At 43.5% G+C, this 133,430-nt stretch overlaps 1 protein-coding gene and 1 long non-coding RNA gene across 4 annotated transcripts; one reads left to right on the top strand and one right to left on the bottom strand.

Moving 5' to 3' along the window:
* Positions 1–43,323: 43,323 nt before the first annotated feature.
* On the bottom strand, positions 43,324–80,784 carry fam83b (family with sequence similarity 83 member B). Of its 3 annotated transcripts, XM_069885966.1 has the most exons (6): positions 80,670–80,784; positions 66,126–66,490; positions 63,158–63,649; positions 56,669–56,833; positions 47,949–48,073; positions 43,324–46,835 (listed from the first exon to the last, which is right to left on the bottom strand). In XM_069885966.1, exons 3-6 carry the CDS (start codon positions 63,617–63,619, stop codon positions 44,690–44,692), a joined length of 2,898 nt encoding a protein of 965 aa, XP_069742067.1. In that variant the 5' UTR covers positions 63,620–63,649; positions 66,126–66,490; positions 80,670–80,784; the 3' UTR covers positions 43,324–44,689. The 3 variants fall into 3 exon arrangements, with proteins under 3 accessions (XP_069742067.1, XP_069742066.1, XP_069742068.1); XM_069885965.1 differs by lacking the exon at positions 66,126–66,490; XM_069885967.1 differs by lacking the exons at positions 63,158–63,649; positions 66,126–66,490; positions 80,670–80,784 and adding an exon at positions 57,474–59,219.
* On the top strand, positions 80,629–126,077 carry LOC138736439 (uncharacterized). The gene is made up of 3 exons (XR_011340280.1): positions 80,629–81,050; positions 82,900–82,969; positions 125,883–126,077. It is a non-coding gene; the product is annotated as an uncharacterized lncRNA (long non-coding RNA).
* Positions 126,078–133,430: the final 7,353 nt, after the last annotated feature.

Below are 133,430 nucleotides of genomic sequence, written 5' to 3'. Positions count from 1 at the left end.
CATCCCAGTCACTTGGGTTTATCCATGCCCTAAGTTTGACTGGCTTAACTAACAAGCCTCCAGCATTAAAATAGATCCAATTTAGTTAAATTTGTTGAGAAGAGTATTGTTTGAGGATCTTGCTACTTTTTCTGGTTGAATAACAGACTATATTTTGGGGAATCACGTTTCATTTTACTGTGTGATCGTGTGTATTTATTCTGTTATCTCCACGTTAACTGCTCTGATTTTTCTTGCTGATTTTTTTTTATCTCCATGATCTTTGAATTGCACAAATTGGGGTTAAGAAAGTTCACAGATTTTCAGGGTTTTTTTAACCATAATCAAATTCTCCTTTGACATGAAATCTCAGAGGGCAGGAGGATTGCAATGTTACCCCTGCATATAAATACTGAAGGCACAAGTGTGTCAAGTAAAGGTCTTATAAACTTGTTCTGTGATTGGGAATTTGATGGTAAGAAATTTCTGTGAGCAAGAATGAGACAGCCAGATGATATGATGCCCCCCAGATGCCAGGGTCAGGAATGTCCTAGATAGATTCATCAATATTCTCAAGTGGGAGGGTGAGCTCCTCAATGTTGTGGTCCATCTTGGTACTAATGACAATAGATAGGAGTAAGGATGAGGTCCTGAAGGTGGTAATGAGGATAGGAATAGAAAGTTGTGGCAGATGAATGTGTGGCTGAAGAATTGGTGGCAGAGGTTCACATTTGTGGATCATTGGGATCTCTTCTGGAGAAGGCTGCACCTGAACTGGAGAGAGACTAATATCCTGGGGGCCAGGTTTGCCAGATCTGTTGGAAGAGTTTAAACTAGTTTGACAGGGTATGGGTGGTAAGAATGGTGCATTGAGTTGTGGGTTCGGGAGGAAGGACAGGCAGGGGAGACCGCATAAATGCAGGCAGTTGTAGAGATTGAAATGTGTTTATTTCAATGCAAGGAATATTAAAAATAAGATAAATGAACTTAGAACAAGGATCTCAACATGGAATTACAGTGCCGTGGCGATTACAGAGACATACTGATACAAGGACAGGATTGGCTGATGCTGGTACCATGTTTTAAAAGGGACTGGATTTGGGGTAAAAGTGGGGTTGGGGTGTAGCATTACTGGTCAGGGATAGTATCACAGCTGCAGAAAGGGAGGATGCTGTGAAGGCCAACCACAGGCTCTGTGCCAGAACAAGTCCTAGTGGGGCCCTTTAGGCTAACCGCAGTGGGCGCCATCTGATGTTCAAAAATTTGCTCATCAAGGGGGAGGGATGCTGTCTACCTGCCTACCCTGAACCACCTCTGTGTGCTGCTGCCATCCCCTCCCTCTCCCTCCAATATAACAGACAAACGCCCTGCTTATATTGCGGACAGAGGATTTGTAACTGTCAAACGTGCTACCCTTGTTTAAAAAGGAAATAGGATCCTGGGATTATAGGCCAATGGTAGACAAACTATTGGAGAGGATTCTTAGGGACAGGCCTTAAGATAATTTAGAGAAATGCAGTCTTCTCAGAGATAGTCAGAATGGTTTTGTGAGGAGAAGGCCATGCCTCATGAGCCTAATTGAGTTGTTTGAAGAGGTAATAAAAGAAATTGATGAAAGTAGGGTGGTAGATGTGTTTATGGGTTTTAGTGACAAGGTCCCACATGGGAGACACCTACAGAAAGTCATGAAGCATGGGATCCATGGAAAGTTGGCTGTGTGGATACAGAATTGGGTTGCCTGTGGAAAGCAGAGAGTAGTAGTGGCAGGAGGTATTGTGCCTGGAGATCAATGACTAGTGGAGTTCCATAAGGATCTCTTCTGGAACTTTTACTCTTTGTTATTTTTATTAATGGCCTGGACGAAGAAGTTGAGGGATGGGTCAGAAAGTGTGCGGATGATACAAAGGTTGACGGTGTTGTGGATGGTGTTGAACTTTGCCATAGATTACAACAGGATATAGGCAGAATGCAGAGTTGGGCAGAAAAGTAGTAGATGATGGTCAATTTGGATAAGTGTGAGGTTGATGCATTTTGGAAGGTCAAACAAAGACTGGGTAATTGGGATAATACTGGGTTGATGGAGTAGAAGAACAAAGGGACCTTGTGGTCTAAATCCATAGATCTCCCAAGGCTGCTGCACAGATTGATAGGATCATTAAGAAGTCCTGTGGTATGCTGGGCTTCATTAGTTGGGGGATTAAGTTCTGAGAGATCCAAGTTTCAGCTCTAGTGAGAAAACACTCAAAATATTTTGTTCATTTCTTGTGACCTCATTACAGGAAGGACATGGAAGCTTTAGAAATTGTGCAGAGGAGATTTATAATGATGCTGCCTGGATTTGAAAATATGCTTTATGAGGCAAGGTTAATAGAGCTGGGACTTTTCTGTTTGGAGTGAAGAAGGATAAATAGAGATTTAAATAGATTACGAGAGGCATAGGTTTTGGAGACAGCCAACACCTTTATCCCAGGGTGGGAGATGCAAACCTAGGGTACATCTGTACAAAGCAAAGGGAAAAAAGTTTAGGGGAGTTATCAGGGATGTCTGAGAGAGTGGTAGAGGCTGGAACAATAGAGGTTTTTAAGAGACTCTGAAACAGGAACATGGATGAAAGAAAAAAATAGAGGATTATAAGGTAGGGAACATATATTTAGGTCAGCACAATATCATGGCTGAAGGACATGTTCAAACACGTCCCTGATATGGGCTTCTGTTTGCCAGGAAAATGAATGAACATCAACTTTCCCATTCAGTCATGTGAAATGCCCATGATAATTGTATTAAACATTCTGTGCTAAGGCGCTCATGAAAGTAGGCTGCAGGGGAAAATTGGTTGGTTGGGGTTGGGTGTTGGGTTTTTCCTCCTTTGTCTTTTGTCAGTGAGGTGGGCTCTGTGGTCTTCTTCAAAGGAGGTTGCTGCCCGCTGAACTGTGAGGCGTCAAGATGCACGGTTGGAGGCGATATCAGCCCACTGGCGGTGATCAATGTGGCAAGCACCAAGAGATTTCTTAAGGCAGTCCTTGTACCTCTTCTTTGGTGCACCTCTGTCGCGGTGGCCAGTGGAGAGCTCGCCATATAACACGATCTTGGGAAGGCGATGGTCCTCCATTCTGGAGACGTGACCTACCCAGCGCAGTTGGATCTTCAGCAGCGTGGATTCGAAGCTGTCGGCCTCTGCCATCTCGAGTACTTCGATGTTGGTGATGAAGTGGCTCCAATGAATGTTGAGGATGGAGCGGAGACAACGCTGGTGGAAGCGTTCCATCCGAGCAACATTTTCACGTCCGTCACTTTGACTCCTTATTACTTCTAGAGGTTCAAGAGCCTTTGGTACCTTTAATCCAATTAACATCCTGATCTTAGCATCAATTTTGGGTAAATAATTATCTTTTATATGTTCCCACTGTTTGATATCATCCTGATAAGGGATATTCTCTTTATTCACAGCTATAGTCTTCTGATTGTATACACTTGGAAGATCGTAAAATTCATTGCTATTTAATCCACCAATCTGTAAACCTAAAACTATATTAGTTTCAATGTTCCTTTCATCATTCATTTTCTTCAACAAGATCTGTGATCTTTTACCATGATGATTAAGTTTATTCATCAATTCAACAGTACAAAACGATGCAGTACTTCCTGGTTCAAGGAATGCATGTCTTCAGTATGAAGCTTCCTTTTTTAACCTTAACAGGAACTATTGAGAGGGCTTTGTCACCGGCTCCAGTAAGAATGTTTGTCTGAACCAAAGCTGATGCATTTTCTTTGACTGTGTCTTTAGTCTTGGATTCAGATTGTTTGACTTTCTTCTCAACTTTACATCGTTGAGTGAGCAGTAACTTGGGATGTTTTAGACTGCATTTATCACAACTGAGTCACTTATTACAAGTTTTGCTGATGTGTCTGTCCTTTGCACAAACAACCAAACAATATTCCATTCTTCTTTAAAAAGTTTAATTTCTCATCATATGAATTTTTACTCCAATTGTGAACATTTTTCTCAAGCATGTTTATCTTTGCAATACAAACAGCTTTTCAGAACAGTCTGATCTTCTTTTTCCTTTGTTTCCTTGTTCTCTCTTGTGCTTGCATCTGATACAGCAGTAACAAAGGTACTTCCCTTTGGTTTCTGTTGAGATGATGATTTAGACTTCTTTATGACTTTGGGAACTATTGAAGTATCCTTAATATTTCCAAATACTGATACAGTGTTATCAAACACATGCCATTCCAAAAATTGTACAATATCCACAAAAGTGACATCCCTTTCAGGAAGAATCTTAAGATGAACAACTTTGGTTCTCCATAAATCCCTCAGCTTATAAAGTGATTTATTGACAATAACTGACAAATTAGCAAGCAAATTCAGCTCTTGAAAATACACTCTACTTCCCATTGCATTCATCCAGCCTCTCAGAAAGAGTGCATTTGCTGGTAAAACCTTTGCATCCTCTAATTTTATTGCTGACCAAGAAAGAATCTTGTTTATGTGGCCCTTGTGATTTTACATTCATTGCCATAATGATGATGCAATAATTATTTTTCCCTTTTAAAACATTTTTCTGGATTCATATGTTGGTAACTATTGACTAACTCCTTCACCTGTCCTCCACTTTACTGTTCCAGGTAATACAGACGATCTTTGGCATTTTTGGTACTTCTTTCAATGTGACATTCAAAGGATTTCATGAATGTCAGATATTGTAATGGATCTCCATTAAAAATTGGAATTTCCTTCTTGGGTAAACCAGATGAACCTTGTTGCTGCGCTAACATACCAGAAATTTCATTTTGTTTGGCTATGAGTGACATTATATTGTCTTGTCCACCATGGCTTGTGTCTGGTTGTTTTGTGGTGAATGGAGCAGACGGATCTTGAATTGGTGCCATAGGTGTAGGACCTTGGTGTGTAAATGATGGCATCGATGGGGATCCTTGTCTTGTTGTTGGTTCTTCAGCAACATGAAGAGACATCAATGGTTGAGTATGGTCAACTCACATGGTTGAATGTTTTCGAAATACTCTCGGGAGGATTCACTTATTGTGCGCTCGGAAGAGATTGAATGTCACTGGCCCTTTCCACAGGGTTGGTCATTGACATTTGAGCACTAGCAGGGCCACCGGTGGCTCCTTGCTCGAGTCCACTCGCTTCTTGTGGCTGCGGTTCCCATTGATCCGCTGGAAGGTTAGGTGCCAGCACCTTGGGTATTTCACTTTGAATGATAAATCTTGCAGAAGCCTGAGCTAATCTTCCTCTCTCCTCCCCTTTCCACCTTCTGCAGAGACTGCTCCCTCTTTGACTCCCTTGTTCATTAATTTCTTCCTACAAATCACCCCTTGCTACCTACCCCCATTAACATATAAAGTGTTGCACTTTGCGCACGCACCTCCTCCCTCACCATCTATCCCCCCAAGCAGTCTTTCCAAGTGAAGCAACACTTCACTTTTGAATCATCAGGGGTCATCTACTGTGTCTGGTGTTCTCACTGTGGTCTCCTCTACATCGGAGAGAGTGGGCACAGATTGGGAGATCACTTTGTTGAGCACTTTTGCTCTGTCTTCTGTTAGAGTGTGGAACTCCCAATGGCAACTCATTTCAATTCCCCATGCCATTCCCTGGACGACATGTCTGTCCACGGTCAAATGCACAGCCCAACTGAGATGACCTGCAAATTGGAGGAACAACACCTCATTTTCCATCTGGGCACCCTCCATATTGAAGGCATTAACATTGATTTCCCCATTTTCTGTTGGACCCCTCTGGTATCTCCCTCGCTTCCTATTCCTGCACCTCCTTTCATCCAGCACCCTATCCCCGTCTCCCTCTCTCTTTCCCCTACCCTTCATCTTCTTTCTTCCAGCTCTGCATTCAGACCTCCCCCTCCCCGATCATTTCCCAGTTTTTCTCTGCTGCCCTCCTACCACTCTCACCTCTGGTCTTGGCTGTGCACCTCCCATTGTTTCCTCCTCCCCCATCTTTTTATTTAGACATCTGCCTGATTTTGGATACACCTGAAGGGCCAAAATACTGGCTATATATCTTTGCTTCTAATGGACATTGCATGATCTGCTGAGTTTCTCCAGCATTGTTGTCTATTTCAGATTTCATTTTTATTGACAGAGTTTGTACATCACATACATCCCTTAGATTATTTTTCCTGTAGACAAGGCAGAATTAGCACTTATTGGTATTGCAAAAAAAACTAACTCAACATACATATGTAAACAAATAAAGAAATGTAAATAAACTGTTTGAGAGAAAAAAAATCAATAAAGTACAAAATTAAAAGTCCTTCAATAAGTCCCTAATGAGTTTGTTGTTGAGGAGTCTGATGGTGAAGGGGTACCAGCTGTTCCTGAACCTGGTGGTGCGAGTCTTGTGGCACCTGTACCTCTTTCCTGATGGCAGCAGTGAGAACAGAGTGCGTGCTGGGTGGTGTGGATCCTTGATGATTGCTGCTGCTCTCTGACGGCAGCGTTCCCTGTAATGTTCTCAATAGTGGGGAGAGTTTTACCTGTGATGTCCTAGGCTGTGTCCACTTCCTTTTGTAAGGCTTTCCGCTCAGGGTATTGGTGACCCCAAACCAGACTGTGATGCTGCTGGTCACCACACCTCTGTAGACAATTTCCAGGGTTTATGGTGTCATGCCAAACCTCTGCAGACTCCTGAGGAAGGCGAGTGCTGGTGTCCTTACTTCATGATGCCATTTCTGTGTTGGGTCCAGGAAAGATTCTCTGAAATAGAGCCTCACAAAACTTAAATTTGCTCACCCTCTCCCCCAATGATCATACACCTCTGGTTTTGCTAAAGTCAATCAGCTCCTCAGTTTTGGAGGCATTTAGTGTGAGATTGTTGCACCATTCATCCAAGTTTCCAGTTTCCCTCTTGTATTCATCCCCTTTCTTTATACAACCCACTACCATGATATCATCAGTGAAACCCACAAATCTGGAATGTTTTGCTCATCTGGAATATCATTTTGCTATCGTCCCTTTGATGTCTTGGTTTTGAGCTTTACTGGAAATTATGTGATGGGAAGATTACTGGCGTCAGTTCTAAAGCTGCCTATATCGAGTTCGAACTTGTCACCTATGTACTTGCCTTTCTAACTCTGCCTTCTTTCATTCAATGTCCATTATTATGGTAATACACCTGCTCGCTGCTACAACTATTTTCCTTCAGCACAGATCTTAACTAAAACTGTTGCTCATGTTGGACAGATTGGTGGACATTTGAACCACTTTTTGTCTTCCCAGCAAAGCCAAGTCTTTTTATATACTGCTGCATAAAAGCAAAATTAAATTTAAAAATTACAATTAAACAAGTTGCTGGAGTTGAGTGCAACAAACAAAAGTGCTGGAGAAACTCAGCAGGTCATGCAGCATTCACAGGAAATAAAGGGTAACCAATGTTTCGGGCCTGGACCCCTTCGTCAGAAAAGTATTAGGTGGTGCAGCTGGTAGAGCCACTGCTTCACAGTCCCAGGGACCCAGGTTTGACCTTGACGTCTGGTGCTGTTAGAGGGCAGTTCACACGTTTTCCTTCCCTCATCCCAGAGACATGCGGCACTGGTTTAATTGGCCTGTGGTTAATTAGCCCCATTCCATTAGTGAGTCAGAGAATCTGGGACTGCAGGGAGAATAAAAAAGGGATTAATGCTGTTTAATGGTTGATGTGGACTCTGGATGACAGGGGCTGTTTTCACATTGTATCTTTCCTTGGCTCACCTTGGAAGCTAAACCCAAACCAAGATTAGAGCAGGCTATTGAGAAATAAAATTAGAAAGTGCATTTTCCACACGAAGGGTAATGCCAACCTGCCTTCTCTTTGCCGTTCTCCTTCTCTCTCTTTCCCTATCCCTCTTTATCCATCTCCCCACCCCTTCCCTTCCTTCCCCTATCAGAGAGTGATCCTCATCCTGTCACTTCACAGCTTTTTCTTTTACCATCCCACCTGTATCCACCTTCTTCCTCTGATCTGTTAGCCTGTGTTCCTCCCCTTCCCCTTCCTCCCTCCCTACAAAATTTTATTCAGACATTTGCCTATTTTTTTCTTATACCTGACCTGACGAAGGGCCCAGGCCTGAAACTTTGGTTACCCCTTACGGACTGCTGAGTTTCTCCAAAACAGTTGTGTATTGCATTCAATCCCAGCACCTAAGAACCATACAACATTATAGCACAGAAATAGGCCCTTTGGCCCTTCTAGTCTGTGCCAAAACATTTTTTTGCATAGTCCCACTGACCTGCATCCAGTTCATAGACCTCCTTACCTCTCCCATCCATGTAACTGTCCAAATTCTTCTTAAATGTTAAAATTGAGCCCGCATTCACCACTTCAGCTGGCAGCTCATTCCACACTCCCATCACTTTCTGTGTGAAGAAGTTCCCCCTAAACTTTTCCCCTTTCACACTTAACCCATGTCCTCTGGGTTGTATCTCACCGACCCTCAGTGGAAAAACCCTACCTGCATTTACTCAGTCTATTCCCCTCATAATTTTAAATACCTCAATCAAATCTCACCTCATTCTTCTACACTCCTGGAAATAAAGTTCTAACCTGTTTAACCTTTCCCTGTAACTCTATAAGATTGGTTAAACATGACCTACTATGCCCAAAGCCATGTTGACTATCCAAATAATTGTATATCCGATATCTTAGAACACCTTCCAGCAATTTACCTACTATTGACATCAGGCTCACTGGCCTATAATTTATATAGTTACTTTTGGAACAAGATGAGCTACCCTACAGTCCTCTGGCACCACACCCAAGGATATGGACATTTTCAATATTTCTGCCAGAGCCCCAGCAATTTCTACACTAGCCTCCCTCAAGGTCCGAGGGAATATCTTGTCAAGCCCTGGAGATTTATCCACCCTTATTTACTTTAAGACAGCAAGCACCTCTTCCTCTTTAATTGTATAGGTTTCATGGCCTCACTACTAGTTTTCCTTACTTCCCATGACTCTGTTTCCTCAGTGAATACTGTTGGAAAAAGATCTCCCCCCTCATAGATGACCACTCTGATCTTTAAGGGGACAAATTTTTGTCCCTTACTATTCTTTTGCTCTTAATAAACTTGGAGAAACCCTTAGGATTTTCCTCCGCTTATTTGCCAAAGTAACCTGGTGTTTCTTTTGCCTTTCTGATTTCTTTCTTAAGGTTTTCCAAGCATTTTTTAATACTCCTCAAGTACCTCATTTGCTCCAGGTTGCCTATACCTGCTATACACCTCTCTCCTTCCAAACGAGATCCACAATATCTCTTAAAAACTAAGACTGCTATGCCTGCTGACCTTGCCTTTAATCCTGACAGGAGCATATAACCCTGTACTCTCAAAATTTAACCTTTGAAAGTCCTCCACTTACCTCACACATCCTTGCCTGAAAATGACTTAACCCAATCCCCACATTCTAGACCCTTTCTCATTCCCTCAAAATTGGCCTTTCTCCAATTTAGAATCTCAACCCGAGGCCTACACCTATCCTTCTCCATAATTAACTTGAAACTAATGGTATTATGATCACTGGAGCCAAAATGTTCCCCTACACATCTGTATTCTGCATCCTCTCCAGTTGGTACCTCTATATATTGATTTAGAAAACTTTTCTGAACATATTTGACAAGCCAGCCAGCCCTTTTACAGTATGGGAGTCCCAGACAATATATGGAAAATTAAAATCCTGCACCTGTCGGCTATTTGTCTGGGCCAATTCTCATTGACTGTTGGGCAGTCTATAATATCTTTCCTGTTCCTCAGCTCCATCCATATAGCCTCATTAGATGAGCCCTCTGGTCTGTCATGCTTGAGCACAGCTGTGGTATTTTCCCTGACAACCAACACCGCCCCCAACCGCCCCCCCCACCCCGTTCTATTGCATCTAAAGCAATGGAAGCCCAGAACACTGAGTTGCCAGTCCTGCTCCTCCTGCAACCAAGTTTCACTAATGTCCACAATGTCATAAATCCACATGCCAATCCATGCTTTAACCTTATTTAAATTCCAGACTTTCTTTTTTAAACTTCTTTCTCCAGAAGATTTGAGCTATTGGTACAATATAATCTTCGCAAGTGCAATCATAGTTTTTCAATAAGTAACTGTCAATTCGCTGAGATGGATAAATGCAATTCTGTGCAAGCTGGCAATGTTCCAAGTGAATAACAGGCCTTGACTATAGTGACAGGTTGTCCTTTCTTGATCCTCAGAGTCCAGAGGGATTAATTAGTTGGTGTTTTGAGAAGCCTGCCAAGGAGATGATTGACAGGTGTCTGGTGATTTCAACACAATAGGGCATCAAAATACAGTATGTGTTGAAAGAGATATTTTTGAAAAATAATTGCAACATCATGTTTGGAGACTTCTGAGGACATCCAAGAGGGACTATTGTGCTCAGGTTATATGGGAGCAACCTTGTGAGATCCCAGATGAATGCTGGCCAGTGAAGTAAGAGAATTTACGGCAAGGGCAGCAAGGTTGGTGTAGTGGTTAGCGCAATGCATTAACAGCGCTAGTAATCAGGACCGGGGTTTGAATCCCGCACTATCTGTCAGGAGTTGGTACATTCTCCCTGTGTTTGCATGGGCTTTTCCCGGGGACTCTGGTCTCCTCTCACCATTCAAATTGCACTGGGGGGTTGTAGGTTAATTGGGTGTAAATGGGTGGCATGACCTTGTGGGCCAAAATGGCTGTTACTGTGCTGTATGTGTATGTATAAGTCTAACTTCCTGGCTCAACACCGCATGGTTTGAGGTCCTACTGTTCCTCTAGGTTCCTTACATACTCATAGCTGGGGAAATCGGTCTTATCTTCATCTGGACTCAGCAGAGGTTTGTTGCACCACACTTCCCATATTGCTTGCATAAGCACAGCCCACACTTTTCTATTGAATTGAACAGCATCAACCATTGTGCCTGGGCTATTGTGATACAGTAGTCGGTGCAACCACATCCAAGGAAGCTGGGAGGTTGCTGAAGATGACTGGTGTCCTATCGTCTGGATTTGAACCTCTCTTCCTGGGATGAGTAGCCTTAATGAGACTTTGGCAAAGGAGACTCCCATTGCATTTTGTGGTGGTCACTAACAGGTTGCTGAGTCAACAATTCCCTTCTCCCAAAAGGACAACCAAATGCAGAATGCTCACCACTCAAGTCTGGGTCATGTTACATGCTCTGCTGTGTGACTTCCCCAGTCTTTGGAAGCAGACTCAAAGAGAGATATTGTCAGGATCGCACATGTTGGGTCATCTAGCATTAATACATCAGCTGGTTGGCCATCTCTTGGATAATGCTTAGCAGTCTGACTCTAGAATCTTCACTGCATGTTTATCCTTGGTTATCAAAATCTGTAATCATAATTTAAATAACAAATGGGTGGCACGGTTGGCAAAGCGTTTAGCGCAATGCCTTTCCAGCACCAGCGAACAGGACTGGGGTTCGAATCCCGCACTGTCTGTAAGAAGTTTGTATGTTCTCCCCACGTCTGCATGGGCTTTCCCCAGGGCCTCTGGTTTCCTTCCACCATTCAAAACTTATTGTGGATGTAGGTTAATGGGGTGTATGTTAATGGAGTATAGATTAATGGGGTGTAGGTTAATGGGGTGTATGCTAACGGAGTGTAGGTTAATGGTGTGTAGGTTAACGAAGTGTAGGTTAATTGGGTGTAGGTTAATGGAGTGTAGGTTAATGGGGTGTAGGTTAATGGAGTGTAGGTTAATGGAGTGTAGGTTAATGAGATGTATGTTAATGGAGTAAAGGTTAATGGGGTGTATGTTAATGGGGTGTATGTTAATGGAGTGTAGGTTAATGGGGTGTATGTTAATGGGGTGTAGGTTAATGGGGTGTATGTTAATGGGGTGTAGGTTAATGGGGTGTATGTTAATTGGGTGTAGGTTAATGGAGTGTAGGTTAATGGGGTGTATGTTAATGGGGTGTATGTTAATAGGGTGTAGGTTAAAGGGGTGTATGTTAATGGGGTGTAGGTTAATGGAGTGTAGGTTAACGGAGTGTAGGTTAATGGGGTGTATGTTAACGGAGTGTAGGTTAATGGTGTGTAGGTTAATGAAGTGTAGGTTAATGGAGTGTAGGTTAATGAGGTGTATTTTAATGGAGTGTAGGTTAATGGGGTGTATGTTAATGGAGTGTAGGTTAATGGGGTGTATGTTAATGGGGTGTAGGTTAATGGGGTGTATGTTAATTGGGTGTATGTTAATAGAGTGTAGGTTAATGGGGTGTATGTTAATGTCAACATGATTATCCAACTGCACGAAAACCAACAAGGTCGGGTCAGATACAGCAATGAGCTCTCTGAACCCTTCTCCATTAACAATGGCGTGAAGCAAGGCTGTGTTCTCGCACCAACCCTCTTTTCAATCTTCTTCAGCATGATGCTGAACCAAGCCATGAAAGACCCCAACAATGAAGACGCTGTTTACATCCGGTACCGCACGGATGGCAGTCTCTTCAATCTGAGGCGCCTGCAAGCTCACACCAAGACACAAGAGAAACTTGTCCGTGAACTACTCTTTGCAGATGATGCCGCTTTAGTTGCCCATTCAGAGCCAGCTCTTCAGCGCTTGACGTCCTGCTTTGCGGAAACTGCCAAAATGTTTGGCCTGGAAGTCAGCCTGAAGAAAACTGAGGTCCTCCATCAGCCAGCACCCCACCATGACTACCAGCCCCCCCACATCTCCATCGGGCACACAAAACTCAAAACGGTCAACCAGTTTACCTATCTCGGCTGCACCATTTCATCAGATGCAAGGATCGACAATGAGATAGACAACAGACTCGCCAAGGCAAATAGCGCCTTTGGAAGACTACACAAAAGAGTCTGGAAAAACAACCAACTGAAAAACCTCACAAAGATAAGCGTATACAGAGCCGTTGTCATACCCACACTCCTGTTCGGCTCCGAATCATGGGTCCTCTACCGGCACCACCTACGGCTCCTAGAACGCTTCCACCAGCGTTGTCTCCGCTCCATCCTCAACATCCATTGGAGCGCTCACACCCCTAACGTCGAGGTACTCGAGATGGCAGAGGTCGACAGCATCGAGTCCACGCTGCTGAAGATCCAGCTGCGCTGGATGGGTCACGTCTCCAGAATGGAGGACCATCGCCTTCCCAAGATCGTATTATATGGCGAGCTCTCCACTGGCCACCGTGACAGAGGTGCACCAAAGAAAAGGTACAAGGACTGCCTAAAGAAATCTCTTGGTGCCTGCCACATTGACCACCGCCAGTGGGCTGATAACGCCTCAAACCGTGCATCTTGGCGCCTCACAGTTTGGCGGGCAGCAGCCTCCTTTGAAGAAGACCGCAGAGCCCACCTCACTGACAAAAGGCAAAGGAGGAAAAACCCAACACCCAACCCCAACCAACCAATTTTCCCTTGCAACCGCTGTAATCGTGTCTGCCTGTCCCGCATCGGACTGGTCAGCCACAAACGAGCCTGCAGCTGACGTGGACTTTTTTACCCCCTCCATAAATCTTCGTCCGCGAAGCCAAGCCAAAGAAAGAATGGAGTGTAGGTTAATGGGGTGTATGTTAATGTGGTGTATGTTAATAGGGTGTAGGTTAAAGGGGTGTATGTTAATGGGGTGTAGGTTAATGGAGTGTAGGTTAACGGAGTGTAGGTTAATGGGGTGTATGTTAACGGAGTGTAGGTTAATGGTGTGTAGGTTAATGAAGTGTAGGTTAATGGATTGTAGGTTAATGAGGTGTATTTTAATGGAGTGTAGGTTAATGGGGTGTATGTTAATGGAGTGTAGGTTAATGGAGTGTAGGTTAATGGGGTGTATGTTAATGGGGTGTATGTTAATGGAGTGTATGTTAATGGGGTGTATGTTAATGGAGTGTAGGTTAATGGGGTGTATGTTAATGGAGTGTAGGTTAATGGGGTGTATGTTAATGGAGTGTAGGTTAATGGGGTGTATGTTAATGGGGTGTAGGTTAATGGGGTGTAGGTTAATGGAGTGTAGGTTAATGGAGTGTAGGTTAATGAGATGTATGTTAATGGAGTAAAGGTTAATGGGGTGTATGTTAATGGGGTGTATGTTAATGGAGTGTAGGTTAATGGGGTGTATGTTAATGGGGTGTAGGTTAATGGGGTGTATGTTAATGGGGTGTAGGTTAATGGGGTGTATGTTAATTGGGTGTAGGTTAATGGAGTGTAGGTTAATGGGGTGTATGTTAATGGGGTGTATGTTAATAGGGTGTAGGTTAAAGGGGTGTATGTTAATGGGGTGTAGGTTAATGGAGTGTAGGTTAACGGAGTGTAGGTTAATGGGGTGTATGTTAACGGAGTGTAGGTTAATGGTGTGTAGGTTAATGAAGTGTAGGTTAATGGAGTGTAGGTTAATGAGGTGTATTTTAATGGAGTGTAGGTTAATGGGGTGTATGTTAATGGAGTGTAGGTTAATGGGGTGTATGTTAATGGGGTGTAGGTTAATGGGGTGTATGTTAATTGGGTGTATGTTAATAGAGTGTAGGTTAATGGGGTGTATGTTAATGTCAACATGATTATCCAACTGCACGAAAACCAACAAGGTCGGGTCAGATACAGCAATGAGCTCTCTGAACCCTTCTCCATTAACAATGGCGTGAAGCAAGGCTGTGTTCTCGCACCAACCCTCTTTTCAATCTTCTTCAGCATGATGCTGAACCAAGCCATGAAAGACCCCAACAATGAAGACGCTGTTTACATCCGGTACCGCACGGATGGCAGTCTCTTCAATCTGAGGCGCCTGCAAGCTCACACCAAGACACAAGAGAAACTTGTCCGTGAACTACTCTTTGCAGATGATGCCGCTTTAGTTGCCCATTCAGAGCCAGCTCTTCAGCGCTTGACGTCCTGCTTTGCGGAAACTGCCAAAATGTTTGGCCTGGAAGTCAGCCTGAAGAAAACTGAGGTCCTCCATCAGCCAGCACCCCACCATGACTACCAGCCCCCCCACATCTCCATCGGGCACACAAAACTCAAAACGGTCAACCAGTTTACCTATCTCGGCTGCACCATTTCATCAGATGCAAGGATCGACAATGAGATAGACAACAGACTCGCCAAGGCAAATAGCGCCTTTGGAAGACTACACAAAAGAGTCTGGAAAAACAACCAACTGAAAAACCTCACAAAGATAAGCGTATACAGAGCCGTTGTCATACCCACACTCCTGTTCGGCTCCGAATCATGGGTCCTCTACCGGCACCACCTACGGCTCCTAGAACGCTTCCACCAGCGTTGTCTCCGCTCCATCCTCAACATCCATTGGAGCGCTCACACCCCTAACGTCGAGGTACTCGAGATGGCAGAGGTCGACAGCATCGAGTCCACGCTGCTGAAGATCCAGCTGCGCTGGATGGGTCACGTCTCCAGAATGGAGGACCATCGCCTTCCCAAGATCGTATTATATGGCGAGCTCTCCACTGGCCACCGTGACAGAGGTGCACCAAAGAAAAGGTACAAGGACTGCCTAAAGAAATCTCTTGGTGCCTGCCACATTGACCACCGCCAGTGGGCTGATAACGCCTCAAACCGTGCATCTTGGCGCCTCACAGTTTGGCGGGCAGCAGCCTCCTTTGAAGAAGACCGCAGAGCCCACCTCACTGACAAAAGGCAAAGGAGGAAAAACCCAACACCCAACCCCAACCAACCAATTTTCCCTTGCAACCGCTGCAATCGTGTCTGCCTGTCCCGCATCGGACTGGTCAGCCACAAACGAGCCTGCAGCTGACGTGGACTTTTTTACCCCCTCCATAAATCTTCGTCCGCGAAGCCAAGCCAAAGAAAGAATGGAGTGTAGGTTAATGGGGTGTATGTTAATGTGGTGTATGTTAATAGGGTGTAGGTTAAAGGGGTGTATGTTAATGGGGTGTAGGTTAATGGAGTGTAGGTTAACGGAGTGTAGGTTAATGGGGTGTATGTTAACGGAGTGTAGGTTAATGGTGTGTAGGTTAATGAAGTGTAGGTTAATGGATTGTAGGTTAATGAGGTGTATTTTAATGGAGTGTAGGTTAATGGGGTGTATGTTAATGGAGTGTAGGTTAATGGAGTGTAGGTTAATGGGGTGTATGTTAATGGGGTGTATGTTAATGGAGTGTATGTTAATGGGGTGTATGTTAATGGAGTGTAGGTTAATGGGGTGTATGTTAATGGAGTGTAGGTTAATGGGGTGTATGTTAATGGAGTGTAGGTTAATGGGGTGTATGTTAATGGGGTGTAGGTTAATGGTGTGTAGGTTAATGGAGTGTAGGTTAATGGGGTGTATGTTAATGGGATGTATGTTAATGGCGTGTAGATTAATGGAGTGTAGGTTAATGGGGTGTAGGTTAATGGGGTGTATGTTAATGGGGTGTAGGTTAATGAGGTGTATGTTAATAAAGTGTATGTTAATGGGGTGTAGGTTAATGGGGTTTATGTTAATGGAGTGTAGGTTAATGGGGTGTATGTTAATGGGGTGTAGGTTAATGGGGTGTATGTTAATGGGGTGTAGGTTAATGGGGTGTAGGTTAATGGGGTGTAGGTTAATGGGGTGTATGTTAATGGGGTGTAGGTTAATGGGGTGTATGTTAATGGAGTGTATATTGGGCAGCACGAACTCATGGGCCAAAATGGCCTGTTACCGTACCGAGTGTCTAAAACCACAAAAAAAAGTACCTGCCTTGCATCAGATAATATGATGATTTGTTGATGCCAGTTTTGGGGGAGATTGGCAAATTCAGATGAGCCCATGTTGCCCAAATACAGCAATTCACCTACAATCCCCATACTTTTCAAACGGTGGGAGGAAACCCACACAGACACAGGGGGGATATACAAACCCCTTACAGACAGCGCTGCGTTTGAACCTGGGTCAATGGATCAATGATATTGTAATAACCATTGTTTCAGGCCTGAGCCCTTCATCAAGGTACCGTATGAGCGAAAAACAAACAGGTGCCAAAATAAAATAGGCTGGAGTATGAAGGAAGGAAGGGCAGGAGAGGAGCAGAGGCCACCAAAGGGCCATAGGTGGATAGGAGAGAAAAGCTGAGAATTGGCTGGGGGAGGGGTGATAGCTCTGTGAATACAGAGCTGGAGGAAAGGAGACAGAGGATGGGGAAAGAGAAAGTGACAGGACTAGAGGAAAGAAGACATACGGAGAGAGGAAGGAAGGGATGGGGGTGAGAAGCATCCTGACAGAACCCAGAGAAGTCAATGTGTTGCTCCTCCACTTCGAAGAAAGTCTCAATTTGGCAGCGCATAAGATCATGGACAGACATGTCAGCATGGAAATGGGGAAGGGAATTGAAATGGGTTGCCATAGGCAGATCCCCGCTATTGCAGCAGACAGAGCCAAGATGCCCAATGAAATAATCTCCCAGTCTGCGTCCAGTCTCCCTTATGTAGAGGAAGCCACAACAGGAGCACTAGATGCAGTAGGTGACCCCTGCAGATTCACATGGGAAGTGTTGCTTCACTTGGAAGGACTCTTAGGAGCCCCGTATAGTCATAAGGAAGAAGGGTGGGGACAAGTGCATAATTTGTTGCAATCACAGGGTTAGGTACCAAGGAGGCAATTGGTGGGAAGGTTTCAAGGAGGCGATTGGTGAAAAGGGATAAGTGGATGAGGGAGTCGAGGAGGGTGCGGTTCAGGTGGAAGGTGGAGAGAGGAAGATGTTTCTCATGATAGGATCACATAGCAGGTGGTGGAAATAACAGAGGATTATTATTACAATGCAGGGGGTGGTGGGGTGGTAGGTGAGGACCAGGAGAATCCTGTCCTTGTTGCATGTGGGAATGGAGAGGCCAGGGCAGATGAGCGAGTAATAGAGGATATGCGGGGAAGGCAGAGATGATGGCAGTAGTGGGGATGCCATGATTTTTGAAGGAGGAGATCACGGATGATCTCTCATTAGAAGTCCCTGCCCTGGGAACAGACATGATGGAGAAATTGCGTGAAAGTAATAGAATCCTTACAGGGGGCAGGGTGTGAAGAGGTGTGGTAAAGGTAGCTTTGGGAATTTGTGGGCTTATAGAAGTTCCCTGTCGAGAGTTTTTGTCTCCTAAGATGGAGACAGAGAGATCAAGGGGAGAGCTTTGCCAAAGGTGGACAAAGTGAGTTTGAGGTTGGGATGGAAGTTGGCAGCAATGTCGATAAAGTTGACAATTCCATCAAAGTAATCATCAATAAAGCAGAGGAACAGTTGAGGGACTTTGCCTGTGAGGGCTTATAGCATGGATTGCGCCACATAACCAACAGAAAGGCAGACATCGCTGGGACCCATAACTATCTCTTTAACTATTCCGTCAGGGCACACTTCCATTGGATGGTGTTAACATCAACTTCTCTAGTTTCCATTTCCCCCACTCCATCTCTACCTTTCCCAAGCTCTGCATTGAGAGCCACAGTGCCCTCCTGATCAATTCTCACCTTTTCTCTCCTTCCTTCCTATCCAGGTTCACCTGTGGCCTCTTGGCTGTTGGCTTGTGTTCCTCCCCTGCACTCCCTTCACTCCTCACACCACCTTTTTGTTCAGGTGCCTGCCTGCTTTCTGCTCACATCTTGACAAGGGGCTCAGGCCTGAAACATTGGTGATATATTTTTGCTTCCTATAGACTTTGCATGACCTCCTGAGTTTCTCCAACACTTTAGCCCTTTAGCACCCTGTCCCAGGAATTAACTGGGAATTTACTGGGTCAGGGTCCAGTGGTAAAGGAACACTGTCCGAACACCAGCGTCAAGTGACATCCTTTCACACTGGGGATTAACCACCTCTACCCCTACTCATATCCCTGATGTTTGCTGACATGCTGATAAAACCAGTGGAAAATGGGCAGCAGAAAGTCACTCTTTTCCAGTTGATGGTAGAACACTCCGATCCCCAGAGATGAGTGTGCTCAGTGGAAAAGCAATTAGTGTCCCAGTTAACAGTGGGCTCAGTGGGAACAGCACAAAGGGGTTCCTATCCCAGGGCACTGCATGGCCAACTAACTGGGATGCCAATGGAAAAGGGGCTTCTGTGTATTGTCTACAATCACAGAGTCTGCAGGCTTGATTGTTTCACTTCTCCCTGCTGGTAACTGAAATCATTGAGAGTACTTGCACGTTCTTACTTTCATCTGGGTGGTAAAATCACAACCAGATCAATGTAAAACCAGGAAATACGTCTTCACACAAATCGAAACCTGCCTCTCCAAATAGTCTTTGAGGCTTAGCACAAACCAATTGAAAGCTAGGAAACTGGAATTGATTTTTTTTTTGTTAATAGGGCTAGAAAGAGTTAAGATAAAAATCAGCTGTGGTGCATTTGAGTCAGAGAAACAACATAGGCACAGATTCTTCAGCCAACAGAATCCCCATCCACCCCTTTGTGCTCACGTGGCATTTATCCCAGTTTTTTAAATGTTCTCCCCATCCCCCCCCCCCCCCAGATTTTACCCCTCTCCTGCATACCAGGGTCAATTTATAGCAGCCAATTAATCTGGCCGCTCATACTTGGCAGGAAACCGGAGGGAGACCCCCATCGACTCAGGGAGAACATGCAGACTCCACACAGGCAGCATTGGAGCTTAGGATCGAACTCAGGTCTCTGGTGTTGTGAGGCAGCAGATCCCCCATCTGCAACACTGTGCTGCTCAGTGAGTGAATGGCAAAACAAGCTCAAGCAGAAGAATTGTTCCGTTGTTCCCAATTTCCAAGGTGGTGTTCCTAATCAAGCTTCAGATGCAAGTTAACAGCACGGCTGAGTTCGGCCTTTCGCTGCCAGCTTCGGGAACCTAATCAATGCAAACAAACTATCACAGCTTAATGCTCTGGGAAGCAAGAAACAAGTTCCTTCACCTCGATCACGAGGAATTATCACCAGGTCCAATCTGCTTAGCGATACTATGGAGAGAACTTTAAGGAGCTAATAATTAGATTGAAGAATGAGCAGAATTGTTGCAGAAGTAATCATTACACAGTAATCATTTTTCAAACACTTTCAAACACTCACAAACTCTGTGCTGATTAAACTCCCTTTGTGATGGTAAACCTTCAGTTTCACTTCACCATTTCATTATGACCGATAGATGGAACAACTATGTCTGAAGCTGTGCTGGGCGCTTAGTGTAGTTACAAATAACTTCAAACAATTGACATGCTGAAACTCCATTCCATTGGGTGACATCATCGTGGCTGCACCAGTAATTTCAGATGCAATAAATGGTGTTTAGATGCTCGCAGGCAAGTAAAACCTGGACTTAGGTCCTGCAGTAAGCCTGGCATATGCTGAATGACAGGTGCATCTATCCCTTGGTTCCGTTGCTGCAGCAGGGTGAAGGTCACCATTGACATGAATAGCAATCAGCACAAAATGAAGGATGGAAAATGAATGCCAACTCCAACTCGCTGAACTTGTTCTCACATTGAGCAATGTCTCCTATAATTCCACTCAAGGCCCAGATCAGAAGTGCAGCTCTGTATGACCACATGGGTCCGAGTCATGTCTACCTCATTGTTGTAATGTCCATGTCTCAGTCCGACCCATTCCCTCAGCTTTTTCTTGAGGATATTGATGACTGCACTGGCACTGCCTCCTGCACTCACACGGAAGGTGGACACTTCATTCCCTTTGCTACCAAGTTCCACTCTTACTTTCCCATGGCCCTTCTCCTATACTTCCCTTCCACCTTGGGAGATAAGTAAGCAAAGAACGTCCATTACAAGGCACAAATTCCACCCGATAATACGATTGCACAAACAGCGATCTCAATTTTCAACTGAGAGATGACGACAGCAATGTACAACTTTAATCATGAAATTTACTCTTGGTCATGGATTATCAATAAAAATAATGCTGGCTCTCACTTCCAAGATTGCTGAAGGTTATATTTAGATCCCTGTGGCAGTTCAACACTCTGGTCTGTCAAGCTGAAGGTTTTCAGTTTCACAGCCTGCGCTATGCAGCCAGATGTATAACCAGGTCTTACACTTTGCATACATTTTGGGCATGACAGAACTTTACAGGAGGAAGTCAAGCTGCTGCAGTGAGTTTTATTCCTGTGAAATGACCTACTCATCATATTGTTTGAATGGTGTACTGAAGTGTGGCAAACCATGCATGTTGTAATTGTTGCATCTAATGCAATATTCAATGCAGAGGTGGATTTTGAGAGTGAGGATGGTATCTGTATTTATTTAGCATCGATTTAACGGCCTTCAGTCGTTCCAAAGCATTCACGTACAACATCTTCACTGTTCAATGGGTTTTCACTGAATATAATTACATAAGTTGTACTGAGACAAACCCATCTTATTAAGGATCAGCGCAAGCAAGAATAGAAATATGAGAAGTTCTCCTAAAGTAAGTACCTTTGCCAAAAATTCAGGGAATGGATGTCAGTTGCACAGAAATGACGTGCTTCAATTTTGGTTAAACACAATCTAGCAGCCAACAGGCTTCACTGAAATAGGATTCTCCACTCATGTCTGATCTCACTCTGGAATGAGCAGATAAGATCAAGTTCTAATCATTTAAAATTGGAGTCCATAGGAATTTCAGCCCATAGATGGTGGTGAATTTCTAGAATCCTCAACCCCAGATGGTCATGGAAGAATTGGGGGCACTGGGAAGCCAGCACAGAGGAAATCAGACATGATCATACTAAAGGGTAGGGTAGCTTGAGGACAATGTGGGCCATTCCTGTTGCAATTTTCTTGAATAATATTGTTACTGTGTGGACTTTTTTGTTTAAATTATTTAAAATAAAACCATTTAGCAAACATATTATATTTCAAACTTTAAGGGACACAGAGATTAAAGACTTAGATGCTTTTTTTTAACTGTTATAGAGGTGAAGGAAGCATTGCGGTCAACACCTGGTGGGAAATCTCCAGGACAGGAGAGATTTACTTCTGAATTTTATAAAGAATTTCAGGATTTATTAATTCCTATATTGATGAACGTTTTGGAGCAGGTGACGGAAACTGGTTCTTTTCCAGATTCTTTTTCTCGAGAGCTTATTACGGTTATTCCTAAGAAGGATAGGGACCCATTAAAAGTGGGATCTTATAGACCCATTTCTTTATTAAATGTGGATTATAAAATTGTTGCTAATAGACTAGCTAAATATTTACCAGATTTGATTCATGTAGATCAAGCTGGTTTTATTAAAAATCGGCATTCAGCAGGTAATATTGTGAAGTTGATTTCTTTAATTAATATTTCTCAGGGGCAATCCAGCCAACCTTTGGTAGTTGCTTTAGATGCTGAAAAGGCCTTTGATAGAGTGAAGTGGAGCTTTTTGTTTAAAGTGTTGGAAAAGTTTAAGTTTGGGCCTCTTATTGGCTGGGTTAAGGCTCTATATCAAAACCCATCGGCTGGAGTTGTGATAAATGGACAGGTATCTTTTTCATTTGTATTATCTAGATCGACTAGACAGGGCTGTCCTTTGTCACCAGCTCTATTTACATTGGTTATTGAACCATTGGCTCAGTTGATTAGACAAAATTGTAATGTTAAGGGTATTAAGGTGAAAGCAGATGAGTATAAAATAAATTTGTTTGCAGGCAATGTTTTGATATATTTAATGCAACATAAGCAATCTTTGGGGAGTTTGCGTGCAAGACTGGAGCAATATGGTGAATTATCAGGTTATAAGATTAATTGGGATAAGAGTGAAATAATGCCTTTGGTGGAAGTGGACTATTCATTTTGTAAACATATTGCAAAATTTAAGTGGTCTGATCAAATTAAGTATTTAGGAATTATAATAGATGATAATTATATTCATTTATATGAATTGAATTATTTAACTTTATTGCCTAAGATTAAATATGATTTAAATTGGTGGAAAGATTTACCAATAATGTTGATAGGATGAGAAAATTGCATGAAAATGAACATCTTTCCCCATATACCTTTTTCAGTCTGGTCCATGTAGAATTCTCCAAAAATTCTTTAAAGATTTGAATGCTTTGGTGAGGACTTTTCTAAGTGGAATACATCTCTGAACTTCTGCAGGCTATCTGTCCATTCCCAAATCAATATCCGAATTTCAAGTTATAGCAAATCACTTTCTAGCTATTGTCAAGGCAATTTGAACAAATTTTACTTGATACATATTCATTTTTAATTTATGTTTAATCCCTCTAACATCTCCCAGTAAAACCTGTGGGAATCTTACTCCAATTATACGTTCTAATAAATGACCCAAATCATGCCAAAAAGGTTTAATTGTGGAACACTGCCAAATTGAATGCAAAAAAGTACCAAGTTCTTGTCCACATCTAAAACATAAGTCTGAATAAATTTTTTATTCATATTATGTAACTTTTGTGGTGTTAAATATAACAGATGAACAAAATTATATTGAACTAACCATTATCTCACATTTATTGTACTTTTCATACTTTCTATACATATCTGAATCCATCTACATTCTTCTATTTAATTATTAAAATCTACCTCCCATTTATGTCTTGATTTATGAACTCCCTCTTTTCAAGTCTTCTTTTGTAAAAATTTACACATTTCTGAAATAAATTTCATTACATCCCTAGAACATAATAATAATTCTACTTCTCTCTCCACTGGTAATATTAAATCTTGACCAAAAATTTCACAAAAAAATCTCTTAATTTGATAATAAAAAAATTATATTTTCCAATATCTTAAACTTATCCTTCATTCTACTAAAAGTTATAAATATCCCAGCTTCAAAACAATGTTTAATTTTCTTAATACCACAATTTTGCCAAATTTAAAAAAAAATATTTTCTATAGCGAATGGAATGTCTATTTTGGAATAAAGGTGTTCTTCCAGACATTAAGCCTATTCCTCCAAACTCTTTATCAATTTTATGGTTCAGCATTTATTTTATTTGCTATTAATAATCTTGTATTCAATTTATAAGTAAAATGTGCTTCTCCTATTTTATCAAGTTCTATATATACCCATGGAGGAACATTATTTAACCCATATATTACATTAATAAATCTCAACTGTGCCACTTTATAATAATTCATAAAATTGGGGAGCTGTAAACCTTCTAAATAATATTTCCATATTAATTTCTCCAAAGAAACCCAAGCTATTTTCCCTTTCTATAAAAATCTTTCTAACACAATATTGAATTCCTTAAAAAATGTTGAGGAATTGAAATCGATTGGAATATTGTATTCGAGGAAAAACATTGATCTTAATACAATTTATTCTACCCATCAAAGTAATAGGTAACATACTCCATTTTTACAAATCCTCTTTAATAAAGATAAATAATTTAATTTAAATAATTTTCCCAAATCTAATTGAACAAGAATACCTAAATATTTTATTCCAAGATCTGGGCATCTAGATGAGTATTTTAAATGGAGCAAATATAAACTTGATTTCGGAGAGAAACCAATTTTGCATTGAAATCTTCTGCAAATTACTGATGTCCATCTTTGCAAAGGTACCCCTGAATGCAGGAGAACATTGTCACTGGAAGTGCACTTGCCTGGCCAACTGGACACATCTGTCTGGAAAGAGGCAAGAGTAGCAAGGCCTTGTATTTATAACTCATTTACAAACTCTCAAGGTCAGGTGCAAGTTGACCAGCGCAAGTGGAGCAGCCCTTAAAGAGTTGCTGTTTCCCACTAATATGAGTTTCTGGCTTCCCAGTCTCCCGCTGAAGTTGAAGTAAGTGGAGCTATTAGAAGGAAAAATCTTCCACTCCTATTTGGCTCACTTTCCTTTGGGAATAACACATTGAGGAAGTGTTTAAATGTTTTTATGATTGTAATGTAAAACATGCTACAGCCAATGTGTGCATAATCAGCAATTAATTTGGTTTGGATTGGGAATTCCTTTCAGCATCTTAACCAAGGTGATGGGAATTGTGCTAGAAGTCCCTTGTTCGGCTCTGAGGTTTTAAATAGTTCCAGTCGTAAAATATCCATCTTCACCTTGAAGTTACAAATTAATTTTTTAAATCTCAAATTTTATTTGTCAAGAATCGATATAATTACCTTGGCTCTCAAAGGCTGCCGTCTTTAATCTTCTTTTTGAAGAGTACAACTGGAGACAGATCCTTGACTTTGTAATAGCAAGTCGGTTCTCGGATTTAAAACTTATTTCCTTTGCACAAAGTCCTATGTGCTACTTATTCCAGAATGAAACTGCTTTATTTTTCGCAGATTTTCATTCCACCCAAGTGCTTAAATATATGCATGGTCTGGAGAATTTGGTCAGGACTCGATGTGCCTGATATTGACCCTTGGAATCATCATCTGGTGGGCTCTGAAGTGAGGGAGTAAGATTGGTGAGGTGGTGAGTGACTAGTCATCCCAGAGACAATGTTCTGTTTGCAAGGAGAAGATGAAGGTGGCACGGTTGGTGAAGCATTTAGTGCAACACCCTTATAGCAGCAGCAATCAGGACAAGGGTTCGAATCCCACGCTGTCTGTAAGGACTTTGTATGTATGTTCTCCCTCAGTCTGCGTGGGATTTCCTTGGGTGTTCCAGTTTCCTCCCACCATTTGAAATGTTCCGGGGGTATAGGTTAATTGGGTGTAAATTGGGCGGCACGGACTTGAGGGCCAAGTTGGCCTGTTACTGTGTTGTATATCTAAATTCAAAAAATGAGTTAGTCAGTGGGGCATTAAAGAGGCACAGAATCACAGTGCACAGAAACAGGCCGTTTAACCCATTATGGTCAATGCAGGCTCAATTTCAACATTAAAGAAAAGTTTGGATAGGTATATTCATGGGAGAGGTATGGAGGGCTATGGCCTGGGTGCAGGTCAATGCACTGGGATGTGTTGCATCGCCTGTGGTTGCAAGGGAGAGTGCTGTCGGTTATGGAGTGGTTGGTGGTGATGGAAAAGTGCATCAAGGGTCTGATCTCAAAGTGCTGGAAGGGTAGGTGAGCATGTGCTACACCACAAAAAATGACTGTTGAATGCGAAAAAAAAAAACTTGAGGAGGGGAGTGAGTGCCATGGCAACTCGGTTCTTGCTCCAACAAGGAGGAGAGCAGCTGAAAGAACATAAAATGTTGCAGCACAGTTCAGGCTCTTTGGCCCACAATGTCATGTTGACCTATAAATCCAATTCAACAAACACAAACTAGATGGGCCGATGGGCCAGTTTCTGTGCTGTAGTGTTTGACAGTTCTAATTCCGCATCAAGCAGCCATTTATATTGATCTCATTTCATTCTCCCCATGCTCTCATTCAGCTCCCCACAAATTCTGTCACTATGTTCCATGCAGCTATCACCCAAGGTCAAGATTGAACCTGCCATGGACCTATCCTACGCTGGAGCTGTGAATGAATGGATCATCCAATGGTGTCACTGTGCCACCTTCAATGTTCAAGAACCCAAGAAAGTTGAAGCAGTGGGTTCAGTCTGGAGACAGGAAGTTCATTCAGCGACCTCTACTCCACTGTATTTCACAACAGTCTCTCCTTTAAGTTTTCCTGGCTGTGGCCCAGGAAATCAAGTCTCAACAGGAAAAAGATGAGAATGATTGAGCGGCCTATTGCCTGGAGCTGGATATGTTGCAAGCAGAAGTTGCTGACTGAGCTCAGGGGCTCTGCAAAGGGATCATTGGTTCTGCATTTGGTTTCACCAATGCAGAGGGAAGTTTGGATAGGTATATTCATGGGAGAGGTATGGAGGGCTATGGCCTGGGTACAGGTCAATGCACTGGGATTGACTAGTGAGGACTAAATGCTGGACACTTGATTGGAAGAAATACAAGTGAAACGCTGCTTCACCCAGGAAGAGAGTGTGGGTCTCTGGATGGTGATATGGGGAGAGATGAGTGGCATCGCCTGTGGTTGCAAGGGAGAGTGCTGTCGGTTATGGAGTGGTTGGTGGTGATGGAAAAGCGCATCAAGGGTCTGATCTCAAAGTGCTGGAAGGGTAGGTGAACATGTACTACACCACAAAAAAAGACTGTTGAATGCGAAAAAAAAAACTTGAGGAGGGGAGTGAGTGCCATGGCAACTCGGTTCTTGCTCCACAAGGAGGAGAGCAGCTAAAAGAACATAAAATGTTGCAGCACAGTTCAGGCTCTTTGGCCCACAATGTCATGTTGACCTATAAATCCAATTCAACAACTTTCCCTACCTAATACCCATAACCCTCTATTTTTCTTGAATCCATATGCCTGTCCAAGAGACTGTTAAATGTCCCTATTGTACCAGCCTCCACCACCACCCCTGGTAAGGTATTCCAGGCACCCACCATTCTCTGTGTAAAAAAAAAACCTTATCCTTGATGTCTCCCTTAAACTTTCCTCCCCTCACCCTATACAGATGTCCTGACTGTCCACTCTGTCTATGCCTCTCATAATCTATTAATTCACTTCTCATCCTTCATCGTGTCAAAGAGAAAAAAAAACTAGTTAAATTTGCCTCATAAGACACATTCTCCAATCTAGGGAACATCCTGGTAAATCTCCTCTGCACCCTCTCCGAAGCATTGACATCTTTCATGGCTCCTGAACTCAATCCCTTGACTAATGAAGCCCAGCATCCCATAGGCCTTTTTAACTACCCTATCAACCTGGGCAACAACCTTGAGTGGTCTATGCATTTCATCCGCAACGTCCTTCTGCTCTTCCACACTGTTAAGTATCCTACCATTAACCATGTACTCTACCTTCAAGTTTGGCCTTTCAAAATGCATCGCCTCTCACACAGCCAAATTGAACTCCATCTGCCACTTCTCCGCTCAACTCTATATCCTGTCTATATCCTGTTGTAACCTACGGCAAGCTTCAACACTATCCACAGCACCTCCAACCTTCGAGCGTCTGCAAACTTACTGTCCCATCCTTCTAATTCTTCATCCAAGTCCCAGATCAGATCCTATGGAACTCCACTTCTCACTGACCTCCAGGCAGAATATGTTCCATCCGCTATTACCCTCTGCTTTCCACAGGCAAGCCAATGAGGCTCCATGCCTCATGATTTTCTGAGTGAGTCTTTTGTGGGGGACTTTTCAAATGCCATATAGAACACATTCACCACTCTAACTTCATCAATTTCACTTGTTACTTCTCAAAAAACTCAATTAGGCTCGAGAGCCATGGCCTTCCCTTCACAAACTCATTCTGACTATCCCTGACCAGTCTCTGCTTCTCTAAATGCTTATAGATCCTATCCCAACATTTTGCACACCACTGATGTAAGACACACTGGTCTATAATTTCCCAGTATTCTCCCTATTACCTTTTTGAAACAGGGAATTTCATTTGCCATTATTCAGTCCTCTGGTACATCCCCTGTGGCCAGGGATAAGTCAAAGATCATTGCCAATGCCCCAGCCATCTCTTCTCTCGCTTCCTGTTGTAACCTGTGGTATATCTCATTGGACTTGGGGACTTAATAATCCTAACAATTTTAAAAAAGATTCTACATGTTCACTTTTTTAACCTCAACTTGCTCTAGCACAAAAGCTTGTTCTATACTGACCTCACATTGTTCAACGTTCCTCTCTCTGATGAACCCAGAAGCAAAGTATTCATTTATGATCTCCCCTACCCCCTCTGCCTCCATTCCCACATGTTGCCTCCTTTATCCTTCAGCAACCCTTGTCATCCTTCTTTATGTATACATAGAACCCTTTTGGGTTTTCCTTAATCCTACTTGCCAAGGCCTTCTCATGTCTCCTTCTAGCTCTCTTAAGTGTTTTATTCAGTTCCTTCCTGTCTACTATATAATTCTTATGGGCCCTTCCTGCCTATTGCTTCCTAAACCTCTGCTTCTTTCACCCTCTTTATTAGTTGTGTCACCTCTTTCGTCAACCATACTTCCCTTACCCTACCGTCTATTCCTTGTCTCATTGGGACAAACCTAAATGGTCCCTAAACATCCTTCACATTAGTTCTGTGCTGAGAACATCTATTCCCACTTTGCTCTCTCCAGTTCCTCTCTAATCCCATCATAATTCACCGATTAAACACTTTACAATTTTGTCTAATTCTATCCTTGTCCATAACTATGCTAAAGGTCAGGGATTTGTAGACACTTTCACCAAATTGTTCCCCCACCAAGAGGGCTGTCACCTGACCAGGTTCATTACCCAGTACAAGATACCGTACAGCCTCTCCACCTGTCAGCTTATCCATACACTGTGTTAGGAATCCTTCTTAGGCACACCTGACTAATTCTGCCCCATCTATCCCTCTTGCAGTAAGGAGGTGCCATCAATATTAGGGAAGTTGAAGTCTCCCATAGCAACAAGCCTGTTATTTTTACACAATTCTACAATCTTACTACTTATCTATACTTCAATGTCCTGAGGGCAATTTGGGAGATCTACGAACTACTCCCAATAGAGTGATCGTTCCCTTCCAGCTTCTGACTTCCACTACACTGACTCAATAGACTCTCCCTCCACAGTGTCCTCCCTTTCTGCCACAGTGATACTATTCCTGATTAGTAATGTTCCCCCCCCCCCCATCTTCTACCTTCCTTACTATCCCTTTTGAAACATCTAAACCCTGGTACCTGCATCAGCCAATACTGTCAGCTATATCTCTGCCATGGCCACATCGTAATTCCACATACTCATCCATGCTCTAAATTCATCTCCTTTATTCCTCATATTTTGAGCATTGAAATAAACACATTTCAAACCCTCCACTGCCTGACCTTCCTCACCATCTCCCCACACATTGCATCAACCTTTCCACCTTCCACCTCCTGTTCTATTCTTTGTCCTCACATTCACATTGTTTCTGCCAAACTAGTCTAAACCCTCCCCAACAGTTCTAACAAACCTACCCACCAGGATATTGGTCTGTCTCCATTTCAGGTGCAGCCTATCCTTTTTGTACAGGTCATACCTTCCCCAGAAGTAATTCCAATGATTCAGAAATCTGACCCCAGCCCCCTGCGTCAATTCATCTGCCATATCATCCTATTCTTAGCCTCACTGGTGCATGGTAAGGGCAGCAGTCCTGAGATTACTACCTTGAGGTCCTATCTTTCACTTTCTACCTCGCTCCCTGTATCTCTCTTCAGGACCTCATCCCTTTTTTTTCTACCTATGTCATTAAACCAATATGTACCACAACTTATGCCTGCTCACTCTCCCTTTGCAGATGCCATGACCACAATTAGAGCATCCCTGACCCTGGAACCTGGGAGGCAACAAACCATCCAGGTGTCTCTTTCATGTCCATAGAATCTCCTGCCTGTCCCTCTATTGAATCCCCTATCACTACTGTTCTCCTTTTCTCTCTCCTTCTCTTCTGAGCTGTAGCACCAGAGACCTGGTCACTGCTGCTTGACCCTAGATCATCATCCCCTCAATAGATTCCAAAGTGGTATAGTTATTATTGAGGGGCACGGACACAGGGGTATCCTGCACTACTTGCCTGATTGCCTTTCCTCTCCTGACAGTCACTCAGATTCCTGCCTCCTGCATCTTCGGTGTGACTACTTCCCTGTAACTCTTGTATATAAAGTTATCGTTCTCCCATATGAGCTGAAGGCCATCGGGCTGCAGCTCCACTTCCCTAACACGGTCTATAAAGAGCTGCATCTTGAGGCAACTTGTGCAGATATAGTTATCAGGGAGATGGCAAGGCTCCCAGGATTCCCACAACTCACACGACAAACACTCCAATAACCCCTTTGCCATTCTAAATCCTCTACCTTGGCACGAATACAAGGTCAAAGAATAATTAATAATACACTTTCACCAGTCTTATTCTCTGTCTCTTCTTGCCGAAGCCTCTTTAGCAAAACCCTCGATGCCCCTCTCTAACTCTGACTCATTCCTATAATGGCTACCCCATGTGTACCACTCACCTTTTTAAAGCAACCTGCTCTCGCACTCTCTCGCTCCAAATTATGTTCGCTGGAAAAAGTAGCTTCAGAAATAGATGTGATGAAGAGCTCCAATCGCTAATGCAGAAGGGAAGGTTGAGAAAATTCAAACGTTCTAGAGGCACCCATGCAGAAAGTCTCATCGTCAATGGAGGATCGAAGATCCGTGTCAGGACTGGGAGATAGGGGGGCGGTGCAGATTTGGTATAAGTATTCTGTGATATCTACTCTCCAAATGACCCGTGTGTGTGTGTGGCGCACTCATCCTCCTTCTTTTGCATGCCGTCCATTGAATGAAGATTACTAATCTCCAGCATAAACTGCAGCAACTTCACCTGCAAAGAAACTGTTAAGAGCAAAGATAAGCATGCTGCCGAGGCAGTAGGCAAAGGCATTGCTGCATCACATGCTGGTGCCAACCTGCTCCTTCATTAACAGCCCTGAGAGCATACACTGACTCCGTTTCTGAGATCCTCTCGAGTGATTTGGGTCATGGAACTGTTTCTCTGCAGCTCCAATAACAGCATCTTCAATGCTTAAACCAGAAGGCTATTTTTGGGAATAGTGTGCACATCGCACCTTCATTAAACTGTAGTATTCCACCAACATAGAAGAGCAGAGAAAACTTAGAAATCTTCAGCCCAGTACAGGCTTTTGGGCCCACAGTGTTGTGCTAACCTAATAACCTCCTCTAACATCTGCCTAGTATTTCCCTACTGCATCACCCTGCTACTGGGCTGTATGTCTAAATTTAAAGGACCAGATACTCCTTTCCCAGACCTTCTTGGCTGCGATACAAAGATAATGATTGTGCAGCTTTATTGACCATTTATGTTCAGGTTATTGAACAACTAGAACATCCTATAATTTTATAAATTTAGACATACAGCTCGGTTACAGAGCATTTTGGCTGACGAGTCCGAGCTGTCCAATTTACACCCAATTAACCTACACGTAAGTTTTGAACAGTGGGAGGAAACCAGAGTCCTCAGGTAAACCCCACGCAGACATGGGAGAACATACCAATTCCAAGTTATAGACAGCATGGGATTCGATCCCTGGTCCTGATCGCTGGCGCTGCAACAGCATTGCGCTAACTGTTATGCCTACCGTGCTGCTGTCTAACTGGCCCATCCCTTAACCGCTACACCAACCGTGCTACCCCTGTGCATATGAGTCCCTTAAGGATCTTGGTGCTGGACACCTTCATTTCCACATATGTTGTGACACGGATGCAAATTTCATCCATACATCATAACATGCCTGATTGCTATCGATGGTTTTTGTTGGTTATTCTCATACATTGTGCACAATTCATTCGTCTATCCTTCCCCACCCTTATCAATGTGACGAGATTGCTTTGACACTCAAAAGTCATTGTTGTGTCATGTTCCTGGTTTGTCAGACTGGAATTTCTACTATTAGAATAAAGCTTTGCAGTTTATTTGAGATTAGATTGGAGGTTGGTATTTTACACAATGTGTCTTTTTCACTAAAACATTTCCATACTCTGGCCATAACTATTAAACTCCTTGCAAAAAGTTGCAAACTCATTCAAAAACTCAAACCTTAGTCCTATCTCTAATCTGAAAAGTGCTCTAGAAGTTTATGCCTAGAGTTATCAAATACAATACCACCTGCACAGTTCCACGCGGGTTCAAAAAAAATACTGGATCTCTGCTGTGCTGATGCCTGGGAAGAGCGTCAGACTTCAGTGGAAGCTTGCCAAAGAAAGGTGTTTTAAGAAGGGTCACAATGAAGGAATTCCAGAGATCGGGACTTTCCTGAGAGGCAGGAAATGAGAGCAAGAAGAAAGCAACTATTTTGCAGATGAAATCTCAAGAGAGATCACACCAGAAAAGGCAGAGAAAATTCAAATTAATTAGGACCTCCAGTAAGTTGGTGAGGGCAATGTAGGTTCATGCACTCAGTGCTTGATTTCATCTGACGTTAATTGGTTCTTTCATCCCTGTTGTGGACTTATACCAAATTACTTCTATTGCATTCTGATACACAGTATCCTATCAACACATCAAAGCACATCTAAATTGAAATGTAAACTTAATATGTGAACTGAAAGGTAATCTGATGGCTCCCAAAAATTCTTAAGCCACAAATTCATTTTTATTTTACTGGACTCAAGTTGTAATGGCAATTTCTAGTTTTCATTAAATTAGCATCAGAATCGGAATTTATTGTCATGAACATGACAAAATTAGTCGTTTTATGGCAAACATTTCTATAAACCACCTTACAAAATAAATAAAAATAGTGCAAGAAAAATAAAAAGACATAGTAAGGTGGAATCTATGGTTCGTCGATCATTCAGGAATCTGATGGCAATGGTGAAGAAGCTGTCCTTGTGCTGCTGAGTGCTCGCCTTCAGGCTCCTGTACCTTTTTCCCCGATGGTAGCAGAGTGAAGAGGGCCTGAAGAGGTGGGGGACCTTGAGGATAGGAGCTGCTTTCTTAAAACACCACTTCATGAAGATGTCTTGATGAAGACTGGTGCCCGAGTTAACAACCCTCTGGAGATTTTTCTTGTTCTGAGCACAGGCACCTCCATACCAGGCAGTAATGTTACCAGCCAGAATTCTCTCCACGTTACACCTGTAGAGGTTTTCGAGAGTCTTCAGTGACATACAAAATCTCCTCACAAACTATAGGTGCTGCCGAGCCTTCTTTGTGATTGCATCAATATGGAGGCTCCAGGACAGATCCTCGGTGAATGTGAAGTTTTTTACCCTCTCCACTGCTGACCCCTTGATGAGGACTGGTTCACGATCTCCAGATTTCCTCCTGAAGTTCACAATCATCTCATTGATTGTTCTAACGTTGAGTGCAAAGTTGTGTGGTGACACCACACAACTAGCAGATTTATCTCTCTCCTTTAAAATTGAAATTTCGAAGAGATTTGGAACAGAAAGATCTATACTCATACCATTTATGGAGAGCCAACTGTAATATAATGATAGACGTAATCCAAGACAAACAGAATATGTTTGAACAATAATTTAAAGGAAAGGATCATTCTCATATTTTCAGAAGAGGTCTATACAGTACAAGAACAGATTAGTTCTTTGCCTTTGCTGTCAGTTTCACTTTCCCCTTCTTCTCTGTTTCTTCTTCTCTGCTGTTAGAAGACCATTGAATATGCCTTGGAGTAGTGAAACAATGCTGCCATTGCACTGTTTTAATGGAACCTTTTCTTCGTGACACTATATTCTACACTTGTTTTATTTTTTCACTGCCTAGTGTATTTGGGCATGGATTGACTTGCCTGGAGAGCACACAAAACAAAGGTTATCACTGCATCTTGATACATGTGACAATTCAGTTCTTAACTAATCCAGCTCCATTGCAGAGATGGACTTGCTGCCTGTAACATGAGGGTCACCTAACTGATCAGACAGGAAAAGAGATCAAGCATCCCTTACCCCCTCACAGGGGTGCAGTGTTAATTGTTTAGGTGCCAGAGCTCACCAAAAACAGCGACAAGGAGGAGTCGCGAGACCTGGGCTTGGTGGCCGCCATGTTCTATTTGACATTGTATAATTTAATATTGCACAGTTGTACTCACTAATTATCGTAAAATATGATTATCAACAAGAAAAAGACAGCAATTGTGTATTTTACCAATTTAAAACTAATATCTACTTACCAAATGCCACCAACAAGAAGCTTCGCAACTATTTCCAAAGGGTCAGGCATAATATATTTTAAGGGGTCTGAAGCAACTCTTGTCCTGGTGTCATCTGCTGATCTGTGGTACCACAGCCACGTTGTAGCATATGGCTCAGGATCCCACTGAACTAGAGGAGGTCTGTGGAGTTTATCAAACAGAAGTGCTGATACATGATTTATGCCAATTCTTGAGCACGTTGTTGGTATTATCAAGTTTATGTGACTGAATCTCCCCTCACTAATAGCAGCACTAATAGGAATAACTTGTGAACAGCTCAGTAATGGGTGAAAATCTTGGGGAATGCAGCGTCCACGATGCTCCACAAACTCTGAAGGCATTTATTCCATGGAAAGAAGAAAGCTTAAACCTCTTACAAAGAGATGGTATTGCAGCTACTCCATAATGAGGTGGTATTTCAGCAGGTCAGGAGCCTTTATCAAGGACACACATTTCATTTAGCAGAGATTTTTACATATTATGAGGTTCAGAAGTTTGAGAACCTCTCAAGGATGTTGTCGTGAACATACGGTGCTGCAAATTGTTTATCCGACTAGTAAGAAACTGTAGATAATCAATGGAGACAATTTTGTTGTTGCTTTTTATGGTAATTTCTCCAAACTTGCCCTTTTCAACTGCCTTTTGAGGTTCTAGAGTTTTTGTATCAGGTTGATCTCGCTCTAGACAGCTTAATTTGTCCATCCAATCCCCAACAGTGCCTTCCTTTGCAGCTATAATAGTCATCTCGACCTTCCCAATGTATTCAGAATGGTTTCTGTATCTTCCATTGACAGGTCCACCTTGCTGATTCCCACTTCACAGATGGATTTCCACACATCACGAGATGAAGCAAAGGAACCAGACGACCTGGTTTACTCTTCCATGCCACCTCAGCCTTATTTTGTAAGAACCTGAAGCACTGTTGGTTCAATACTCCTTATTGCCCCAGGGTTCCCCCTACTGTCTCGGCCCCGGGGGTCCCCCTACTGTCCCAGCTCCGGGGTTCCCCTGACTCTGGCTCCTGAGTTTGACCTCTCACTTTACTCTTTCTTGTACTCACTTTTTTGTTGTTTTACCCTCGAGTTTCTTCCTTTCCTTTTCCAGCGCCAAGTTCGTGCTTTCAACAACCCCGACCGTGTGCTCCAGCCACTTTCTTTCTCCTCTATTTTCTTGCTGCGGTAACTACCCCAGCTGATCCAGACTGGTGATGGTGAACAGTGCTGGAGAACTAACTCATTGTGATGTGTGTAGATGGGTAGGGGTCTCTTTTTGCATGCACCTCGAAGGGAACCAGCGTCGGTCGTCCAGTCCAATTTGAGTGCCGTACCTGCACGTCAGGGGAGAGGCGGCAGGTATTGTTTGTTTTAACCCTTGGAAGTTGTGGTCATTTGTCGTTATTGTCTGAGAGTGAAATCGGTTTGCCTGCAGGTGTGAGTGTCTCCTGTTGTATAATAGCTCCCTCCTTTAAATGAAGTTCAAGGTTTAATACTACCACGTATCCAGGGCTCTCACTCTTTGAACCCTTCGAACTTGTACCCCACCACACTGCCAAGGACTTCCACAAAGCAAACTTCCTCACTCTTCTTATAAGGGCTTGGATCACCCATGCATCTTCAGATTTGCATAATTTATTTAAACAACTTTGGTGAAGGTACCGAGAGAGTGGTTGCTAAGTTAGCCGACGGCATGAAGAGAGAGAAAGGAAAGTAAATGGTAAAGAGGACACAAGAAGGCTACAAGGGGATAAAATGAGTGGCAAAGGTGGAGAACTGAATTATTTCTTGTCGTGTGCATCAAGACACAGTGAAAACCTGCTTTATACCCAGTCAAGTCAACCCAAATTTCAGTATAGCAGGTAGTGCCATCATGCAAATATAAGTTCATGGTGTAGAGTTCCAGTAATTCAAAAAGGGCAGGAGAATGAGAAAAGTGTAGTTTATCAGCGAGATGTACATCCATCTCCAGCTCCTGGCAAGCCAAATTAAGGAATTGGAGCTGGAGTTGGATAAACTCTGAATCATTTGGGAGGCAAAGGAGTTATCACACCAAGGAGGCAGGAGGAGGGAAGCTGAGTGACAGTTAAGAGTGGAAGGGGAACAAGCAGGCAGTGCAAGGAACCCCTGTGGCCTTTCCCTTCAATAACAAGTGTACCATTTTGGATACTGTGAGTGGGGGAGTGGGGGGGAGTGATGACCTACCAGGGACAAGCCACGGAATCTGGTCCCATGGCAAAGAAGGGAAGGGAGGAGAAGAGGCGGGCTGTAGTGATGGGGGATTCCATAGTTAAGGGGACAGATAAGAGGTTCTGTGGAAGAGATCGAGTATCCGGATGGTATGTTGTCTCCCTTGTGCCAAGGTACACGATATTTCAGATTGAGTTCACAGCATTCTCAGGAGGGAGGGTGAGCAGCCAGATGTCATTGTCCATATTGGGACCAATGATGTGGGTAGGAAGGGTGATGATGTCCTGCAAGGAAAGTTCAGGTTGAAGGACAGGATCTCCAGGGTAGTGATCTAGGATGCTACCCTTACCACATGCTAATGAGGTTAGAAATAAGATGATAATTCACCTTAACACGTGGCTGAAGACATGTGTAGGCGGGAGGGCTTAAGATTTCTGGATCAGTTGGCATCTGAACTGGTGTAGGACTAATACTCTTGTGAGAAGGTTTGCTGGTGCTGCCCCAGTGGGTTTAAATTAGATTTCCAGGTTTATGGGAACCAGAGTACCAAAGCATATAGAGGAGCGAAGGAGGGAAAAGACTATGTGAAATTTGTATGCATGGTTAGAAGTCAATGGGTAGTACATGGTGGAAATCTTCTCTGGTTCATCTCTTTCAATGCAAGATGTATTGTATGAAATGCAGATGAGCTTAGAGCATGGATTCTGACATTGTGGCCATTAGTGAAACTTGGTTGAAAGAGGGGCAGGACTGGCAGCTCAAGGCTTCCATTGCTTTAGATGCGATAGAATGGGGTGGCGGGGGGGAGGGGTGGGTGGCTGATGAAAAAGGGAGGAGTGGCATTGCTTGTCAAGGAAAATATCACACCAGTGCTCAGGCAGGACAGACCAGAGGGCTCATTTATTAAGGCTATATGGGTGGATCTGAGGAACAGGAAAGGTATGACCACATTCATGGGGTTGTATTATAGACCGCCCAATAGTCAGCAAGAATTGGAGGAGCAAATGCGAGGAGAGATGGCAGACAGCTGCAGGAAACATAAAGTTGTGGCAGTAGGAGATTTCATTTTTCCAAATATTGACTGGGACTCCCATACTGTGAAAGGGCTGGATGGCTTGGAGTTTGTCAAATGTGTTCAGGAAAGTTTTCTAAATCAATATATAGAGGTACTAACTATCTTTCCTATTAAGGGATGAGACAGGACAGGTGACAGAAGTATGTTTAGGGGAATATTTTGGCTCCAGTTATCATAATGCCATTAATTTCAAGTTAATTATGGAGAAGGATAGGTCTGGGCCTTGGGTTGAGATTCTAATTTGAAGACAGGCCAATTGTGAGGAAATGAGAAAGGATCTAGAATACATGGATTAGAATGTTGTTTTTGGGCAAGGATGTGCGAGGTAAATGGGAGACCTTCAAAGGTGAAATTTTGAGAGTACAGTGTCTGTATGTTTCTGTCGGGATTAAAGACAAGGTTAGCAAGGAGCAGCGATAGGAAACCTTGGTTTTCAAGGGATATTGGGGATCTGGTTTGGAAGAAGAGAGAGGTGTATCGCAGGTAAAACCAATATGGAGCAAACGAGGTACTCGAGAAGTATAAAAAATGCAAGCAAAACCTCAAGAAAGAAATCAGGAAAGATTAAAAAAAAGACGTGGTTGCTTTGGCAAACAATGTGAAGGAAAATACTAAAGGTTTCTACAGATATATTGAGAGCAAAAGGATAGTCAGGGATAAAATTGGTCTCCTTGAAGATCAGAGTGGTCGGCTTTGTATAGAGCCAAAAAAGATGGGGAAGATCTTAATTTTTTTTAAAATCAGTATTCACTCAGGAAACAGATACAGAGTCATGGAAGTAAGGAAATCAAGTAGTGATCTCATGGATCCTACATAGATTAAAGAGGAGTAAATACTTGCTGTCTTAAAGCAAATAAGGGTGGATAAATCTCCAGGTCCTGACATGATATTCCCTCAGACCTTGAGGGAAGCCAGTGTGGAAATTGCAGGGGCTCTGTCAGAAATATTTAAAATTGCCTTAGCCACGGGTGTGATGCTGGAGGATTGGAGGGTAGCTCACATTGTTCTGTTGTTTAAAAAAGGCTCCAAAAGTAACCCTGGAAATTATAGGCTGGTGAACCTGATGTCAGTAGTAGGTAAATTATTGTAAGATGTTTTAGGAGATTGGATATACAATTATTTGGATAGCCAAAAACTGATTAAAGAAGGTCAACATGGCTTTGTATGTGGTAGGTCATGTTTAATCAAATTTATAGAGTTTTTCAAGGTTACCAGGACAGTTGATGAAGGAAAGGCTTTGGATATTGTCTACGTTGACTTTAGTAAGACCTTTGACAAGGGACACATGGGAGGTGAATCAGGAATGTTCAAATGCTCAATATTCATGGTGAAGTAGTAAACTGGATTCAATAATGGCTGTATGGAACAAGCCAGAAAGTAGTGGTGGATGATTGCTTCTCAGACTGGAGGCCTGTGACTAGTGGTGTACCATAGGCCATTGTTGTTTGTCATCTATATCAATGATCTGGATGATAAAGTGGTAAATTGGATCAACAAGTTAGCAGATGACACATCATCCTAGAGGGATATATGAATTTGGACTCCAAAGACCCTCTGTTCATCCACACTTTTAACCCTGTACTCAGCCTTCTGGTTGGTCCTTCCAAAATAGATTACTTCACACATATTTGAATCAAACTCCATCTGCCACTTCTCCACCCAACTCTGCACCCTGTCTGTATCTTCCTATAACCTTCGACAACCTTCAGTTCCATCCACAACTCCTCCAACCTTCATATCATCTGCAAACTTACTGACCCATCCTTCCGTCTCTTCATCCAGGCATTTATAAAAATCACAAGGAGCAGGGGTCCCAGAACAGATTCTTGAGGTACTCCACAATCAAATGCATTCACTGATCAGTATTGACTGAGCTTAATTGCATCAGTCCTGATGCAGGATCTCATCAGGAAACAACAGCTGTCTCTTTCCCCCACTGATGCTGCTCGGCTCACTGAATTCCCCCAGCAGATTGATTTTTTTTAACCAGATTCCAGTATCTGCGGTTTCTTGCATCTCCAGCAGATCTATGAATCTTCTCAATTATTGTGCGATATTAAGGCTTTGGATTTAGATGTCCTGAAATGGCTGTCAGTTTCTGGGTGTAGTTCATTTGCTGTCGAATAATGCTTCCTAATGCTAGGGGACAATTGCAATGTTCTGGTTATGAAGATGGATTGCATATGCTGAGACTGTTTCCTTGGAGCAGAGGAGGGCAAGGGCAAGGAGGACTCTGATGGAGGCGTACAAATTATGAGAGACAGACAGATGGCAAATGGAAACATTTTTCCACAGCTGAGTTGTATTCAAGACCAGAAATTTAGAGGGGAGCTGAGGAAGAATTTTTATCTCCCAGAGGAGGATGCAATCGGAAATACACTACTCGAGAAGTTTATAAAGGCAGCTACTCTTCACATTTAAGAAGTATTTAGATGAACCCTTGTATCAGATGGTTAAGGGGATCGTTTAATATTTGTGAGAGTCTAGGAAAAGATGGCACAACTTCAGGATTTAATGCCTCCACTTAGGACAGAGATGTGGAGACATATCTTTAGCAGAGGGGTGGTGAATCTGTGGAATTTGGGGTGTATTTCAGGCAGAGATTGATAAGTTCTTGATTAGCCAAGGTTATGGGCAGAAGGCTGGGCAGTGGGCTGAGTGGGAAAATGATTGAATAGTGGGAGAGACTCAATGAGAGGAATGGCCTATTTCTGCTCCAGTGTCTTATGGTTAGATGGTACAAATCAGCATTTGATGGTCAGCATGGGCACAGTGGATCAGTGGCCCTGTTTATGTACAGAAAACTGACCAATTCTCATTCTATTGGAAACCTGCAAATGTCTGTCCCTTACTGATCTACATTTTTATCACTCACTGGGGTACTGATCGAATGTTATAACCTCAAGCACTTTGCTGAAGAATCCATTCTGAAGCTTAGCAGGGGTGTAAAGGTCCCTCACAGGTCAGATAGTTAGAAGGCCTATGGAATGTTGGGTTTCATTAATAAGGGGAATGAGCTCAAGAGTTGAGAGGTCACATTGTAACTCTACAAACCTCTGGTGAGACCATACTTGAAGTATTGTGTTCAGTCTGGTCACCTCATTATAGGATGGATGTGGAAGCTGTGGAAAGGGTTCAGAGGAGATTTATCAGGATGTTGTCTGATGAGGCAAGTCTTATGAGGCAAGGTTAGCAGAGCTGGGACCTTTCCCTTTGGAGTGCAGAAGGATGAGAGGAGACTTTAATAGAGATCTACAAGGTTATGAGAGGCAACCAGTGCGTTTCCCAAGAGCAGGAATAGCAAACACCAGAGTACAAAGTGAAGGGAGGGAAGTTGAGGGGAGAAATCAAGGGCGTTTTTTTTTGTAGAGAGTTGTGGGTGCCTGGAACATTATGGGCATTTAAGACAGGCACATGGATGGAAGAAAAAAATATAGGGTTACAGGGGAGGGAGGTTTAGTACTTTTTTAAAGGAATATATGGGTCAGTACAATATTGAGGGCCGAAGAGCCTGTACTGTGCTGTAGTGTACTATGTTCTACCATCAGCTTTCTGAAATCATGTTACTTCCTCTTTGGTGGAATTGGACTATACAACAACAGAGACTAAACTAACTGACCCATAATTCCCTTTTTGAACAAAGGAGTCACGTTAAAATCTTTAATACGCTCCTAGAATTCAGCGTTTGGAAATATTCAACCTTTGTGTCCACCATTTCATGGCCACTTTCTTTAAAACCCCTGGGGATTTGTTTTCCTGAGTTTCTTTCACAATAAACCTAAGGCTTTTCTGTTTGGAGCAAAGAATGATGAGAGGTGGCTTAGTAGAAGTCTGCAAGATTATGAGAGGCATAGACCGAGTGGGCAGCCAGTGCCTTTTTCCCGGGGCGAGAGTAACAAACAGCAGAGGACATCTATACAAGATGAGGGGAAGAAAGTTTAGGGGAGACACCAGGGTAAGGTGTTTTTTTAAACAGAGTTGTAGATGCCTGGAATGCATTGCCTGGGTCGGTGGTGAAGGGTGGTACAATAGAAACTCAGTCAGACAGGGAAGGTTTAGTTTCTGTCGGTTAGCATAATATCATGGGCTGGAGGGCCTGTACAGTGCTGTAATGTTCTATATTCTTTATCCCTGTGATTGTACTAGATGACAGATAGGAACAGTGGTGCTGGTTGCAGAGGTGGCTACATCAGAGGTAGAATGATCCTCGATCACCCAGTCTTGGAAGGGACTGTCTCTTTTCCTTTTTACAAGAAGTGTGATACTCCTTGCCAGCCTTTGAATGACATGCAAAAGAGAGATTTTGACTGCAGCTAGTTACACCTGGCAAAATCGAGAATCTAATGCTTACAAGATTCTTCCTATTATTGGAAATAGCCCACCTGTTACTTTTGAAAACTTAATGCCCTTCATAGTGAAGACGAGTCAAAATAGGCACAAGAGACTTTGCTACCATTTGCATTGAACAACACCAGGACTTGCAGATTTCATAAAAAACTCGTGTTTAATAAGTCAATTTACTTTTTCACAAATCCCCCTGTACAAAATTTGTAACAGATAGCAGCTGTAATTCTAAAATGTTTCCATCGTCTCCGCATCCTGGAAACACTGCAGAAAACGAGGCATTTCTACCACACATCGAAAAGGTTGTAACCAGTGAGAATTCCAGGCTAGTCCTTCCCCAGAAATTGCCATGCACCATTTCTCAAGAATACTGGAAGTTGTTCAGACTGGAGATTCCCTGACTCTGCAACTTCCATTACTGCAGAGATGGGGTAACAAGGAAAGAAGTCTATCAAGGGAAAGGTAGGGGATCTGAATGTGGAGAAGAAACACAGCCATGTGTAATGATAACAGGGCTGTCAATGGATGACATTCGGATATATATTGTTTTGCAGCTGATCTCTGACTATATCTTAAACTTGTTCAGAAGCACTAAAATAGATTATGGAGCGTTACTGCACTATAAACAATACTTCACTTTCTAAACTCAGCTTGCCTGTGCTACAGGCAGAGTTTGCAGAGACCAAATTTCATTGAAATGAACACTGAGAGCAAACAGCCCAGGAAGTAATGTCTACCCAGATCAGTGCTAGGACTGGAGGGGTAATTAAGTGCCATTCCTGTGAAGTAGCTTTGCAGTCATTTCACTGACGGTGTGGAGTTCATTGGCTTTCGCACAGTGGCACTCTCCATGATGGCCCACAATCCCAGGAAGAGCTGTGGTCAGCAGTAGGGGAGGCAGAGGTGAAGGTTCTGTGCCTGCAGGAGATCCTGTCCTCTCCTGTCTGTCTGATCCTGCTGGAATGGTTGCTGCTTCCTTGGCGACAACATGTTGATTTTAATTCCCCATAAGATTAAAAGGGACCTCTGGAAGATGCCACCTCTCATAATATGTCACCCTGGAGTGGCCCAGCTCTTTCTTTCTTTAGATGGAAGTCCTCAAAGGTTTGCTTCAATGAATGTTCCTCGATAGTTGTTGAATTCTACAACCATGTGGTCTGTGTCTGTGCTGGGCAGCAAGCTACAAGGAGTTGCAGACCCGGGAGCAGCAGCAGACCAGAAATGGGGTAACACCACCACCTCCCCCCCCCCCCACCCCTCGTTAAGAAGAAGTCTGGGAGACAAGGAAGGTGACCATGGCAGCGGAGCAGTGAGGGACTCAGTGGCGGAAGATCCCACACAGGCTCCAGGCAACTGGAGACTTGCAGTCGAAGGACCCACACAGGCTGCTGGAAACTGGCTCATGGGAACCATGTTTCGAGAGGGTGCTGAGGGCAAGAGGGGCCCATTGGCTGCTGTAAGCTTCCTGATCATATCTGGAGCTCGTGTTGCCGATGGATTGAACAGGAGCCTGAGGCTGCAGAGGCTGTGGGAGCACTCATTTGCTTCTCTTTCTCATCATTGGGGGCACCAGGAAATGCTAATGGTGACTCTTGGCCTTTTATGGCAGACAAAATTCAAGTATATCTGTATATTACATTTTTTGTATTATTACATGACAATAAAAGAAACTTTGAATTTTTGGGAAAGTGAGCCAATGTCCTGAGATGCTTCAGGACCCAGCTGTAGCCAGTTGCACCAAACGTGAAGTGGTGAATGTCCCTGTTTGAAAGTAACATCAGTACTGACTGCCAACATTTCTAACAAGGACACATAAATTAAAGCACAACCCAATAATACAAGTGGCACAATGCAACGCTGTTGCAGCGCCAGCAATCAGGACGGGGGTTCGAATCCCGCACTGTCTGTAAGGAGTTGGCACATTCTCCCCGTTTCTGCATGGGGTTCCCTCAGGGACAGCGGTTTCCTCCCACCGTTTGAAACGTACCAAGGGCTGTATGTTAATTGAAGTTTAATTGGGTGTAAATTGGGCGGAAGGGCTCATGCGCTGAAATGTCCTGTTACTGGGCTGCATGTCAAAAACATTTTTTTAATTAAAAAACTTAAAAGTTAAAAAAAATGTAAAAAGGCATTCAACCTCTTCCACAAGTGCCAGTGGAACTCAGTTGTCCTCTGTGATGGCTTCAGTCTCATTCGCCCAGGTGATGCTCTGACCTAAATGCCAGCTCACCTGGTGTTTTGATTAAAAACCGCATCATAGCCATCTCTTTAATCCTTTGAAACCTAAGAGGTTCGCTAAAAGGCTTACACTTCACAAGTAACTGAAGGGGTTCATGCCTCCAGTGCAATAAACAGCATCAAAATCCCAATTAATCCAAACCTTCTCAATTAAACATAATCTTCTCAATGAGTAAAATAATATTTTACAATGAGTTTTAAAAAAATAGGGCCGACAAACCAAAAAAAAAGCCTTTTGTGATATTTATCACAAAACTATTGTTGCATTTTAAACCTGAGGCTTTCAAAACAGAAACATCCTGCAATCTGAGGACTATCTGAGGGTTGCTGTAAAACTTATTAACATCAGCCTGAGCAAGTCTGAAGAATCTCACAGGAAGGTTTAAATTTCTTATTTTTTGGGTCTGAATGACCCGACAACTTTCTGCATAAACTTTTCAAACTTGTTCTCATTACGCGGAACTGCACGAGGGGCATGGTTTCCTTGAGGCATCAATAATTTTGAACTGGAGCGCAAGCTGTTATGCACTGAGGCATTGTTGCGGTCAGGTGCTGGATGCATTGGCAATGGATTTAAAGCCACTTCCTCCGGCGTGGATTTATTTTTCTGTGTCGTGCACAGCCTCTCAAAGCGGCTGTAAACTCGATGATCATTAGGATTGAACTGTGTTTTTGTAGTAGTGATCTTGACTTGTGACTGCTCCGGACTGCTTTTTATATGCGAAGAGTATGACACCACGGGATCAGGCCTTATAGGTGACTCTTCTGTGGAAAATCTTGGTGCAGACTCATTTCCCGTGGACTTAAAATTGATCTCACGCAAGCAGGCATTGGAACTTGGCTGCACGTGCTTATCACTTCGCGTAACTTGCGGAGTGTTTGTGGAAGTTGAAGGAGATCCACTTGCTTTTGTCTCCTTTTGCTTGTTCCCTGAAAACATTGTTATTTTGTTCCTGTTGCTATGATCATCCTCTGAGGTCAAAGTATCAGTACTGCTGCTATTCATTTTAGAAGATCCAGCTGATCCTCTGCTTCTCAATCCATGGTCTCTTCTGTCGTGTGTGATGTTGAGCAAAGATTTGATTTTATCTGAACTTCTCCTGATAAAAGTTGAATGTTGTTCAAGTTTTTTGCCATTTCTGTCCAAAGGCCAGTCTCCTGGGGTTTCATTTCCCTTCGTATGGCTCAGAGATGGAATTGATAATGTCCTGCTGACAGTGGAATTAAAGTTTGGTTTAGTCATTGATCTTTGGTCATTCAAATGTGTTTGGAATCTCTGATTAAAGCTATGTTGACGTTGGAACATAGAAATTTGGTTCAATTCAGCATCACTTTGATAAGAACTTAAAACTGTGGTTTGCTTCTCCAAAACTGGAACTTTCAGGTATTCTGATGAGTTACTTTTATCTGCGTTAAACAATGAATGTACACTTTTGTTTGTCGCAAGGCCCTGCGAATGTATTGACCCTGAGTCTGTACCTCTGGTTGAAGTTGATGATTCAGAGTTATGGCTGTCAGTGTCCTCCATTCCTGATAAGGGGCTCTTGTACACGAGTGAAGTATGTAACCTGGAATGCCAGTGGTTGGGATTGGTCTTCATTTCTGTTCTGCCCATTAATTCCAAATGTCCTTGCATCCTGTGATTAATGGAGGTCTCTACCCTGTCCACCCTGCTTGCGGAAGTTAGCTCGAATGGGTCCGTGACAGAGTTGGTTGAAGGAGCAGCGGGATCATTCAAATAGCTTTCAATCCTCCTGTTCCGCAGCCCTGCCCTTTTCATACTTTCTAGGGTTGGTAGTTTGTGGGTGGGCGGCAGGTGCAATGTCTTTGGACCATGGTAAGTGGTACGAATATTTGAGCTTCTTTCGAAGGTTGGCATAATTCTGCCTTGAATCCTCTGACCAAAGTTTTTCCTGTGGGACTGGGGCATAAGCTCACCTCGGAATGAAGAGCCAATACTTTCATTTTCCTCCATTAAGTTATGACTGCTTCGTTGGAATAAGGGTCTGTGATTTGTTGATCGGTTCAGCAAGAGGTACGGCAAAGTTTCCTGTTGCTCACCAGCATAACTGTGTCTCTTCCAATAATCACTCCCCTCATAATTCTGTAAGTGACCAATTCTATTCGTTGCATCCATATCCGTTGTAATATAAGGCTTAAGATGCAAATTTCGAATGTTTGATTGCTTGTTAATACCTTCTCTCTCATTTTGTTGTCCATGATATCTTCCATAAAACTTTTGATACCAAGTGTCAAGGGTATGCCTGGCAGGATTCATTCTGTTGAAAGGCTTTTGCTGACTAGAAGATGAAGCAATCGATGTCACTGAGCGCTGGTAAATGTCACGATTAATACCATTTTGCAAGATGAGCAGTGGCCTTTTTCCTGTTAGTAATCCAGAGCTCTCTGTTATAAACATAGTGGGAATATCTGAACGGGCATATAGGGTCCGAAACTCTTCATCGTATGATTCCACTAGATGTCCAGAGATTACTTGTACCATGCTGAGATTTATCTTTTCAAAGGACCACATGAAACTGTAAAAGAATAAATCATCCATTTAAGTTGCATTTTGAACCAGCTCACTGAGCATCCAGAATGATTCAAGACTAACCCAGAGTAGGGTTGCCTTATTACAGTAACATTCTATTCATCTGCCATATACCAGTCTTTGCTGATATCAGCCCATGAGCAAACATTCTACATTATTGGACCATCCAACTTTAATTCACTATCTTTTTGAGAATAAAAGATGTTACACAATGAAATTTCAGTGAATTTTGAAGGGTGGGGGGTTCAACAAAGCAGGTGAGTTCAAAGGGAAGTGTGGGAGTTCAGGTAGCACAGTGTGTGGACAGGGAGTGTGAAACCGGGGTCTTGGCCACTGAATGGGGAATAACTGGGGAGCCAGATGCCCAATAATTGCCTAATCAGACATCAGATAGTGGATATTGGAGTTTTACTTCACATCCTGCATTAGTCAATGCAGGATTTTTTAAGATAAATCTCTTCCTGAGGGTAAGTTGTGCAGGATGGCTATAAGCCACATGAAGAGCATGTCATTTAAGGACACCAACCATTAATCTAAACTAATAGTCTGTGTTTGTTTGAAGTAAGAGTGGAAAACTTTGGACCACATCATTGGTTACTATCATGGGTAATATGCAGCTGTCAACAATAGCCATCAATACCAATGCAGACAATTCCACACAATGTCCAGGGCAGTGGAGTAGCTATAGTGCCAGAGACCCAGATTGTGTCCTGAGCTTGGAGACTGACTGTGTGGAGTTTGCACATTCTCTGGCTGAGTGGATGCTGCAATTCACTCAATACCCCAAGGAAGCTCGGGTCAGGTGTTGGCCGCTGAAATGTGTCGGATTGTGGTAGAGCTTGGGGAGCGATTGATGGTCAGTGGGCAGTGTGAATCCATAGCTCTGCAACTCACTCAAACAGCACTTACGGTGAGGATCAAATGCAGATTGCTGGAGCTGTGTGGTAATGACTTTACCAGTTGGGCCACTGAACCCCCCCCCCCTCCCCACCGCCCCATCAGTCTAGCCAACATTCTACATTTATTGTTTTCCTTCATCTTGCTCTACCCTAGTTTTTTGTCTCCCTTCCTCTATTATCCAATGAGACTGAAAACCTACCTGTATGTTCCATATACCACCGTCTTGCAGTCAACCAGAAGAAATTTCTCCATCATCTTTCCATGGAACTTGCTTCCCGATCTACAGAGATAATCCAATCCCTTGACCGTTCGAATCCTAATGTTCTGTTGAAAGAAGGTTATGTTAAAATTAGAAACTGCTTCAATCGGGACACAAGATTAAGAGCAAACAATGAGAAGCTATGGGGACTCAACAGGACAGGCAGCATCTCTGGAGAGAAACGGGTATCGAAAGGATACTTCACATTTAGTTTGCTAATAAATATCAATGAAGATGAGCTGTTTTAAGAGCTTAGATGTCTGTGAGTATGCAGATTATGTTCAACATATGTCAGATTTCAGACGTTGTCAGAGTACATACATGACATCACATACAACCCCGAGATTCCTTTCTCCTGCAGACATGGCAGAATTACCACTAATTGATAGTGCAAAAAATAAAATGTACACAGAGTAAAACATGTCAACAAATATAGAATGGTAAACAGATAATGAATGTAAACAAACTATCTGCAATACAGAGAGAACAAAAAGAAAATCAATGAAGTGCACAAGGAAGAGTCCTTAAATGGGTCCCTGATTGAGTTTGTTGTTGAGGAGTCTGATGGTGGAGGGGTAGCAGCTGCATCTGAACCTGGTGATGCGAGTCTTGTGGCACCGGTACCTCTTTCCTGATGGCAGCAGTGAGAAAGAACGTGCCAGGTGGTGTGCGTCTTTGATGATGGCTGCTGCTCTCTGACAACAGCATTCCCTGTAGATGTACTCAATATTGGGGAGGGTTTTGCCTGTGATGTCCTGGGCTGTGTCCACTACCTTTTGGAGGGCTTTACACTCGGGGATATTGGTGTTTCCATAACAGTCTGTGAAGCAGCCGGTCAGCACACTTTCCACCGTATGCCTGTAGAAATTTGCCAGGGTTTCAACCTTTGCAAACTCCTAAGGAAGTGGAGGTGCTGACATGCTTTCTTCACGATGCCATTGGTGTGTTGAGTTATTAGAGTGTAACCAATATTCTTTGAACATTTTTAACATTAGCATAATTTAACCTTGCAGGCAACTGCTTACATGCAAAAGGAATTTGCCAATTCTTATGCTTTCTCGTCAAAATTTTCACCTTCCACACATGTGAACTCATATCGTACTTTTGCATATTATCGCTGAGATAAACAAGAAGTCGGCAGATGCTGGAAAACAAGAGCAACACACAAAATGTGGGAGGAACTCAACAGGTCAGGTGTTGATAGTCAGGTCCAAAAGTAGTAGATGCCCCAAATCCACTTGACCCCACTCCTCAATTCCTTATAAGTATTGTATCAGTTCCAGATCTGGTATCATCAGTATATTTGCTCATTTCACATTGAATTTATGTGTTTAGTTCATTCAAGTAAATTGGAAATAGTAGCAATCTCAATCAAAGCTCTATTCTGGAATTCTCATCTCGGAGTTGAAAAACATTAACATGTACCCCTCAACCAGTTTGTAAACCATTCCCAGAATCTGACTTTTGGAACCACCGTGAGAAATGTTGTCAAATTGTCCAGGTGTAATTGGTGTGCTATTTCTCTGCGGGAAGAACAGCAAGATGCCCAAAAGGTCACAAGGATGTGCAAGTAGGAGAAGGTCACCTGCCCCTCAAGCCTGACTAGCTCTTCAATATGTCCATCTACCCCGAGCCTCAACTCCTGCTCTGTGCCAGCATTCCATCGCCTTCAATTCCCTGATCTTCTCAACGTTTATCTCCCTCCACTTTTCTACAGCCACCTTCTTTGTTGTCCTGGAGGGGAGAATCAGATGAGTAAAGGGGGACCAGCTCAGGGAGGCAACTTGGTTGGCATGGACAAGTTGGGCTGGTTGAATGGCCTGTTTCCATGTGGTACAACTCAAGAAACCCAATTGTAAAGCTGGCCTCGTATTATATGATAATGTAGAATGATCCCAAAGTCAAATTGTGAAAGGTTTAAAGTTGTGGTCCGTTTCCTTGAAAAGACCAAACATTCTCATTGATTGGTTTGAATCCAAGGTGGAGCTGAACACTTGGTGATTGTGATTTTTGCAGCACCTGTTACAATCTCAAACTTGCTGTGAAACAAGAAAAATAGATAATAGGAGAAGAAGGCCATTCGGCCCTTTGACCCTTTGCCAACATTCAAAACAATCATTGATGTACCCTACCCTATTCCTGCTTTCCCTTCAGACTGCTTGATTCCTTTACCCAACTCCTTTATGAATATTTGGTTAGTGTAGGGGTGACACCATCCGTGTTGTGGTTGGAATAACACTATTACAGTACCAGTGACTTGGGTTTGAATCCGGTGCTGGCTTAAAGGCATTTGTAACTTATCCCTGTGACAGCAAGAGTGTCCTCCATATGTTCCAGTTTCCTTTCATGTTCCAGAAATATATGGGGGCTGTAGGTCAATTAGGTGGCACAGGCTCGTGGGCCAAAATGGCCTGTTACCGTGCTGTATGTCTAATTTTTTTTTAAATTAAATATTCTGTGGTAGGCAGTTCCACAAGTTGAAAATTATCTGGGAGAAGAAATTTCTCTACATCTCAGCCCTAAATGGTTAATCCCTTATTCTTAAACTATGACCCCATGTTCTGGACTTCCCAACATGAGGAACATTCTTCCTACATGTCACCTGTCCAATCTTGTCAGAATTTTATACTTCTCAATAAGATCTCCTCTCAATTATCTAATTTCCAAAGAGTATCATCCTGGTCTGGTCTATCCAGTCATTTTTTTTATACGTCAGTCATATAATCTCAGGATCTCTACTTAAAGCATGTGAATAAAAGGGGTCACCTTATAAAAAATCATAATATGGATGGTCCTCCAGGAATCCCATCCCTCTGTAACGCGGGCATACACTTGACTCAAATTCTTGGGCAGTACTGAAGGGTTGTGGGGAATGAGCAGAAATGAAGAACAGAGGCCAAAATGACATGAACCATCATCGAATTGAACAGTGGGGCAGGATTATATTGAGATCCATCTCAATATAACCTGGCTCAGATTTTCAGCTCTGGGTCCTTTATTCTGAACTATTCCGCCAGTTTAAAGCAAAAGATGTCAATAAACCTTACTGACTCTTTTAAGCACTTTAAAGACTTCAGTTGTTAATAGGCAAGGAGAAATTTGGTTAGATATATGAGATTAGACCCACTTTATCATATTGAAGGTAAACAAAGTGCAGTCACTATGTTTGAACTTGTAAACTTTTTACAGGTCTGCACTCAACATCACAGTTCAGCATGGAGGTGAAGAATTACTATATATTGGCTGCCAAGGTATATAAAACAACTTTCACTTTATAATGTAAGTCAACAATTAGTCTGTAACTAACCCACAGCATTAGCATTGCATCATTTGCCTGAGCTGCTGAACAATAGCAGATAATTTCAGGGCAGTGTTTAAATACAGCTGGTGTTAAAAATATAAGCAGGGTGGTAATTGGAGCTGTATAGGGCTAGAATAACCTGATTCAGAATGGTTAAAATCAGAGAAAGGATTCATGCAAGGTGCATTAGAATGCATGGATGGTTTCTATCAATAGGCTCACTTATTCCAGCAAAGTCAACACTTCATAGTATCACTTTTTAAGTTATATATCTGTGTTTTCATGAAGCTAAATCTATATATTTATAAATTTATCAGTCATAAGCTGTGTTAGATGTTGCTGATAAAAGAAAATCAAGGACAATCAACCCCAATATTTAGTGCCCTCCATAATGTTTGGGACAAAGATATTTTTTTTTCCTTTATTTGCTCCACTGTTTAAAATTTGTAATCAACTTGTGATTAAAGTGCCCCTTCCAGATTTTATTCAAGCGTATCTGTTTACATTTTGGTTTGACCACATAGAAATTACAGCACTTTTTATACAAAGTCCCCTCATGTCAGCGCACCTTAATATTTGTGACATAGCAATGGAATGCATATTAAAATAGTCACGGGTGGCACAGTTGGCATAGCGGTTAGCGCAACTCTGTTACATCACCAGTGACCGGGGCCGCGGTTTGTGTGTTCTCCCCATGTCTCCATGGGTTTTCCCTGGGTGCTCCGCTTTCCTCTAACTGTACAACAAAAATGTAGGTCAATTGGGTGTAACTGGGGTGGCATGGACTCTTGGGGTGAAAGGGCCTGTTACCGTGCTTGACGTCTGACTTTTAAATTTTGTAATTTGCTGCATAACCCTCAAAGTCTCTGATTCACAGGCATCACCCGGTGCTGAGTATCTTCTCTGTCAGGCCTCTACTGCACCCATCTTCAGCTCATGCTTGTTTCTGAAGCTTGTCGCCAAGTTTTCTCTTTCACATATGGAAGCATGTTCCATTCGATTTAGATCGTGTAACTGACTTGGCCATTTAAGAATTTTCTAGATTTTAGCTTTGAAAATCTCCTTTGTTGCTTTAGTACTATTGTGACAGAATATGTTGTGTTTTATATTGTATATAGATATGTTTTTGGGAGATAAATTGGGGCAGGGTTTTTAGTATAGGTCACATACAAACACTTCAAAACAGATCTCTTTTAAAATACTGGAGCTCTGATCAAGCCAGACAGGCAGGCTCCAAATGCTTTGCAAAAGCTTTGGAGAGTGCCAAAAGAAACTTCACTAATGGATTGTTGTTTTTGGAAAGCAACAAATGAAAGAAATCGGAGGATTAGGTCCAGAGCCACAGTTTGTCTGAGTGCTGCTTGCTGTTCTAAGAGGGTCATGTGGTTTTTGCAAGCAGAGAGAGAAAAAAACAGGCTTTTATTCTGAGAGAGAGAAAGTAGGGAATTCATTTTAGCAGCAGGGACTGGAACAGGACAAGCTGGAAAGCTTGTGGAAAACCCCCATTTTGAAGATGAGTTGTGAGTGCTTAGTTCAGCCTGGTCAAAGCCCTTGTGGTTCATACAAGAGGAGAGGACTGGCTGCCTAATGTTTCACTTGAAATAAGAGAAACAAAAAGGAACTCTGTGATGACCTGAAAGAAAGAGGTTATCATCTGGAAAACCCTGATGGGGAAATTTCTTCAGCAACACACTGAAGTGGCTGATTAGAAGGAATCAGTTTGTGTCCAGTGAACAGCAAATCTCTCTCTGAAAACTGACAAAAACCTTCCTGAGTGGTAACCATTTACCTTTCAAGCACCAAAACCTGGTGAACTTCATATATGTTAAATTCGGTGTACAGTATAAGAATTGCCTGCAACCAGTGAACTTGGAGGAATGAAAAGTGATATTGGACTGTGAATCAAAAAACTTTTCTGAACTTACATACACATTACATACACATGTGCTTAGAATTAGAAGGGGGTTAAGTTAGGTAGTTCAGTTACTAGATAAGTTAAAATTTGATCCTGTTTTCATGTTTAAAGATAATTAAAAGCAACTTTTGTTTAAGTAACCATAAGCTGCTGGGTTTTGGGGTCCTCTAGGTTTGTAACAGTATGTTTAGGATCATTGCCTTGCTGCAGAATGAAGTGCCATCCAATGAATTTTGATGTATTTGCAGATAAAATGTTTCTATACACCTCAAAATTCATTTTACCTCTGCCATCAGCAGTTACATCATCAATGAAGATAAGTGCGCCAGTACCTGTGGCATCAATATGTGCCCAGGCCAAAACACCCCCAGCACCATGTTTCAGAGATGAGGTGGCATGCTTTGGATCTTGGGCAGTTCCTTTTCGCACTTTGCTCTTGCCATCATGCTGATACAGGTTAATCTTTGTCTCTACTGTTCACAAGACCTTTCCAGAATTCTGCAGCCTCTTTTAAATATTTTGTGACAAACTATAATCTGGCCATCTTGTTTCTATGGCTAACTAGTGGTTTGCATCTTGCAATGTAGCCTCTGTATTTCTGTTCATGAAGACTTCTGCGGTCAGTAGACACATCCACGCCTGCCTCCTGATCTGTCGGACATGCATTTGGGGGTTTTCCTTCATTATGATGAGAATTCTTCTGTCATCAGTGGAGGTCTTTCTTGGCCAACCAGTCCCTTTATGATTACTGAGCTCACCAGTACAGGCATTTAACTTAATGATGTTCCAAACAGTTGATTTTGATAATCCTAAGGTTTTAGCAACATCTCCTACTGTTTTACTCTTGACTTTCAGCCTCATAATAGCTCTTGGACTTTTATTGGCACAACTCGTGTTGAAAAATGGCAACTACAAACTCCAAAGGTGATGAAAAGCTTAGAAGCAAGCCTTGCTCTCTTATACCTGCATCAACGAAGCAATTAAACCTACCTGATTAATCACAAATACCTGTGAAGCCAAAAATCCCAAATATTATGGTGCCCTGAAATGGGGGATTGATGTATAAAAAGTGCTGTAATTTCTACATGGTCAAACTGAGCATAAACGGTGTTCAGCTCATTGGATAGTGCAAAATCATAGCCATTTATGATGTTCAGCCTCGCCTTGTGGTATGTGATGGCCTGCAATACCTGCCATAGCTGGCGATCATCTGTCTCTGTCACTAGCTTCCTTCAGAATTGCCTTTTTGAAGCAGAGATAGCTTTCTGTAGGACGTATCTAGCCTTCCTACAGAGGTCTGGATCACCAGTCTTAAATGCCATCAACCTCTCCCTCAGCAGGTTGTGAATCTTTTGATTTATCCACAACTTCTGGTTGGGGTACTTACGGTATGTAAGCACACACATCCACCCAGGTCTTGATGAAGACACAATGACAGCTGTGGCATATACATTCAAGTTTGAAGATGAGTCCTTGAATATGGTCCGATCCACCGATTCAAAGTAATCCTGCAGATGGTCCTGTACATCCCTTGACCATATTCTCGCCGTCTTCACCACTGGTGCTGTGGTCCTCAGTCTCTGCTTGTACACCAGGAGTAGAAGTATCAGATTTTCTGAAGTGTGGTTGTGTCCCCTACAATATCGGGAAGGCGTGAGGATGTGCTGTCGCGTAGCTGTTTATCTCAGTGCTCAGTCCCTCCAGTGCTAGCCTGGGGTGGAATGTACACAGTGACCAGAATGAACTCCCTCAGCAAATGGATTGGGCAACACTCAGATGACACTCGATTGCCGGATGTTCCAGGTCGGGACAGCAGGATTGGGTCATGTTTGTGCACCACAATGAATTGATGATGATGCCAATGCCGCCTTTTCTGTTTTTTTCTTGACACCGGTGTCCAGTCCCGCGGTGGAGGGTTACGCCATTAGGCTGTAGCGCTGTCTCTCAAATGGCCTCATTCAGCCATGTCTCAGTGAAGCACATCACACAGTAATGCCCTGATGTCCGCCTGCTGCTGTAATCTGGCTCTGAGTTCATCCTGTCGTGAATGAGATGACACCTTCCCCACATTCACTATAATCTGTTTGTCACTTTGTAACTATGGCACTTGCTTGGAACATGTATTGCCAACCCAGATGTGTGCTATTTTCAAATGTAGTTAGCATTTACAATTACCCACGTATGAGTGCCACATGCCGCGCTCTGCCAATCAGTGTGCATTACTGTCCATATCTTCCTCTTCACCTCCCAGTAATCTTCAGTTCAAATAAAGATGCCATTTCCTATTTCACACCTGCACAAACTGGACATCTCTCAGACTTAAGATAACAACTGGAATTCCAGCATCGTGCTACACAGGTGCCAGTAAATAGCCATATTGACACATTGGCATCGTCATCACCAAATTCTCAACCATCAATATAGACAAAATCCGTAATTATTCCAGCACATAAATACTGCAGCAAGAAGAAGAGCCTTGAGACTGAGTGTTTTAATTTTATTTTAATGTTTTAATTTAGACCCACAGCACGGTAACAGGTCATTTTCAGCCCATGAGTCCGTGCTGTTCAATTTACCTTTCGAACGGTGGGAGAAAACTGGAGCCCCCAGGGAAAACCCTTGCCAACACGGGGATAATGTACCAACTCCTTACAGACAGCACAGGATTCGAACCCCCATCCCGATCGCTGAAGCTGCATCAGTGTTGTGCTAACCGTGCTGCCGCAGTGTGAGTGACCCACCTCCTTCAATACCTCAAGCACTTAGCAGTATATAAGGGAGTCCAGATTAAGATAGATGATTCCTGAAGAACAAACTGTACTTCCACTCAGGAAGGTCCATCCTTCCTCATCAAAGTACCAGAGTTGTTGTCTTTACTGCCTGAAGCATTTACCAAATTTCCAATCTATACCTTATCCAGAGATACAGGAGACAGCAGCCTCTGGAATGTGGGGAACACACGTTCTGGTGGAGGGACTCAGCAGGTCGAGCAGCATCTTGCCTTGAAGGGTTCCGACCCGAAATGCCAACCATGCTTCTTCTCCCACTGATACTACTCGACCCACCCAGTTGTTTTTTTTGCCATCTTGCCCAACCTATTCAGGCAGGTGGAGGAGGCATACAAGAAGTCAGCCCCTAACATCTCCCTAAGCTCACAACACCATTGTCATGTGAGGCACACACTGTGTTTCTGCATGAGTCTCGAGTCAAAAACACCCACCCGATCCAGCCTGTGATCGATCCCCCACTCCTGTTGTGTCCTGAGACTCAACAGGGGCTAAAAATTGGTTTTAGAATCAGGTGAGCAGTCCTGGAGATTGGTGCCCCCCCCCCCACATTTGTTTAACCCTTTGAGTGCACTTTTCATTCCATCACCACGTTTGCAAGCAAAACCGTGGACCAACTCATTTCCTCCTCAGGCCTCCAAAGCAAGAAACGTCTTACCATGAGCCGCTGAAGGTGAATCCCTTGTCTCTCACACATGGTGGTAAAGTGTTTGAAGTTGAAGTAATCGAGCACAATGTAGACAGGAACTCTCCTGGCTGCTGCATCCAGTACATCCTTGAAGATGTCAACATCAGTGAACATATCCATGACAATAGCAATAACCTGTTGAGAATGGAGACCATTTTAAAAGATTTTACCATCGGAACCCTCCGTCATTGCATCAATTTTACAATTTTTTTTCTTTTAAACACATGAATGATGGGTTTTCATTTGTGATTCTGTACTATATAATGTAAATATTAGGTATGCATCTTATATCAGGCAAAGTCTATATGAACAAACCAAAATGTAGGAATTAATACAACTCGCATTTATTTACAACTAAATGAGAGTACCTACTTAAAGCATCCTGGGAAAAATTCCACACCCCATTCTCGTGCCGATATGTCTGTCTCTTTCACTGCCAGATTGAGACCACCCACACATTGGAGGAACAACACCTCATCTTCCGTCTGGGCAACCTCCAACCGATGGCATTAACCAACTTATCTGGTTTCTGATAGGCGACGCTGACCCCCGTCTCTCTCTTTCCCTCTCCCCCTCTCCCCCTGTCCCCTTTCCTCCAGCTCTGCATTCTCAGAGCTAACCCCCTCCCCCAATCAGTTCTCAGCTTTCCTCTCCTGCCCTTCTCCCCATGTCCACCTCTGGCCTCTTGCCTGTTGGCCTGTGCTCTTCCCCCAGCCCTTCCTCCCTCCTCTCCCCATCTTTTTTATTGAGGGACCTGCCTGCATATTGCTCATACCTTGATGAAGGGCTCAGGCCAGAAACGTTGGTTGAATATCTTTGCCTCCTATGGATACTTCAGGACCTGTTTAGTTGCTCCAGCGCTTTTGTGTATGAACAACAAACGATGTGTCATCATTTGCAACTGAAGCAAAGCCCTAATCCTTACTTATATATTCATGTTCAAGTTGAAGTTTATTGTCATCCAACTAGATATACATCCAGACGAAACAGCATTTCTGCAGACCACAGTGCCCATGCATACATAATACATGCTGGATGGATGTGAAATTTTGTCAATAGAGGCAAGGGAGTCCCCAGTCAGTCTTCTCAGCCATTTTGATGATCCTCTGTATTGACGACTGGTCCAATGTTTTTCAGCTACTGTACCACACAATGATGCGGTCAGGCATGGCCACTCTTAATTGTGCTCCTGTATAATGTTGTCAAGATGGGGGCCGATAACCTTGCCCTCCCCAATCTCCTTACGAAGTGCAATGAGGAGATATTTTGACTATTATGTAGGTTTTGTGGGTCCTGGAAAGGCCATCCTTTATTTGTATGTTCAGTGAAAAGATAATAATTGCAGGCATTATACTAACTTGTTTATGTATGATGCATTTATTAATATATTATTAGATTGATTATACATGTATATTTTAAAGTTTCACAAATTTTGGGGTCGTACATGGGCAGAGCTGCTGTCTCACGGCTCCAGAGACATGGGTTCAATCCTGGCCTAGGGTGCTGATTGAATGGAGTTTGCAACATCTCGCATGACTGTGTGGCTTTTCCCCAGCTGTTTGGGTTTCTTTCCATGTCTCAAATACAGGCAGGGTGCGAGCTTAATTCACCATTGGTAATTTCCCCTCGTGTGTGGGTGACAGGTAGAATCTTGGTGAGGGGGGGGTGTGGGGGAGAGTGTGAGGGAACAAAATGAGGTTTGTGTAAACATGTGTGGGGTGGTTAGTTGGGGTGCCTCTTTCTGCGTTGCATCTCTTTCTGTTTCCATGACTTCATGTGGGAAAATGCACAACTAGTAGTCTTATTGTTTATGGGGAGTTGGGGAGCAGGCAAGAGTGGCTGGAGAAGCCGCAAGAGCAAGGTAGGTGAGTTCTTGGTGACGTTGCCAACAGTACCTCTCTAACATAAAGGAGGGCTCAGACTAATGGACCATAGAAGGCAGATTCCCCTACCATCAACAGTTAGACATTTGGTTTTGTTTTGGTAGGAGTATATCTGTTGGCACAACATCAAAGGCCGAGGCCTGATTGTGCTGTAGTGTTCTATGTTCTATAATCGGATTGGTGACAGGCCATGAATCAGGCAGTGGCAGGGCTGCGATCAGGCCTAGGGATTGCCAATAGTTTTCCTGACAACTCGGAGCGAAGCATTCTTGCTCTTTGCTCTTCTGAGTCCACAGGAAATGGTCAGGCAGGCAGGATGTGGCACCAGCCTCCACTGCATTCAAATATAAACAGCAGCAGGATAAAAAAAAATGCTTCTGGTTCAACGAGATCATGGTCAATCCTTTACTCTGTCCACACACAGGAGACTGCAGACACTGGCATCTGAAACCAAACACACACAGCTGGAGGAACTCAACAAGAGCAGTGAGACTGGATGGAGAGAATGATTGGCTTTTCAAGCCAATGAGGAGTTTCTTTTTCTCCCACTGATAGTGTTTGGCTTGAGCCCCTCCATTTTTCCACCCAATACTTACATCCTCACGGATTCCAGAATTCTAATGATCCTCGTTTTCAACATTCCCAGTGGATGACCCCCGCTCCTTTCCAGTGCGAGAAAATCACACACTTCCCAGCAAGGCAATTTCTGATTATTTAAAATTTTGAAATTTTACATTTTAATGTTTAAGTTTTAAGTAAACTTTTTTTTAATTTTAGATTTTTAAAATTGTAGACATTCAGCACCATAACAGGCCATTTCGGCCCACAAACCACCTGGTATATTTCAAATGGAGGAAGGAAACCGGAGCCCCTGGGGAAAACCCATGCAGACACGGGGAGAAGGTACAAATTCCTTAGAGACAGCACAGGATTTGAACCCTGGACTCAATTGCTGGCTCTGTATCAGTGTTGTGCTCAATCCTCACTAGTTCTCCTGCCTGTGTCCCCATGCTCTCTGGGGAAACTCTACAGTAGCAATGAAATTCAAATCAGACTTCCCAAACAAGCCATGGAACCATATCTTCTAATTCAGTGTTGTACAGGATACCTGGACCAAACCCACATTAACTGGCATTAGGCCAGGAGGAGATTAGAAGATAGAACATTACAGCACAGTACAGGCCCTTCAGCTTATGACGTTATGCCATCCTGTGTAAACCTACTGATTGTGTATCTGGATGGTGTTTTGTGGGTTGTGTTTCAGTGTTTAACGTAACTTCACTCCCCGCTCACATCCTTCCATCAAGCAACTGTGAGGCTGAGTCAAGGGTGTGACTGTGTGTACTGCAAAGCTATGGTGCAGGCCCTCGGGGAGACTGGAAAGATTACAGAAGGTAATGATTCACACGGAGTAGGAGTCATTTTATGCAATATTAAATTGTCCAAGAAGAAAAAGGATTTGGATAAAAGACAAGAGATTCTGAAGGGGTTTAAGGAAAGCTCTTTAAATCCAAAGGGTGGTTGGAATCTGGAACATTCCTCACAATCTACTCAGGTAATGTGAGGCAGAAACTCATGCAACATTTACGATGCATGTGGACAAGCATTTGAATCGCCAACACAGAAGGCCGTGAGATTAATTTTTAATTTTTTTTAAATTTAAAATTTAAACATACAGCACAGTAACAGGCCATTTTGGCTCATGAGCCCGTGCCGCCCAATTACACCCAATTAATCTACAACCACCAGAATGATTTGAACATTAGGAGCCCTTGGGGAAAACCCCAGACATGGAGAGAACGTATCATCTCCCTACACGGGATTCGAACCCCAGTCACTAGGGGTGCTGTAATAACATTGCACTAATCACTACATGAACTGTAGATGAGTACTCAATGGTCAGCATGGACATGGTGGGACAAAATACCGATTTCTCTTCCATAACTCAAATTGTAATGCAAAGGGCCCTTGCTTAATTCTGCCACTGAGGACCCCAGGGCCATGGCACAATTCTATACCATGGGTCTGCATAGCTGGGCCTTGGCCCCCCTCAGACAGGAAGAGGAAGCAAGATCAGCAGAGTCATGGAAATAAAAATTGACATTCAACCCCTGAGTTGTGAATCTAAAATAGGGACCTGGAAACAATTGATTTTAGTTACTGAGAATTCCCAATGTTGAGCGCTCTTGGAGTGAAGGAATTTCTCCTCTTCTCCACCCACAATGTCTTACCCCATACTCTGGGATTACAACCACTTATTCAGGGGAAAGAACATCCACATATCCATACGTGTCAGAATTGTGTAGGTTTCAAAGAGATCCCTCTAAACCATGGTGAAAATAGGCAAAGTTGATCCGATCTCTCGTAATGACATTCCTACCATCCCAGGAATTAATCTGGTGAAGATGCCCTGTGCTCCCCTGACAGCAACTATATCCTCTGGAATTCTAATGATCCCAGTGTTGAACATTCCCAATGAATGAATGCTACTGCCTTCCAGGGTGAGAGAATTCCATGAGCAAGGGGATTTCTAATAGTTTTAGTCCCCTCAACTTAACATGGAACATGCCCTTTGTCCAAAATGTTGTGCTCACCTATATAAACCCACTACTCAGCAATCCAATTTTTCCCTTCCTCACTCCCATAAATCTCTATTTTTCTTACATCCATCTGCCTGTCCCTATTGTACCAATCCCACTACCACTGCTGGCAATGCATTCCAGGCACCCACCACTCTCTGTGTAAAAATCCTTCCCTCTGACACTTACCCTAAACTTTCCTCTGGTAAGTTCCCTGGTGTCCTCTGGTATTTGCTACTGTCGCCCCGGGACAAAAAGGCCTCTCCCTGCCCACCCTATCTGATCTTGTTCACCTTTATTAAATCACCACTCATCCTCCCTCCGTCATTTCAAAGGGAAAAGCTTTGCTTCATATGACATGTTCTCCAATCCTGGCAATATCCTGGCAAATTTCCTCTGCACCTTCTCAAAAGCTTCCACATCCTTCCTGTAATGAAGTGACCAGAACTGAAAGCTATACTCAGGAGATAAAACTGCACTCTGGATGTCACAGAGCTATGGTCATGCAAGGCGGAAACAGGTGTTTCAGCCCAACTCCTCCTTCATTTAATTATTTTCTATTTTAAACCTGAGCTCATCCTATTTGCTTGCATTTGACACATGTCTCTCTAAACCTTCCCTACCCTTGTACCTGTCGAAATGCAAACCTGCATATCTTGATGAAAGGCTCTAGCCCAATATGTCAGTTATGTACCTTTACTTTGCTCTGTGAAGGACTTGTTGAGTTTCTCCAGCATTGCATTTTTACTTGTCTAAATGTCTTTTTCGTCATTGTCCCTCCCTCTACCACTTTGCTTGGCAGCTCGTTCTACATACAAACTTTGTGTGAAAAAGTTCCCTCTTAAATGCCTCACCTTAAATCCTCTAGTTTTAGCCTCCTCTACCCTGGGAAAGAGAGTGTGATCATATCCCTCATAGGGCTCATTAAAGATCTCTATACTTGTAGCTCTGTGTGAATTTTAACAACTTCTTACGACCTAGGAGGTGAGGCCAAAGTAGTTGGAGAAAACAGAAAATTAACTCCATCTTCATTTCCCAGTGGGAACCTGACCAAAGAGCAGGATGGGATCTCAATCTACAGCCACCTGCTCCCGTAAAACAGACATCCACTAATTTTCAGCCTGGCTACACTGCAAAGCCATTCGGTTCCAACAGTGAATCTAATCATGGCCCCTTTCTATGCCAGTATCTCGAGCATTTAGGCCAGCGGCTTTCAAACATTTTCTTTCCACTCACATTAAGTAATGCCATAAGTGCTTTGCAAATAGAAATGGAATATTCGTACCTAGTTGACTCATTATGTGCACGGTTTCATAGCTCCAATGGAAATGGGCCAATGACAATTTTTCTCAAGCAAAATATTTCAGTAACAATTAGGTCAAGAGCAGTGGTTCTCAACCTTTTTTTCCCTCACTCACACACCACCTTACGTAATCCCTTATTAATCACAGAACACTGATGGCATAGGGAACACTTAAAGTAGTATGTGAGTGGAATGAAAAAGTTGAGAACCACTGATTTAGGCCATAAGAATCCAGCTCTCTTTTAAATCAAGAATATGCCTGGAGACATGCGTTTGTACCAGTGAGTGGAATGACTAGAAAAGGAGGATTTGCCTGGAATCGTTGTGTTGCAGATTGGATGTGAATGGAATCTTTAAGCAGTATCAGTGGAAAGTGAAACAGTTATCATTTTAGGTCCAGGGTCATTTATTCCAGATTCCAATGAGGAGTCGCAGACTTGAAATGTTAATTGTTCCTCTCTCCACAGAAGAAGCCTGACATGCTGAGGGCTGGATAAAACAGGAACATTGTAAATGGGCACTTGAAGGTCAGGACACTATTGGAGGCCTGCATGTGTGTGGAAGTGTCGGGATAGTGTGTCAAATGCATGAGTGCTCTGAAAATAATTCTCTGCATGGATTACAAACTTTGATAAAAATAACAAGGCCATTGACCTTATTGGATGCCACATTTCCTAGCTTATAATTCTGGTACCTTCTGTGCATCCTTGATGAGCTTCCTCACGATCTCCTTGATTGTGGGGGAGTCTTCTCTTGGGGGATGAAAATGCAAGTCAATTTTGGTTTGGGTTGTCATGCCTTTTATTACATAAGGCCATCCCAGGTCTAAGTCTGGGGCTTCAGTATCAGACTGAACTGGCCAGTAGGTGCCAGAGGAAGATCCATCTGTGTTGTCCTTGAGAGTGTAAATGCTTGATGGAGACACCTTCGTAATGTTGTCCGTGATGAAATGAAGTTCCTCCTCAGCCAGGAATTGGCACTGTCCTTCCTTTGCAAGAAATTCTTCATAGCCAGGAATACCTTCATCCACTAGCTTATCAATAGCTAAACGGTACCACTCCTTGTAGTGAGGCTCCACATAATCATTAGATCTGTATTCATCACCCAGGGAAGAGATGTGGGAAGATAATAAGTTCATATTGATGGAATTTAACATTAAATATCCAGGGTTGAGTAGGTGCACTTACTGTGGAAAGAGAAAAACTCTCATTATTCAGAATAACAACAGAAAACGATAAAAGACATTTTTTTTTGCAATGAGATGCGAAATTCCAAATTAAAAAAAAAACAATTTGCTATTGCTTTACCCAAAAAATAAGTTGAATGAAAATGCTGCTAGTAACCAAATGGTTTAAATTTCACGCCCAAAATTTAAAATAAATGTCAATTGCTTAAACATTCAAGGGTACGTGTTTAAAGTTTCTGAGCCTGTTTAAAGTGTACTTGAAGTTTCAGTGAGAGGTGTTTCCTTTTGAAATGTACAACTTTGTGCAGATTATTTGGATGTAGTTAGGTACCAAGACATGAGGTCTGAAGGTATTCTACTTAAATGCACGCAGCATTAGAAACAAGGTGAATGATCGTGTTGTACAGCTACAGGTTGGAGGTTACGATGGTGTGGCCATTACTGAATCGTGGCTAAAGAATAGATATTATTGGGAGCTGAATGTCCAAGGATACACGGTATTGGAGTGATAGGCAGGGAGGCAGAGCATGGCCCTGCTGGTCAGCAGCAATATTAAATCATTGGAAAAAAGTGAAATAGGATCAGATAAGGTAGAATCCTTATGGGTTGAGTTAAGGAATGGTAAAGGGCACTAATGCCAGTTATATGGACTACAAAATACAACTAGAAATAGATAAGGCATGTCAGAGGTCAGAGTTATGATGATCCTGGGAGATTTTAACATGAAAGTAGAATGGGAAAGTCAGGTCAGTACGGAATCCAAGGAGAGAGAGATTTGTGGAATGCCTACGGGATGGCTTTTTGGAGCAGCTTGTTGATGGGCCCACCAGGGTTGTTCTGGATTGGGTGCTGAGCAATGAACAAGAGGTGATTAGAGAGCTTACAGTAAAGGAACCCTTAGGAATCAGTGAAGTTCACTGTGAAATTTGAAAAGGAGAGTTGAAAGTCCAATATGTCAGTACTTCAGTGGAGTAAAGGAAATTACAGTCACGTGAGAGAGGAACTGTCCAAAGCCGATTGGAAAAATTTACTAACGGGGAAGGCAGCAGATCAGCAATGGCTGGGGTTTCTGTGAGAAATGAGTAAAGAGCAGAACAGGCAAATACCAAAAATAAATACATTTGTGAAAGGAATAATGAGGGAGTTGTGGCTGACAAGGGAAGTTAAGGAAAGTAAAATAGAGGGTAAGTAAATTGATCTTTCACAAACTTAAAAGGAAAATTAGAATATGTTAATACAGGAAAAGTTCATTCTTATGCAGATTGAACTTGTTCCCTGAAAACTGACGAAGTTGAGCAAGTAAGAATAGTATGGAAGGTAAAGAAGTATCAGTGTTTGATATGTAAAGTAAAAGGTCATCAGCATGAAGGGAAGCTTTATGTTCAGTTCCCTTCATATTGATCCCTGAAATATCTCTGCACTCACAAAATACAATTGCTAGAGGCTCTAAGGCCAAAGCAAAAAGTAATGGACTTAAAGGACAACCTCGACAGGTACCCTGTTAGAGAATGAAAGGTTTTCATTGTTATTAGTAAGAATTGAAGCAGTAGGACATGAATATAGCAATTTAATCCATGTAAATAAAACATGGTCCAAAATTCAATTTTTCCAAGATCATAACTAAATTTAAATTTAAATTCTCCTGTATTAATGTACTCTTACAAGATCAAACCAGCAACCACAAAGAAGCCATATCACACAGGGGTAAAGATGAACAATTACTTTATTAACAAAAAATCACCTTCAAACTTTAATTCAAAATCTCCCCTTTTATAACAATGCCCACTGGTTACTATGTACATTTCTATAACAGTGTAAAACTAATAAATTCCCCAGCCTAAATATAACATATTAGGAGGGGAGGCAGGCCACTCCAGCCCGGGTAAGAAACCTGCATAGGAGAAGGCCACTCCGATATAAACCCTACAACCCAAGGACCTCGCTGCCACGTCCCAGCTTGCTTGGCCACAGCACACGAACCACGGGTGTAAAGGGTGGGGCCAGTACTGCGCACACTGCACTACACCTAAAAGCTCCTTTGCTCAGGCCCGAGGACATGTCCACATCCACCCCCTCCACGTCCAAGAGGTACAAGGACTGCCTAAAGAAATCTCTTGGTGCCTGCCACATTGACCACCGCCAGTGGGCTGATATCGCCTCAAACCGTGCATCTTGGCGCCTCACAGTTCGGCGGGCAGCAACCTCCTTTGAAGAAGACTGCAGAGCCCACCTCACTGACAAAAGACAAAGGAGGAAAAACCCAACACCCAACCCCAACCAACCAATTTTCCCCTGCAACCGTGTCTGCCTGACCCGCATCGGACTTGTCAGCCACATTCGAGCCTGCAGCTGACGTGGACATTTTACCCCCTCCATAAATCTTCGTCCGCAAAGCCAAGCCAAAGAATTAAAGTCTAAGTTATGTTTCCAACCAGCCCACAGAAAAAAACTTAGACACAAAACACACAAGACTCACAAGACTTCGATCTCAACCAAAGCAAAGGTCATGAACAAAATTCAGTTTGTTTGGTAAACTGAAGCCAAAAGATCTTTGAGAGAGAGATAGAGCACAAAATTCGAAGTTGTCTTCTTGTGTTGCTTGCAGAGAGAGGAACCACTGGCTTGATTCGGATCCTTTTGACTGCCTTCGGAATGTTCATCCTTTTTGAAATCCCAACATTCTAAACTACCCTCCAAACCATGACTCATGCTCTGGGCCTTCTTCCACTCCACAGCACCCCCAGTTGTGGTTTATTGTCCAAGTCGAGAAATTTTTAGTTCATTTTCTGCACATGCTCAGTCCATCTCCCATTCTTTCAGCAGTCCACATTCACCTTGGCTCTATAAGACAAACTGTCACTTTTTAACATAAAGCCATACAACACATAGGCCAATACATAACACAGAACTCTGTAACACCTCCACTGCTTAAAAATAAATTTGGTCCACAAGAACAAATTTTTAACAATTAATGGAAGCATTACATAAATAAAATAAAATAAACACTCCATTTTTTTTACAATAAGTATGTGATTAGAATCATATCTACCCAAATTAACGTCTTGACAAACAATCTGCTATTACATTATCCATCCCCTTTATGTGTGTAATAATTAAATCATACTCTTGTAACATTAAGCTCCAGTTCACTAACCGTCTGTTCTTATTTTTCATTTTAGACAGAAAAACTAATGGATTATGATCAGTATATATTATTAAAGATTTTTTGAGCAGTACAAATACACACATCAAAATGTTGCAATGCTAAAACAAGCGCTAATAACTCATTCTCGTTAAACTTTTTCTAGAAGTACAAAATAGGATGTTCAACTCCATTACCATCCTTCTTCTGTAACAGTACAGCACTAACCGTTTTGTCACTGGCATCCACGGCTAAAAAGAATGGCTTTTCAAAGTTAGGGGACAAAAGTACAGGCTGATAGCATAAAATTGCCTTTAACTTCAGAAACGCTTCCTGGCATGAATCTGACCAGATAAATTTTTCTTTATTTCCAAGTAGTTTTGTTAATGGGAATGCAATTTCTGCAAAGTTTTTACTAAATCTACGATAGTAGCCAATTATACCTAGAAATCTCCGAAGATCTTTCTTATTACTGGGGATAGGGAACGCAGTGATAGCCAATACTTTCACTCCAACCGGTGCCACCTGTCCCTGTCCTACCACATAACCCAGATAAATTACAGTGGCATGTCCAAACTCACTCTTGTTCAAATTCACTGTGAGGTGTGCTTTCACCAGTCTCTGAAATAACTGCTCTAATTCAAGCATGTGTTCTTCCCATGTATCCGTACTAATTACTAAATCATCATTATAGGCTCCTGTGTGCTCTAAACCCTGAATTACTACATTAATCATTCTCTGAAATGTGCCAGGTGCATTTTTCATCCCGAAAGGCATAACATTATACTCATACAATCCCAAACGTGTAACAAATGCAGAAATGTCCCTGCCTTTCTCTGTCAAAGGAGCACACCAGTATCCTTTTTAGAGATCAATCTTTATTAAAAAAAACTTAGCATTTCCCACCTTATCTATACAATCATCTATTCTGGGAATAGGGAATGCATCAGACTTTGTCACCATGTTTACCTTTCGATAATCTGTACAAAACATAATTGAGCCAACTGGCTTAGGCACCAGAACACAGGGAGAACTCCAGTTTGAACGATTTTTGGATGATGTTATTTTTAAGCATGTAATCCACCTCTTGATCCAACAATCTACTCTTTTTCTGATTAACTCAGTTAGGATGCTGCTTAATAGGCTTAGCATCACTGGCCTCCACATCATGACAAGCCACAGTAGTTCTTCTTGGAACATCTGGGGATATATTCTTAAATTTCATAAGTAATGTCCTCATTTCTTCCCTTTCTGATTTAGTCAAATGCATTAACTTGGTGTCTAAGTTTTGCAAAATTATAGAATTTTCCAGCCTAGGGCTTATCACTTTCTGTGCTCCATGACCTTCCATAAAACTTATCTCTTCCTCCATAACTAGCAGCTTGGTTGGAATCCTAGTCTCCTCCTCAGTCATTTTCTCAAAGTAAGGTTTAAGCATGTTCACGTGACAGACCTGTGTCTCTCTTCGATGATCAGCCATCTCAATGACATAGGTGACCTGGTTCATTTTTGATTTCACCTTATATGGTCCTAAAAACTGAGCTCTCAAAGGGTTTGACTGCATTGGAAAAAAAAACAATATTTTGTTGCCAAGTTTAATGTCCCTAATTTTTGCTTTTAGATCATACCAAATTTTCATTTTTCCCTGAGCAGTTTTTAAATTTTTCCTTGCCATCTTGCAAGCCTGATGTAATCTGTTTTTAAATTTGAAAACATAATCCAACAGATTTGATTGTATATAATTATGTATCCACTGTTCCTTCAACAATAGTAATGGATCCCTGACTTCATGACCAAACACCAACTCAAATGGACTAAAGCCAAAAGACTCTTGAGTTGCCTCTCTAACAGAAAACAATAACAAATGGATTCCTTCATCCCAATCCTTTTTATTTTCCATGCAATAAGCCCTCATCATATTTTTCACAGTTAAATGGAACCTTTCCAAGGCCCCTTGACTTACAGGATGATAGGCAGACGACACAATTTGATGGGCTCCCAATTCATACACCACCTGTTGAAATATTGCAGACATAAAATTACTCCCTTGGTCCAAATGAATTTCCCTTGTTAGGCCAAGGAGTGTGAAACATTTTAGCATAGCCTTCACAATTGTCTTTGCTTTAATGTTTCTCAGGGGAATAGCCTCTGGATATCTTGAAGCTGTGCACATGAGTGTTAACAAATATTCATTTCCTGCTTTGGTTTTTGGCAATGGGCCAACACAATCCACTATCACTTTTGAGAAGGGCTCCCCGAAAGCAGGCATGGGTTGTAAAGGTGGCACTGGTGGTCCTTGATTAGGCTTGCCCACCACTTGACAAATGTGACAGGTTCTACAAAAGTTCACAACATCCTTTCTTAATTTCGGCCAATAAAACTATTTCCTTATCTTTTCAACCATCTTCTTCACTCCAAGATGACCTCCTAAAGGTGTACTATGAACCAACTTTAATATTTCATTCCTGTAAGTTTTGGGAATTACAACTTGCCTTATTACCACCCAGTTTTCACTGGCAGGTATCACTTGTGGTCTCCACTTTCTCATCAATATTTCATCTTGAACAAATTAACCTACTGGCACAGTTTCAATTTCCTGGTTAGACAGAATCTTATCTCTTATCCCAGCAAGATCAGGATCATGCTTTTGTCTAGCTATTAATTCTTCTCATCATCACCTTGTACAAAAACAAAAACAAGGGCGAGAAATCAGACTGCTCAAACTACAGTGGAAATCACACTGCTCTCCATTGCAGGCAAAATCTTCGCTAGGATTCTCCTAAATAGAATAATACCTAGTGTCGCCAAAAATGTTCTCCCAGAATTACAGTGCGGCTTTATGCAAACAGAGGAACTACTGACATGGTCTTTGCCCTCAGACAGCTCCAAGAAAAGTGCAGAGAACAAAACAAAGGACTCTACATCACCATTGTTGACCTCACCAAAGCCTTCGACACCGTGAGTAGGAAAGGGCTTTGGCAAATACTAGAGTGCCTCGGATGCCCCCCAAAGTTCCTCAATATGGTTATCCAACTGCACGAAAACCAACAAGGTCGGATCAGATACAGCAATGAGCTCTCTGAACCCTTCTCCATTAACAATGGCGTGAAGCAAGGCTGCGTTCTCGCACCAACCCTCTTTTCAATCTTCTTCAGCATGATGCTGAAACAAGCCATGAAAGACCCCAACAATGAAGACGCTGTTTACATCCGGTACTGCACGAATGGCAGTCTCTTCAATCTGAGGCGCCTGCAAGCTCACACCAAGACACAAGAGCAACTTGTCCATGAAGTACTCTTTGCAGACGATGCCGCTTTAGTTGCCCATTCAGACCCAGCTCTTCAGCGCTTGACGTCCTGTTTTGTGGAAACTGCCAAAATGTTTGGCCTGGAAGTCAGCCTGAAGAAAACTGTGATCCTCCATCAGCCAGCTCCCCATCATGACTACCAGCCCCCCCACCCCATATATCCATCGGGCACACTGTACTCAAAACGGTCAACCAGTTTACCTATCTTGGCTGTACCATTTCATCAGATGCAAGGATCGACAACAAGATAGATAACAGACTCGCCAAGGCAAATAGCGCCTTTGGAAGACTACACAAAAGAGTCTGGAAAAACAACCAACTGAAAAACCTCACAAAGATTAGCGTATACAGAGCCATTGTCATACCCACACTCCTGTTCGGCTCCGAATCATGGGTCCTCTACCGGCATCACCTACGGCTCCTAGAACGCTTCCACCAGCGTTGTCTCCGCTCCATCCTTAACATTTATTGGAGCGACTTCATCACCAACATCGAAGTACTCGAGGTGGCAAAGCCGACAGCATCGAATCCACGCTGCTGAAGATCCAACTGCGTTGGGTAGGTCATGTCTCCAGTATGGAGGACCATCGCCTTCCCAAGATCGTGTTCTATGGCGAGCTTTCCACCTGCCACCGAGACAGAGGTGCACCAAAGAAGAGGTACAAAGACTGCCTAAAGAAATCTCTTGGTGCCTGCCACATTGACCACCGCCAGTGGGCTGATATCGCCTCAAACCGTACATCTTGGCACCTCACAGTTCTGCGGGCAGCAACCTCCTTTGAAGAAGACCACAGAGCCCACCTCACTGACAAAAGACAAAGGAGGAAAAACCCAACACCCAACCACAACCAACCAATTTTCCCTTGCAACCGCTGCAACCATGTCTGCCTGTCCCGCATCGGACTTGTCAGCCACAAATGAGCCTGCAGCTGACGTAGACATTACCCCTCCATATATCTTCGTCCGCGAAGCCAAGCCAAAGAAGAAGAAAGAAGAATTCTTCTCTTGACAACAGCAAAGCTGGATCCTTAGGTTTGTCCTCAATGCTTGCCTCCACTACAGGATCAACATAGACTTTCTCTACTTCTATCTTTTTTCTAGATATGGCTCTAGTAATGGCACATGCAGGGTAGATTTCCACATCCTTTTCAGACTCATAAACCAATGGCTTACTTGTGAGTTTCACCACAGGTATGACTTTACCTTCACAAAAGAGAAACTCCATCCACCGGCAGACTTGATGTTATCCCTATCGTAACCAGGCCATTAACTAAGTCTGATTTCATCACTATTCTATGCAAAGGTATAGGCTCTGCTTCACCACCAATGCCTTTAATTAAATTCACATCTCCAGTATCGGTTTCCTCACCAAAATTCAAAATGTTGCTTAATACAACCGATTGGGCTGCTCCAGTATCCCGCAGGATTTTAACTGGCACTTGATTGGATCCTTCTTTAACTGAAATGAAACCTTCAGTCATGAATGGTTTAAAAATATCCCTAACTTTCTCACTCTGAACACAGGCAGTTGGTACCACCCCTTTCTCTTTCTTCCTTTTCAGTACAGGACAATTTGCTATTATGTGCTCTGGCTTCTTACAATAGTCGCAAATAATACTCGAAAATTTTCCCTTCACCATTTCTCTTCCTCTCTTCCTTTAACTTCATTTCTAGATTTTCTTTCTACTCTACTTAGATTATCAGCAGTATTCCTTTGAAAGGTTTTCCTTGGTATCCACTTAGACTTGTGGCTTAAACCATATTCCTCTGCGAATTTAGCCAATTCTTATCAAGTTTTTTATATTTTTCTCTGCCAAGTACACTTGAATATCGTCAGGAACACAATTTTTAATCTCCTCAATCAGAATGATTTCCCTCAATAAATCAAAGTTATTTTCTACTTTTGTTGTGGGAAACCACCGATCAAAACACACAAATTTCCTCTAAGCAAAATCCAGGTAAGATTGGGTTGCTGCTTTTTTTAAAATTTTTAAAATTTAAATATAAGCCTCTGGGACTAGTTCATAAGATCGGAGTATAGCCTGCTTTACAAATTCGTAATCAGCTGCTTGTTGTACAGTAAGACACGAATACACCTGTTGGGGTTTCCCTTTAAGAACATTTTGTAGCAGGAGTGACCACTGGTCTGGTGGCCATTTTAAATTTACAGCTACTTTCTCAAAATGCTGAAAATACTGGTCTATTTCAACTTCCTCAAATGGAGGAACTAACCTCATTTCTCTACTGACTAGAAACCTCTCCTCCTGACCAGCACATGGGTTTTGGGCTTCTCCCTCTCCTTGCGTTAGGATCTGCCTCAATGTTCTAGCTCATGTTTCCATTCTTTCTCTCTCTCCTCCCTTGCAGCTGCTCTTACCTCCATTTCTGCCTGCCTTACTGCTTCCCATTCGGCTTTCCTTTCTGCCTCTCTTTTTTCTCAAAGCCAACTTTACTTCCTCTGAAGTTTTCTCCTTTGGCAAGTGTTCTAATGCAGTTTCTTCAAATGCCCCCTTTCCTACATAGAGCTTAACAATCTTTCGGGCAATTTCTTTTTTTTTCATCCCAGTTTTTACTGTAAGAAGTTTTAACTTGCCAACTACAACCATCAGTTCTGACTTTTTAGCCATTTTTAAATTAACCACTGAAGGGTTAGATATGAACTGGTCAATATTCATAGTTGGTGGTTTTTCTGCTGGTGATTTATACACTCACCATTTATTTTTAATTTCAAGCTGGAGTTTGAGTCAAACTCAGATGACTGATAACTAAGCACAAGTCAATCACCCCTAAAGCTTCCAAATTGGTTTGATCCCTAATGATGTCCCCAAATTATGTTACAAGATCAAACCAGCAACCACAAAGAAGGCATATCACACAGGGGTAAAGATGAACATTTACTTAATTAACAAAAAAATCACCTTCAAACTTTTATTCAAAATCCCCCCCTTTTATAACAATGCCCAATGGTTACTATGTAAATCTCTATAACAGTGTAAAACTAATAAATTCCCCAGCCTAAATATAACGTATGTAATTAAAGTCTGTTATATTTCCAACCAGCCCAAAGAAAAACTTAGACACAAAACAAACACAAAACACACAAGACTCACAAAACTTCAATCTCAACTGAAGCAAAGATCATAAACAAAATTCAGTAAACTGAAAGCCAAAAGATCTTTGAGAGAGAGGGAGAGAGAGCACAAAATTCAAAATTGTCTTTTTGTGTTTGGCTTGGACTGGATCCTTCTGGCTGCCTTCGGAAATTCCAACATTCTAAACTGTCTTTCAGACCATGACTCACGCTCTGGGCCTTCTTCCACTCCACAGAATCCCCTGTGGTGGTTTATCATCCAAGTCCAGAAATGTTTAGATCATTTTGTTCACATGCTCAGTTTGTCTCCCACTCTCTCAGCAGTCCACCTTCACCTTGGCTCTCTAAGGCAAACTGTCACTTTTTAACATAAAGCCACACAACACATAGACCAATACACAACACAGAACTCTGTAACAGTACTCTAATTTTCCTTTTTTTTCCAATATTTTTATTGGTTTTATCAAATAAATGTTTCATAGCTACATAACAATAAGATAAAGTATTAACAAATCTCGTAGAGCAATACAAATATTCCTGAAAAAAGAAAGATAAAAAGGAAACCACTACACTAACTTTCCTTTTAAGATTGTGAAAGATCAATTTACTTATCTCCACATTACAATTACAAAGAATCACAAGCATCTTTTTAGGGAAATTTTCTCTACTTTATTTAAGCATGTTAAACTGTCTTTAACAAAATGGCCTCCTTTATCTATCTCTCTGATTGGTTGTATTAATTCTATTAAAATGAACATTCTACCTAAATGTTTGTATTTCTTTCAGTCTGAACCTATTTTTATTCCTAAATCATTTTTGACTCATTCGATTCACTTATATCCTCTTACATATGGCAAGGAAAACGCCCTTGTTTAAATAAAGCTCATCTTCAAAAATCTAAAGGAATGGTGGTTTTGTGCTTCCCACTTTCAGATTTTACTATTGTGTGGTCAATATACGTAACGTTATGTTCTTGATACTATTTCATAATCGAGTTCACCATCCTGCTTGGATAGAAATTGAATTAAATTCCATAAAAAATGTTTTTATCTTGTCATTTCTTGCATCCTTGCTTTTTCTTGGTCCATATAAACTAACTGACAATCTGGTTGTTAAATAAAAGTTTGAGACTATGGGTATAGTTTAGAAGGTATTTTGGATGTCAGGGCTTTTCTCTTGCAAGTCTCATTTTATCCAATCACCTTTTTCCAACCTTCCTTGCAGGATTCTGGTGTTGATTACGGTATAGATTGGGTATGAAATGTTTTAAAAGCCTTTTTTAGTGATAACAGTTTTGCATCTTTTGAACAATTGGTTGGAAATTTCAATTTACCAAATGTTCAATTTTTCAGATATTTACAAATCAGGCATTTTATTCAATCACATATCCTCTATTTTCCTGGAGCTCCTGAGGTGAACATTATAGAGTCATTTTTTTGGATACAACCTTCCAGTAAAGGGTTAATATCTGGCATTTATGACAAGTTGACTTGTCTAAGACACATCCCTTTAGTCCAAATTAAGAATGCCTGGGAGCAGGATTCGAACCTTTCGCTGTCCATTGAGGTTTGGGACTCTATTTTCCAGCTAATTAACACTATCTGTGTGCTCACCACTGTCTGCTGCAATTCAAAGTGGTGTATAGGACCCACACGTCTAAAGTCCTCGTTGTGATAAATGCAAAATGGGTGAGGCTTCGTTAATCCATATGTTCTGGACGTGCCCCAGTTTAGAAAAAAATTTTTCAAATATTATCTGTGATTCTCAATTTAAAATTAGAACCAAATCCTTTCATTGCTCTGTTTGAACTCTTGGAGAAGACGATGTTTTACTTATGATTAAATGTCATATTTTATCTTTTACTTTGTTGTTGGCCAGGCATGCTATTTTGATTAAGTTGAAGGATAGTAACCCACCTATTAATGTACAATGGCTAAGGGACGTTATGTCCAGTTTAAATTTGGAAAAAAAATTAGAAACACAATTAATGATTCAAAGATTAAATTCCAAATGTAATGGGGCCCGTTCATGGACTATTACCATCATCTCTAGGTTCAGGGTTAATACCGAATTTTTGTCCCACTTCAGAGTCAGCTACTTTGCTTCATCAACATTAACTTTCAACCTTGTTTCACTGTGGGAATTCATTATTCTCACAGTGCTTCAGTTTAGCTGGGTTTTCTGTGACACATTCCTTAATTGTATTGTACAAACTTATTATTACTGAAAACTAATAAAAATATTTTAAAAAGACAAGAAAAGAGAGGGTATACAAGGAAGCAAAAATTAGTAGGAAAATAGAAGACTGGGAAGCTTTTAAAAACTAAGAAGGTTACTAGAATTATCCCTAGTATGTAGATGAATGGTAGAATTGGGAAGTTAAGGGTGGGGGTGGGTGGGAGGAGTGGGAACATATGGAGAATAAAACAGGATCAGCACAGGAACGTTGTAAATGGGCACTTGAAGGTCAGGACGCTATTGGAGGCCTGCATGTGTGTGAAAGTGTCGGGATAGTGTGTGTCAAATGCACGAGTGCTCTGACATTAATGCTTCCCGTGGATTACAAAATGTGATATCGAAACCATTTACTTTATTGAATGCCACATTTATTCGTATGTAATTCTGGTACTTTCCATGCATTCTTAATGAGCTTCCTCACAATCTCCTTGATTGTGGAGGAGTCTTTTCTTGGGGGATGAAAATTGAAGTCAGTTTTGGTTTGGGTTGTCATGCCTTTTAAACAAGGCCATCACAGATCTAAGTCTGGGGCTTCTGTATCAGTCTGAACTGGCCAGAAGGTGCTAGAGGAAAGAAAAGATGAATTGTGGAAGGAGGTTAGCAAATAATATCAAAGAGGATATTATTTTTAAATATATAAAGAGTAAAAGAGAGACAAATGAAGATATAGGACTGATAGAAAATGATGCTGGAGAAATTGTAATAAGAGTCAAGAAGATGGCAGAGGAACTGAATGAATATTTATGGATCAGTCTTCACTGTGGAAGACATTAGTAGCATATTAGACTCTCTTGGCTCTCTCAGAAGAGAAGTGAGTGCTGTCAAGAACATGATAGAAAAGGTACATGGGAAGATAAATGGTCTAAGGGTACATAAGTCTCTCAGACCAGATTAAATGCACCATCGGGTTCTGAAGAAGGTAGCTGTAAATATTGTGGAGGAATTGGTAATGATCTTTCAAGAATCAATGGAGTCTGCCATGGTTCCAGTGGACTGGTGGGTCACGAATGGCACCAGTGGCGTCGCCAGGGTTGGTGTCACCTAGCCCGATAACTCATGGTGTCACACCCCCCCATTCCCCCCCCCCACATATATAGTTGTAAAAATATAGAACAATATGTGATAAATATAGTTGTAAATTGCTTAAATATAATATTTCTTTGATTATATGAATACTAACAACAAAATTGTTTTGTACAAACTTTCTATATTGAACAGAAGCCTTTTTTTTATTTTTCTCCTTCTTTTCCTTTAATTGCTACTTCATTCTCAAAAACATTATTGATCTCAGTTCACAAAATGCTAATGACCACAATATTGTAGCTAAAACACCTGGAAATTTTTGACAAAAGCAGCAACTATAAAAACACCAGCACCACGAAAGCATCAGCGCGTGCTTGTCTCGCGCGTGCATACGAAACCACGTGATTCGAAGCGTCGTTGTCATTGGGGAATAACAACAGCTCTGACTGGAGCGCAGTAGAAGGTTCAGAAAGTAAATCGGCATCAAGTTTTAGCCTCGTTGGTACATTAATCTGGGCTTACAGAAAATGTTTTTGTTATAACGAACTGCAGTAAAAAGTAATAAATATCTGCTGAAACACTGTACAAAAATTTTATGGACAGTTATTTTGGTGTCACCCGCTCTGATGGTGTCACCTGATGTGATCCACACCCCCTACAGCCCCCTAGTGACACCAGTGAATGTCACTCCTCTGTTTAAGAAGGGAGTGAGGCAGCAGAAAGGAAATTATAAACTATGAACCTGATGTCGGTGGTTGGGAAGTTGTTGGAGTCGATTATGAAGGATGAGGTTATGGAGTACCTGGAGGTGCATGAAAAGATAGGCCCAAGTCAGCATGGTTTCCATATAACCATTTACGGAGCGGAAACAGGCCATGTTGGCCTTTCGAGTCCGCACCGGTTCACTGATTTTGTGCGCCCTCTTCAGGCATTGGTCTCGGTAGATCTTCATTCAATAACGATGGACGAATTCAATGCAGGTGGAATCAGTAACTATCTGGAACTTCCAACAATCCAAGAATAGTGAAGTCATCAAGCAGGCCTTCTTATTTCTTTCATTGGGTTAAGTTTTTGAGAGCATAAATAAGATGATAATAATGGTAAAGAGACTACCTTAAATATTTACCTTAACTCAATTATTTTTTACAAATCTTTTAACATTCAGCACACTAACAATGGTATTGGTCATTGTTTGCGAAAATTAGAAGTTTATCAACTTGTTAGGAGTTTGATCTTTTGGAAGCTGGATATGCATATTCCAATCATAAATTTGAATCCCATGAACTGCTATCAAACGAACTTAAAGGAAAATCTTGCCTGATAAACCTATTGCAATTTTTTGAAAAGATCACAAGTAGGATCCGTAAATGGTTATATGGTTATAGGATAGACTGGGGAGATGCAGTGGATGTTGTGCATATGGACTTTGTAAAGGCCTTCGACAATGTGCCATATGAGGCTACTTAAAGTGATGAAGGCCCATGGAATTATAGGAAGGAAACTAGCATGTGTAGATTAATGGCTGATAGGCGGGAAACAGGGCAGGAACAAAGGGGATCCTACTCTGGTTGACTACTTGTTACTAATGGTGTTCCTCAGGGGTCAGTGGCAGGGCCACTTCTTTTTACGTTGTAAATAAATGATTTAGATTATGGAATAGATTGCTTTGTGGCTAAATTTGCAGATGACACCAAAATAGGTGGTAGGGTGGGTGGTGCGGAGGATACGGAAAGGCTGCAGAGAGACTTGGATAGATTGGGATAGATTAGGAGATTGGGCAAATAGATGGCCGATTAAATATTTTGTGGGTAAGTGTACGGTCACAGACTTTGATAGAAGAAATAGACAGGCAGACTTCTATTTAAATTGGGAAAAAATTCAAAATTCCAAGGTGCAAATGGACTTGGGTGTCCTCAAGCAGGACACCCTAAATGTTAATGTCCATGTTAAATCGGTGAGGAAGAAGGAGAATGCAATGTTGGCATTTAGTTTGAGAGGAATAGCATATAAATAGAGGGATGTAATGTTGAGACTCTATAGGGCACTGGTGAGACCTCACTTGGAGTATTGTGTTCAGTGCTGGGTGCCTTATTTGAGAAAGGATGTGCTGTCGTTGGAGAAAGTTCAGAGAAGAATTACTAGAATGATACCGGGAATGAAAGGGTTAGCATATGAGGAATGTTTATCAGCTCTTGGACTGTACTCATTGGAGTACAGAAGATGAGGGGGACCTCATCGAGGCATTTCAAATGCTGAAGGGCCTGCACAGAGTAGATGGAGCAAGGATGTTGCCCATGGTTGGGGAGTCAAAGGTTAGGGCACAACTTCAGGATAAAAGGGTGTCAATTTAAAACCGAGATGTGAAGATGCAGAGAGCCAGAGGGTCGTGAGTCTGTGGAATCAAGGTCATTGGGTGTATTTAATGCCGAGATTGACAGGTATTTGATTAGTCAGGGCATCAAAGATTATGGGTAGAAGGCCGAAGAGTGGGGTTGAGTGGGAGGTTGGATCTGCTCGTGATAAAATAGTGGAGCAGACTCGATGGGCCAATTGGCCTACTTCAGCTCTGAGATCTTATGATATTGTGATAAGTGGATGGACAGATATGCGGGTAATAGAACTGTTCCTTCACATCCCCAGAGACCAGAGATCGGTCCTGACCTTGGGTGTCCATTTGCACATTTTCCCTCTGACCAGTTTCCCTTGGTTATTCCATTTTCGTCCCCACCTGGAGGTCAGTGGGTTAAATGACCACTATAAATTGCACCTAGTGCAATACTAGTTTGAAGGCACAGGATGCGTTGGCCTTCAGAGGAATGAGTTCAAGGACCATGAAGTAATGTTGCAGCTTTGTAAACCTTTGGTTAGACCACACTCACTTGGGAGTATTATATTTGGTTCTGGTTGCCTCATCAAAGGAATAATGGAGGTGGCTTGGACAGGGTACAGAGGAGATCTACCAGGATGTGACTTGGATTGGAGAACATGTCTTGGGAAGCAAGGTTGACAGATCTTGGGTTTTTCTCTTTGAAGCAATGCAGGATGTGCTGTGGCTTAATAGAGGTTTTAGTTTTAGGAGGGGCCTCCGATGGGCTGGACAGCCAGCACCTTTTTATCCTGGGGCAACAGTAGCAAAAACCAGAGGACATCTCTTTACGATGAATGGAGCAATGTTAAGCCGGAGATGTCAGGGGTAGTACTTTTGTCTTAAGCAGTTGAGTGCTGGGAGCCTCCCTGGAAGGGTTGGTGCTGGAGGCTGGGGTAACAGGGACATCCAAAAGACTCTCAGGCACATGGCTGTGAGAAAAAAATAGAGACCCATGGGTGTGAGGTCAGGAAAAAATAGATTGTTGTGGATAGGTTGGCTCAACCTGCTGGGCTGAAGGACCTGCACATGTTCTATGTTCTTGTGAGCAGATAAATGGTAGAAGCTGGAGGAGGGGGGGACAGAGGTTACCAAGACATTAAGGTGGGATGGCATTGTGAGCTGACATTGACTCAATGGTCCAGCTTCTATATCTTAGGAAAGAAAGAGAAACATTGTTAAAGATGACCGCGAGCACATTCAAAATAAAACTTGCTCGTTAGGGCACAGAAGACAAGATCGGGTAGTTCAACTAAAGCTGGGTAGGCCACGTCCAATCCTCTAACATCAGCGATGGGGGCCCAGGGGAGGTTGAAGAAGATGTGGCCAGGGCTTCAGAGCTTGATTATGAAGAGCCAGGGAGAGACAGCTGGACAGGCGGGGAGCGACGGGGCCGAGAGATGAATGGAAGATGGGCAAGTTATGTGAAAGAAAGTAAGAGGTGAATGCAATAGGAGCTCCGTTGCCTGGTGTCATCGTCATTCTCTCGCCTTATAGCCGTGGCAATGGCCAAGTAGCATCTCCGCCATCAATCCTTACTGCTCCGTCCCCGTGTCCTGCATCACACGCATTCTCAGCCACGAACTTCCATTCAGGGACCCCCGCCCCCGCTTCCAGTCTTTGCAGCGACTGTTCACACAGACCACAAGGACAACCGTCCCCCAAACGAGCCAGGGTTTGGGAACTGCGGCGGTGCCACCGAGACCTTGCACAATCCCCGTATCCTGTTGACATTTTACCTGGCTACATTTGTGTTGGGAGATATTATATATATAAACCAGCGCCCGTCCCTCCCAGCTCGGCAGCGGGACGGGCCAGGCGGAAAGTTTGTCAGAAGCGGCAGCGTTCACTTACATCGTGCGGTTTGGGACGAGAGTTTGATCGCCTTGTCCCTAAATCTCCCCTCTTAGAAACGACCGGCTCCACCTGGCTCTGCGCTCGGTTCCAAAGTGAAACGTGGGTTCGTGTGTTCAGGGCACGGCAGTGGAGCACAGGGCGTGGAGACCAGTTTCAACATGCGCTTGAAGCCGAGCCCAAGGCTGGGCAGAACCTGTTCCACGTTATGAACCACCCTTCCTCTGTCAACCAAGAGCCATGAAGATGTTTTCCAAACCGAGAGCGTGATCCCGCCTGAAACTAACCGAGGAACCTATTTGTCACGGTTCATTTCCCACGTAATTCGTGAATCATCCGTCCTTCCCGAGCGAGAGGGCTCCCTTTAATTGGCATATCTTGGTAAGATCTTGAGGTTTTATGGCTATTAAACAGGGCACATTGCAAGAAAAACAAAACAAAACCCCCATACGAGGTTGGGAAATAAAATCCTAGCGTGGGGGTATCAAGTGAAAAGTAAATCAAAGCATTCTCTAGACCCCGTGATTGAAGTAAAAACACAGGATGGTGGAGAAACTCAGCAGGTCAAACAGTGTCCTGGATGGAGCAAGGGTAAAGATACAGAACCAATGCCCTTCATCAAGACATGAGAGAATGCTGGCAGGCATCTGAACAAAAGAGTAAGGGGCGCAAAGGAAGGAGATGATAGGTGGAGAAAGGGGACAGCAGCAATGAGGTGGGGATGGCTGGAAAGACTGGAAAAGGGGGAGGGGAAAGAAAAGGCCAGCAGGTTTAGTGACAAGCAGTGAAGTCAATATTCATGACATGTGGCTGGAGGGTGCCCAGACAGATAATAAAGTGTTGTACCTCCAGTCTGCGGGTGGGACAGTACATAAGGCCATGGATAGACATGTGAAGTGCAGGAGTGTAGCCTGGAATTGAAATGGCTGGCCACTGGGAGGGTGCTGTGGTTGTGAACGGAGCAGAGGTGCTGAGCAAACCAAACACCAAGTCTGCGAGCGGTCTCTCCGATGTCATAAACGCCACAAAGGGTGCACCAGATGCAGTAGATAAGTCCTCTGGATGTACAAGTGAAGTGTTGCTTCATGTGAAAGGGCTGTTTGGGTCCATGGTGAGGAAGGAGGTGTGGATGCAAGTGTGGCACCTCCTGCAGGCACAGGGGAAGGTGCCGGGGGTGATGGGTGCGGAGGGATGAGTGCAGGAGGGAATCACGGAGGGAGTGGTCCTGCGGAAAGCCGAGAAGGGAGGAGAGGGAGAAATGCATCTAGTGGTGGGATCCTGTAGCAAGTGCCAGAAATTCAGGCATATAATGAGTTGGATGCGGAGGCTGGTGGGGTGGCAGGTGAGGATGAGGGGATTCTGTGTTTGTTGCACCTGGGGGCAGATGAGCGAGAGATGGAGGAGATGTGGGTGAGGGTTGAATTGATTGTGGTGGAGGGGAAGCCGTATTTGTGGAAGAAGGCAGATATTTTTGAAGATCTGGACTGGAAGACCATGTTAGGAATAAATGTGGCAGAGACAGAGAAATTGAGAGAAGGGGATGCAATTCTTGCAGGAGACACAATCCTTGCAGGGTGCAAGGTGTGAGGAGGTATAGTCCAGGTAGTTATGGGAATTGGTGGGTTTGTAGTATATGTTGGTGGCCCGCTTGTCTCCTGAGATGGAGACAGAGAGTTCCAGGAAGGGGAGAGTGTTGTCAGAGATGGACCAGGTAAGTTTGAGATCTGGGTGGAAGTTGTCCGCAAAGTGGATGAAGAAGTCGACAAGCTCGTTGAAGGGTATGACACCCCTAAAACATTAGATTATGATAATGGTCCATAAAAGGGCCCCATGTCTTTAAGAAATTAGTATTTTAATCTTTGATGGCATATCTACTTTTTTCTAAACTTATACAAGACATCATGTCATTTAACCATTGTGTGTTTATGTGTGTGTAGGTGGAGCATTATCTTACCATTCAATCAAATTTGCATGTCTGGCTATCAATGAAATAAAAGATAACATTCAAATATGAGTTGAAGTTAAAAATGATCTGAAAAGAGCAATTAAAGGGGAAGGTTTCATATTCACCTTAAAGATCACCGATAATGCTTGAAAAAAATAACTAAATTTTTTTCTAAACTAGGGCAAGTCCAAAACATGTGAATCAAAGAAGCCACAGCAATTTTACATTTGTCACATAGAGGGTTTCATTCTCATATCAACCAGATTATTTCTGCTTTTTTTTCAGATGTTGCCCGGTATGCTCATCTCACCAGGCCCGTGCAAAGCTGGGAGTAGGCCCAGGCCAGATAGGAAAAGTAGGCCCCATTTCAAACTGCTCATTAACTATTTTTGTAATCAGTGCTGAATACATATGATTTATATGATTTATGTCTGGGTATATACATTTAACAGAACAGAATAAAAGAACTAGAACGATTTATATAAAAAAGGTAATGCCAAACAATTTATTCAAATTGTATATAAGACAATAGAGTACAGTCCTGTTATAAAAATTCATTCATGTTTATTCCTTTAGATCTGAATCCTTTAGCACAAAATATTAATATTTTAAAGAAGATTCATAAAAATTTAATACAGTAAAATATAGATAAATAAATGTGGATGACTGAAATCAATCTATGTTCAATATGTATTATAAGTATCCTGTTGTGGTGGCCATACACACAAATAAAAATAAATCTTTTCCCACTCTTCACATGACCGCCATGCATGTGCATCGTGTGGGAACGAGTGATCATGTCTACCTTCAAATCAAGCAATAGGTCAATAGAGCCCGTCTTCCCCCATCAGTTACTTTGTGGTCATATATTTGTTGTGTTGTGTAATTGTTTTATAAATAGATATCTGTATTGAGCCTGCGCAGCATCCACATACTCTCACGGCACAACATCTCTCTTTACTATATTTCAGAAAAACTTGGCTTTGACAGCAGATATATGCTAACGCTTTGAGTGGTCACACCTGTGAGTGGTTTCAATGTGTGTTGATAAAAGATACATTATTATGGTTTAAATTAGTTATTTCATTGTTAGCTTTGTTGTTTCGTGCTGTCTTTTGTGTTTTTTACACTTGTTTTTACCTATTGTTAAATGTTAAATGCAAAATACTTTTACGCTAATAAATTTTATATTATGTTGACATGATAGAGCTGCAGTTTGTGAAAATCTTCAGGTCAGTAATTTTGCTACCACATACTGACCAATAGATATTACAATATTGGTAGTAATATTTTATTTTTAACCAATGTTGTACAAAACATTACACACTTACATTCACTCTTGTTTTATTGGTTAATATCAAAATATTACTACCAATATTATATAATCTATTGATCAGTGGGTGGAAGCAAAATTACTGACCTCGAAGATTTTCACAATGAAAAAATATGAAATTGGTTCAGCAAAAGAGAAATTACAAGAAGCTGTAATTGATCTGAAATGGTCATCACTTCTTCACATTCAGAAATGCTTTAAGTCCTTTACTTTGGGCAAATTCATCAATTACACCAGAAAAATCAAACAACTCTGCCTTGTCCCAAAATTGCTAATCCATTCATACGTTCTTGCACCATCATGGACCTAATTCATTTTTGGACACTGAAGCTCCTCTCATTAGTGGCCACTGGCAATGACAGAAAAATGTGCAGCACGACGAGGACATTTTGGAAAATGTTGCCCAATCTCAAGTTTAATATTTGACCTTAAATTTTCTTTGGTGACACCAGCATCGAGTTTGAAATTCACATCAAAAATTCTTCACTCTGAACGTCACTTGAAACTGATTAGGTTGTTGTAACAACTCATTCTCATCTAACTGCTTAAACTGTCACAAAAAGTCACCAAATATCCCTGACTGCAGAAAAGCAACGTGAAAGGCCATCGATTACGAGGTCAATTATACTGAAGAACACATTCCCCCTGAAGTATCCTTTTGAGTTGGGTACCTCCTGTGAGTTGCAGAACTACCTGACACACCCGTTTTGATTGATACAGGCTGTGTTTCTTCAAGTATATCATTCCATTTCTCTCTCAGTTCCAGGATATCTGCCCATAGTTGATCTGGAGCTGGTCTTGGTTATCAACATCAGCCTGGTCATTCTCATTGATGGTGATATCTCACTAGGAAGTCAATAATTGATTTTTGACAGCTTCTTCTTGTAATTTCTCTTTTACTGCACCAATTTCATATTTTTTCATTGTGAAAATCTTCGAGGTCAGTAATTTTGCTTCCACCCACTGATCAATAGATTATATAATATTGGTAGTAATATTTTGATATTAACCAATAAAACAAGAGTGAATGTAAGTGTGTAATGTTTTGTACAACATTGGTTAAAAATAAAATATTACTACCAATATTGTAAAATCTATTGGTCAGTATGTGGTAGCAAAATTACTGACCTGAAGATTTTCACAAACTGCAGCTCTATCATGTCAACATAATATAAAATTTATTAGCGTAAAAGTATTTTGCATTTAACATTTAACAAAAGGAAAAAAACAAGAATGTATAAAACACAAAAGACAGCACGAAACAACAAAGCTAACAATGAAACAACTAATTTAAACCATAATAATGTCTCTTTTATCAACACGCGTTGAAACCACCCACAGGTGTAACCACTCAAAGCGTTAGCATATATCTGCTGTCAAAGCCAAGTTTTTCTGAAATATAGTAAAGAGAGATGTTGTGCCGTGAGAGTATATGGACGCTGCACAGGCTCAATACAGATATCTATTTATAAAACAATTACACAACACAACAAATATATAACCACAAAGTAACTGATGGGGAAAGACGAGATCTATTGAGCTATTGCTTGATTTGAAGGCAGACACGATCACTTGTTCCCACACGATGCACATGCATGGCGAGCATGGTGGCGGTCATGAGAAGAGTGGGAAAAGATTTAATTTTATTTGTGTACATATAATACATATGGAACATAGATTGATTTCAGTTATCCACATTTATTTATCTATATTTTACTATATTAAACTTTTATGAATCTTCTTTAAAATATTAATATTTTGTGCTAAAGGATTCCCCCTCCCTTGACTCTCTTTACAAGGCAAAGAGCCCCCTCAAAATCTTAAGCTCACGTCAACTGGCCCACCTGGTCCCCCTCTGGTCTGGCCTACGTCTCACTTACCCCAAACAGACAGAGCGGGATTGTTTTAATGAGCTGTTTTGCACAGGAGAATGCATGAACTGATCCTGCCCAGGTTGCTTGAACCACAACTTTGAACAAATGTGTTCAAATGTGTTTAACTCCTTGGCTCGTAAGGAGTTAACTTGTCGGTCCTGACACCAAACTAGATTTCATCGTAGATAAAGTTACACCTCGTGCCACCAGGCCCTTCAGCCCACGCAGTTTCTTCTGACATTTACCCACCCATTCAGGCCTACTGAATCCCATTTTATTTTCTCACATCCTCATCAGCTCCCCAGCATTCTACCAGTCACCACACGCAGGTATCTAGTTACACTGAAAAACCATTGGTCCATGCAGACCAACTTGTTTACCTGACCTCATCCCATTTGGCTGCCTTTAAATTTATAATTTTAGACATGAGACATGGTAACAGGCCATTTCGGCCCACAATTCCTTGCACCCAATTAACCTACACCCTCAGTACGTTTTGAACAGAGGAAGAAAACTGGAGCCCCTGGGGAAAACCCACATAGACAAGGGGAGAATGTACAAACTCCTTACAGACAGCGGTGGTGATGTAAAGGTGTTGCGCTAACTGCTACGCCAATCCTGCTGCCCTCCCTCTAAATCTTCCCTTCTCCATGCAGCTGCCTAACTGTCTTTGAAATGTTGTAATCGTACATTCTTCCACCACTCACTCCAGTAGCTCATTCCAGAAACCCACCACTCTTCGATTTCCCTTTGAAATCTCTCCACTCTCATAATAAAACAATGCATTCTATTTTAGACTCCCTTGTCCTGGGAAAAAGATTGCGACCATTCAGTTTAGCCATGCCCCCCCTCATTATTTTATAAACCTCTATAAGGTCATCCCTCAGCCTCCCAAGCACCAGGGAAGCAAGGCTCATCCTATCCAGTCCTTTCTGTCCCAATAACATCCTTGTGAATCCTTTTTTCATGACATCCTTCCCTATAACTAAGGTCAACTGATCTGTCCTCAATACTTGAAGAGTCGTCTGACTAACGTCTTTGTTCATTTGGAGGATAATGTCCCAACTCTTGTGCTCGATGCCGAGCAGGCCCAGCGTTGTCTTCACCACTGTGTCTACCTGTATCACCACATTTAGGGGATTATTTACATTTATCTCAAGTCCATTCTGTTCCACAGCATGCTCCAGGGTCCTACCACTTACTGCCATGGTTTAATTTGCTAAGATGCAACACTTCACACTTGTCTGAGTTAAATTCCATCTGCCATTTCTAGATCCACTCTCCTCATTTGTCTGGATCCTACTGTAATCTCAGAGGTTGAAAACTCTTGGGAAGCAGAAAATGGGGAGATCAACTCTCCTCAACCCCTCCCCCATTAGGGATGGAGAAACAGAGATGATGGGACGGTGACCACGGCAGCAGATGACCAGTGAGGGGCCCTGTGATGGTGGGCTGTTGGTGACTTGTGGTTAAGGCACTCAGGCCTGGCTCAGAACTAGCTGAAGTGGGTGGAAGGTATTGGAACCAGGATGCGAGAGGGGCTCCAAGGGGCGCTGAAGGCTTCCTGTAGTTTTGGATGCGTAGCTCGGGTTGCCAATGGTTTGGATTGAAGTCTGTGGGGCTGTGGGAGCACTGGAAATTAATTCACAGGCATTCAGTGACTTTGAAGGGACTTTTGTTTGCTTCTCTTTCTCTGGCTGTAAGGCGAGGCAGGCAATTTGTGCTGATGGCGAATCTTTATCTGCCTTACAGCAAACGAAATGCAATTTTGTGTAATAATATGTTTTACTACATGACAATAAAAAAATCATTGTTCACTAAACCACCATTTCTGATATTAACTGCAAACTTTCTAGCCGTGAAAAATTACCCATTTATCCAAATTAATAGAGATTGCAAACAACAGTGGGCCCAGCACCATTCCCTGCAGCACATCACTGATCACAAAGCTCCAAACCTGAAAAACAACCCACCAACCACGATCTGTCTCCTACCTCCAGGCCTATCCTGTATCCAGTTGGCCAGCTCACCCTGGATCCCATGTGAGCTGACTTTCCACACCAGCTTAGGAGCAACTGACAATCAATCAATCTGCACATCTTTGTGATGTGGGAGTGCCCGGAAGAAGCCCATGCAACAACAGGCATAATGGGCAAACTCCGCACAAGCAAGTGATGAAGATTAGCCTTAGGTGTCTTTGAAGCTGTGACACTGTATTGTCGTTCCAGTAGTTTCATAAGTAAGGAAAGGTCACTGAGTAGCTGGTTATCTTATATTGCGAGAAACTGACTCTCTTGTAACACGGGTGGGTGGTAGAGGAGGAACAATTGACTGACCTGGATGAGAGGAAAAACGGGTTGCTTTTTTCCCAGCCTGTACTTGATTACCATTCCCTGCTTGTGTGAGTCATACGTCTTTCTGCGTCGGAAAACAAAATTGACTTTTGAAGATTCATTCATTCAGGTGGACGTGATTGATCTCTATTCCTGGCGAGAAGTTACTTGCATATTAAAAGTCTGAACCTGCTCACGGTGAAATTTCTCTGAAGGTGTGGCTACCACAGTTGGGTGGGAGAATAGTTTTTCACTTACCTTTCATAGACAAGAAAGAAAAAATATTCCGGGATAGTTTACTGTTCATTTGGCCTTTCAAATCCCAGCCCCCAACATTGAGATAGAGTTTCTCATAACAATTTAACTTCACAATTGAAAGACGTCCAGATAACATGTAACAGTGTTGTAGTAGTGGGCACCACAACATTCTCTGCTAGTAGAGGCATTGACTACCAGCTCCACGGTTCCTGAGACCAGGATTCAACCCTGTCCTCCAGTGCTGTCAGAGTTTACACCCCTTCACTGTGACCGCGTAGGTTTCCCCAGGTGCTCCCACATCGCAAAGATGTGTGGGTTGTTGGGTGGACGTGGTTGCTGTAAATCACCCTGAGGTGTGATTGAATTAGGGTGGGATGTGGAAAAGTTAAAAAATGGGATGAATGTAAATGAATGGCTGATGGTGAGTGTAGACTCTGTGCAATGAAGGTCTGTCTCCAAAAAGTAACTTTCCATGTCTCTAAAATCTTAGTAATCTCTCTTCAATTTGATTTATTCCTTATAATCCATTTATTTTAATTCACCTTGGGCTTTTTTTAACAATTATTAAAATTAATGCTATACATTTGTCCTGTTTTGTTCCAATTTGCATCTAGAATCATAGAGATAGCATGGAAATAGGTCTTGCTAAGCCAGTCCCATTTGCCTGCATTAGGCTCATCTCTCTGGACCTTGCTCACCAATGTAGTTGTCTGAATGTCTTTTAACCATATAAACCATATAAAAGTTTATGGCATGGAAACAGGCCATCTTGGCCCTTCAAGTCCACGCCAGTTCACTTAAACAACTCCGCTAGATCCCCCTGCCTATTAACCCTCTGTGGTATTGGTTGACAATGTAATGAAATGAATGTGCTAGGCACTTTCAGATGGCTAATTGCCCCGCATGTAAAGCCGCATGTTTAGGCAATATGCGGCTGTTTTGAGGCCACCTGAATGTGCAGGAGGCGCTCTTGAGGCGAGCTGCTTAACCCTCCTCTGAGAGGGATAATCAGCTCAGCGGCTCCCCCAGCCACCTGAATGCAGCTGGCTGAAAGCGGATGTTAAAGGGTCAGGCTGCTGATCACAGCTGAATTCCTGCAGTGCCTTGAGAAAGGTTGGTTTGGGAAGACTGCGGGTGGCCTCTACTTTGTCGGGCAGTGGCGTGGCTCCCATGCTGTTGGTACGTTGTTCCAGAAAATTAATGGTGTCCAGGTCAAACTGGCATTTAGCTGGGTTGACCGTTGACCCATGAACCTGAAGCTTGGTGAAGAGCTGCCAAAGTTGTTCCTTGTGTGTTCCTGCATTGGGCTGATGATGAGACATTCACCTAGATAGACGAATATTCCCTCCAGGTCCAGAGTCACCACGTCCATAAGGCGCTGGAATGTCTGGGCCGCATTTTTTCGGCCAAAAGGCATATGCACGAATTTGAAAAGTTCAAATGGGGTGATGATGGCAGCCTTTGGGTTGTCATCGGGGTGCACTGGGATCTGATGATATCCTTTAACCAAATCAACTTTAGAGAAGATCCGAGTTCCCCGAGTCGAGCAGCGAAATCTTGCATATGTGGTATTGGGCACTTGTCTGGCACTGTTGCATCATTTAACCGCCGGTAGTCTCCACACAGGCGCCACCCTCTAGAGTTCTTGAGGACCATATGTAGGGGAGAGGCCTAAGAGCTGTTCGAGCAGCGGACAATGCCCAACATGGTTACAAACTCGGTTTTGTCCAGGAGGAGCTTGTCCTGGGGAAGTCGTCTTGTCCTTGCGTAAACTGGTGGTCCAGTAGTCTGAATGAAGTGCTACACACCGAGTGCAGGTTCCGTGTCATGGAAATTCAGGGCTAGCACCGATGGGAAATCGGCCAGTAGGGAAGTATAGGCAGGTTCATCGCCAGCAACTTCAGAATTGTACTTTTCTCCACTGCAAATACTTCGTCCATCAGCCCCTTCCCTATATCCAACACTCTCAGTTGCTCATCAGGTCCCTATTAAATCTTTCCCCTCTCATCTTAAACCTGTCGCTTCTAGTTTTAGACCCTCATACACTGGGGAAAAGGGAATGACCACTTCCCTGATCTAATTTAATCAAGTGTGCATTTATTTCCTAACGTTGTACCGTCAGTAAATATATGCCACCACGAGATGTCATCTTCCGTGCTTATCTTTTAATTGATCATGAACAATGCTACAAAAGACCTTTTACTTCACAGTTGTCAATAACATGCAGAGCACACACTCAAAACCAGGGAAAATAAGTTTGTTTACTGAAAGAGTCTGGCTTGCTGCCAGAAGCCTGGTCTATCACTAGTTAACTACAACGTGACCCAATATACTTACAGACTATTTCCTTAACAAGGATTTGTTGGGAAAGGGCACCTTCCCAATAGGTCAATTAAGCAGTGGATTTTTAAGAGTACAAAATGCACAAATATCTCAACTGTAAATTAAATAAAGCATCGACTGAGTCTATATATGAACTGTGATCCAAATCTGAAATGGATTTTTTCCCCTCCAGAATGTCATGACAGTTTAAATACAGCAGTTTTAGTGATAATGTTGGCTCTGTGTGAAGCAGGCTGCCCAGGCCAGGTGGGCTCTGAGCAACATGACCTGAGAGCAAGTCTTCTTCTTTCTTTATCAACTCTTATTTACATGCAGTGCATTTAGAATGCAGAAAAAAACTTAACACTCAGGAAAATCTTGCAATTCATTGGGTGTAGGTAATCATGGGATAGATGAAACTTAATTTACACTTAATTCCAAACCTGCTGGTGAGTTGAGAAATAGAATTTACCTTCATCTTGAGGAAAAAAATCCCACAAAACCTATAAATATTAAATCAATTCATGCCTCTATTTAAATATTGTTACCGTTACACTGTTTTGATCATGTGAGATCTTCCTACACTTGCAGTTCTATACTTTAATGCAGAAAAATTTCTAAAAGTCCTAAGAAGAACAAGGAAATGACCCATAATTTCATCAGGAAGTTTGAATTAAAGGAGCTTCTTAGGAAAATGGGATGGGAGAAGGTAGAGGGGACCAGGGAGAGAATATTAGAGGGTCCGTAGATAATTTATGACATTGTGTCCCAGAATGGACCATCTCACACTTTTGGCCAGTGAAGTTGATACATTTCTATGATAACTTTCAGTTTCAAACAGAAACATATCAGATTTATTCACAAGGATGGTACTTCAAAGTTCAGATTTATTGTCAGATGATACACATGACAGCGCATACAACCCTGAGATATATTTACCTGTGGGCCAGGGAGAATTACCATTTGTTGGTGCAAAAAAAAAACTGGACAGTACTCAAGAAGTTACATATACAAGTAAATAAATAATGAAATGTAAACAAACTGATTTTGCAATACAGAGAGAAAAGTTCAATAAAAGTGCAAAACGAAGAGTCCTTAAATGAGTCTCTGATTGAATTTGTTGTTGAGGAGTCTGATGGTGGAGGGGTAGCAGCCTGGTGGTGCGAGTCATGTGGTCCCTATACCTCTTTCCTGATGGTAGCAGCAAGAACAGAGCAAGAACAGAGGTGTGGGTCTCTGATGATCGCTGCTGCCCTCCGATGGTAGTGTTCTCAATAGTGGGGATGGTTTCGCCTGTGATGTCCTGGGCTGTGTCCACTACCTTTTGCAGGGCTTTATGCTCAGGGGTATTGGTGTCCCCGTACCAGACCATGATGCAGCCGATCAGCACACTTTCCACCACACATCTGTAGAAATTTGCCAAGATTTCTGATGTAATATCATACCTCTGTAAACTCCGAGGAAGTAGAAGTTCTGACGTGCTTTCTTCACGATGCCATTGGTGTGTTGTGCCCTGGTAAGATCCTCTGAGATAGTGACTCCCAAGAATTTAAATTTGCTCACCCTCTTCACCTCTGATTCCCCAATGATCGATCACTGGATTGTACACTTCTGGTTTTCTCTTCCTGAAGTCAATAATCATCTCCTTAGTACTGATGACATTGAGTCAAGTTTATTGTCATCTGGTTGTACAAGTATAACCTGATAAAACAACATTCTCCAGTCTTCAATGCAAAACATGCAGACACACAACCAGACATAACACACATATAGACAAACAATATATATGCAGGACAAGTATTTCATCAAAACAAATAATATAGTCTTGTACATGTGTAAGTCTCAGATGGTCAATGTGGGCATTTCTTTTGGTCGTTCATCATTCTCACTCCCTGTGGGAAGAAGCTGTTCCTCAGCCTGGTGGTGCTGGCTCTGATACTACTGTATCTCTTTCACCCGTGTGCAGGGTGAAAGGGGTCCTCACTGATTTTTCGTGCCCTCTTCAGACAATGATCCTGGTAGGGGGAGGAAACTTTTATGGTCCTGTGGATTAACCTCCAAAACATTTCTCTGCAGCAACCATTTTACACTGTGACGTAGTCAGCCAAGACGCTCTGCATAGAGCTCCTGTAGATAGTTGACATAATGGTGATTGGTAGCCCTGCCCACTTCAGTCTTCCCAGGAAGTGCAGTCACTGTTGCGTCTTCCTGACAAGTAGGGAGATGTTGAGTGTCCACAATAGGTCACTAATTAAATGAAGTCCAAGAAATGTGGTGCTCTCAACTACAGAGTTGATGTGTAATGGAGGGTGGTTGTGGTAAACCACTGTAATGTATAATTATCTGGTCAAGCACACCTATTGGCTGGTTGTACCTGTGTAAAGGCTGCTGTATAAAGATGACTCTTCCACAGCCCCCTGCCACTCAGTGCAGGACAGCCAAACAGCTCTCAAGTGAACTAAAGCCTATTGATTTCTCCACAATGGTCTTCTGAGTTAATGATGGAGTATCAATTTAATTCACTTGAAGTTTTCTCCAATGGAGCAGATCCAAAAATCAGACAAGCTGGAGATCAACCCTGAGGCATCTGCCAGCTTTGAGCTCTGGCTCCCCTGTTTAGAAAGCATTCCTGCAGGCCTCCTCTGCCATTGTGCGATCAGAGACTAACCATCTGCAAGTACTGCCCTCCCGTTGGCACCCTAGTGTACTCCATGATCAGGGATGCCACAATGTACCAAGAGGCCATGGACACCCTCAAAGGGCAATACCTGTGTAAGATCAATGTTGTCTATACTAGACACTTTCTAGTGATTCGAAAATAACAACCCGGTGAGTCAAATGCCGAAAATCTTAGGGCCCTGCAAGCACTCGGCTGGGCCTGCAAATGCAAAGCTCTGTCTGCCGCGGACTATACAGAGGACCTGATCTGGAATGCCTATGTCATGTGGATCAGGTCTAATTACATATGACAGAGACTTTTGGAGCAAAGGGAGCTCAGTCTGCAGAGAATAGACGAGCTGGAAGGTACACTGAATGTGGCTCTCCAGACATGGAGGCCTACTTGACCGACAATGTGGCCTCCATGTGGTCACCCTGGTCGCAGCCATCCTGGGACGCACCACCCACCTCCCCTTCCCCTGCTCCACTAATGACCAGACTACAGCAGCAGTGCTCCTCAAAAGCCTCCTGACGCTCTTGACTGGCTCTGGTAATGACCCGACCACAGCTGCAGTGTTCCGGAAACCCCCAAAGTGCTACTTCTGTGGCCTGGGCAAGCATCAGAGGAAACACTGCCCAGCGAAGTATTCGATCTGCTCCAGCTGCAGAAAGAAGGGCCACTACGCCAAAGTGTGCAAGTCCAAACCCCTTCTTAGTAGCACCACATGTGGTCCATGGGGCCCGCCATCTTTGATGCCATCTTCAGGGTCCAAATGCTCCATGTGCGTGCCACAGAGGTCGCCATCTTGGGCATCATCTTTTGGATCTGGCAGCACTGCATGTGGGCCCTGAGGGCCACATTTTGGACACCGCCACCTTCTACTGTAGCGATGTTTAAAGACCTGACTCTGGCCTCCATCACCCTCAACCAGGACAGCTCGCATCAACTCACCAGGGCAATGATGGATATCATGGTAAATTGCCACGTGATGAGTTGCTTGTTTGATAGCGGGAGCATGGAGAGTTTTATACATCCAGACACAGTGCGGAGCCTCTCCCTCACAGTACAGCCAGTGAACCAGAAGGTCTCCCTGGCATCCAAGTCATATACAGCGGATATTTGAGGTTTCCATATTGTGGCTTTAATGGTGCGCAGTACTGTTTATGACAACTTTGGATGGTAATGTCGCAGCTCTGCACTGCTGTATCGTTGGGGCTTCATTTTCAATGTCACCTTAAAAACGTGATGATGGCATTTGATGGGTCCCATCCACCCCTCAATGTATGTAACCAGCAATTCGATAGCCAACTCCCTGGCTGTACATGTCCACCAACCAAACTACTCACTATGCAGGACTTACAGGCTCTCCACACTTAAAGTTCGCCCTGCGTCACTATTCCCCAACTTCACTCCCAACTGCAAATCTGTCACCACTAAAAGCAGACAGTACTGCACTGGGGACAGGGGGCGAAGATACAGTGCTTATTTAAGAAAGGGGTTATTGAAGCCAGCATTAGCCCTTGGAGAGTGCAGGTAGTGGTAGTGCAGAACGGGGAAAAGAATAGAATGGTCATCGACTACATTCAGACCATCAATAGAGAAATGCAATTGAATCCATACCCCCTTTTATGAATTGCCGACATGGCCAACCAAATTGCCCAGTATTGGGTCTTCTTGACCATCAGCCTAAAGTCAGTGTATCATCAGCTAGCCATCCACCCAGTGGGCTGCCAGTATATGGCATTTGAGGTGGATGGCTGCCCCTACCACTTCCTGTGGATCCCCTTTGGTGTCATGAACGGCATCTCGGTCTTCCAGTGGGAGATGGACCGTATGCTGGATCAGTATGAGTTGTGAGCCACTTTCCCGTATCTCAATAACATCAACATCTGCAACCACGACCTGAAGGATCATGATGCCAATCTCCAGAGATTTCTCCTTAAGCTCCTTAATTTCTCCAAGCTCCTTAATCTGACATAAAACAAGGCCAAATGCGTGTTCCGCACAACTTGCCTGGCCATCCTTGGCTGTGTCGTGGAGAATGGCGTCATTGGCCCGGACCCAGAGCAAATGCGACTGCTCCTGGAGCTTCCCCTCCCACACAGTCTCAAGTCCTTGAAGAGGTGCCTTGAGTTTTTCACCTATTATGCTTAGTGCATCCCTAATTATGTGGACAAGGCCCACCCCCTCATCAAATCTACACCCTTTCCTCTGGTGGAGGAGACTTGTGCAGCCTTCAGCCACATCGCCCAACATTGCCAAGGCCACGATGCAAGCTGTGGATGATTCCACCCCTTATCAGGTGGAAAGCGATGCATCAGACTTTGCCCTGGCAGCCACCCTTAATCAGGCTGGCAGGCCCATCACATTTTTTTCACACACCCTGTAGGGCCCTGAGATTCAACACTCCTCAGTCGATAAAGAGCCCCAAGCCATTGTCGAGGCAGTGCGGCAATGGCGCCATTACCTGGCAGGAAAGAGATTCACCTCTTAATGTTCAACAATTAGTAACTGGGCAAAATCAAAAATGATAAAACACTGTGGTGGAGAAGAGAATTATCCACCTATAACTATGACATTTCGTACCGGCCAGAGAAACTTAACGAGCCACCAGACGCCCTGTCCCGTGGGACAACAGCAAAATCTCTGTAATGATTTTTGTCACCCTGGAGTCACCAGGTTTCTTCATTTTGTTAAAGCATGCAAGATCAGGACCATGACAAAAAGCTGCCAGGTCTGTGCTGAGTACAAACTGCACTTCTACTGGCCAGTCAAGGTACAACTCATTGTGTTGGGTGGCTCAAGGGTGGGTCTTTCTCTGCGAACAATTCGGCAATATAAGCCTTGACTTTCAGAGTGAATCCCCAAACAGTGAGCAAGTCTTTGGACTATTCATGCAGACGGTACAACCAGCATTGGTTTGAGCATGCGTGCAGGAACAGTAGCCAGGCGTGAGAGGGTCCGTATCCGACAGCCTAGTGGAGGTGGGTACTCTGTAGGGGCTAAATGTTGCGTGCTAGATGTGCGGCTGCTGAGCCAGCCCCTGGTTACCCATGGGACGGTATGACACTTGTTATCTGGGATGTGTGCCACCATATGTCTCTTGAATCTGAAGGTACAGCCAGACAAATGGCCACCGTGGTGGAGACCCTGGCCAATGAGGTGGTTGTAGTACTTTGGCATATGGAGTCAGGATGGCTTTGGACTACCTTGCTTGGGGATGGGGGTGGTACTGATCATGTTGTTGGTAAGAAGTGGGGCACTTGCATTCCAGGCCATTCAGGGAATATGACTCACTCGCCACACATGTGAGTTGATGAACAAATTAAATGAGCCAGGGACCAGTCCCTTGGACACAACTCCCATGAGGAAGCTGGTGAATCTGTAGGGCTGAGGGGAAGATGGCAGGCCATCAGTGAGTATGGGCTGTGTGTAATGTAAATATGTCTATGGGGTACTAGCCTGTAAATGGATTGGCATGGTGTGGTGACTTCCGAGGAATATAGTGTGGATTGTGGAGGGTCATGTGGCCTCTCTGGCTGGAGCCTACTCACAAGTTACCGCACCTGTCAGTCAAGGGTTAGATCTGCCCACCTGTGAGGCTGATATGTGATTGGCCCTGGCAAATGACGTGGACACTTCCTGCATTGATTCACACCATCCCTAAGCTTCAGGCTGCAGGCAGCTCTGGAGGGCCAACCGCAATGGGCCAGTCCTGGATCCCGAGCTGATCTCGATGCTGGAAACCAGGCTTATATTAGGTACATATTAGTTGTGCCCATTATATTAGGTGTTATTAATTGTGCCCAGGGCTGAACTCTAGGCTGCAGGCAGCTGCAGAGGACCAACTGCAAAGGGTTCATCCCAGATCCCAAGCAGGGACTACAATGGAGACCAGGTTTATGTGTATGTACTTGTTTATTTGTTACTGTTATTAGTGTACCGCGCCTGTGGGTGGTGGGTGCTGAACAAGTTAAATCCTCATTTCTGGGTATACCGCGCCTGTGGGTGGTGGGTGCTGAACAGGTGAAACCCTCATTTCTCAGCATACTGTACCTGTGCTCTGTATGTTAATCTATCAGAGTGTACCCTTTTTGTGAATTCCCCTCTGGGTAAATAAAGACCACAGTTTGTTCATAACACGTGTCCAGTCTTGATTTTCTTTGAACCCATCGACCCTATTCTGAACACAACAGACTAAATAATTTTTAAAATTAAATTAATTTAAAAAAGAAAAGGTCCTGACCCTAAACATTAACTGACTACACCCTCCAGCCTCTTTGTTCAATCATTAACAACATCCTATCTTACCACCTCCACTCTCTGCCCAGCACATGTTCCTACTTGATCACATTAAATTATAGCACTCGCCTCTTCCACCAGTCGAACAAAATGTAAAATTTATTTCTGACGGTGTTCTTGAAACCTTAAGGTGAGGAGGGAACATCATTCTGAAAATGTGTTCACAGCAGTCAGTGGATTTTGCAAGCTCAAAACTGGCTTTCATCTAAAACAAATCAATCATAATTTGAATTTAAAACCCTTGCTTTCCCTGAGCAACTGTAGAATGAAGCAAAACTCCTAAAAAGTTGCCACATGTCACATGTCACAGTGGAATAATAAAAGAAAATAAAGGTAATAGCGATGTTGGAATCTGGAGCCAAATAACGAGCAGAGGGGGGAATTCCATGAGACAGACAGCAGCTGCAGAGGGAAAAGAACCTGTGTCCCTGGATTTGCCCACAAACTCAACTGTGCTCCTGATCCCTGGCGCTCAACACACAGCCTGATGAGTGAAAGAAAAGAAGGAGACCTCAGGATGGTGTTGAGAACCTCCTGTTAGGTTTCCCCTGCTCATGGGCAAAGTTGATTTGCTTGTGAGAGGTGTGGAGGCACGTTCTGCTCTTCAGAGACATTTTTACTGGAAGATGCAGACATTAAGCTGGATTTCAATGGTTTCTGTAATCAAATAGCTGCCCAATACCCACAATTCTCATAGAATACAGACCAATACAGCACAGTACAGGCCCTTCAGCCCATGATGCCCTGTGTAATGGCATAAGGAAGGGGGCTACTTCTCTCAGCACCTGCCTGCCTCTTCTGTTAGGTCTTCCCTGCCTCATGGGCAGAGCATACTGCTGTTCCTCGACTGGCCTCAACAGCCATCTCATAATCCACGGCAGAAGAGTGGAGGCATCACTCTCCATCCCCGGGGGTTGTGGTTCAGTCTTTACCCCCGCGTTTAGATGCTGATTCAGATGTGGCTTTCCATTAGTATGATACCAGCACATTTAATGTGTTAACTTAGCAAACACACTTTCACTGACTGAAAACAGTGGTGGAGATTAGTTGTCTGTCAACTTCAGGTAAAGTAAAATCCCAGGTGTAGGGATCAAATCAAATCTGATAGTACTGGCCCTGCAGATGATGAGCAAACATTTCCAGCACTTCCTGTTTCTGCTTCTTCATCCAATGTCTGCAGTTCATTTGCTAGTTTGACTGGAGTGTCATAATAACAATAATGAGTTTATCGTCACAAATAAATTGTGAAATGTACGTATGCACTAAAATCATAAGGATCATTACTGTGCTCATTGTGTCCAGCAGAAATGTAACCTGCCAGACCTGTTGGTCCCACTTGAAGAAAACGCTGCAGGCTTGGGCCTGATCACATTAAATACCAAGGTTCCTGGTTTGAATTCCAGTGTATGCTGAGCTGATTTGCTTGTGAGAGGTGTGGAGTTTTGGGAGGCACGTTCTGCTATTCAGAGACGTTTTTACTGGAAGATGCAGACGTTAAGCTGGATTTCAATGGTTTCTGTGATCAAATAGCTGCCCAATACCCACAATTCTCATAGAATACAGACCAATACAGCACAGTACAGGCCCTTCAGTCCATGATGTTATCAAACTATTCCATAATCAATTTAGTCTTCCCTTCTTCACACTCATAACCACACCCCCCACCATAGTTTTTTACAACCATGTGCCTATCTAAGAATTTGGAATATCCCTATTGCACTAGCCTCTACCACCATTATAGACACCCACTACTTTCTATGCAAGAAACTTGCCCCTGACAACTTCCCTAAGCTTTCCTCCCCTCACCTTAAACAGATGACCGCTGGTATTGGCCATTGCCGCCCTGGAGTTAGGTGTTGCCATCCTCTCTAACTCTGCCTCTCATGATGTCACACTCCTCTATTAAGTCGACTCTCATCCTCTTTTGCTCCAAAGGTAAAGGCCTCACTAATTTTCCTTATGAAACTTGTTCTCTAATCCCAGCAACACCCTGGTAAATCTGAACCTGCTCCAATGCTCTCACATCCTTTCTGTGATGAGGTGACCACAATTCAAAACAATGCTATAAACATAAATACCCAGTGTTTTATAGAGCTGCAACATTACCCCATGGATCTTGAACTCAATCCCCCATCTAATGAAGGCCAGAGTACCACCCACGTTCTTAACCACCCCATCAACTTGTACTGTAACTCATCTCACCAATCGTCACTTTGGAAAAATTGAGGAGAGATGCTATTTTACCATGTAGCAGGATAAAGCTTTCAGATTCAGATTTCAGATATATTGTCAGAGTACATGTATGACATGCTTTTCCTATGTTTGATGCACCATCAATAACTCCGAATGACTAGAAGTTATGTAAAACTGAAAGGCTTTATTCGCAATAGAATGGAGGAACATCCATGCTGGTCAACTGTCCTGAAATGGGGAGGGGGCCGTGGAGCAGTCACCTTTATTCAGGAGTCTGTGGGAGGAACCACAGGTACAGTCAGCCAAGAGGTGTGTCCAGGCAGCTAAACATACATACAGTGGTTTACCACATTGGTAGTGCAAAATAACTGTGCACAGCGTATACATCTAAGCAGATAACAAATGTAAACAAACTGACTGTGCAATACAGAGAATTTTTAAAAATCAATAAAGCACACAAGTAAGAGTCCTTAATTGAGTCCCTGATTGAGTTTGTTGTTGAGGAATCTAATGGTGGAGGGGTAGCAACTGTTCCTGAACCTGGTGGTGCGAGTCTTGTGGCACCAGTATCTCTTTCCTGATGGCAGCAGCGTGAACAGAGTGTGTGCTGGGTGGTGGGAATCCTTGATGGTTGCTGCTGCTCTCCGACCAAAGTAAGAATTGTTATATATTCTGAGGTTATCCCTGTGTCTGCAATGTGGTTTACCACATTGGTAGTGCAAAATAACTGTGCACAGCGTATACATATAAACAGATGTTTACATGTCGATTCCAGTCTTGCCATAGGTCAAAAGACTAAGATCTAAAGACCCTCACTGGAATGAAAGCTCTTGATCCCAGGGCTGGAATCTGTTAACTGCTGCATTATTGGAGATGGCATCTTTCAAATGTGATTTTACACCGAGGTGATCAGGAAGCCTTCAGTGCCTGAGGCCCTTCGTGTGCTAATGAATTAACGTACTAATTGAACTTCCAATGAACCACAAGAAACTGTCGAGGATTGTGAATGAAGCTCAAGCCATCATACAAACCACTCCTCCTCTTCCCCACCCCCATCCCCACCCACCATCAACTCTATCTCGACTTCTTCCTTAGAAAAGCAGCCAACGTACTAAAAGATTCCAATGACTCCCCTTCCCTCCGGATAATATCATGCACCACCAGATTCAGGGCCTGTTTCTTTCCTGCCATTATCAGACTGTAGGAACCTCATACTGATAATATAACGTTAATTTTGCTCTGTACTAACTGATTTCCACACTTCTGTACTCTATTTTAGATTGTATAGAATGTCTAATTTTATTTTAATTTAGACATGCAGCATGGTAATAGGCTCTCTGGCCCACGAGCCTGTGCCGCACAAATAACCCAATTCGTTTCGAAGAGTGGGAGGAAACCGGAGCACCCGGAGAAAATTCATGCAGACATGGGGATAATGTATAAGCTCCTGACGGACAGCACAGGATTCAAACCCAGGTTGATGGCGCTGGAGTGGCATTGCGCTAACCGTGCCCCCCCCCCCCCCCCGTTAGATTGGTTGTAAAACAAGCTTCCTCACTGCACTTTGCTTCCGTGAGACAATAAACGTGAACTTGAGTATCTAAAACAAATGGCAGTGCTGCCAGAACTGCTGTAACAGCAATGCTGCCACTGGTGCAGACCTGGGGGGAGCAGGGAGCGGAGACACAGCATTCCTCTGTTGGGTCCAAGTGCCCGGTTCTGATCCCAACAGCTCCATACAGGCTTTAAATGGCCGGTTAAAGAAGTTAATGGAGTTTTTATTTAAAATCCTGCAATTGTAGGGTCTGGGCCCAAGATGGCGGTGCCTGTACAGACTCCAGGGGAGCAGCGGCCAGCGCAGGGCAGCAGAAACGAGGAGAAACAATCCCTGTTGAGAAGGAGAAGCATGGGGGATGTCCCTACAGGACAGTGACCATAGCACCGGACCAGCGAGGGAGTCATCAGCTGAAGGACCCACACAGGATGTGGACAGTTGTTGACTTGCGGTCGAAGGCCTCCACAGGCTGCGGGGTACTGGAGATAAACTCATGGGAACCAGTCATCGGAACTGAGTTCAAGAGGGTCTGAGGGCAAGAAAGGCTTCTGAAGGGCCCCGCTGAAGGCTTCCTGATCGTATCAGAAGGTTGGGTCTGGAGCTCAGGTTGCCAATGGATGAAATAGGGGTCTGTGGTGCTGCTGAGGCTGGAGGTAAATCCACCGACACTCAGTGTCTCTTTTGCTTCTATTTCTCTTACTCTATGGGGTGTTGGGCAATACTGATCTTGTCTTCCTTATGCCCAACTAAAGGAAATTTCATGCAATATTACAGTTTCTGCTTCATTGCAGGACAATAGAAGAATATTGAATCTTGAATATTTAAGCTCCAATTGAATAGCGAACAAAGCTTCCACATTAACCAAGCTCATGATCTTTCTTAACAAAAGCTGCTGTGGCTTATCCCCTGGGAGAAGGAGGGATGAGCTTACAAAGGTATGAAAAATCATGCAGGGTGTAAATGGTGAATGGTAACAGATTTTTCCCCAGAGTAGGGGAACCTGAAACCAAAATTCTTTCCCCTCTCATCCTGAAGGTGGGTGGAGAAAGACTTAAGTGACATAACTTCTACATCGAGGGGGATGTCCATGGAATGAGGTGCTGGAAGAAGCCGATCAGACAGAGATTCAGAGATACCTGGGCTAAATGTAGGCAATGTGGTCGGCATGCTCAAGATGGACGGAAGGGGCTTTTTCACTGCTGTATTCATGCATCCTTCTGAATACTCTGCTGGCCAGGCAACATCAATGGAGAGAGAGAAAGAGCTAATGTTTCAGACCGTCAGATCATTTGATAAAAAGGGCATCAATTTGCATCATTAACTGCTTCAACAAATGGTCTCTCATCAAATAAACTCTTATTATCAATTGGAAGCATTGACTCTATTTTTCTCTTCCAGCCTCCTGAATTGCTTGTTATTTCTGAATTCAGATTTCCAGCACTTGCATTTTCCTGAAAAATATTCCCAAATCATTGACCATTTAAAACTGGCGTGGATTTAACATTGCAAACTGCTGATCGCAAAGAAAACCACAGTAGCAGTCCAATGATCTCTGTGAGAAGAATGCCTCTTATTGTGTGGGATCAGTTCCGTGGTGTCCCTGAGATGCAGCATCAGAGATGCATGAAGGTGGTACAGAATTCTCGCAAGCAATAAGCCAGGAACCATGAGGTACAGCTTAGTATGGCATAGTGGTTAGCGCCAGGGTTTGAATCCCACACTGTCTGTAAGGAGTATGTTCATTCTACCCGTTTCTGTGTGGGTCTCCTCTGGGGGCTCCGGATTCTGAAATGGCCTGTTACTGTGCTGTATATCTAAAATCATATCTATAGTCAGAATGCTGACAATTCCCAGACAGATGATTGGACAATGCCATTCTCAATCAGGCTAGCCAATGGTACAGTTTGATTTGAAACTGGTGATGTGCAACATCAGAATCAGAATTTATTGTCATGAACAAGTCATGAAATTCATTGTTTTGAGGTAGCATCACAGGGCAAATGTTCATATAACCATATAACCATTTATGGAGTGGAAACAGGCCATGTCGGCCTTTCGAGTCCGCACCGGCTCACTAGAACAACTCCACTAGCTCAAACTTTCTGCTCACCGCCAATAACCCTCCAACTCCCTCACCTCCATGTACACATCCAACCTTCTCTGAAATGACAGAAGGGGCCCTGATGCAACTATCTCATTCGGAAGTTCATTCCATTCTGCCACCACTCACTGAATGAAAAAGCCACCTCTAATATTTCTCCTAAAGGGTTTCCCCCTTACCCTTAACTCATGGCCTCTTGTTCCAACCTTCCCTGCCCTCAGGGGAAAGAGTCTATGTCTAGTCTATTTATTCCTTTCATAATTTTAAATACCTCTATCAAGTCCCCTCTCAGTTGTCTACGTTCGAATGAATAAAGTCCCAGTCTCCTTAATCTCTCCCTGTAATCCAGATGCTGTAAACGAGGCAACATCCTTGTAAACCTTCTTTGCACCCTCTCCACCTTATCTATATCCTTTCTATAATTTGGAGACCAGAACTGAGCACAGTACTCCAAACCAGGCCTCACTAAAAACCCTCAGGATTCACCTTCGCCTTATTAGCTATGGACTCCTCATAACTTCTTTTTGTCTTTCTAATTTCCCTCTTAAGGTTCTTCCTGCAATCTAAGTAACGACCATACATCTCCTCAATCCCTTGATTTTTATATTTGGTATAGGCCTCCCTTTTGTCCCGAATCAACTTCTTAATTTCACCAGAAAACCATGGCTCCCTCGAACCTTTAGTCTTCCCCTTCGGCCTGACTGGAACATAAAGATCCTGTACTCTCAAAATCTCACCCCTAAATGCCCTCCAAATTTCCTCTACATCCTTTCCGGCAAAAAGATCAGCCCACACAACTCTCTACAAACCCTTTCTCATTTCTCCAAATCTGGCCTTCTCTCACTCAAAGACCTTCAACCTCGGACCCGACCTATCCCTTTCCATCATTAAGCTAAAGCTAATGGATCCATGATCACTGGATCCAAAGTTCTCTCCAACGCTTACCTCTGTCACCTGCCCCATTGCATTCCCAAACAACATATCTAACACCGCTCCCCATCTAGTTGGCGTCTCAACATATTGCTGCAAAAAGCAATCCTGAACACAATGCATAAATACTAAGCCATCCTGCCCTTTACTGACTGTGTTTCCCAATCTACGTTTGGAAAATTGAAATCCCCAACCAACACCACCCTATTTCTCCTGCACATCTCACCTATATAAACCTCCTTACAACAAAAAAATAGTGCACAAAAAGTCAAAGTGAGGCAGTGTCTTTGGTTTATTGATCATTCAGGAATCTAATGCAGCCAGGAAGAAGCTGTCCCTGTGCCACTGAGTGCTCATCTTTAGGCTCCTGGACCTTTTTCCCGATGGTAGTAGAGTGAAGAGGGCATGGCCTGGGTGGTGGGGTCCTTGAGGATGGAGGCTGCTTTCTTAAGACACCACCTATTCTAGATGTCCTCCATGGAGTGGTCTGGTGCCTGTGATGTTGCAGGACAAGTTAACAACCCTCTGGAGTTTTTGTCCAATCAGCGGGAGACTGTAGCTTTGACTTGTCAGTAAGTTGTTAGATGCCCCTTGCTTTCAGAAAACAGTAACTTTGTTTGGTTTCCAACCAATTGTTTTCTGTGAGATCATTTTCCAACATATTAGAGATGGTGTTTGATTGACAGTGTTTCTGACAATAATAAAAGGAGGCCATTTGGACAAGTGAGTCCATGCGACCTCTTAGTCCAATCACATTCCCACTTACTTTTTCCCGTAATCTGTTCTCCCCACATTCACATCAATTCCCTCCCCCACCACCCTCCCTTCCCTCCCCCACCACCCTCCCTTCCCCCCCCCCACTCCAGATTCTACCACTCCTTTATACACTTAGGAGAATTTACAGTTAATCTACCAACCTGCATGTCACACCAGCTCACTATGAGTGACCTGCTGAGTTTTATCAGCACATTTGTATATTGCAATTAATTGGAGGAAACCAGTGGAAACATCTCAAAGTCTAAATGACCAACTCAATTGTGTTTAATTTGTTAGGCCATAGATCTCTTCAGAGATAGATGCCCAGAGGCTGGTTGAAGTAATAGAGATGGTGAGATGGTTTCATGGAATACTGTTGCCCATTAACTACATATTATTGTGAGGCTCTAAAGGCTGTGTACGGCCCCTCACCCCAAGTCCACAGCCCGCTGCGCAGCTCAGACGGCAAAGTCCTCCTCAGCGACAAGATCGCCATCCTCAACCGATGGTCAGAACACTTCCAATCTCTTTTCAGTGCCAACCGCTCAGTCCAAGATTCCGCCCTGCTCCAGCTCCCTCAACAGCCCCTAAGGCTAGAGCTGGATGAGGTCCTCACCCAGGATTAGACATATAAGGCAATCGAACAACTGAAAAGTGGCAAAGCAGCAGGTATGGATGGAATCCCCCCAGAGGTCTGGAAGGCTGGCGGCAAAACTCTGCATGCCAAACTGCATGAGTTTTTCAAGCTTTGTTGGGACCAAGGAAAACTGCCTCAGGACCTTCGTGATGCCACCATCATCACCCTGTACAAAAACAAAGGCGAGAAATCAGACTGCTCAAACTACAGGGGAATCACGCTGCTCTTCATTGCAGGCAAAATCTTCGCTAGGATTCTACTAAATAGAATAATACCTAGTGTCGCCGAGAATATTCTCCCAGAATCACAGTGCGGCTTTCGCGCAAACAGGGGAACTACTGACATGGTCTTTGCCCTCAGACAGCTCCAAGAAAAGTGCAGAGAACAAAACAAAGGACTCTACATCACCTTTGTTGACCTCACCAAAGCCTTCGACACCGTGAGCAGGAAAGAGCTTTGGCAAATACTAGAGCGCATCGGATGTCCCCCAAAGTTGCTCAACATGATTATCTAACTGCACGAAAACCAACAAGGTTGGGTCAGATACAGCAATGAGCTCTCTGAACCCTTCTCCATTAACAATGGCGTGAAGCAAGGCTGTGTTCTCGCACCAACCCTCTTTTCAATCTTCTTCAGCATGATGCTGAACCAAGCCATGAAAGACCCCAACAATGAAGACGCTGTTTACATCCGGTACCGCACGGATGGCAGTCTCTTCAATCTGAGGCGCCTGCAAGCTCACACCAAGACACAAGAGAAACTTGTCTGTGAACTACTCTTTGCAGACGATGCCTCTTTAGTTGCCCATTCAGAGCCAGCTCTTCAGCGCTTGACGTCCTGCTTTGCGGAAACTGCCAAAATGTTTGGCCTGGAAGTCAGCCTGAAGAAAACTGAGGTCCTCCATCAGCCAGCTCCCCACCATGACTACCAGCCCCCCCCCCCACATCTCCATCGGGCACACAAAACTCAAAACGGTCAACCAGTTTACCTATCTCGGCTGCACCATTTCATCAGATGCAAGGATCGACAATGAGATAGACAACAGACTCGCCAAGGCAAATAGCGCCTTTGGAAGACTACACAAAAGAGTCTGGAAAAACAACCAACTGAAAAACCTCACAAAGATAAGCGTATACAGAGCCGTTGTCATACCCACACTCCTGTTCGGCTCCGAATCATGGGTCCTCTACCGGCATCACCTACGGCTCCTAGAACGCTTCCACCAGCGTTGTCTCCGCTCCATCCTCAACATCCATTGGAGCGCTTTCATCCCTAACGTCGAAGTACTCGAGATGGCAGAGGTCGACAGCATCGAGTCCACGCTGCTGAAGATCCAGCTGCGCTGGGTGGGTCACGTCTCCAGAATGGAGGACCATCGCCTTCCCAAGATCGTGTTATATGGCGAGCTCTCCACTGGCCACCGTGACAGAGGTGCACCAAAGAAAAGGTACAAAGACTGCCTAAAGAAATCTCTTGGTGCCTGCCACATTAACCACCGCCAATGGGCTGATATCGCCTCAAACCGTGCATCTTGCGCCTCACAGTTTGGCGGGCAGCAACCTCCTTTGAAGAAGACCGCAGAGCCCACCTCACTGACAAAAGGCAAAGGAGGAAAAACCCAACACCCAACCCCAACCAACCAATTTTCCCCTGCAGCCGCTGCAACCGTGTCTGCCTGTCCCGCATCGGACTTGTCAGCCACAAACGAGCCTGCAGCTGACGTGGACTTTTACCCCCTCCATAAATCTTCGTCCGCGAAGCCAAGCCAAAGAGAAGAAAGAGAAGATTGTATATGTATATACAGTAGAGATAATATAAATACTATATGTTGTATACAGTACATGTGTGTGTGTGTGTGTGTGTGTGTGTGTGGGCATGTGTATGCGTGCATGTGTGCTCATGTGCACACGTGTGTGTTTGTACACATATATAGTGTGTGTGTGTATGTATACCTGTAAATTTTTCATATATATATATATATATTAAAAATCAAGCTATACATTTAAATAAAATTAATATATAATATGTATTTATATATAGAAATATTTTAGATATATATAAAAATAAAGGGAATGGATAGAGTAGATGTGAATAGGCTCTTCCCCTAGAGGGTAGGGGAGATTGGAATGAGGGGTCATAACTTAAGGGTTAGGGGGCAAAAGTTTAGAAGTAACTTAAGAGGAAGCTTCTTCACTCAGAGAGTGGTGGCTGAGTGGAATGTCCTTCCGGAAGAGGTGGTTGCAGCAGGGTCAATTTTATCATTTAAGAGGAGGTTGAATGAGTGCATGGATGTGAGGGTGTTGGAGGGTTATGGGCAGGGAGTAGGTAGGTGGAACTAATGGAGTTCATTTAAATCGGTGCGGACTAGAAGGGCCGATATGGCCTGTTTTCGTACTGTAATAGTTGTATGGTTATAGGGAAATACAATCAACATGGTGATTTAATTTATTTTTTTTAAATGTAGACATACAGCTGGGGTAACAGCCCATGGGCCCATGCTGCCCAAGTACACCAATTTATCTACAGCCACTGTTCATTTTTGAACGGTGGGAGGAAAGAGGAAACCAAAGCACCTGGAGGCAACCCTGACAGACATGGGGAGAACGTACAAACTCCTTACAGATAGGGCCGAGTTCAAGCCATGATGGCTGGCTCTGTAATTGTGTCACGCGAATCACCACGCTGACCGCGCCACCCCTTTCTCATAAATCTAGATGCTTTGGAGATGACCTTGAAAATGGAAGCAGGGTTTAATCCTGAAATAATTCCAACTAGTTACATGAGGTTTAAGTATGATTTTAATAGCACACTGGACCATAATACTGCTTGACAAACACCAGTGTTAAAAATCTGATGTTATTTATATGGATTTTAATTTACACAGGTAAAATTGTCAAAATCTAATCAATGTTAGCAGACTTTTTAAACTTCTAGTCAGATTTTGTAAGAAAAAAACACACAGAATTGCTGGGGGAACATAACCAGTCTCACAGCATATGTAGGAGGTAAAGAAATATTCTCGACGTTTCGGGCCTGACCCCTTCCTCAGGGAATAAGCAAAGAACAGAATAAAGACTGGATCCTGTTTGGCAGAGAAATCCAAATTAACAAAAGTGTTAATTGGATATGATAAGAGGAGGATCAAGAATTGAATTTCCTCAGCTTGATCTGCAGACACCAGCAGACCCCCGCACTTGCTACCACAGCTCCACATCTCACTTGCCACTACCTGCTTTGTACCTCTCTGACACTTTATCCTCTGCTGGATCCATGAATCAACCATCGATTCTATGCCCATCTAGTGTCCATCAAGGATCGGAAGCTCACCTCCCTGCAGACTGCCATCTCAGTGACCTTCTACACGAGTCTCCACCCCGGCCCTTACCTTGATGAAGGGCTCAAGCCCAAAATCTCGGTTATGTATTTTTATCTTTGCTATATATTTGACAATGAGATAGACAACAGACTCGCCAAGGCAAATAGCGCCTTTGGAAGACTACACAAAAGAGTCTGGAAAAACAACCAACTGAAAAACCTCACAAAGATAAGCGTATACAGAGCCGTTGTCATACCCACACTCCTGTTCGGCTCCGAATCATGGGTCCTCTACCGGCACCACCTACGGCTCCTAGAACGCTTCCACCAGCGTTGTCTCCGCTCCATCCTCAACATCCATTGGAGCGCTTACACCCCTAACGTCGAAGTACTCGAGATGGCAGAGGTCGACAGCATCGAGTCCACGCTTATGAAGATCCAGCTGCGCTGGATGGGTCACGTCTCCAGAATGGAGGACCATCGCCTTCCCAAGATCGTATTATATGGCGAGCTCTCCACTGGCCACCGTGACAGAGGTGCACCAAAGAAAAGGTACAAGGACTGCCTAAAGAAATCTCTTGGTGCCTGCCACATTGACCACCACCAGTGGGCTGATAACGCCTCAAACCGTGCATCTTGGCGCCTCACAGTTTGGCAGGCAGCAACCTCCTTTGAAGAAGACCGCAGAGCCCACCTCACTGACAAAAGGCAAAGGAGGAAAAACCCAACACCCAACCCCAACCAACCAATTCCCTTGCAACCGCTGCAATCGTGTCTGCCTGTCCCGCATCGGACTTGTCAGCCACAAACGAGCCTGCAGCTGACGTGGACTTTTTACCCCCTCCATAAATCTTCGTCCGCGAAGCCAAGCCAAAGAAAGAAAGATATAAAAGACACTGCTGAGTTTCCCTGGCTTTGTGTTTTTACTTCAACTATGGTGTCTGCGGACTTTCATGTTTTACTTCCTCCACCCTGGCTCTGGTGGTTTATAGGAACGAGATTGTGATGTGGGTTTCCACCTTGGCCTCAGCGACCTGCAGGGCCGAGCCTCTGTCACGAACTCCCACCCTGGCTCCGGGAACACGCAGGCCTCTCTCTCACCACCCTCTGACTTACTGTTACTGTTTCCCAACCCTGTACCACGTTTCTACTTCCCACCCAAGATCCACAAGCTGAATTGTCCTGGCAGACCCATCATGTCTGCGTGTTCCTGCCCCACTGAATTGGCCTCCATTTACCTTAACTCTGTTTTGTCCCTCTGGTCCAGTCCCTCCCCACCTACATCCAGGACACTTCACACATGTGGTTTTAGACAAAATGTCAGAGTGTCTTCTGTTAGTATAGAGGGATGAGAGACCATTTCGACTGACCCACAAAAAAGGGTTCTCATCGCAGAAAGGGCACTTGTCTAAAAAGGACATTTCTCTGAAGCACCTCAACAACAATTTCATGAGTAATTAACATTCTGTCACTCCCTGGCCTCTTTCACCTCTTCAGGAACTGCTAACTTCAAATTAAGGCCTGTGTGCCTCACCCATCTTAAAGCCTGTGTCTCCCATTCACTTAAGGCCTGCATGTCCCATCCACTTAAGGCCTGCGTGTCCCATGCACTTGAAGCCTGTGTGCCTCATCCATCTTAAAGCCTGTGTATCCCATCAATTTCAAACCCATGTGTCATCATTGAATTTCTGAAAATGGACTTTGAACTGCCTTCCAAGAAATGAGCCTTGAGATGTAGTGGCTTGGGGTAGTCCACCCACAGCAGTGTATTTGCACATAGTTAGAGTTCAAGTTAGATAATTGTACATCAATTTAGTTAAGTTCAGATAAGTTAGTTAAATTAGATCAGCTGTTATATAATTGTTGATTAATAATTAAAAATATTGTTTAAAATACGCCGCCTGGTTAATTTTTATCGCTGCTGTCTGGTACGTAACATGCCTCTTTTTTATCAGCTTCCCCAGATTGTGGCTTTCACCTCCACAAGGGGCAATTTACAGCAGCCCACCAAATGTGAAAGTCTGCAGACACTCTCCTCACAGTCAAGATAGAAAAGTGCTGGAGGAACTCAGCAGGTCATGCAGTGTCCATAGGACATAAAGATATATAGCCAACGATTCAGGTCTGACATCTTCTTCAAGGGACCATCCAAGCAGTGTGTCTTTGGTATGTGGGAGTGAACCAGAGCACCCTGAGGAAGCCTATGCAGCCCCAGGGAGAATGTGCAGATTCCTTACGCTGGATGTCAGGATTGAACCCAGGTCCCTGGACCAATCAGCTGGACTACCGGAGTACAGAATAAGCTATAAAGTGAAGGTAATATACAATCTGATCAAGGTGAAATCAGTTCAGAAATACTGCTGTTCACCACTGCTGATTTATTTCAAAGGCTGTTTTTGCAGATTTCTCTTTTGGCCTAATCCAGTCAATCACAGCCAAGGGATTAATAGAAATTGCTTTTCCCAGGAATTCAGATTTTCATCTGAAACAATCAATATGCTTTCAATCAATTTGTTCAACAAGGAACTATTATTGAAAGGTAATTGCACCTTGGAGCAAGAAACAGAGATGAAGGGTTGGAAAACACATTTACACCTATCTCCAGGATCTGCAACACACTTTCATCTTCTTTGGATGCCCAAACAGACAGCAGAGCTGAGGAAGTATCACTGAATTACAGTTAATATTGTCTAAATGTGCAGAGCAAGGGTCCCATAAACTGGGCAGATTTTTTAGGAACGTTAGCTGAATGATTAGATGTGGGTTAAGCATGGAAATGCTCTTCAAAGGTTATGTTTCACATGCTAATAAATAGATGGAGTTTCGGTTATGTATTTGTTCTTGGGACATGAGCATCTCTGGGAAGGAAGTATTAATATTAAATTTACACATACAGCACAGTAACAGGACCTCTTGGCCCACAAGCCTGTGCCACCCAATCACACCCAATTGACCTACAACCCCAGTACATTTTGGAACGGAGACCCCAGGAAACCTCCTCCTACAAACATGGGGAGAATGTACAAACTCTTAACAGACAGCACGGGATTCAAACCCCGGACCTGATCGCTGGTGCTGTAACAGGGTTGTGCTAACCACTACACTACGCTATTAGTTCCTGATCTTAAATAGGGGTGGGTCTTCTAATATTCCTTGGAACACCAGAGGAGCAGTTGGGGGGGGGGGGGGGGTTGGCAACAGCTTCCATTTCTGACTGGATCAAGCTTCCAGTCATAAACAAGATCCTGGTGACAGGATGGCAGCTCTGACTTGGAAGGGTTCTATGGTTAAGTCCTGCATACATTGTGCAGGATGTCACTTCAGTACAGAAGTTGAACTGGACTGTCCATGGTGACATTTCTCATCCAAACACATTCATGCACCTCGCATACAATCCTTGAAGACACCTAGGGAAGTTCTTTCCAATACTTAATTCACTACCACCTGAAAGCAGATCAGTTAACTCATTTGGATTTTGTGTACATTTTTGACTGCCTTTTTTTTTAAAGTCTTAGCCTTTCATTTAGATACTGAAGAATTGAGAAAAGCAGAGCTAACATCAGTAGCCTATCTTCCATTGTAGGGTTTGGACTGCTTAACAAGGTGCATCCAACCAAACAGGCATCCATTAGGCCCTGGCTGATGTTCTCCAGGATCTCCACTGGCCAATATGTGCAGAAGAAGCAAAGTGTTGCTGGGCAACATCCATGGGTAGAAATGTCAGAAAATGTTTCAAGTTGGAACCCTTTAATGAGGTGGAACTACACACATAAAGGTGGGGAGTTAACTGGGAGAAGGGCCCAGAGGTAATAGGGTACATGTGAGAGATGAGGGAGGAGAAGAGGCATGTGGTGGGGGGGGGGGGGAAGAAAAGAGAGAAATAAGCATTTAAGTGCAGGCATAGGTGAAGATAGACATATAACTGTAGAGCACTGTGCAGACCCTTTGGCCCACAATATTGTACTGACTTGTATAAACCTACTCCCCAATGAATCTAACTCTTCCTTCACTCAGCGAAGATGGCTGAGTGTCTAGCCGTGGACATGTACTTACTGGTGTTGTAAGTGAGGTTCCTGGCTTTAGCTGCGTGGACAAAGTTCTTGAGTTTAGCATCATGATCCATCTAGCTCCCAGCATCCAGCTACATGGTGGAGAATGGCATCATTGGGCCCCAACCCCAATAGGGTGCGACCCATGTTGGAACTTCCAAGACCAAGGGACCATGAAAGCTTTGAGGAGGTGCCTGGGCTTCTTCTCATATTATGTCCAGTGGGTCCCTCAATGTGCAGACAAGGTTCATCCCCTCTTAAAAAGCACTTCCTTCCCACTGACAGCTGAAGCTCAAACAGCTTTCTACTATGTTAGAAACCACATTGTAAAGGCCACCATGCATGCAGTGGATGAAAATGTAACTTTCCAGGAGGAAAGTGACATCTCAGAAGTAGCCCTGGCTGCGACTCATGATCAGGCTGCTAGGCCGGTTGCATTTTTTTCCAGGACCCTACAAGGCCACGAGTTTCAGAATCCATCAATAGAGAAAGAGGCCCAAGCCATTGTAGAGACCGTCAGGCACTGGAGGCACTACCTGGTGGGTAGGAAATTCACCCTCCTCATGGAACAGCGATTGATGGCTTTCATGTTCATCAACACAAAACGAGGCAAAATTAAAAATGATAAAATCATTCGGTGGAGGATCAAACTCTCCACCTACAACTATGACAATAGTCTACTGACCTGGTTCCCTCAGTGAGGCTCCAGGTGCCCTGTCCAGAGGAAGCGGTGCCTCTCCACACACTGGCCAGTTGAGGTCACTGCACAATGAGCTCTGCAATCCAGGCATCATTCAAATGGCTCACTTTGTCAAGGCACACAATTTACCCGACTCGCTTGAGGATGTCAGGGAAAGGTCCAGGTCCTGCCAGGTCTGTGCCAAGTGCAAGCTGCACTTTTACCGCCCCAGCAAGGCACACCTGATAAAGGCATTCCAGCCCTTTGAATGACTCAGTGTCAATTACAAGGGACCCCTCCCCTCCATGTGCACCTTCATTCTGCAGGAAGGGGTGAACGTAGTGAACTGGGAATTCATGCCTGGTGTGATGTTCTAAGAAGTGGCTCCTCTCTGACTCCGCCCCCACATATCCCAATATAAACCCTGGATCCCTGCCAAAATCCCAGTTCAGTTCAAAGACCATGTGTTCTATTCTTACTGAACAAAAGTGTGTTGTATTCCCTCTGGTTTAGAGTGCTCTCAGTTGCGCTACATGTCAATACTGACAGAGAGGGAAAAGGAGGAAGCTGAAGGAGCATCATAATGGAAAAGAATTGCAAGAGAAAACCTATGAAATTACTTGAAGGAGGACCCATCCCCTATTTTTATTTTTTTCCTTGTGACATAAAACCCCATGATATGTTACATCATAGAGGTTAAGTTTGAAGTTTATCTGTCACAAAATATCAGATACAGTGAGAAGGATCCTTATGCAAGCAGACTGACTGGTTATCTCCAAGTTTGGAGTATTGTGTGATGTTCTGGTCTCCAAATTATAGGAAGGATATAAATAAGGATGAGAGGCTGCAAAAAAGGTTTACAAAAATGTTGCCTGGATTGCAGTATCTTGAATACAGAGAAAGATTGAGTAGATTGGGACTTTATTCATTGGAGCGTAGAAGGTTGAGAGGGGATTTGATGGAGGTATTTAAAATTATGAAGGGAATAGATAGAGGAGATGTAAATAGGCTCTTTCCCCTGAGGGTAGGGGAGATTGGAACAAGGGGTCATAAGTTAAGGGTTAGGGGGCAAAACATTTAGAGTAATATAAGAGGATGCTTCTTCACTCAGAGAGTGGTGGCTGAGTGGAATGATCTTCCGGAAGAGGTGGATGTGGCAGGGTCAATTCTGTCATTTAAGAGGAGGGTAGATGAGTACATGGATGTGAGTGGGGGGGTTGGAGGGTTATGGGCAAAGGAGTGGGTTGGTGGAACTCGTGGAGTTGAACGTAAATCGGTGCAGACTAGAAGGGCTGAAAAGGCCTGTTTCCGTACTGTAAATTGTTATATGGTTATATTCATACAACCATGCAGAGTTTACAGAATATAAGATTAAAATGAAAAGAAGGATCAATCAGCATCAAGGAAGGGTATCTTGAGAGCTTTGTTATGGGGTTCATTCAGAAGTCTAATGGTTGTGGGGGAGAAAATTGTCTTTAGCCCTGCTGTGCGTGCTTACACACTATTTAAATCTCTCCAGGGGGAGGAGGGAGAAGAGAGTGTGATGGACCCTGTTGTGTGTTGGCTCCCTTTCCTCAGCAGTGGGAGATGTAGATGGAGAGTGCATTATGTTCTGACTCGCATTCATTACCTTCTGGGCAGCACGGTTAGCATAGGGTTAGCTAAATGCCTTTACAGCGGCAGCAATTGGGACCAGGGTTCGAATCCTGCACTGTCTCTAAGGAGTTTGTACGTTCTCCCCTTGTCTGCATGGGTTTTTCCAGGGGCTCTGGTTTCCTCCCACCATTGGAAATTTACTGAGGGGTATAGGTCAATGGGCCAAAAGGACCTGTTACCGTGCTATATGTCTAAATTTTAAATTTAAAAATTCAAAGTTCTTCCAGTCTTGACCCAAGCAACTCCTGTGCCATGCTGTGAAGCATTCAGTAAATTTGCTTCCAGTAAGTGTACCTATAAAGGTTGATTAAGGAAGGATGGGGCAGGGGAACATGCTGAATTTTCTTCGCCTTCAATAAATGTGAGGTGCCGGTGAGCTTTCTTGATCGTCACGCCATTGTTTTCCCCAGATCACTGGGGATATTTATTCCTAAGATGAAGCTATTTACGTTTTTAACTTTAATGCCATTAATAGGTCTCTGCCCCTTCTCCCACCAACTCCCACAATTTCCTTAGCCACACCTCTTCACTCCCTGCCCCTTCTCCTGAAGTCTCTGATTATCTCCTTCACCTATTGACATTGAGAGAGCTGATAACTTGGCACTGGGCCTGGAGATTTTTGATCTGTTATATTTTATCCTGTTGTTATTTGATATCCAGCCCACTACTGTGATGTTGCCTTGAGCTTGAAGAGCTTGGGTGTAAAGAGAGTGCAGTAAGAAACTGAGGTGAACCAGTGCTGAGTGTGATCATGGAGATGTTGTTCCTCATCCCCTTTCACCACTAATTTTTCCTGTAACCCATTCTCCCCACATTCTTATCAAGTCCCGCCAGATTCTACACTCACCTACAAACTTGTGAATAATTTATAGTGGAGTGAAACACAAAAGTCTGCAGATGCTATAATTGTAGTAAAAACACAGAAATGCTTGAGGAACTCAGCAGACCCATAGAAGTTAACCATATATTACCAATGCTTCTGGCCTGAGCCTTTCTTCAAGGTATAATTTCTTCTATAATTTACAATGGGCATCAACCGCCCATTCTGCACATTTTTGGGAATAGGGAGACATCATATGGAGGCATCACTTGCTAACATCAGGAGAACTTTCCTACTCCACACACTCAGCACCAGAAGTCTGGATCAATCCCAGGTCTCTGGAGCTGGGAGGAAGCAACCTTTCCAGCTGTAACATTGTGCCTGAATCACTGGATGCCTCAAACATCAGTGAACCAGGTTGGAACAGGCCTGCTTTACCCAGCTGCAGCAGCCTCAGTGGTCAATGCTATTCAAATATACAGAAAAATGTCTGCAAGTTGCATCAAAACATGTATCGACAACAGTTTAACATCATGGCAAACACCCAGCAGCCCCAGCTTTGTGCAAGTCAAACAAATGTTAAACCCGGGTTCAATTCTTGTAACAAAAGGACATGATCATCCTCAAAGGATTTGGATTAAAATTCTTTCACAGATTGCACAATTTGTCACACCCTTTGAGCAAATTTACAGCTAAATGGCTTTTATAAAAAGTCATGTTTGAACGTGCTTGTATTTGCCAAATGTAAAGGTTCTCCCTTGGGTTGGCCAGTGACTTTCAACGCCTGTTTAACTTTAAACATGGGGGAGAGAGACCCCAGTGCTCCTCTCTGCCACTCTTACGGTCCTGTGGATTGACCTCCGATCCATTTTTCTGCAGCAAGAGCACCTCGTTGTGATGCAGCCGACCAGGACGCTCTCGATAGAGTTCCTATAGAAGGTTGACATAATGGTGGCTTTGTCTGCTTTAGACTTCTCAGGAAATGCAGTCACTGTTGTGCCTTCCTGAACAGTGAGGAGATGTTGAGTGTCCGCGATAGGTTAATAAGTCACTAGTTAAATGAACTCCAGGAACTTGGTGCTCTCCGAGTTGTTGATGTGTAGTAGATGGTGGTCTTTCCTAGTCCTCCTGAAGTCCACGATCATCTCCTTCATCTTGTCCACGTTGAGACTCAGGTTATTACTCTCACACCATTTCACCAGATTTTCCACCCCTTCTCTGCAGTGCGACTCATCGTTGTTGCTGATGAGGCCGACTACTGTTGTGTCATCTGCAAACCTGATGACACTTTTGAAGATGGATCTGGTGATGCAGTCGTGGGTCAATGGCATGAACAGGAACGGGCTGAGCACCCAGCCCTGAGGTGCACCAGTGCTTGGCATTACGGTGCTCGACAATCTGCAACCGACCCGGAAAGAGTGTGGTCTTTCCGTTAGGTCATCCAGGATCCAGTTACCAAGAGGGGTGTTGATTCCCAGCGAGGACAGATTCTCCACCAGCTTCTGGTGAATGATCGAATTAAACAGAAAACTGGTCAATGAACAGCAGCCTGGTGTATGAGGATTTATTCTCCAGATGGGCCAGGACGGAGTGAAGCGACAAGGCTATAGCATCGTCTGGAGAACGGTTTCTTCTATATGTGAATTGAAATGGGTTTAGTGTCCCTGGGAGGTGTGTTTTGATGAGTTCCATCACCAGATGCTCAAAGCATTTCATAATGGTGGAGGTCAGTGCCACAGGGCAGTAGTCATTGAGGCCTGTTACTGTCACCCTCTTGGGTATCAGAATGATGGTGACTGTCTTGAACCATGCAAAAAAGATGAACTGATGCAGTGAGGTGTTGAAGACATTGGTGAAGATCGCTATCAATTGGTCTGTGCCATCCTTCAGTAGCCGACCAAGTATGTTACCTGGTCCCACCACCTTGTGTGAGTTCACCTTGGATAGGGTTCTCTCACCTCAGCCGTGGATGTGCAGGGCCTCGTTCATTGGTGGGACACAGAGTTTTCTTTGGTGCCTCTCAGGTCTGCTCTCTCTTTAAACCTATGCCCTTTAGCTATTTACTCTTTTACCCTGGGAAAAAGTGACTATTGATCCTATCTGTACCCATCATTAATTTATGCCCCCAGCCTCTTTTGCTCCAAGCAAAGCAGGGCCAGCCCATTCAATCATAACTCAAAGCCTTGTCCCCTCACTCCCTCCATCCAGGTAACTTCCTTGTGAATCTCTTCTGCCCCCTTTCTCATTTAATCACATCCTACCTAATGAGTGATGACCAGAACTCCATCCAATACACCGTGTGGTCTAACAAATATTTTGTTATTACTGTAACCAATATGTCTCAACTCTTTCACTAATTTCCATGGCTAATGAGGGCGAGTGTACCATGCAACTCCATTGCCACTTTGTACCTGAGGTCTCTCTGTGCTAAAGAATCCCCAGTCACTGTGGTTTTTCTGGTTGGCACCACCACTTGTCTGAGTTGAATTTCATCTGCTATTCCTGGGCCCATCTTCATCAATCTTGGAGACAACTGACTTCATAAAACGTGGCTTCCCCTCTCCCCCCACCCCCTGACCACCATCAAACTCGGACCTCCACTGGGAGGTCACTGTGGTTGTAAACGGAGCATAGGTGCTGAGCGAAGTGATCTCTCAGTCTACAACCAGTCTCTTCAGTATCTGCTGAGTGCAGTGAACAGGGATTCACTGGTAGTGGTAGGAGTCCCGCCTCCTGGCTCTGCCCCCATCTGCTCACTTATAACCCTGGTTTTCCTGCCTAAACCCAGAACCCTTCTGAAGACTACTGTGAGACCCTACCCATAGTTATTTCTTTGGCTTGGCTTCGCGGACGAAGATTTATGGAGGGGTAATGTCCTCGTCAGCTGCAGGCTCGTTTGTGGCTGACAAGTCCGATGCGGGACAGGCAGACATGGTTGCAGCGGTTGCAAGGGAAAATTGGTTGGTTGGGGTTGGGTGTTGGGTTTTTCCTCCTTTGTCTTTTGTCAGTGAGGTGGGCTCTGCGGTCTTCTTCAAAGGAGGTTGCTGCCCGCCAAACTGTGAGGTGCCAAGATGCACGGTTTGAGGCGATATCAGCCCACTGGCAGTGGTCAATGTGGCAGGCACCAAGAGATTTCTTTAGGCAGTCCTTGTACCTCTTCTTTGGTGCACCTCTGTCTCGGTGGCCAGTGGAAAACTCGCCATATAACACGATCTTGGGAAGGCGATGGTCCTCCATTCTGGAGACGTGACCTACCCAGCGCAGTTGGATCTTCAGCAGTGTGGATTCGATGCTGTCGGCCTCTGCCATCTTGAGTACTTCCATGTTGGTGATGAAGTCGCTCCAATGAATGTTGAGGATGGAGCGGAGACAATGCTGGTGGAAGCATTCTAGGAGCCGTAGGTGATGCCGGTAGAGGACCCATGATTCGGAGCCGAACAGGAGTGTGGGTCTGACAACGGATCTGTATACGCTTATCTTTGTGAGGTTTTTCAGTTGGTTGTTTTTCCAGACTCTTTTGTGTAGTCTTCCAAAGGCGCTATTTGCCCTGGCGAGTCTTTTGTCTATTTCATTGTCGATCCTTGCATCCGATGAAATGGTGCAGCCGAGATAGGTAAACTGGTTGACCGTTTTGTTTTATAACCCATAGTTATAATAAGCTAATAAAAGCATTTGTTCTCCCTCCAGTCGTGAGAACTTTTATTCGCGCTACAATTTTATTAGCTTATTCCCTCTAATACGATGGAAGCGCTATTCAAGCCAGGTACGCTGCTGATAGACCCTCTGTTCCCCAACGCAGCTGAGGAGTTCACATACTGGCTAGATTGCTTCCAGGCCTACCTGAACGCGACCAGAGACGTCTTCCACACCAATGAACTCAGGAGGTCTGCACTCGTTTCGAGGGTGGGAATGAAAGGGTGTGCAGTCATCGGGGACTGCCCTACATATGACACTGCTATTGAGATGTTGAAGGCGAGGTACCTGAAGTCTCAAAACGAGGTCCAACTATAAATTAGCGAGGCACTGATTCGCCTTATGTCGCCAGCGGCCAGGAGAGACCATCGATGACTACTTGCTGGATCTGTAGACCCTTGCCAAGGAGTGCAGGTAAAAAGTAGCTACGGGCCACGTTCATGAGGAAGTACAGATCTGGGACATTCTAGTTGCGGGGTTCCACTCGAGGTACATGAGGAAGTGACTGCTCGAGTCAGGTAAGAAAGATCTGGCTAGCTAGCCACATCGAGCTGGCCAAATCACTGGAACAGGCCAGGCACACAAACAACTAAATTGGAGCCAGCGAGCTCGCTCACCCTTCCAAGGACCGGCTGCTCCCACTTCCCCTGCCCTAACTGCTGCCACTTCCCTTGCTATGTAGTGTTTTTTCTGTGGCAAGAGCCAGCATCCCCGATCTCAGTGTGTTCCAGTTCTGGGATGAAAGGGCATTGGGTGAGGGTTTTCCATGTGAAGGGAAGCCCGAGGAAGTCCGTGGCCTGCATTGCTCCCAGATCCAATTCCAGACCTAAGATGTCTGCCCCGAATTCACCTGAACCCACTTGCTGCACAACGTGCTGACGGAGGATTACAGTGAGCAAATGGTGCCAAAAGAATCAACAGCCATCTTGGAGCAACCCAAATTCAAACTCAGCACCATCCTCATCGGAGGAGGAAGGAGGGCAGCCATCTTGCTGTGCCATGAGGTCGAAGCCATCTTACCCACACAGGGCAACCCAGGACAGTAGGGGCCAATTGAGTGAGGAGTATGGAATCTCCGGGACCTAGCCTTGAGGGTCCTAGATCAGAACAACTTAGCAACTCCATAGTGACTATGAAGATAAATGGACATTCCTCTAAATGCCTAATCGACACGGCCTCTACTGAAAGCTTCAAAGACTCATGGACTGTGCAAAAACACAACCTGAAGAAGTATCCTTCCAATTATCGCATATTTCTCACGTCTCATTCGCTTTCTATGTGTGTTCAACAACATTGCATAGTATATCTATTGTTTGAAGGTGGGGACTTCTGTAAGATTTGCCTGTATGTACTTGATGAATTGTGTGCCCCGGTTCTGTTAGGTCTGGACTTCCTGTGTCACCTTAAAAATGTGACTTTGGAGCATTCTGGTCCTCTCTCCCCTGTAACAGTTCGGAACAGAGGGCCCCTAAAATCAGAATCCACATACAACATCTCCACACTGAATATCGAGCCCCCTCCTCTATTTCTGAATCTGTCCTCAGATTGCAAACCCATTGCTACCAAGAGCAGGAGGTACAGTACAGCAGACAGAGATTTTATAAAGTCTGAGACACAATGTCTGTTCGATGAAGGGATCATCAAACCTTGCACCAGCCTGTGTAGAGCACAGGTGGTTGTGGTAAAAGGGGAAACAAGTTGAGGCAAGTAATTGACGACGGCCAAACTATTAATCGGTACATGCTCCTGGACACATACCCCTCCCTCGTATTTCGGACATAGTGAATGTTATTGCGCAGTATTGGGTCTATTCGACCACCGACCTGAAAGCTGCCTATCACCAGCTGCCAATCAGTTCCGAGGACTGTCCATATACAGCACTTGAGGCTAATGATCATCTTTATCAATTCCAGAGGGTCCCTTTCGCTATTACTAATGGGGTTTCTATCTTCCCCAGGCAGATGGACAGAATGGTGGATGAGTATGGGTTGAAGGCTACCTTTCCTTTCCTCGATATCATTACCATCTGTGGCAGCACCTTGGAAGACCATAACGCCAACCTCCAGCAATTTCTCCACGTGGCGAAAGCCCTGATCCTCATTTATAACTCTGACAAGTGTGGGTTCAGGAAAAAATGACTGGCTATCCTTGGCTACATGGTGGAGATTGGCGTCATTGGCCCCCAATCCCGATAAGATGCGCCCCTTGTTAGAGCTCCCAACCCCCAGGACCATAAAGGCTTTGAGGAAATGCCTGGGGTTTTTCTCATATTATGCCCAGTGGATCCCTCAATACCCTGATAAGGTTCGCCTTCTCTTAAAAGACACTAATTTCTCCCTCTCAGCTGAAGCCCAAATGGCTTTTAACTACTTCCAGAACCACATTGTGAAAGCTACTATGCATGCAGTGGACAAGAATGTACCTTTCCAAGTGGAAAGCGACGCTTCGGACCTAGCCCTGGCCACTACCCTCAACCAGATGGGCAGGCCATTTGAGTTTTTGTTATGGACCTTACAAGGCCACGAGCTCTGGAACGATCGATGTAAAAGGAGGCGCTAGGTGGAAGATCAAGCTTTCCACCCACAATTATGATATTGCCTATCGGCCAGGAGCCCTTAATGACCCTCCAGAGTCTGCACACACTGGCCAACTGTGGTCTATGCATAACGACCTCTGCCATCCAGGGGTCACCGACATGGCTCATTTTGTCAAGGTGCGCAATCTGCCCTAATCTATGGAAGATGTCAGGGAAATGATCAGGTCTTGGCAGGTCTGCACAGAGTGCAAGCCGCACATCTACTGCCCCTCAAAGGCGCACCTGATCAAGTCATGCAGGCCCGTCAAATGGCTCAGTGTCGATTTTAAGGGACCTCTCCTCTCCACGAATGGGAACACCTTCTTCCTCTCTGTCATTGACGAGTATCCCTGCTTCCCATTCACCATTCCATGCCCAGAATTGTCCACCTCATTGGTCATAAAGGCCCTAGACTCCATTTTCACTCTGTTTGGATATCCCAGCTATATTCATAGTGACCAGGGCTCATCCTTTATGAGTGATGAGCTACGTGAGGGGTATCACGTCCAGCAGGACCACTAGCTATAACCTCTGGGGAACGGCAGGTTGAAAAGTGGAATGCCATAGTCTGGAAGGCTGTCAAACTGGCCCTGAGGCCAAAAGCTGGCAGGATGTCCTCTCTACGGCCCTCCATTCCATCTGGTCTCTATTATGTACTGTGACAAATGCTACTCCTCACGATCTCCTATTCACTTTCGAAAGAAGGTCAGCATCGGGAAATACATTCCCAGTCTGGTTCACTACTTCTGGTCTAGTCCTTCTCAGGAAGCATGTGAGGAGAAGCAAGACTGACTCCCTGGTGGAAAGGGTGAAATTGCTTCACGCCAATCTCACGTATGCCTACGTAGAGTACCCAGATTGCAGAGAGGACACCATCTCCATCAAGGACCTGCCACCCGCTGGAACAGAGGGTCCGTTGCCTCAGGTGCCCTGCAAGCCAAGGAGCTCATTCTCACCAGCCCCCAGTCAGGACCTTGGGGGAACCTGGTTCAGGAGGAAATTGCACCCCCACCCATTGTCAAGCTGGAGACCCAACCCACCTCTCCTCCCTCACAAGGGGACCAGGAGACCCAAGGAGTCCAAGACTCTCCGGTGCTAAGGTGCTCCACCAGGATCTCCAAACCCCCCCAGGCCACTTAAATTGTAAATTTGTAAATAACTATATTTTTTCAACCACATTTCTGAACCAATGTTCTCTGTCTTCATTCACAGACCCTAAATTCTACAGGAAGGGTTGAATGCAATTAACTAGGATTCACTGGTTGGATGTTGTGCTGATGGCTGGCCCCGCATCCTGGCTCTGCCCCCATCTGCCCACATATAACCCTGGTTTCCCGCCTACACCCAGAACCCTTCTGAATACTATTGTGAGACCCTACCCTTAGTTATAAGCTAATAAAAGCGTTTGTTCTTCGTCCATTCATGAGAGCTTTTATTGACACTACAATGAGTTTCTCCAGCATTGTGTTTTTACTTCAATCACTGCATCTGCAGACTTTCGTGTTTTACTCCAGCCTTCAATACTGTCCACCATGCTACGAATTTTGATATTATTGCCATATTTAGTAATCTTGCTACTTCCTTTGTTATCTCTTCTTTCTTTGGCTTGGCTTCGCGGACGAAGATTTATGGAGGGGGTAAAAGTCCACGTCAGCTGCAGGCTCGTTTGTGGCTGACAGATCCGATGCGGGACAGGCAGACACGGTTGCAGCGGCTGCAGGGGAAAATTGGTTGGTTGGGGTTGGGTTTTGGGTTTTTCCTCCTTTGCCTTTTGTCAGTGAGGTGGGCTCTGCGGTCTTCTTCAAAGGAGGTTGCTGCCCGCCAAACTGTGAGGCGCCAAGATGCACGGTTTGAGGCGATATCAGCCCACTGGCGGTGGTCAATGTGGCAGGCACCAAGAGATTTCTTTAGGCAGTCCTTGTACCTTTTCTTTGGTGCACCTCTATCACGGTGGCCAGTGGAGAGCTCGCCATATAACATGATCTTGGGAAGGCAATGGTCCTCCATTCTGGAGACGTGACCCATCCAGCGCAGCTGGATCTTCAGCAGCATGGACTCGATGCTGTCGACCTTTGCCATCTCGAGTACTTCGACGTTAGGGATGAAAGCGCTCCAATGGATGTTGAGGATGGAGCGGAGACAACGTTGGTGGAAGCGTTCTAGGAGCCGTAGGTGATGCCGGTAGAGGACCCATGATTCGGAGCCGAACAGGAGTGTGGGTATGACAACGGCTCTGTATACGCTTATCTTTGTGAGGTTTTTCAGTTGGTTGTTTTTCCAGACTCTTTTATATACTGTATATTAATGGAGTGCTGATCCCTGTGGCACTCCATTGTTCACTGGCCTCCAGTATGAAAAACAAGCCTTTCCTATCACCCACTATCCGAGCACCAGCCAATTTTGTATCCAATTTTCTATTTCACTCTGGATCCCATGCAATCTCAGTTTTCAGACCAGCCTATCATGTGAGATCTTGTCATAGGCCTTACTAAGGTCTGTGTCAACTGCCCTGGCCTCATCAATCCTCCTGGTCAGCTCTTCAAAACATACATTAAAATTCATGAGGTATGTTTCCCTGTGCGCAAAGTCATGTTGTCTATCCCTCGTCTGCCCTTGTCTTTTCAAATTTCCTCTCTCTCCGAGTCCCCTTCGGCGACTTTCTCGATAAGTCTCAACTTATTCCTCTCAGATGAATAGCATTTGGAGACTTTAATGCTTTCTGTTCCTTTTAAACTTGCTGAAGTTGTCAAGTTCAATGTTTTTAGTGTAGGTCACCAGTGCCCCTCCATTGCTAAATAGCAGCATTTGTTAGCCCAGTGAGTCAGGCATTTGCATTGATTTCATTGACATTGGGCAGTGCTAACAATGAAATTCTTCCTGCATTAATGAGAGCCTTATTTTGATCAGATGGAAAGATGCTGCCCCACCCCCTCCCCCACTCGTCATCAATGGTTACATGATATGATGTCAGGTCAACCTTGGAGAAAATAAGATGTTCCACAAGTGGCTCAAATTTAAACTTTCCCAATCTTTGGGGTTCTTTTTTGAATTATTTTCACAGCCTCTAATGGGAATCTTCATCAGGTACTTTGTAATTCTTGTGATTATGCATTTCTTGTTATTTTTACTGGCAGTTTTTTTCTCTATTGTCATTTGCAACTTGGGAATGGTTTGAGGTTTAGATTCATTAATTATATTGTTTTTTTTTTCTCTTTTCCTTTTTTTCAGTTTACTTATGGAAGTTATACTGTTGCATCAAGGTGATCGTGTCGGAGGTTTGGATCTCGAGTTCAGGTTTCAACTGGTCTGCTTGGCTGCAGAGACTATGGGAGCTCTAGTAGTGAAACTATGGGCACTCAGTCACTCTGAAGGGATGCTCTTTTGCTTCTCTTTCTCTGACTATAAGGGACACTGGGCTTATTACATGACAATAAAAGAATCTTAAATCTTGTGAACTCATTTCAGTTGCCTCATTTGGCCCATATCCCTCTTAATCATTCCTATCCATGCACCCATCTAAATGTTTTTTCAATGTTATAATTGTCCCCACTTCCTCTAGCATCTTGTTCCACATACCCATCGCCCTGTGTGAAAATATTGCCACTCAAATCCCTTTCAAATTTTTCCTCTCTCACCTTACATCTCCGCCCTATAGTTTTAGACACCTCACCCCTGGGGAAAAGATGGTGACCATTTAACTTATCCATGTCCCTCATGATGGTATAAACTTCCGTAAGGTCCTACACTCCAGGGAAGAAAAGCCGCAGCATATCCAAGCTCATAGCTCAAGCCCTCCAGTTTCAATCACATCTTTGGCGAATATTTCTGACCAATAGCTGAGTAACCAGACTGAACACCCTTCTCCAAGTGCAGTCATACCTACTGAATGCCTTGTGCAGTTGGAACATGATGTTCCAACCTTTGTTCTCCATGCCCTGATAGATTAAAGCAAGCACATCAAATATTACAAGTAAGTAATAATTTGTTCCATACACCAGGATTTTATTGGTGGTTTATTGCCTTCATAAAAATGCACATCGCAAATGGTCCATTTGCCGGAATAAAAGCTTCAAGCAAGTTCCAACATATTAGCTTTCTTTGAAATTCTAGGAACAGCAAAGATGACCTTCCTTGCAATTGTTCTTGGATAAGGTTTGATTATGTAAGGCTTTTGTTCAACCTGCAGCAGGTTAAAAATTGTATGTTATTTTATAGGGTATGAGGCAACCATTCATGAAACAGCCTTTATAGTTGTGGAACACGAAAATAGATTTTGAATGAGTTTTCATTCAGACAGATTGATTGCCCTCCCAAGTAGCAGAGAAATAAATGTAAGGCTCTGTTTGAAAGAAAACCAAGAAAGTTCTCCCTGGAGTCATGAATCAAAGTGTATGGAACAATGAATATAGAACCAGATCTCTCAATTTTTTTTACACCCATGTGCTATCAAAGAGTCCTTTGGAGGTCCCTATTGTACCAGCACCCCGAGCAATGCTTTCACATACCAACTCCTCTCTGTGTTAGAAAAAGCTACCCCTAAACTTTCCTCCAGTCATCTTAAACAAATGTCGTCTGGTTTTTGCTGTTGTAACCCCTGAAGATGGTCCACGCTATTGAGGCCCCTCATAATCTTATATACCTCAATTCAACTTCCAAAAGGTATATTTTCAAATTGCAATTTTCTGGGCCGACATTAACTGCTTGAAGCACAAAAGTCTGCAGAAACTAACTTTAGTAAAACCACACCAAAATGCCAGAAGAACTCAGTCGGTCTTTTCATAGGAGACAAAGATATATTGCTGACGTTTCGGACCTGAGCCCTTCCTCAAGGAATAAGTAGAATGAGCCAGAAGCAGGAAATATCAGGAAGTCTCAGAATTCAGACAATGTCAGCTGGGGGGGAGGAATCCGGACCAACAACAGGGGTTAGTTAGATATGATAAGGGGAGAGGTGAGAATTTATCATGTCTGACCTAAAGGAGACAGAGAAAAGGGAGAGACAGAGCTGGGGGAAGGTGATGGGGAAGAAATGGGTGGGGAGGGGTGGGGTTTAATGAAAGCCAGAGAAGACAACGATGTTAATGCCATCTGGTTGGTGGGTACCCAGTCGATAAATGAGGTGTTGTTCCTCAAATTTGTGGGTGGTCTCAGTCTGGCAGTTCATGAGACCATAGACAGACATCTCCAATGTAAAGGAGACCACAACAGGAGCACCGGATGCAATATTTCACATGTTAATCTGCAAGGGTCATCTACTGCATCTGTCAGCAATATTGTTACAGGCCCAAAGGACCCTAAAACCCAGCAGCAATAGAAATTCACCAAGACAAATGGTTACTTAAACAAAAGTTACTTTAAATTTTCTTTAAACATAAAAACAGGATCAAACTTTAAGTTATTCCTATTAACTGAACCTAACAACCCCCTTCTAATTCTAAGCATATGTGTAATGTGTATAAGTTCAGAAAGGTTCTATGATTCACAGTCTTATCTCATTTTTCACTCCTCCAAGTTCACCGGTGTCAGGTAATTCATACACTGTGCACAGAATTTAACATTTATAAAGTTCACCCAGTTTTGGTGCTTGAAAGGTAAATGGTTACCACTCAGAAGGTTCTTGTCAGTTTTCAGAGAGAGATTTGTTGTTCTACGACACCCACAACTGATTCCTTTTTAATCAGCCACTTCAGTGTCTTGCTGACAAAACTTGCACCCTCTTTATTTCAGGTCACCACAGAGTGCCCTTTTGTTTCACTTATTTCAAGTGAAGCATTAGGCAGCCAGTCTTCTCCGCTTGCATGAACCAAAAGGACTTTGACCAGGCTGAACTAAGCATTCACAACCCATCTTCCAAATGGGGTTTTCCACAAGCTTGCCAGCTTGTCCTGTTCTAGTCCCAGTAGCTGCTGATGACTGTAAAACTGTAGAACTGATCTCTCTCTCTGTCAGAGAGAGAAAGCCTGTTTGACTCTCTCTGTTTGCAAAACCACATGTCCCTCTTAGAACAGCAAGTTCCCCACCAGACAGAATGCGGCTCTGACAAGCTCTTTCATCTGTTGCCTTTTTGTAAACAACAATCCATTAGTGAAGTCTCTTGGGCACTCTCCAAAGCTTTTACAAAGACTGTTGGCCCTGACATGTCTAGCATGAACAGAGCTCCAGTATCTTAAAGTGATTGTATGTGACCTACTCTAACAAAGCTACCCCCAATCTATCTCCCAAAAGCATATCTATATTCTGTCACAACAGATTTTAACATTTATGAATTTTCAGCAAGCTCTGGTGCTTAAAGGTAATTGGTTACTGCTCAGGAAGGTTCTTATTGGTTTCAGAGAGAGATTTGTTGGGTTTTCCAAGTGATAAGTTCTTCTTCCACTGGTCACCACAAAGTTCCTTTTGTTTCCCTTATTTCAGGTGAAACACTCTAGCCAGCCATTTCCTCTTGTATGAACCACAAGAATTTTCAACAGGCTGAACTCAGAACATACAACCCATCTTCGAAATGGGGTTTCAACAAGCTGCCAGTTTTCCATGGCTGCAGAAACCAGTCCTCTCTCTCTCTCTCTCTCCTCTCTCTCTCTCTCTCTCTCTCTCTCTCTCTCTCTCTCTCTCTCTCTCTCTCTCTCTCTCTCTCAGAAAAGGCCTGTTTGGTCTCTCTCTCTCTGCTTGCAAAACCACATGACCTTCTTAGAAACAGCAAACTGCAACCAGACAGATTGCTGCACTGGACCCAAACTTTTGAGTCTGTTCATCTGTTGCTTTTAAAATAATAATCCATTACTCCACAGCAGGACCAATTAACACCAACTTGTGAAGTCTCTTGAGCTCCCAGTTCTTCTATTTGGACCTCCTTCTGAAAACCTCTAGCAAAGCAGTTTTCATTGTCCCTACAAAAGGCCTTGGGCCCGGACTGTCTGGTTTGAGCAGAGCTCTGGCATTTTAAATGAAATCTGTTTTGTGAAATGTTTGTGTTTGTTTGTGACCCCCACAATCTATCTCCTCCAAAAACATATCTATATATAATATAAGATGTGATATGATCCGTCGCACTATATCTTTGCTTTTTATGGACACTGAGTTCCTCCATCATTTCGATGTGATTTTACACATTAACTGCTGTATTCAAAGTACTTTATTGGCTTTTCTGCATTTTGGGAGAGTCAAAAGAGACATGAAAAGCTACAGATTAACAGAAGGCATCATCACCCAAATTAATCCAGGAATAGGCAAAATTACACTGCTGCGAAGAGCTCAGAAAGATTGACCTTAATGTTCAACCATGGTTGGCATTTGGAATGTTGTTTCTTATTTTCCTTTATTCAATGAATGTGAGCTTCACAGTCTGAGCCAGCATTTATTTGCCCGTCCCCAACTGCCCTTGAGAATGAGGGGGAGCATGAACCACTCTGGTACTAGAGGCATGAGTAACCATGATTTTAGAGGGGGAATTCTTGAGTTTTAACCCAGGGATGGCATATATTTCCATTCAGGATCATGTGTGGCTTCAAGGGTGTGAGAGATAATAGAATATAGGAAGTAAAGTTAGTATGAATGAAATAAAGAATAATAGACTAGACTAGAGGAAGTTAAGTAAGTGCTGAGTAGGGATGAATTCCGATAAGAGTGTGAGGAAGGGTTACGCAAGTATAATAGAATAAGGGTGGTCTTATAGTGATAGAAAGAATTAGCAAATTCTGCATGTAGAATTAGTAAGTCCTGGGGGTTGAGATGTGTGAATAAGGACAAAGGCAGATTCATGAATAAGGACAATGACACGGTGGGACCTAAACAGGATACCCCATGGTCTTTCATACAGAAACTGCACGTAGGCAGACAGAATTACCAAATGCCAAACCAATCCAGGAGGCAGAAGAATGTTAAGGGGGGGGGAGGGTACCTCCACACTGAAATAAACTGTATAAATGTTGGGTGAGCCCCAGTATGTGTGTGTATTCCCATGGTAAGGGGAAGCACCCAAGTTTGCACTGTTGTACAATAAATGTTCTTTGTTCTCAATTCTTGTCTCGAGCGAAATCTGTGAAGGTACTTCTGTTTCTCACAAATGGGGGATCGTCCGGGATCCCACTCCCTCCACTGACAGAGTGCCCGACGACGGGGTTAGGTGCATCCCGGCTGATTCAGCTGGACTCCCGGACGAAGGGTGACTGGTCAGTGAACAAAGCGAGTGATATCCGAGAAGAGGCATTGAGAACAAACGATGGGAGAACGTTAAGGAACCTCACTAGGAATAGCTACTGGATCCCGGTAAGTGGAATTTATTTACCTGTTAGTATGGGAGGAGTAAGTAGCAAGGGATACAGTCCTGAAGAAGGACGGGAAGATCAGATACCTAAACATAGTCCGTTAGGATTAATGTTATCTGATTGGGGTGCGGGGAAAACCCGTGGGAAAGATAAACAGACCATGGTCAGGTATTGCTATCAGGAATGGGTTAAGAATCCGATAAAAGGGAGTTCGGTATATTGGCCAAAGTTCGGATCCGACGACGACTGGATGTGTCAGTCATTGAACATCTGGCTCTACCAAAATCAAGGAGGTAATATCGAGAGCAGAGAATATGCAGCCTGTTGGCTCAGTGGATCGTTTGATCAAATGATTTTGAGTGAAAAGGAATGGAAGAACAAGAAGGATGAGGAACCTTCTGCCCCTGAAATACAAGGATGGGATGTGTTACATTCCCTTCCTCCACCTTTTGCTCCCCCTGTGCCAGCTCCTATCTTCCCCCTCTCATCTACGCTTTACCCTTCTTCATCTTCCCCTCTTCCTCCACAGTTAGAGAAAGAAGAAGAAAGTAGGGGTGGTATGATGACCCGCTCACAGAGTACAAGATTATCACCTCAATTGACACGAGAGAGAGGAGACTTTGATTACGAGGGTCATTCAGAACAGTGTGAGAACCTTCAGGAGGGAAGGGCAAAACCCTTTGATTTGTCTCCCGGAGGGCAGAAACCTAAACATCTTAGAGGAGGGAATAAGCCAGAAATTAACTGGATGAGACCTTTACGAGAGGTTCCCTTGGGAGGGGATGTGGGGGGTCTCGGGTTCATAAATGTGCCTCTGACCCGTACGGAGGTGCGCAATTTTAAGAAGGAAATGACCTCTCTGATAGAAGACCCTCAGGGATGTGCAGAACAATTAGATCAATTTTTGGGACCTAATATATATACCTGGGATGAATTAATGTCTATCTTTGAGACTCTATTTACTTTGGATGAGTGTGGAATGATTCTCCAGGCAGGGAATTAGAGTCTGGGATAGGGAACACCAAGGAGGACCAGAGGCGATACCTGGAGAAGCTAAATTTCCCCTGGTAAACCCAAATTGGGATAAAACTACTAATGATGGTCGCACGCAAATGGATGAGTACAGGGTTAATCTAGTAAAAGGAATGAAGGAGTCTGTTCCAAAAGGACAGAACTTTAAGAAGGCATTTGAGGTTCCCCAAGGTCCCGAGGAGACCCACTCTGCATTTCTGAATAGATTGCGTGCGGCCATACAACAATATTGGGGGTTGGATATAGGATCCCCAGCAGGTGAACGGTTGGTATTGACGGGCTTTGTTACTAATTCAGCCCCAGATATCAGGAATAAATTACAAAAGACAGAGAATTGGCATGAACAGGGATTAATACAGCTTTTACAGATCGCACAAAGGGCATACATCCAGAGGTCTGAAGATCAACAGAAAGGAAAGGCTAAGATTTGGATGCAGACAGTCAAGGAAGTTGTGGAGGGACAGCAGGGAAATGTTAGGAGCTGTGTGCCAGCTCCTGGATGTTGGGAGGAGCACCAGGGGTGGGGAAGTAGAGACCAGAGCAGAGGCAGGGGTAGAGGAGAATTCCGGGGATGACGACCATTCCCGGGACCCCGTGGAGACCCTGGTAGAAATTGGGAAACAGGAGCATTAGTTTGCTATTATTGTAAAAAGGAGGGACACTTTAAGAGGGAATGCCCAATGCAAGCCAGGGAGATGGGATCTTATGCATTGATGGAGGCAGATTATGAATAGGGGGGTCATGGTTCTCAGTCAATACACACCGTGGGGCTGCATGGAGAACCATTGGTAAATTTAAGCATAGGACTCCACGGTGACGAGATGACTTTTCTAGTAGATTCTGGGGCGGCCCGGTCTAGTATTTTACAACCACCCGAGGGTGTTAAAACAGAAGGGACAGTGATGGTTTCGGGAGTGGGAGGAAGAGATTTTACGGTCCCTATACTAAAGAATGTAAGGATACAAATGGGAGAAATGATAATAACAGAGGATATTTTACTAGTTCCTCAAGCTGGAGTTTGCCTGTTGGGATGAGATTTACAAGACCAATTGCTTATTGGCACCAGACCACAGGGATCAGGTATCGGGATTCAATTTTATGTACTAACAGAGGAGGATCGGGAACTAATAAATCCTAGCGTATGGGCAAAAAGAGGCAATAGAGGAGGGTTAGATATTCCTCCCTTCAAGTTACTTTAAAAGACCCTGACCAAGTAATTAGACGAAAACAGTATCCAATTCCTATGGCTGGCCAAAAGGGGCTGCAGCCAGTAATTGACCAATTGGTGAAAGATGGTATACTCGAACCTTGTATGTCACCTTTTAATACCCCAATTTTACCTGTCCAAAAACCAGACGGTACCTATCGATTAGTGCAGGATTTGAGGGAGTTAAACAAAATTATTCTCACCCATTATCCGGTTGTACCTAACTCCTATATGGTAATGGGTAAAATTGATCCCCATAGTAAGTGGTTTAGT

The sequence above is a fragment of the Narcine bancroftii genome, chromosome 6 (assembly GCF_036971445.1).
Source record: "Narcine bancroftii isolate sNarBan1 chromosome 6, sNarBan1.hap1, whole genome shotgun sequence".
Taxonomy (NCBI): Eukaryota; Metazoa; Chordata; class Chondrichthyes; order Torpediniformes; family Narcinidae; genus Narcine; species Narcine bancroftii.
Note: the sequence above shows the minus strand (reverse complement) of the source record. Positions and strands in the feature narration are given on the sequence as shown.

Excerpts from the sequence above, each read along its gene's own strand:
- fam83b (XM_069885966.1), bottom strand. The coding sequence starts at position 63,619 with ATGTTAAATTCCATCAATATGAACTTATTATCTTCCCACATCTCTTCC. Across the intron at positions 56,834-63,157 it reads TCATCAAGGATGCACAGAAG|GTTATTGCTATTGTCATGGA; the intron begins GTACCAGAATTA and ends CATTCTCAACAG. Across the intron at positions 48,074-56,668 it reads TTCACCTTCAGCGGCTCATG|AACATTAGGATTCGAACGGT; the intron begins GTAAGACGTTTC and ends TTCTTTCAACAG.